This window comes from Elephas maximus, chromosome 20 (assembly GCF_024166365.1).
Source record: "Elephas maximus indicus isolate mEleMax1 chromosome 20, mEleMax1 primary haplotype, whole genome shotgun sequence".
Taxonomy (NCBI): domain Eukaryota; kingdom Metazoa; phylum Chordata; class Mammalia; order Proboscidea; family Elephantidae; genus Elephas; species Elephas maximus.
In genome coordinates, this window is record NC_064838.1 from 73,187,458 (window position 1) to 73,331,636 (window position 144,179).

A 144,179-nucleotide genomic window follows, 5' to 3' on the forward strand; every position below is an offset into this window, starting at 1 on the left:
CTCACACTTTGAGTTCATTAATTTGCCACCTTAGACGATTTAACACAGAAACAAGATACCCATTGCCATCAAGTCAATTCCGACTCATAGCGACCCTACAGGACAGAGTAGAACTGCCCCATAGGGCTTCCAAGGAGTGGCTGTGGATTCGAACTGCCAACCTTTTGGTTAGCAGCCAGAGGTCTTAACCACTTCTCTGCCAGGGAAACAAGAAAAGGAAATAATTATTAATAAAGTTATAGTGTCAAAACTTAATATTAATTTTCAGCTTTTGGTATTATAAGGTCAATTTATTATCCTAGAAAATACATGGACTTTGCAGATAGAGAGACGTGCATTAAAAATTCAAACAGGCCACATCATGGATTTGTGACTTTGAGTGAGTTACTGAATTTCTTTTAAAAATGAAGTGGAATTGTCAAGGGTGCTTTTGAGAATTAATTGAAATAACATAAATGAAACTGCTTCATAAATTATATCATACTAAATTGGTGCTTAAAATTAATGGTTTAATTAAATTTGTCTTTATTTTAATTGGAATAAATGCTCGACTTTGGAAAAGATATTCATATTTGTGAATTTTCAAAGGCACTATTTCAGTGAAAGACTAAAGATTTTATGATTTATCTCATTTATTCTTTGTAACAATTGCTATGAAATTTTTATCTTTATTCTTAAATGGAAAAACTAAGGCTGGGAGAAGTTATGCAACTTAAATAAATTCCTATAGCTAGCAAGTGTTAAATGTAATGTCAGACTGCCTGAAATGCAATTCTGTTCCCTTAAACTGCACAGCCTATGTACAATTAGAGACACAGACACAGAGACAGCAGTTGTCTGCCTTTAATTAATTGGGAATAAATAAATTGATACAATAAAATAATACTCAACTTTTAAAAAATACTTTTTAATATATTTGGTTTTAAATTATAACCCGTATAGATCCTATTTATTTTCATAAAAAGTTGAGTTGATACAAAACAAATTAATGCTAAGAATGGGGAATTTTCATTGCCTTTTATATGCCCCACTTACCTCTGCTATTCGTATAGTTTCACACACACTCAGAATGCCTAGGATGGTAAAAATGCCATCGATGTAATCCAGGGAAGCCAGCATTCCTGAAACCATCCCCTCCCCTTCCCACCGAACATAGGATCTTATGATGCCCTATTACAGATATGTCTCATTTTACCCTTGAGGAATATATAATTGCAGAGAGTGAGAAAGGAGCAAAAATATAAAAGAGGAAAAATGTCAGAAGGTGTTTTGAAACTCTATGACATGGTTTCTACATAGATTTTACTTGCACAGATACTTAACGTTTTATCTATTTGAACTGCCGCTGGCTCAAGGGGATTAATTCAGGGAATCAAAATTTCCAGAAGAGGAATGTATATAAAACACTAAGGAATATAAAACGTAACACACATTAGTATTGAAATTGGAAAAGAGAGCCTGTGAGACAGGGAATAAAAACTAACAACAGTTAAGTCTGAAGTTTTTCCCCTTGATTCCCCTGCCCGCCAGACAAAGACAAGAAACCAAATATCTTATCTCCAAATTCAGATTTCTTCTCAATACCGTATACCATTTTTTAAAGTTGACAGTCTACTACACTGTAATAAATACATATATAAATATTATTATTTTTAACCTGCCTTCTAATACAAATTTTTGCTGCCATGTACTGCTAATACTTTATGCTTTTTTTGTGATCACTCTGCTACTGCTCACCAGCAATAGCAAAATGAAGAGTGTACCTTATTTTGATTGAATAACGTTGTACCTTATATTCCAAAATAATAATTGGAGTTAGTATCTTCCCTGCCTATGCTCAATAATATACTTACACTCAAATTAGATAATTTGAATAATAAAAAAATTGTTCAGATTCTTCGGAATCTATACAAAATCTGTGGGTCATTTCAGAGTTCCAACTATGTATAAAAATAGAACAAACTCAAGCTTTTTTTTCTGTTGTTTCTTTTGTTTTTTACTTCAGAAAAAAAAAATTTTTTTTATCACACTAGATACGATAGCTCAGTAGCCTCAAGTAAGTTACTCAAATTGAGAGTGAATTTACACGTTTTTAAAAGGAAGATAATCATGTTTAGTATGCCACATACCTAGTAAATAAAATATAGTATAGAACTTACCTAGTTGAGTAAATGCACAGGGTAGGCATTCTCTACAGGAGAGCTATTATTATTTATTACACATCAATCAGACTTCCAGGTTATATAATGGTAATAGTGGCTCCCTAAATATTCATCTTTGTTATACATTTTCAAAAACAAATACAGATAACGAGGAGATTATAAAAAGCCAGAGATAATACGTCTTCAACATAACTAGGAAACAGAGTATTTATGAATTTTTAATTACTTGTAAGTAGGAAAATAACACCCAAGTCCATCAGATAAGTGGAAATAATTGTACAGACACTGCAGATAGTGTAAAAAAACATGGTGTCAAATTTCATATTTTATATAATTTCTAAGAAGGAACTATTGTGCTAGTAACAGAGAAAATTTAAGAGTTAGTTAATTAAAACTGCTCTTTTAAGCGATTACAATGTAAACGATTTTTAATGTTCAGGATAATTAGCCAAATGGATTATATATTATAGTCACTGGCTTTCTATTCAGAATGATAAATCGACGATTAAGTGGAATTTACTGAAAGTTTTCAAGGAAGGCACAACATAGACACTTCCGCGTTGAAAAGAAAGTTTAAGCATTTGAGCTCGCCATTAGGGGCAGTGGAGAGATGGATTTAGGATAGTGAAGATTAGAAGAAGGCTAGAATTTCATTTATTCTTTATTGAACCTTCATAATAACATTCATTCATGCCAATAAATACTTTCATTTATTTTCTGAAAATCCTATCTTATGGATCAAGTCTTTGAAGGCATGTTTTACTTGCTGGTTCCTCAGGGTGTTAATGAAGGGGCTCAGCACGGGGGCAATGGAAGTGTTGAGAATAGCTACTCCTTTGGTCAATGATGCTCTTTCTTTGCTGAAATCTTGACATACATGAATATGCAGCTGCCATAAGAGATGGAAATGACAATCATATGAGAAGAACAAGTGGAGAAAGCCTTTTTCCTCTGACTGGCAGAAGGGATTCTCAGAGTGGTGATAGCGATGCACAAGTAGGATACAATCACTAATGCCGATGTGAATAGCAAAGTAACAAAAGCAAAGTAAAAGCCAATCATCTCTAAAGGCCAGGTGTCTGTGCATGAGAGTTGTAAGATGGGGAAGTGGTTACAAGAGAAGTGGTCAATGGCATTGGAAGAACGGAAATCTAACTGGAGGATAAGCATGAGTGGTGGGAAAATGGTCAGGAATCCTCCCAGCCATGAACAAAGAACAAGCAGGGTGCAGATTTTCTTGTTCATGACGGTGTTGTAATGAAGGGGCTTGCAGATGGCAACATAACGATCATAAGACATGGCCGTTAGAAGAAAAATTCAGACACACCCATAAAGATGAAGAAAAATAATTGAGCTAAACAATTGTTGTAAGAAATGGTCTTGACTTTAGTAATGATTGCCCCAGAAATCTGGGGATAGACACAGTGGTGAATGTAATTTCTAAGAAGAAGTTCCAGAGGAAGTAGTACATACGAGTCTTTAGACGATAGTCTATCACGGTGAGGACGATGATGGTCAGGTTGCCTGTGACGGTTAATACATAAGCTATAAATAAAAAGATAAAGACCAGAGCCTGAAGCTTTGGGTCCTCTGATGAGCCCAAGAGTACAAACTCTGTAATCATTGTGTGATTTCTCACACTGATGTATTTTCCTCTTTAAGCAAAATCTATTGGTGAAAAACAAAACATAAAGAATGAGCAAACACTAAAGATTTAAATATTAGTATTAATAACCCCAATGACACTAAACAATGGACCCTTTTTTCTCTTTCAGCTCTTTTCCAATATCTTGTCACCCTTATTAAAATGGAACATTTTCTTAGAGCCTCTCTGAAAAGAAAATGTATTCACAGACCTATGTTAAAACCCAAATCAGTGTCAGTGTGTATAACCTCTACATAGAGTCAAAGTTTCTACATTTTCAGTATATCCTTGAATCATAAATTTCCACACCAATATTAATGAATTATATATATAGTTTATATACTGAAACATTGTTTTCCAGCTTTGAAGACTGTATGGTTTTAGGAATGAATCTAATTTTGAGTATTTATCCTGGTGCCAAAATTTAAAAAATTTTCTTGTCTAATGTTGTAGGGTTCTTAACCAATGTCATAGACCAATGTGTGTACTGACTATTTAATGAGAAATTAGGTTTGTCCTGTAAACCTCCATCCAAAGTACAATAAATTAAAAAAAAAAATAAGAAGAAGACAAAAACAAAACACGCAAGTTTTTATTGTTTAGTAGGGCTTTGGTGGTAATTGGAACCCAATCGCAATCCCTGAACTTAATAGTATCTGAAATTATTTTTATTCTTAATACCTTTTATTTTAAATACAATCGACAAAAATAAAGGTGTTTTCCAATCACATAAACATATCAGTAGAATGACCTTGATTGTAAACAAGAGTAAAGTTTGGTTTTCATTAATGGGAAAGAAAACAGAAACCAGAGAGATGAATCAATACTCACATAGATAGAGCCTATCGTTAATACATTTCTATAACATGATTGGTGGTATCATTGTTTGTGTTTTTTATTAAAATTAACAATTATTAAATGGACTTTTTTTTTTTTTACTACTATTCTCTTTGGCCTTAAACCTGATTGAGGACAAGAATGAACTCATAAAGAAAGTTTTAATGCCAAATATCTCACTGTCTCCTTTTTAGAAGACTGATTACAGGAAATATATATGTATGTATATGTATATACATATATTTTAGGATTTACTATAGGGAAAACAGAAATTGCTAAAATATAAGCTCAGCGATTTTTATCTGTTTTTTTTTTTCCACCGCTCTATCCTTTACAACCAGAATTGTATCTGTGTATAAGTTCTCAGTAATGTTTCTAGTATTAATCTCTTTCTTTTTTTATAGCATGAACTGGTAAGACAGCACTGATGAAGGTAACATGTAGAAAGATGTTCCCTTCTGCCTAACTCAACAATTAGTATTACTGATGGGTGAGTAGTGTCTAAGATGATATTATGCCTTCTTTTCTTCTTTATCCTTTTTTCTTTTTCAGGCAATCAGCACTTTCTTTAGGAATATGCACATGTGGTCATTAACATATCAGCAAAATATGGCATATCAAAGGGCAGAGACTGTATTTCTGTGTTTTCAACAATGGCTGAAACATATTACATATATAATTAATAACACTAAATATGTTAAAGGGATAATTTGGGACTCACTGCAATTTATTCCAACAAAATCAAATTATGGATGGGACAAACATTTCATTGATAATAAGAAACATACTCACTTTTGTGATATGTCTGATGGTTCCAGTCAGAAATATTACCCTGAGTTTTTCTTAATTTATTTAAAAAATGAAAAATAATACATGCATAATGTACTTCAGGAGAACTTTTTGTCACTTGGTCCACCCTTGCTTCTATCACATAAGAGCCTCTAGCATAAAGAAAACACAGACTGGAGTCCACGTCAGTTTGTTAGCAGCCTTTGTGATAAGTAACATAAATTTCTCTTATCTTTCCACAAAAACACATTGCTCTGGACCTGAACTCCAATAAGAGCTACTTATTTTAACACTAAGAGTTCTTTAGGTAAATGTCCAGGGAAGAATGCTTAAGAGCCTGGAAGTTTAAGCATTTCAAAGCTCTCTGGATAAGATGAAGATTTAACACTGCCCAAAAATAAAACAATTTCACCCTTTCTGGTCATGGAATAAATTCCCCAGAGATTAGCATGAAGAAAGGAAAGGTGCAAGAAGAGATAAATTCCAAAACTGTAAATGATGTCATAACATAGAGTTTTCTGGAAAGCTAAGCAATATAACGAGGTAAAAGTAAAAACATACCAATCAGCTTGTACCATCAACGTAGTCTCCCTTTGACTGTGTATAATTTTCCTAATATGCATATGGCACTTGTTCTACACTCAAGAGATAATTTCTTCTCAGTCCCTTTGGGTCTGGTGAAATCCAGGACCGAACTACACCACAGCAGACCCTAATTTGGGAATGCTATGTTTTATTCATTCATATATATCCACCAGCATAAGGCAAAATGAATGAATACATAAATAAAATAAGGGATTTCAATATCTTTGAATATCAGAAGAGTACTTGAAAATTTAGTTTTGATTTTCCTTTTTTTAATTTTAAATCTAATACATGCTTAATGTTATAAGAATCAAGGTGACAGTAGTATAGAGTGGCATTTTCAATGGCCCTAATATTTCCAACGAATCCTCCATTTTTACTCCAATCTTCAAATTAGCCAGTATTAAGAGTTTTTTTTTAAGAGTTTATAGTGTGTTCTTGAGATATGTTTTCTCTCTATTGGAGTAATATGGGAGCACTCCCATTCAAACACTTGAAGATTTGTTCCTGTTGCTATTATACATTAATGCCGTTATATGATGCCAAATACTCTATAATTATCTTTTTCCTAGTATGTAATATGTAAGGATATCATTCCTTATCAACTTTTTTGTAACAGTTGCATAGAATACCAGAGGTGACATGCATGTAATTTAATAATTACTTTGCTGATTTAAGATTTAGGGGATCAGATTGTGACAAATTTCACATTATTATGATGTTACACTGCATCCGTATTTATACATTTACGTAAGTGTAAAACTGACAGCTGTTGAGTTTTAAATTTTAATAGATACTTTAAAAAATTCTCCTACAGATAAGAATGAGCCCTTTTCTTCACATTTGAGTCAAAACTGGATATTATTGGTCATTTAAAAATTTTATAAGCAGAGAGACAAAATAATGTCACAATTTATTTAATGGCAAAGACACTGTAGCTTAGAGATAACAGTGCCTGGGTTTTTAGATTAAACAGATCCATTTTCTTTGCAAACTCACAAATTTTAATGCAGCTTTCTGAACATTGGTCTCTTCACCCATAAAATGAGAAGACTAATAGTCTTAAGTCATAGGCTATTATAAAAATTACAATGAGATAATGCATAAGAGAGTTTAGCATGCTAATTGGGATATGCTGCTATCGTTAGTTGCCTTCAAGTTGATTCCAACTCATAGAGAGCAACCCTATTCGATGGAGTAGAACTGCCCCATAGGGTGTTCAAGGCTGTAATCTCTACTGGAGCAGATTGTTACGTCTTTCTCCCCTGGACCTGCTGGGTGGGTTCTAACCACCAATGTTTTGGGATAGCAGCTGAGTGTTTAACCATTGTATCACAAGGGCTTCTTACTTGAGATCTAGTAAGTGCTTAATGCATAAATCATCTATTTTTATATTTTCGTATTCTTTGATTCACATAGAGATTGAATATACTTTCAGTATTTTTATTTCTTGTCCCTGAATTGCCTATTTATAACCTTTGTTCACTTTCCATTGGGTTTATTGTCTTCCTATTTATTGATTAAAAAAAAAAAAAAAACAAACCCATTGCCATCAAGTCAATTTCGACTCCTAGCGACCCTATAGGACAGAGTAGAACTGCTCCATAGGGTTTCCAAGGAGCACCTGGTGGATTTGAACTGCCAACCTTTTAGTTAGCAGGAGAGCTCTTAACCACTACACCACCAGAGTTTCCATGGTAGAATACATTATATATAGTGGATATAAATACATGGTGTGTCTTCTCTGTTTTGTATCCTTATTTTGTAAATTTTCTCTGTAGTTCTACTCGAAAAGATTGTACAACTATCATAAATTCTTAGTGACATATTCTCTTTAGCAAGGACTTACCCACATACTTCAAAATTATATAAATGTTGTTGTTGTTAGGTGCTGTTGAGTCAGTTCTAACTCATAGAGACCCTATGTATAACAGAACGAAACACTGCCCAATCCTGTGCCATCCTCAAAATCTATGTTATGCTTGAGCCCATTGTTGCAGCCACTGAGTCAATCCATCTCCTTCCTCTTTTTCTCTGACTCTCTACTTTACCGATGAGCATGACGTCCTTCTCCAGGGACTTATCCCTCCTGAGAAAGTGTCCAAAGTGTGTAAGATGTAGTCTCTCCATCCTTGCTTTCAAGGAGCATTCTGGTTGTACTTGTTCCAAGACAGATTTGTTCACTCTTTTGGCAGTCCATGGTATATTCCATATTCTTTGCCAACACCACAATTCAAAGTTGTCAGTTCTTCTTCAGTCTTCCTTAATCATCATCCAGCTTTCCTATGCACACGGAGCGATTGAAAACACCATGGCTTGGGTCAGGCTCACTTTAGTCTTCAACATTTTGCTTTTCATCACTTTAAAGAGGTCTTTTGCAGCAGATTTGCCCATTGCAATGTGTCCTTTGATTTCTTGACAGCTGCTTCCATGGGTGTTGATTGTGGATCCAAGTAAAATGAAATCCTTGACAACTTCAATCTTTTCTCCCTTTATCATGATGTTGCTTCTCGGTCCAGTTGTGAAGATTTTTTGTTTTCTTCATGTTAAGGTGTAACCCATACTGAAAACTGTGGTCTCTGATCTTTATCAGTAAGTGGCTCAAGTTCTTCACTTTCAGCAACCAAGGTTGTGTCATCTGCATAATGAAGGTTGTTAATGAGCCTTCCTCCAATCCTGATGCCCCGTTCTTCCTATAGTTCAACTTCTCGGATTATTTGTTCAGCATACAGATTGAATAGGTATGGTGAAAGGATAGAACCCTGACATACACCTTTCCTGACTTTAAACCATGCAATATCTCCTTGTTCTGTTCGAACAACTGCCTCTGGATCCATGTACAGGTTTCTCAGGGTCACAATTCAGTGTTCTGGAATTCCCATTCTTCACGATGTTATCTATAATTTGATGTGATCCGCACAGCCAAATGCCTTTGCATAGTCAATAAAACACAGATAAACATCTTTCAGGTATTTCTGGTTTCAGCCATGATCCATCTGACATCAGCAATGATAACCCTTGTTCTGCGTCCTTATCTGAATCCAGCTTGAATTTTGGCAGTCCTCTGTCAATATACTGCTGCAGCCACTTTTGAATGATCTTCAGCAAAATTTTATTTGTGTGTGATATTAACGATATTGTTGGATAATTTCCACATTCAGTTGGATCACCTTTCTTGGGAATAGGCATAAATATGTATTTCTTCCAGTGGATTGGCCAGGTAGCTGTCTTGCAAATTTCTTGCCATACACATGTGAGCACTTTCAGCACTGCATTCATTGTGTGAAACATCTCAATTGATATTCTGTCAATTCCTGTAGCTTTATTTTTGCCAATGCCTTCATTGCAGCTTAGACTTCTTCCTTCAGTGTCATCGGTAACTGATTATGCGCTACCTCCTAAAATGGTTGAAAGTCAAATAATTCTTTTTAGTATGATGACTCTGTATATTCCTTCCATCTTCTTTTGATGCTTCCTGCATCATTTAATATTTTCCCTGTGGAATTCTTCATTCTTGCAACTTGATGCTTTATTTTTTCTTCAGTTCTTTCAGCTTGAGAAATGCCAAGTGTGTTCTTCCCTTTGGGTTTTCTATCTCCACGTCTTTCCACATGTCATTATAATACTTTACTTTGTCTTTTCAAGTAACCTTTTGAAATCTTCTGTTCAACTCTTTTACTTCATCTTTTCTTCCTTTTACTTGAGCTACTTGACATTCAAGAGCAAGTTTCAGAGTCTCTTCTGACATCCATTTTGGTCTTTTCTTTCTTTCCTGCTGTATTAAAAACCAAAAAGATCTTGAAATATTCTTTTTGGCAATGAATGCAACACCATTCCTCTTCGAGTTGTCATTCCCGGTATAGTAGACCGTATGATTGTTCAATTCAAAATGGCCAATACCAGTCCTAGGATATATATGTTTATGCCTAGGATATTGATGTTTATACATTCTGCTTCATTTTTGACAATTTCCAGATTTCCTAAATTCATACTTCAGACATTCCACATTTCTATAACAAATGGGTATTTGCTGCTGTTTCTTCTCATTTTGAATTGTGCCACATCCACAAATGAAGGTCCTGAAAGCTTGTCTCCAACCACATCATTCAGGTTGACTCTACTTTAAGTAGGCAACTCTTCTGCAGTGGTAGTTTGCATGCCTTCCAATGTATATAAATATTCCTTTCTATTTAATACTTCCATGGTTATGCTTTTTAAACTGACATCTTTAATCCATCCAGAATCCATATATAATTCATTCTTGTTTTTGTGAGATATGGATTTAATTTTACTATTTTCTCAAAACCACCTACCCTAACACTGCTAGGCTAGAGACAATATAAGCACCAATGTCATGTTATCCTCTCTTAGTAATATTTCTAGCCCAGAGTTCTCACCTACAAGGTCTACACATAATCCTTCAGCTGGAGATAGAGATGCGTCTATTGAAATAGAACCTTGGTCTAAAAAACTATCTAATATCCGTGGAACTATCTTCGCCTCCATGTGGAGACAGAAGTATATCATAATTAAAAAACTCCTCTCTTGATCTTTTAACTTGTAGTGCAACCAGAATGATGCATGTAATATATAAATATCATCTCACTTTTCAGGTAAAGAACAAATTGGGCTCCTACTGCCCTCATTATAAAGTATGTAAATAACTAAATTTAATGCCTTCAAGGCCCTGTAATTATTAACCCACTCCTCCCCTTTCAGACTCATTTTGTACTATCTCACCTGACTTTTTCTATTCCAGTAAACCTGCTTTTGTTGTTGTTCTTTGTTTGTTCTTGTTTTTGTTGTTTGTTTTAATAATTCAACACTTTCTCTCCTCCTTCATGACATTCATACATGCTCTTCTGCCTGCTGGATGTGGCTTGTCTGGCACCTCAGTTCGTTTGTACTTTAATTGTACTCTCTTAGAGAAGACTTCTCTGATTCTCTCAAACTCTTATGTGTTTTTATAATACCCTGTGCTTCATCTTTATAGCAGTAATTGTATTTTAATTACTAACCAGGTATCATCCTTGCTCAGCAGAAAGTTATGTATGTGGTTAAATGAAATCAAATAGAAGTTTAACTCCTCAGTCACACTAGCCACATTTTAAATGCTCACATGTGGCTAATGGCTGTTGTATGGGACAGCACAGATTAAAGACCATTTATATATCTCAGAAAATTATATCGGACAAGTGCCAAGGAATCAGTTATTTCTCCTTTTCATTGTTCTTTGGGAAGCAGCCAAGTGTATGACATCTTTTCCAGAACCAAGACGATGCATAACCTTTGCTCTAATATCATCAAATCTTTTCTAATTTTTCAAATCGTGAGGTATTTTCAGACACACACACACAAATTTATACTTTCCTTTAATGTTTAATCTAAATATCATAAAATCTGAAATCTTCCCTATCTGTAAAACCAGGATTAGATGCTTTCTCTTTTTTTCCCTCCCCACAATTTGTACTCTTATCTTACTCCATTGCATTTATTTGTAGAGAAATCTATTTCTATTAAAAAGCAACTTAAGGAGGAGGCATTAGGCCTTGGTTATTTTATGTACCTGCTCTTCGTTTACTATCGCATTAACCTACTTTTCCCATTTACTCATTAGTGAAAAATCTACTGACTTAATTTGCGCATTGACGATGTATGTCTGGCAGTAAGGAATGCAGAGGTGCGAGACAAGAGTAACACTGGGTGCAGTGGCGTCACTAGGGTTGATGTTACTCAGCGTGGTAACTCATGGACCTCCTCCCATACAAGCCCCAGTGCGAGCTCGAGCTCCGGAAGCGCCCTGAACTCCCAGAACTCCTGTCCAAGCGTCGGGAGCAGGTGCCCAGCTACTGGTGACTCGCCAAGCCGCTCCAGGCTTCAGGCAACAAAGCACTGCAGGGACAAGCCAGGAGGGCTGCAGAACAGTCTGGGAACATAAAAAAAGGCTTCCGATCCCCAGCCTGGCGCCATTGGTGCAGTCCCACTCAGGGCTTGAGCGCTAGGGTCCCACCAGCGCGACCATCCTGCCCACGCAGTCTCCAACTAGCTCCCAGCCATGCACAAAGGACAAAGGAGAGTGGAGGGATGAGGAGACCGAGGAATTGGAAGGAAGGAGGGAGAGGCGGAAGGTTAGGAGTTGGGAGCAAGGGAAGAAAAGGAAGGGAATGGGAGTGAACGGAAGAAGGGGTTGGAGCAAACATGCCACAGAGGACACACCAGCCGCCAGCCGCGAGGCACGCCAAAGAGTGTGAGGGGAACCCTGTATCCTGAGCCCTGGGTCATCTTTCATTTTTCATAATGCCTACTTTTGCATAACAACCTGGTCTTTAGAACTTAACCACGTCGATAAGTGAGTAGTGGGTGTATTTGTATCTTCAGTGCCTGGTAGAAGTAATATAATTTACACTCAGTAAATATTTCTGTAATTATTCAAAGACATGAAACCTCTGTATTGTCCTCCCACTAGTGAGCATTTTGGTTTAACCAAAAAATCTTACTGGCATTAAGTAAAAAAAGAAAAGAAAATCTGTCTATATATGTAGGTAGATAGCTAAATAGATATAGATGTGATATCTTAGTTAATTTTTCAGAGATATTAATATAAAAAGAAGCCTATAAGCTACTGCTTTTTATGGAGTACAATATTAAAGACACAGGAGGGAAGAAAATTGGGACTGAGCAAAACAGAGAAAGCCAGTCTAAACTTCATTACTGAAATGTTGTGCCAGTTATTTATCAAGCATAACTGATAGTTCGATCTTACTACCTTCTTCCAAAAAGGAGCCCAGGTAGTGCAGTAGTGAAAGCTTTTGGCTAACTGAAAGGTGAGTGATTCAAATCCACTAGATGCACCAGGATTTACAGCCTCGGAAACCCTATGGGGCAGTTCTACTCTGTCCTATAGGATCACTATCAGTCGAAATCTACTCTATGACAGTGAGTTTGGTTTAGTTTAGTTACCTTCTCTCAAAGGTCCTATGAATGGATATGTCTCAGAAGAATCCAACCAGGAAGAAGAGGAAGAATTTACTCACTGACCTGCTTTTCCATTGATCAAAGATTTGCCCTATATTGCGTTGATTGCTCAGTACTTCACTTTTCGAACTGAGCAGGTACGGCAATATCTTTGGCCTCAGAAATAACAACAGAGTCTAGTACAGGATGCACGAGGCATATGATACAATAAAAGACAATAGATTTTCAAGTTGTACCCAAATGAATTTAGCTAGAGCCTATTTTGGATTCTATCATTAAAGTAGTACACAAGATGTAAACACCAGAGTCTTCTGACACAGTATACTCATTGTGACACTCAGATCAGCTGAAGTCCTACCATTTTAACCAGCACCCATGGTACAATAATGGGGCTTTATTTTCGAGAAAGCAATATACTCAACATCGTCTTGTGGTAAAAATATGCAAATTCAAACAGCCATAGAGGCGCTTCAGGGAGAGGCCAGTTTTAATCACTGAACAAAACATAATGCAAGAAAGCATGGATGTCCCAATTTTGCTACTCCGAGTTCATTAGTGTGTTGCTTTCACTAATTCCAACAGAATGGTTGATATTCCCTGTCACCCTGCTTCACCAAGCAGTCTAGGTTTCCTCAGTCTGAGCCAGCAATTTTGTTGGTCAGGGTTGCCAGACCTTTCATTTTCAAGGTGTTTGTTCTTTAGCTATTTTAACTTTCTTAGGCCATTGTAATTTTTAGTGCCTTTTTTGTGTACCATTATTTATCATTAATTTTCTAATGCAAGAATTTTACATTCAGGGCTTACCATCAAATTCTGCTTCTGGCAGGTTGAGAATTCAATAGTGGTAGTAAGTGCATCAGCTTTGGTGAGAGTTAGTCCATGCTATTGGGCTTATGCATAGTCTCCAACACTATTTACCATGGCTAGTCTGATCATTGGCACAGGGCACCAGTACTGACATGGCTAACAAGAAGGACTCACTGACATCCACATGACACTGGTTGTTGGTAGTCTTCTCTGTAGTGGAAACTCCAGAGTTGACATGATATGAGAAAATAAGTTTTGAGTGTTTTTTGTTCATTTCCATAGATTGAACCACACACCACTTCTACAGCCCTTGCCCCAAACTTGCAGTCTTGATACTTTCAGAACTTTCATCAACTAACTAAGCCATTTACCACTGCCCAGGAGTCCATGTATATTGACATCTCAGACCAGTTCTTCTACATATGAAGTCTTTTAAGATCTTCCCTAAATTGAAATATTATGTGGTAACAATCCATTTATGAGCAGAATTACTTATCACGTCAATCCATCTATATAAAACATGCGTGAACATTTTCTTCCGTTGTCAGTTGCCATAGGAAGAATCAATGAGCTTGTACTCTCTGAGGAGAGAAGTAGATATAAGGCTTCAGAAAGTCTTAAAAAGACTATATCAGTTTTATAACAAAGTAAAATTAGGTGTTATGAAAGTGCTATAAAGTCTTTTCATTTTAAGACTTCTTAAGGCCTGTCCAGAATGCATTGTATAATACATTGCTCCTTGGCTTGCCCAAACACACAATTCTATATCTCATAATACCCACATCGTGATAGGCAGCACCACTCTCCAGACACCTGCAGACCTGTTGTTGTTAGGAGTCATCGAGTCAGTTCTGACTCACAGCAACCCTATGTACAACAGGATGAAACACTACCCGGTCCTGCACCATCCTCACAATTGTTGTTATGCTTAAGTCCATTGTTGCAGCCACTGTGTCAATCCATCTCATTGAGGGTCTTCCTCTTTTTGTTGACCCTCTGCTTTACCAAACATGATATCCTTCTCCAGGGACTGATCCCTCCTGACAACAAGTCCAAAGTATGTGAGAAGTAGTCTCACCATCCTTACTCCTAAGGAACAACACTCTGGCTGTACTTCTTCCAAGACAGGCTTGGTTTGTTGTTTTGGCAGTTCATAGTGTATCCAACGTTCTGCAGCATCACAATCCAAAGGTGTCAATTCTTCTTCGGTCTTCCTTATTCATCATCCAGCTTTCACATGCATAGGAGGCGATTGAAAACACCATGGCTTGGGTCAGGCGCACCTTAGTCTTCAAGGTGACATCTTTGCTTTTCAACACTTTAAAGAGATCTTTTGCAGCAGCTTTGCCCAGTGCAATGCATCTTTTGATTTCTTGACTGATGCTTCCATGGGTGTTGATTGTGGATCCAAGTGAAATGAAATCCTTGACAACTTCAATCTCTTCTCCATTTGTCATGATGTTGCTTATTGGTGCAATTGTGAGGATTTTCATTTTCTTTATGTTGAGGTGTAATCCTTACTGAAGGTTGTGGTTTTTGATCTTCATCAGTAAGTGCTTCAAGTCCTCTTCATTTTCAGCAAGCAAGGTTGTGTCATCTGCATAAGACAGGTTGTTAATGAGTCTTCCTCCAATTCTGATGCTCGTTCTTCTTCATATAGTCCAGTTTCTCAGATTATTTGCTCAGTATGCAGATAGAATAGGTATGGTGAAAGGATACAACCCTGATGCACACTGTCATGGATTGAATTATGTCCCCCCAAAAATCTGTGTATCAACTTGGTAAGGCCGTGATTCCCAGTGTTGTGTGGTTGCCCTCCATTTCATGATTGCAATTTTATGTTGCGAGGATTAGGGTGGCACTGTAACATCACCCGTACTCCAGTCCCTTCCCTGATCCAAGGTAAAGGGAGTTTCCCTGGGTGTGGCCCACACCACCTTTTATCTCTCAAGAGATGAAAGGGAAACAAGCAGAGAGTTGGGGTCCTCATACCATCAAGAATGTAGCACCGGGAGCAGAGTGCATCCTTTAGACCCAGGGTCCCTGTGCCTGAGAAGCTCCTCGAGCATGGGAAGATTGAGGACAAGGATCTTCCTCCAGAGCCAACAGAGAGAGGAAGCCTTCCCCTGGAGCTGACACCCTGAGCTTAGACTTTTAGCCTACTTTACTGTGAGAAAATAAACTTCTCTTTGTTAAAGCCATCCACTTGTGGTATTTCTGTTATGGCAACACTAGATAAGCAAGACACGCACCCTTTCTGACTTTAAACCACGCAGTATCCCCTTGTTCTACTCGAATGACAGCCTCTTGATCTATGTACAGGCTCCTCATGAGCACAATTAAGTGTTCTGGAATTCCCATTCTTCACAATGTTATCCATAATTTGTTAGGATCTACACAATCAAATGCCTTTGCATAGTCAATAAAACATAGGTAGACATCTTTCTGGTATTTTCTGCTTTCAGCCAGGATCCAACTGACATCAGCAATGATATCCCTGGTTCCTCAGCATCTTCAGAGTCCGGCTTGAATTTCTGGCAGTTCTCGGTCAATAGACTGCTGCAGATGCTTTTGAATGATCTTCAGCAAAAAATAATCTTCAGACATGTAGCCTGGCATATATTATCTAGTAGAAAATAATAACACATTGGTTGTTTTTTCTAAAACAGATTTATTGAGGTATAATTGGAATATAATAAACTGCACGTGATTAAAATGTGTACAATTTGTTACGTGTTGATGTATGTATTCACTCATGTAATCATCAATACAATCACCATAATTAACATAGTCATCATCGCCAACAGTTTTCCTCTTCCATTTTGTACACCCTCATTCGGCCCTTCCCCAGCTTCTTTGATACATACCCCCTGCCACACCCAGGTGGCAGTCGATCTAATTTTTGTTGTTACATATTAGTTTCCATTCACTAGAATTTTATATAAAGGAAATCATATAGTATATGCTCTTTTTGTCCTCTTTGTGATTATTTTATTCTTCTTTTTCTTGTTTTCAAAAGTATAACACTTGTTTATTATTAATTTGGAATCTGTCTTCTTTTTTAATGTAATCATTTACAGCTATTAATTTCTCTATAAACAGTTCTGAAGTTGCATTCTATTTCTTTTATCTAAATATTTTATTTTAAAATTTCTCTTGTGATTTATCCTTTTTTAATTTTTTTTGAGTATTTTTTGTGTGTTTTTGGTGAAAGTTTACACAGCAAATTAATTTTCCATTCAATAATTCGTAGACAAAAACAGTTGTGTATGACAAAAAAAAAAATTCATAGATAAATTGTTTTGTGACATTGGTTGCTATCCCCGCAATGTGTCAGCACTCTTCCCAATTCCACCCTGCCTTCCTCGTATCCATCCCTCCAGTTTCCATGCTCCTCTCGCCTTCTCACCTTTGCTTTAGGGCAAATGTTGCCCATTTGTTTCCATATAGTTGCTTGTTCTAAGAAGCACATTCCTCAAATTGTTACTGTTTTTTTTTTAATTTATTTTCTGACATTTTATTGTGCTTTAGGTGAACGTTTACATACTAAATTAGTTTGCCATTCAATAATTCATATGCAGATTGTTCCGTGACATTGGTTGCAATCCACATAATGTGCCAGCATTCTCCCCATTTCCATTCTGGAGTCCTCGTTTCCATTCGCCTGGTTTCCCCACCCCTTCCTGCCTTCTTATCTTTGCTTTTGGGCAAATATTACCCTTTTGGTCTCATATCGTTGATACTCCTCAAGGGTGTTATCGTTTATTTTGTAGGCCGATCTATTATTTGGCTGAAAGGTGACCTACGAGAGTGATTTCCATTCCAGTTTAAAAAGCTGTCTTATGGAAAACGTTCTTCATTCCACTTTGGTTAGTAGCATCTGGGATCTTAAAAGCTTGTGAATGGCCATCTAAGATACTCCACTTGTCACCCCATCAGGAGCAAGGGAGAAAGAAGAAAACTAAAGACAAAAGGAAAAGACTAGTCTGAAGGACTAACAGACCACAAGTACCACAGCCTCCAGCAGACGGAGTCCAGTACAATTAGATGGTGCCTGGTTACCACCACCAACTGCTCTGAGAGGAATCACAGTAGAGGGCCTTGGACAGAGCAGGAGAAAAATGTAGAACAAAATTCTAACTCACAAAAAAAGACCAGACTTACGGGTCTGACAGAGCCTGGAGAAACCCCCAGAGTATGGCCCCCAGACATCCTTGTAGTTCACTAATGAAGTCACTCCTGAGGTTCACCCTTCAGCCAAAGATTAGACAGGCCCATAAAATGAAACAAGACCTAATGGGCACACCAGACCAGGGACAAGGATGACAAGGTAGGAGGGGACAGGAAAGTTGGTATTGTGGAACCCAAGGCCAAGAAGGGGAGAATATTGACATGTCATGGGAATGGTAACCAATGTCACAAAACGATATATGCATTGTTTAACAAGAAACTTGTTTGCTCTTTAAACCTTCACGTAAAGCACGGTTTAAAAAAAAAAAAAAAACACGTTGTTTTAGGACTATAATGTCAGAGATTCCTTTAGTCTCTTCCACTCCAGCAAGTCTGGCCTTTTTTATATATATGAGTTTTGTTCTATATTTTTCTCTCATTCAAACTAAGACCTTTTATTGTGTCCCTGGTCAGACGGTCAGTAGTGGTAGCTAGACACGGTCTAGTTCTTCTGGTCTCAGGCTAGAGGAGGCTGTGGTTCGTGTGGCCCATTAGCCCTGTGGATTAATTGCATCCTTGAGTTTGTGGTTCAGTTCTTTTGTATCTTTATTGAGTTTCTTTCTAGTTGTTCTGTCTATCAACTAAAGTACTGTGTTAAAGCCTCATGCTATTATTGTAAAACTATTTCTCTTTTCAATTCTGTTGGTTCACTTATGTATTTTAGAGATCTTTCATTAAATGAATAAATGGACTGGGTATTGTTATGTCTTAGCGGTTTGACCCTTTAATCATTATATAATCCCCTTCTTTGGTCTCTTATAATGAATTTTGGCTTAAAGTCTTTTTTATCTGGAATTGTATACTGTGACTCCTGCTCTCTTGGATACTGTTTGCTTGGTATATTTTTTTTCCCATCATTGGTTTTTAACTTGTTTATGTCTTTGTGTCTAAGATGTGTCTCTTGTAGGCAACATACTGATGTATTTTTTTTTTAATCCTTTCTGCCACTCTTTCTCTCTCTGTCTCTTGACTGGTTCATTTAATCCATTTTCATTGAGGGTGATTAACATAGGTATGTATTCATTGCTGTCATTTTGTTGTACCCTTGTTTGTTTTGAGAGGTTAATGGTTTCTTTGTTTCTTTTAATTTTCTGTGCTGGGTTCTTTTTGTATCTGGATTTTCTTTTCCTTCCAACTAGTGATGTTGTTTTTGCATTTTTGAGTCTTTTTGGGTCTCTTCTTTATTTAAGTAGATTTATTACTTTTCATAGGTGTTACCCTGAATATTACCTTAGTCTCCTTAAAATTAAGACAGTTCGCTACATCTAGAAATCTCATTGACTCTCTCCCCATATGGAATTTATATAACTACATCTTTAATTCTCCCTTTTTCTTTCAAAGTTGTCGTCATTTACAGCTTATCTTCCCTGGTTCCCTGTGATCAGTTTTTTAGCTTTATTTTATTATTGCGAAGTCTTTATTTGAGCTGCTACCTGGGAGATGTTGTTGTGGATCTTTATCTCAAGTTGTCTGATGTCATTGGTTCTTTATTTGAAGGACTCCCTTTAATATGTCTTGTCAGCCTGGTCTGCATTTTACAAATCCTCTTAGTTTCTACTTCTCTGGAAATGTCTTAGCTTCACCATCTTCTTTTTTTTTCTTAGTTCGTAAAGACAATGTTTTGCATCCTACTTTGGTGATTAGCATCCGGGGTCTTAAAAGCTTATGAGCAGCCATCTGTGGTACAACAATTGATCTCTTCCCTTCTAGAGCAAAGGAGAGTGAAGAAAACCAAAGATTCAAGGGAGCAATTAGTCCAAAGGACTAATGAACCACAGCCTACACAACCCCAATACCAGAAGAACTAGATGGCGCCCAGCTGCCACTACCGACCACTCTGGCTGGGATCACAACAGAGTCCTGAACATAGCCAGGAGAAAAATGTAGAATAACAATAACAAAAAAAATCAAATTCACACAAAAGACCAGACTTGCTGGTCTGACAGAGACTGAATGAACCCTTGAGACCATGGCCCTAAGCCACACATCTCAGCTGGAACAGAAGCCATTCCCGGAGACCACCTTAGGCTGGGTTCTCTAGAGAAGCAAAACCAGTAAGGCATATAAAGATATATAGAGAGATTTATGTCAAGGAAAAAGCTCACATGATTGTAAAGACTGAAAAGTCCCAAGACTGTGGATCAGGATAGTGGCTTCTCTCAATTCATGTAGATGCAGGGGCTGATGTACCCAAGACCTTGCCATCATTTTTTAAAGAAAATTTTGCTGGGTATATTATTCTTGGTTGGCAATTCTTTTCCTTCAGGATTTTATACATGTCATCCAATTGTCTTCTTGCTTACATGATTTCTGATGAGAAATCAGCACTTAATCTTAGTGGTGCCCCTTGTAAGTGATATTTCATTGTTCACGATCTGCTTTCAGAATTCTTTCTTTGTCTTTGGTTTTGGGAAGTTTGATTATGAAATTTCTTGGTAATTTTGGGGGGAATCTGTCCTGTCTGGAGTTTGTTGAGCCTCGTGCATTGTAAGCTTCTTGTCTTTCATGATATTTGGGAAGTTTTCAGCCAATATGTCTTCAAAGTTTTTCTCTATACTTATCTTTTTTTCCCCTCTTCTGGAATTCTTATGAAGTATAAATTATTCCTCTTGGTGGTGTCCCACATAACTCTTAGGTTTTCTTCCTTTTTCTTCATTCTTTTTTCTGATTGATCCTCAAGTCACTTAGTATCAAGGAATTTCTCCTCTACTTTGCTGATTCTTTCTTGTATTGATTCAATTCTTCTGTATTCTTCCTTTGAGTTATCTATATCTGATATTTTATTGTTAATTTTCTGAATTTCTAGTTGTTGTTTTGTGTAGTTTCTAATTGTCTATTGAGTCTGTCATTTTGTTCTTGTATTGTTTCCCTGAATTCTTCTAGGATTTTTTTCTGTATTTTCCTTGATCTCTTTGAGAATTCTTAATATATGTCTTTTGAATTCCTTCTTTAATAGTTCTATCATTGTCTTTTCCTCTGAAAGGTTTTCTTTCCCTTTATTTTGCTCACATGCCTGAACAAGCTTATCTTTTTTTTCATATGATTTTTTTTTTATCTTCTGCTCTCTCCAAGACATTAAGGTATTATTTGATTTATGTATGTATTTATTTATTGATTGTTCATTTCGTCCTGATTTTTTTTCTTTAATTAGGGCAAGTGGGGCGGGTGTGCTGCATTGATTGCTTGTCTTGCAGCATGGGAGGGCTCACCATCCATCTGTTTCCAGGTGGATGGAGCAGTGGCAGGCAGGGCAAGTATATGTCACTATTCACTGGATGTGGGAAGTAGCTGAAGAAGGGCTGGAGAGGCCACTCTCTGTTGGTTCAGAGGCACGGGATTGCCTGATGATGCTCATTGAGTGCACTGGGCGGTAGGTGGGGTTGATATGGTGGGTGACCAGTGGCGTAGGTGTGCTCACTGCTGTTCACCCAGCACGAGGGGATATGACAGGTGATTGAGTGTGCAGAGTGCTCTCTACTGCTTTTGAGTGGGTGAGGTGGCAGGCAGGGGGATGTGTCAGGCTGGCAGGGCACCTCTGCTGTGTATCTCTCCTTGTTCTCTGTTTTTGTTCAGTTTCCTCTTCCAGTCAGTGTTCAATCTAATTCTTTATCCTTCGGTTTGATACTCAGAGTTCCAAGATTGTCATCTGTATCTGTTTCACTTGGGTTCTCGGGTCTTTACTGTAGTGGGATGGCATGGTGTGTCTGACTAAGCCACTATCTTCTGTGTTACTCTTTGGCTTACTGTTTATTTAGGAGTGTGCTGTTTAATTTCCACATATTTGTGAATTTCTTGTGTTTTCTTCTGTTGTTGATTTCTAATTTACTTTCATCAGGGTCAAAGAACATATTTTTATTACTTCAAATATTTTTTATTTATTTAGTCAAGTTTTATAGTTGGCATATGGTTAATCTAGAGAATGTCCCATGTGTACTGCTCATTTTTTATATCCGTGATTGAAAGTGAGGTATTGAAGTCTCCAACTATTACTGTTGAATTGTTGTTAGGTGTGTCTATGTTTCTAACAGTTTGTTCTGCCCAACAGATTAACACCTTTGTAATTTTAAAATGTTCTTGGTGTCTGGTAACATGTTTTTACTTGAAGTCTAATAGTCAGTGTCTTAGCCTGTGTTCTCTAGAGAAGCAAAAACAGTAAAGCATATAAATATACAGAGAGATTTATATCAAGGAAACGGCTCATGGGATTGTAGAGGCTGGAACATCCCAAGTCCATGGATCAGAATAGAGGTTTCTCCTGATTCCTGTAGCCACAGGGGCTGGTGAACCCAAAATTGGCAGGTCGGAGAGCAGGGCTCTTTCTCACAGGTTGTAAAGATTGACAAATCCCAAGATCAGCTGATAAGCTGCTAGCTCAAGTCCCAAGAATCAGAGATCAGGTGAATAGGCGGTGGCTGTAGGATCCCAGACAGGGCAAAAGCCAGAACACCCACCTATATTCAAATGCAGGCCATATGCCCAAGGACTCCCTTTCAACTGATTGGCTACTCACAGCAGATTCCATCATGGGGGAGATCACATGTAAACACTGAGAATCATGGCCCAGCCAAGATGACACACGATCTCAACTGTCACAGTCAGATATTAGTATAGCTGATTCCAGTCTCTTTTGGCACTGCTTGCATGGTGTCTTATTTTCCTAGGGATGCCATAACAAATTTATTTATTATCTCACAGTTCTGTTCCAAATTTAGGGTTATACACTTTCTCTTTTGGTTCTAGGGGAAGAGCCTCCTGTCTTCCAGCTTCTAGTAGCCCCTGGCATTTCTTGGCATTCCTTGGCTGCTTATAGATGCATTGGCCTGCATCTTCACATGGCCTCTCTCTTGCCCGTGTGTCTGTCTCTCCAACTGTTCTCTCCTTTTATAATATACCTCTCAGAAGATATTAGGATTAGGACCTTCTCTACTCTGATATGACTTAATCGATAACATCTTCAAAGAATAACCTTATTTCCCAAAACAAGGCCACGATGACAGGGGTAGGGGTTAGGACTTCAACATATTACTTCCAGGTACACTTTCATTTCATAACACAGGTCATACATTTTACCATCCTTTATTTTCAAACAACTACTTGTGTCTTTAAATTTTAAGTGTGTCTATGCACAGTGGTTTTTATTTGGGACATATTTTCTATTTAATGTATTTTTCCAGCATCTGTCTTTCAATTGGGCTGTTTCACTATTTAAATTTAATTTAATTACAGATAATATTTCCTTTTACTTCTTGCAATTTGTTTTTTATGTGTCTTAGTTCTTTTTCAGTTAGTCTATTTATTGATCCCTGGCTACTTTTTTGTTAAATCAATATTCCTAGTGAATTTTTAAATTTTCTTTTTTATCTTTTACAATATATATTTTAAATTATTTTCTTAGAAATTTTTGTGAAGATTATAGTTAGCATCTTAACTAATTCAGATAGTGTCTTAATTTCAATAATATGCAATATATCTCTGTCCACTTATTTTTTGAAAAAATATTGTCATACAAACTACTTCTTTACATGTTAAAAGGAAGGATTTTCTTTTCTTCAGCTATTGGAAAGGTTTTTGTGCATCCAAGGACACTATCAAGAAAATAAAAATTCCACCAGCAAATCATATATCTGATAAGATTCTAGTTCTTTTTTTTTTTTTTTAAGAGCTTATTGAGGAAACAAAATCTATGTGGATGGAGGCTCTCAAGGCCTTGAAATAATCATGTGCCCTTACACCATGTCTCCCAAGGAAAAGTAGATTACTCAAAATTCTCCCTTTCAAAGTTTGTAAAACTAATTTCAGCACAAATCTGAAGTTAAATGATTTATATTCAGGGTCACATATATAATAGTTACACCATCATTCACCTAATGAGTTATTCACTTATATGGCAAATTATATCCCATATAGAATCCCATAAGTTTTGTAGGTGATTTTTTAAAAATTTGAAACTATATTAATAAAACTTCCCTGTCTATTTTTTTTATTTTATTATTATTGTACTTCAGATGAAGGTTTACAGAACAAACTAGTTTCTCATTAAACAATTAGCACACATATGGCTTTGTGACATTGGTTACCGACCCCTGAGATGTGAACAATCTCCCCTTCTCGACCTTGGGTTCCCTATAACCAACCAGCTTTCTCTCCCGTCCTACCTTCCAATCCTTACCCCTGGACTGGTGTGCCCTTTTAGTCCTGTTTTGTTTTATGGGCCCCTCTAATCTTTGGCTGAAGGGTGAGCCTCAGGACTGACTTCATTGCTGAGCTACCAAGTGTCTAGGGGCTGAATTCTCAGGGTTTCTCCAATCTCTGTCATGCCAGTAAGTCTGGTCTTTTTTTGTGAGTTAGCGTATTTTTCTACATTTTTCTCCAGCTCTGTCCAGGACCCTCTACTGTGATCCTTGTCAGAGCAGTCAGTGGTAGTAGCCGGGCACCAAACACAGGCTGGAGGAAGCTGTGGTAGTTGTAGCCCATTAGTCTTTTGGACTAATTTTTCCCCTGTGTCTTTGGTTTTCTTCATTCTCCCTTGCTCCCCATAGGGTTAAAACTTCCTTTTCTAAATGGCATTAAATATATGGGTGCTTGTGTGCAGAAGTGGAAAGCAGGGAGAGCCCAAGAAGAATCATTTTTTATAACCTTCTTGCAACCTTCTTTCGCTTATCCCAGATATGAAACGTTCAATAATTTCCCTCAGTTCATTTTCCTAAGTGTATCTGGGGGTCACATCTGGAGCTTCTGATCCACTCCCACTATTGTGTTCTTAACTCTTAAAATATCTCATTTAGCTTAAAGTATTGGCACTCTAACTTGTCTTCCTAACTCTAAACATCTAAAAATCCATTCTCAGCGCATTTGACAGAGCAATCTGTATAAGATAAATATCTCATCACATAGATGCTAAGATTAAAAAAGGAAACCCTTATATGACTATCTGCCTCAGAATCACCCACGGTTCATTTTTCTAGAATATTCCATGTGATTTTAAAGTTGCTTTAGGTATGAGACACAAAGAATTTGCATCTCTCTACTCTGTTCACACTAAATTTTGGGGCCTGTACACCTACCAGATTAAGTTCCAGTACATTTCAGTGCATTTATGTTTTTAAAATTTGTCATCTGTCTCTTTTTCTTGTTACAATTTATCCCACCTAAGGTAAACTTTCCCCCCAAAGGGCAGCTAACACTTATTGAGAGCTCACTGAGGGCCAGGTGCTGACCTAGAATTGCTTTTTTTGTACTGCCTCAATTCATTCCCAAACTTATCAAGTGAGAAGAGTTATTATGTTTATTTCATAAATGGAGAAATTCAGCAACAAAGAGTTTGAGAAACTTGACACCATGCTTATGCATAATTCTGCAGTTATACCCTGGCTGGATGGCTCAGACTATGCTCCTGAATATCAGTGTAGTGATAGTAGCTAGTGATGTTGGAACTACTTCCTGTGCTCCTGAACAGTGTGTATGTTATTATATACATGTCTTTAACATCCTATTACTCTTTTTTCTATATATTGCAACTGTCACGAGAATTGACTCTTTTTGAACTGCATTCTTGATTCACTAAAATAATGAAACTTGATTCACTAAAATAATAAAATATTGCTGTGATCACACAATTCTGTATATAGCTCTGTCATAAAAGAAATTGCACTCTTTAATAATTTTGGTTTCTTTATTTCTCTGCCCCACAGTAAACTGTATCATCCTGATGAGAACAGAAATTATGACTAATGTAGAAACAGATGAGCTTATCTATAATAAATGGATGTTAGCTACACTTATCCAGGCAAATTGATTACGGGATATATAAATACATAATTTAATTTTTTTTTCTTTTTAGTGAAGGGGAGTTCCATGTCTTGGGAAGTAAAAGGTATTTAAATTTATCTTGAAAACTTGCAGGGATAATTCTATGACACTGCAAGAAGTAATAATCATAAAGAGAAGTAGGAAAGTGTGAATCATCCTGAGATATTTGTCTAAAATGTTGTAAGAATGTTAAGTAAGTGAAAGAATAGATTAAGTAAACATGAACATAGGAGCAATAACCTTTACTCAATGTTTACATCAAGATTTTTAAAGTATTTCTTCATTTAAAAAAAAATGAAAATCTTTCTCAGTGTATCCTTGAAAGCTTGTTTCACTTACTGTGGGTATAAACAAAGGGGTTTAATAAAGGGGCAACCGACATATAGAAACAGCTACACCTTTAGATAAAGTCACACTTTCTTTTGCTGATTACTTCAAGTAAGTAAAGATGCAGCTACCTGTAAGGGAGACTACAATCATGTGGGAAGAACAAGTAGAAAAAGCTTTTGTTCTTTTCTGAGCAGAGGGGATTTTTAGAAGGGTCTTGATTATATGTGTACTGGAAAAAAATCACTAACAGCAATGTGACCACAAGTGTTACACCTGCTGAAACAAACGAAGCCAATTCTAGGAAGACAGTGCCTGTGCAAGAAACCTGCAAGAGTGGAGAAGTGTTACATATGAAACAATCCTTTACATTGGAAACACAGAATTACAATTTCTGTCCCAAGACCAGTGGTGGAAAGATAGATATTCAGAAAGCCAGATGACCATGAAATGAGTACAAGTTGGTAGCACACTTTGCTGCTCATAACGACTGAATAATGCAGGAGTTTGCAGATAGCTACATGGCAGCCAGAAGGAAAAACTGTACATCTCCTAATAAAAGAAAAAAGTATATTGAGATACACAACCATTGTAGGAAATGATTTTGTTTTTAGTCACAATGGTTGTCAGGAATCTAGGAATGCAGATTGTTGTCAACAAGAATTCCAAGGAGAAATTTCAGAGGAAGAAATACATCGGAGTCTTGAGGCGAGGATCCAGCAAGCTGAGGAGGATGATGGATAAGTTCCCCATCACACTCAAAATGTAGTTGAGAAAGAAAAATATAAAAACTACAATTTGCGACTGTGGGTCATCTGTCAGTCTCAAGAGAATTAGCTCTGTCTCCCTGGTTCTTAATTCAGATTGAGACCTATTAAATTGACATTGAAAGAAACTCCAAAAGCAGACATAACAGTAGTTTTTCCGATATCCAGAAATATAAACAAGTGTAAATATTTGTTGCAGTTTAACAAGGCAGATGATACCTAAAATTATAGTACAGAACAAACTAAGCATAATCTTACAATTGACTTTATACATTAAAGTTTTACATATTACAATAGCAAGTTATTCTTTTCCCCTTTTAGGCTTGAAAGGTAATTTAAATCTAAATGATCTGAATTCTGCTTAAACGTTCTAAATAAAGAGAGCCCAAGTATTATTTCAGATGTATTTTCTGTGTATGTTTATTAGTGATTGCAATAAATTCTTATAAAATCTAGACAGTTTTGCCAGTGTCAATTTATTAAGCATGTTCAGTATTTTTTACCTTGTGAAAAGACTTTTTGAAATCTATGAAACATATAGTAATATCAGCTATTCCATGGTTTCCCTAAGTGTGATTAGAATTCTTCAGCGTATGCCTTTAATTATTTGGCTCCAATGCAGAACCACTTCATTATTCTTTGACTTATTTCCTTTATTATTTTTTTCTTCTTCCAAATCATCAGGCTTCTTGAAAATGTAGCATTTAAACTCATCATTTTGAAATATGTTCAAGATGCATTTACTAATTTCAAAAAAGTCTAAAGACATTGGGGAAAGAAATACAGCTTTTAGGAGAAACATACAAATCAGGCATTTTGTGACTTGATTGTTGTGTTAGATTCAGAAAATTAATAAATTCTTAAATAGTACATTTTTCCTGTTTATGCAGACCATAATAAATAATTTTGTCTTCTTAGTAGGAGAGTGATTTTAATAAGGAGTAAAGAATTGAATTAAATTATTTTGTTAGTCAAAGACAAGTACAGAAGTGATAGTAAATATTCAACTTACAATCCTAACTATATCATTTTTGTCACTCAACATAATTGTTCTTAAATCCATAAGTAAGTCTTTTCTCTACAGATGAACAGGGCCATTGTTTGCTAAATTGCTTATTGGTTACATTATGTTCAGTAGATGATTGTCTTGTGTATATACATCTCTGGTGGAAAAGAGCTTTTAACTGAATGAAGATGTTGAAGTGTTATCTTAACATTCACATTTTTTTTTTTTTTTTGCTGTTCTCTCTTCCAGTTCTGTAGCTAATGTTTTGATTTTGTCCCATTCTTCTTTTTTGATGTGTGTATCTCTTGCTATAAATTGACCTCTGAGGACTGCCTCTGCTGTCTCCCAAAGGCTTCGGTATGATGTCTCTTCATCCTCGTTTGATTCTAGGAATTTTTTACTTCATCTCTGATTTATTCCATTACCCAGTGGTTTTTAAGCAGGTTCAAACCTAGGAATGTAATTGATTTTTTTCCTTCCTCTTCCTCTTGTTAATTTCTACTTTGATGACATTGTGGTCAGAGAAGATACTTTGTATTATCCCAATGTTTTGGATTTTGTTGAGGGTTGCTCTGTGGCCTAAGATATGGTCTATTCTGGAGAACGTTTCCTGTACATTGGAAAAGAATGTGTACTTTGCAGCTGTTGGGTGGAGTGTTCTATATATGTCTAGGAAGTCAAGTTGGCTGATTGTGTATTTTTCTTGAGTTTCTTTCTACATGTTCTGTCCTTTACCGAGAGTGGTGTGTTGAAGTCTCCTACTATTATTGTGGAACTGTCAATTTCTCTTTTCAGTGCTGTTAGAGTTTGTTTTGTGTATTTTGGAGCCCTGTCATTGGGTGCGTAGATGTTTATTATGGTTAAGTCTTCCTGATGGATTGTCCCTTTACTCATTATACAGTGCCCTACTTTGTCTTTTATGGTAGATTTTGCCTTAAAGTCTATCTAATCTCTTATCTGGGATTAGTATTGCCACTCCTGCTGTTTTTTGGTAGTTATTTGCTTAATATATTTTTTCCATCCTTTTATTTTTAATAAATTAAAATCTTTGTTTCTAAGGTGTGTCCTTGTAGACAGTATATTGATGGATCCTGTTTTTTTTTTTTTTTTTTTTTAATCAATTCTGTTACACAGTGTCTCTTTACGGGTGCATTTAGGCCATTTACATGCAGTGTAATTATTGATAGGTGTGAAATTTTTGCTGTCATTTTGTAGTTTTTTTTTTGTGGTGCTAACATTTTCTTTGTTCCTCTTACTCTCCTGTGCTGAGTTCCTTTTGTTTGTGGTTTTTATTTTCATTTGTTTTTGTAGATTTTGTTTTTATTTAGACTTTATTTTTCTTCTTTATTTTGATGAGTAAGTTTATTAATTTTCTTTGTGGTTACCTTGAAATTTACCCTTATCTTCCTAGGTTTGAACAAGCCTATTATTTCTTGGTATCACCTTGCTTTCCTCTCCATTAAAAAGCTCCATACCTACACCATTTTCCCCCTCTATTATTGTTCTGATGTTGTTGTCATTTACAGATTAGCTTCTCTGGTTCCCTGTGGTAATTCTTTTGGTTTTGGATAGTCCTTGAGAGTTCACTTCCTACATTGGTGTCTGGCTGGTACAATCTTGTGTCCTAGATTCAGGCTGTGGTCTGCTGTTGTTTGTTCTCAGGCCGAAGGACTCCCTTTAATAATTCTTGTAAGTTTGGTTTGGTTTTTACATATTCCCTTAATTTCTGTTTATGTGGAAATGTCTTAATTTCACCATCATATTTGAATGAAAGTTTTCAAGATATATTACTCACAGTTGGCAATGTTTTTCTTTCAAGGTTTTATATATATCATCCCACTGCTTTCTTGCCTGCATGGTTTCTGCTGAGTAATCAGAGCTTAGTCTTATTGTTTCTCCTCTGTATGTGACCTTTAGTTTTTCTCGAGCTGCTCACAGGATTTTTTCTTTGTCTTTGGTTTTAGCGAGTGTGTTATGACATGCCTTGGTGATTTTCTTTTGGGGTCTATTCTATATAGTGTTCATTGAGCTTCTTGGATGGTCACCTTTTCATCTTTCATGATATTAGGGAAGTTTTCTGTCAGTAATTCTTCAACGATCCTCTCAGTGGTTTCTATTTTCCCTCCGTGTTCTGGAAGTTCAATCACTTGCAAATTTTTGCTTTTAATTATATCCCACATAATTCTCAGGGTTTCCTCATTTTTCTTCATTCTTTTTTCTGATTTTTCCTCAGAGCTGTATCCAAGTGTTTGTCTTCAATTTCACTAATCCTGTTTTCCATCATTTCAAACCTGCTCCTCAGTTCTTCTATGACACTGTTCATTTCTGAAATCTTGTTGTTTATCTTTTGGATTTCTAATTGTTGTGTTTGCAAGACTTCTAGTTGTGAATCTATTTTGATATTTTGTTCCTGTGTTATTTTCCTGAATTCTTCCATTTTTTTGTGTATGTATTTTCCATGAATTCATCTGCTTTTTCCATAAATTTGTGTATTTTTCCTCATTTTTGATGCTTTTTTTGCTTCAACTCTTGGATAGCTGTGAATATTAGAGATTTGAATTCCCTGTCAGGTAGTTCTAGTGCCTTCTCTTCTACTGGAAAGTCATCTGGTGTTTTATTTTGGGCACCTACTGGAACCATCTTTTTTTTTTTTTTTAATACGTTTTGATATTGTCTGCTGTCTTCAGGACATTCAGTAGTTATTTTCTTTGTTTCTTGATTTGTTTGTTTTGTCTTACAGTTTTATTTGGTTATGTTTGAGCAGGCGGGCTGTGCCTTCTTTGTTTTCTCATCTGTAGTCACCATACTTTTCACCTACTTGTCCAATTGGTGGGGCCAGTCACTCAGGTACAGTGCAACAGGGCAAGTCCAGCTGAAGGGGAGGGCCTGGGATGGGTTTGTGGCACACATAGGGCCAACAGGGAGGGCCAGGAATCAGTGCCAGGCAGGTTCCAGTAGGCCGTGCCTGTGCTACTCGGAGGTGTGATGTTTAGCGCACAGTGCAGGTAGGTAGGAAACGGAGAAGGTTGTGGTGTGCAGAGCTAGCATGGGTATGGAAAAGACGAGAGAGAAACAGGAGCCAAAAAAAGGAAAAAACACAACAACAGAAGAGTGCAAAGGGAGCTTGCTGTTGGTGTGGAGAGATGAGAATCCAAGAAATGGAGAGAAGCAAAAGGAAAAGAAAAAGGGAAAAAAGAAGAAAAAAAACTAGACAAAAATTTGGAAAAGAAAAGCCCTCAGGTGTCCCTCCTGTGTCTCCGTGAAGATGGGGGAAGTCTCCCAGGTTGCGCAGTATAGCCTGGCTAGAGGGGGTATAGATGTCACATAGCACCAAGTATTCAGGAGACAGGAAAAGAAGGTAAGTATACACAGATGAGAACTGAGAAATGAAGAGAGATAGAAAGGGAAAAAGGTAGAAGGAAAAAGAAAGAAAAACAAAAAAGAAATTCCCTCAGGGATCCCGCCTACTCAGCTATGCAGATTGGAGGAGTGTTTCCTAGGCTGTGCAGTCCAGCCCAGCTAGAAAGGGCTCCCAAGTGTGAAAAGAGAAAAAAAACAAACAAGCAAATTTTTTAAAAAAGAAAGAAAAGAAAAACCCCAGGGATCCTGCCAGTGTGGTGTCTCAGGCCAGGGGAGTGGATCCCCAGTTGAGCAGGGCTTCAAAGCCCTTCAAGAAGAAGCAAAGATGGCACACGGAACCAAGTGTTCCAGAAAAATGAGGGGGAGGTGGTAGGAGGCACGGAAGAAACCAAAAGAGACGGAAAGTAGCAATCCAGCTCAGGGAACTGGCCAGTGTGGATGGGGCGATGCCAAGCATCTTGAGGCTGAAGCAGTTGCCTCCTGGCCAAAAGACTGCAGCTGGCAGGAAGCAGAGGAGGCTGAAGGGGGAGGGGAAGAAGGGTGGGGCTTAGGAAAGATATATAACTCCTTATCAGGTCCTCTGCCTCTTGCTGGCAACTTTGTGCAGCTGCTTTCCTGTACTCGCTGCACATGCTGCACTTCCCAGCTGTCCAAGGCACCACAGCCAGTCAGGAAGCTTGGAGGCAGAGTAGTGGGGAGATGATGGGGGGCAGGAAAGCATGTATCACTAGTTACCAGGTGCTCTATCTCCTGCTAGGAGCTCCATGAAGCTGCTTTCCCATGCTCCCTGTTAGCCAATCTCCGACAGGAGTCCAAGAGGGCCAATCCATGCTGCATTAGCTGATAAGGATTCTGGGCAAATATCTCTCCTCATTCTCAGTCCTCTGTCAGTTTCTTATTCCATTTGGTGTTGGGCTGAGTTCTTTATCTCTTCATTTGACACTTTGGCGTCCAGGAATGATGTTTGTCTCTGTTTTATTTAGTTTGTTGGGTCTGTTGTGGAGGGATGGTGAGGTGTTTCCGGCTACGGTGCCATGTTGGCCGGAAGTCCTCATCGTTGACTTATTTAAAGTCAAAGGTATTTTATAGGTCTCATATGGTATTTAGTAGCCCTGGTGTCACAGTGGTTAAGAACTCAGGCTGCTAACCAAAAAGTCATCAGTTCGAAACCACCAGTCACTCCTTGGAAACCCGATGGGGCAGTTCTACTTCTCTTCTACAGGTTAGCTATGAGTCCATATTGACTCAAAGGCAACAGGTTTGGTTTGGTTTGGTAACATGGTATTTCGATTGGGGTATTTGTAAAAATAATTACTTTATTCATTTTTCATGTCATTACACTAGGTTTTTAATCTGTTATCCCAGTTAAATAAAATATTTCTTTTTATTCCTGCATCCAAAAATCAAACCTGTTGTCGTCAAGTTGATTCCAACTCATGGTTACCTTGTTGGACAGAGTATATTCCCCATATGGTTTCCAGCGTGCGATTGGTAGATTCAAACTACTTACTTTTGGTTAGCAGCTGAGCTCTTAACCACTGTGCCATCAGCATGGGAGGATTTTATTAGTTTTTCCTGAATTTCAATTTTACTCACTCTGCTTAATGTGACAAAATATCTATTTTCCTATGACAGTTGTGAGTTTTGAATGATAGCTATTAACAATCTAAGGTGCTATAACAATCTATAGCTACAACAGTCTAAGGTGCTCCAATTTTCAAGTGTTTTTTCCCCCCACAATATTTTATATTTATTTTTGGATTTTTAAATTCTTTGGGAAATAGATCAGATAGATAGGCAGACAGTTTTAAACTTTTGATTTTTGTAAATCTCAAATTCTGAAGTCAAATAGAGTAGACGTTTTTGTTTTATTCCTTGCCTGCTGAAAAGACCATATGCTGAGCAATTACAAGTGTTTATTTACCAAGAACATGTATCAGCACTGTCATCACTTCACCTCCTAGTGTAACTCCACCTTCAGTCAGTAGGAGGGCTTTCTAAGAGTCAGTCAAACAGTTTTTGCTAACATCATGTTGCTAGAGGACAAGTCTACGCAATGGTTTCTTAAGAATCTGCAAAATAGGTGCTATTTTTACTCTTCAAAATTTTCTCAAGGACCACAATTGCATAGAGTAAGAATCAGATCTGTCATGCCAAATTTATATCCACCCTTGTATAGTCAGGCAGGTTTGAGTACTGCTTCTACATGAAGATAGAAAATATATGATGCTTGTGATGTCAATGCTAATTACCATTGTATTCGTGGAGTTGCCTTTGTTTATTACCTAGATATTTATTCCAAATTACAAGTGACTTATTGTATGCAGAGTATATTGATGTTCTTTCTCCCCAAGGGCATATGGTATAAACAAAAGTCAAATAGAAAAGCATTCAATTATTTAAATAAGAAGTTTAATTACAATGCTTTTCTTAAGCACAATTTGAATCAGAGGGGCAATTTGGAAAGTATATGCAATTTCACTACAAAAAACACCTGAAACCAAAATGAAACCCCTTGACATTGGGTCAGCTCCAACTCACAGTGATCCCACAGGACAGAGTAGAACTAACTGCCCCATATGGTTTCTGAGGAGCACCTGATGGATTTGAACTGCTGACTTTTTTTTTGCTTAGCAGCCCACAGCTCTTAACTACTATGCCACCAGGGTTTCCACAAAAATCACAGGACATAGTTATTACAGATAATATAATTAGAATACTCTTTCTACTAGAACTTTTCTGCAGTTTTTTCCTTAAATATTTAAACCTAAATGAAAATATTATTCTCGAAGGGAAGGATATTTTAGGAAAGCTCTCAGGTTACAGGAACCCACTTTTCATAACAAAGAATGACTATTTTTGCAATTGTGCACAAATTGCACAATTGCTACAGTTTTATCAGTTTGCTCATAAAAGACTCGAGGGGATTAATTGAAACAAAAGGAAAAAAGAAAAAGAAATCTCCTGTGGAGACTGGTGTTCAGGTCTACCAATTACGTACAAAACAAAAAGAGAGAGAGAGAGAGAATTGTCAATTGCTTTAAATACAAAACTGAGGGGACATTCTCCCAAAAGATAACCAGAAATGATTTAAACTATATAAGATGCCAACGATATTCTGCTATTCCACTCCCATGGAGTCATATTATTTAGAAATTTATCTATGTCTGTATCTGAATTGTAATAAGAGAATTGTCCTTCACAGTTGCTCAGTAACTGGCTGCTCATCACTCGGACCCTATGTTAAATACGTTTTGAGATGGTAATAATTTAAGTTATGTAGTGGTATGCAATCTACTCTCAACTCCAATGGGGCTGTTGAGTAATTTTACTGGTCAGATGTTTAACTCGAAAAGGAACTTTTCTCTTGTCTCTATTAGGCAAAAAAAAAAAAAAAAAAAAAATTTTTTTTTTTTTCTATCGGGCAATATATCAAGATTCTGTTTCCTTGGTTGTTTCCCATCCCAATACTTGGGAAAAAAATATGTTGTTGTTAGTTGCCATCATCGCTATGAGTCAGAAATGACTCAATGACAATGGTTTTTTTTTTTTTTAATAGTGACACCATGTACAACAGGGCGAGAAGCTGCCCAGTCCTGTGCCATCCTCACAATCATTGCCATGTTTGAGCTCATTGTTGTAGTCACTGTGTCAATCCATTCCTTTGAGGGTCTTCCTCTTTTTCACTAACCCTTTACTTTACCAAGCATAATGTCCTTCACCAAGGACTGATCCCTACTGATAACATATCCAAAGCACGTGAAAGAAAGTCTCGGCACCCTTGCTTCAAAAAAGTATTCTGGCTGTATTTCTTCCAAGATAGATTTGTTCATTCTTCTGGCAGTCACTGGCATATTCAATATTCTTCACCAACACCTAATTCATTGTCCAGTTTTCACGTTCGTATGAGGTAATTGAAAATACCATAGCTTCGGTCAGGCACACCTTGGTCTTCAAAGTGACATCCTGGCTTCTTAACACTTTAAGGAGGTCTTTTGTAGCAAATTTGCCCAGAGCGATACTGTTAAACATATAATATGAGATATTTCATTCTGAGGTCATATAATTTAGAAATTTATCTATGTCTATATTTGAATCCTAATAAGAGAATTGTCCTTAACAGTTGCTCAGTAACTGGCTGCTCATCACTCAGACTCTATGTTAACTAAATTTTGAGGTGGTGATATTTAAGGTACATGGTGGTATGCAGTATACTTCCAAATATAACTAAGTGTGGGAATGAGGATAGAAATTTTAAGAAAAGCAATTTTATTTCCCTTCCACAGACATCCATGGTTAAGGGAAGTCATGGTCCTCATTTATCTCTGATGTAGCTTTTTCTTACTCAGTTTTTTAAGAAAATAATTTTCCTGGTCCCAGCTTGATATTTCTGCATGTGCAATAACTAACCAGTGTGCATGGAACTTAATTTTGCTTCCTTTCCCCATTGTATGAGTCCTAGTAAAGTCCAATACCTATATCAACACCTTTTCATGTCTGTTACCTGTATGGACCTTTTTCAGGACTCATTCACAATACCTTTCTAGATAGTGCAGATTTCTCTTACTTTTCCAGTAGCTCGATCATTCATCTTACAGCATATATATATGCATATATACATACATATAAAAACAAATTAAACCAGTTGCCCCTGAGTCAATTCCAACTCATAGTCACCCTATAGAACAGAGTTGAATTGCCCCTTAGGGCTTCTAAAGCTCTAAATCTTTATGGAAGCAGACTGCCACACCTGTCTCCTGTGGAATAGGCTGGTGAGTTCAAATTGTTTACCTTTTGATTAGCATCAGAGCACTTAACCACTGTGCCACCAGAACTCATATATAGGTGTGTATATATATATAAACCCACCAGAGCTCATATATACATATATACACACACATATATGTATACCCACACAAATATACAAAAATACAAGTATATTTTTAATTTCTTTCAGCAATTTGAGGCTTTTTGTGCCAGAAATGTATTTTTCAATATACCTGCTGTCTCAGCTATCCGGTGCTGCTATAACAGAAGTACCACAAGTGGATGGATGGCTTTAACAGAGAGAAATTTTTTCTCTCACAGCATAGCAGGCTAGAAGTCCTAATTCAGGGTGCTAGTCCAGGAGAAGGCCTTCTCCCTCTGTTGGCTCTGGGGGAAAGTACTTGTCATCAATATTCCCCAGTCAAGAGATCCTAAGCACAGGTCCAAAGGATACTCTATTCTCCTGGCTCTTGTTTCTTGGTGGTATGATGTCCCCCTGTCTCTCTGCTTGTTTCTCTCTTTTATATCTCAAAAGAGATTGACTTAAAATACAACCCAGTCTTGTAGATTGAGTCCTTCCTCATTAACATAACTGCCACTAATCCCACCTCATTAACATCATAGAGGTGGGGTTTACAGTGTGTAGGAAAATCACGTCACTCGACAAAATGGTGGACCATCACACAATACTGGGAATCATGGTCTAGCCAAGTTGACACACATTTTTGGTGGACACAATTCAACCCATAACACCTGCCTTCTCCTTCCTTAAGTTTTTAAGTCTAGATATTTTATTAAAAATATTATTAACTAAATGGTGCCCGGCCTCAACCGATGACTGCCCTGACGGGGGCACAACAGAGAACCCCTGAGGGAGCAGGAGAACAGTGGGATGCAGACCCCAAATTCTCATAAAAAGACCAGGCTTAATGGTCTGACTGAGACTAGAATAATCCCAGCGGTCGTGGTCCCCAAACCTTCTGTTGGCCCAGGACAGGAACCAACTCCTCAGACACGGATTGGACTGGGCAGTGGGTTGGAGAGAGATGCTGATGAGGAGTGAGCTACTTGTATCAAGGTGGACACGTGAGACTGTGTTGGCATCTCCTGTCTAGAGGGGAGATGGGAGGGTAGAGAGGGTTAGAAACTGGCAAAAACGGTCACGAAAGGAGAGACTGGAAGGAGGGAGCAGGCTGACTCATTAGTTGGAGAGTAAATGGGAGTATGTAGTAAGGTGTATATAAGTTTATATGTGAGAGACTGACTTGATTTGTAAGCTTTCACTTAAAGCACAATAAAAATTATTTTAAAAAATATATATTATTGATACCATAAACAACAGGGTTAAACGTTTCCCCTCCTCCCATCACACCTGGGTCACATCACACACTTTTGATAAGAAATTTTGTGTAGCAGCTCAAGGCCATCTTACTGCTTCTCTGCTCAAGTTTGCTTCGCTACCCACCAACCTTCCCCCCACTCCATTTGGACATGAGCAATAAGCCACAAAGCTGTCCTTAGATAAATTTCATGTTTCATACCCCCCTAAAAACCACAGACCCCCAGCCACCATATTGCACCCCTTACTGCACCCCTGCATGTGTTAATTTCCTGAAATTGTCTGCCAGTTCCCAGAAACTTCATGAATTATGCATAAGTTCCCTATCACAAACCCTGCAACTGTACTAGAATCCCCAACCTCAGGGAGCTTGATTTGAGACTTAATCTCTGAGCTCCTTGCTAGACTGGCTTGCAATAAAGTCTGTTTTCTCTTTTTCAAAGGCCTGGTGTCTCTCAACTGACTCAAGGGGTCGTGCCGGGCAGGACCCACCCTCATCAGGTTACAATCCTATAATGATGCATAGATTACCACATCTTTCATTGGTCAGTTAATTCATTTTCTGTGTCTGTTATAACAAATCGCTACAAACTGAGTGACTTAAAACAACAGAAATTTATTCTTCCACATCTCAGGAGGCCAGAAATCCAAAGTCAGAGCCAAAATACCTGAGCCTTAATCAAGGTGTCACGGCAGAACCACACCACACACTCTTCAGAGGCTCCAGGGGAGAATCTGCTCTTTGCCTCTTCCAGCTTCTGGTGGCTGTCTCTATCCCATGGCTGTGGCTGCATCATCCAATCTCTGCCTCTGTGGTCACATTGTCATCTCCGCTTGTGTCTTTATGAAATCTCTCTGCTTCTCCCTTCCTTCTCCCTATATTCTTCTATATTTTATATCCTTCTATATTCTATATCCTTTGGTATTCTGTATTCTTTTGTATTCTATATTCCATATTCTTCAATATTCTATATTCTATCTTTTATTTTCTACATTTTGTACTCTATATTCTTCTATATTCCGTATTCCATATTCTACATTATACATACTATATTCTATTTTCTATGTTCTTCTGTATTCTATATTCTTCTATATGCTATACTGTTCTATATTCTATATCCTATATTCTGTGTTCTATATTCCTCTATATTCTATATACTTCTATATTCTTTATTCTTCTGTATTCTATATTCTACATTCTATGTTCAATACTCTATGTTCTGTATATTATATTCTCCTACTTCCTATCTTCCATATTCTATATTCCATATTATATATTCTACATTCAATATTCTATATTCATCTTTATTCTATACTCTATTTCATATTCTACATTCTATATTCTTCTATATTCTGTAATGGATATTCTATATTCTTTATTATATATTTTATATTCTACAGTCTACATTACATATTCTATATTCTTCTATTTTCTATAGTCTTCTATATTCTGTATTCTGTTTTCCATATTCTACGTTCCATATGCTATATTCTATGTTCCACATTCTACATTCTATATTTTATATTCTTCCATATGCTATAATCTGTATTCTTCTATATTCTACATTTATGTTCTATATCTGAATATCAAAGACCACAGCCTTCAGTATGGACTGCACGTCAACATAAAGAAAACAAAAATCCTCACAACTGGACCAATGAGCAACATCATGAAGTTGTCAAGGATTTCATTTTACCTAGATCCACAATCAACAGCCATGGAAGCAGCAGTCAAGAAATCAAAGATGCATTACCTTGGGCAAATCTGCTACAAAGGACCTCTTCAAAGTGTTAAAGAGCAAAGACGTCACCCTGAAGACTAAGGTGCACCTGACCCAAGCCATGGTATCTTCAGTCACATCATATGCATGTGAAAGCTGGACAATGAATAAGGAAGACCGAAGAAGAGTTGACGCCTTTGAATTCTGGTGTTGGCGAAGAATATTGAATATACCATGGACTGCCAAAAGAACGAACACATCTGTCTTGGAAGAAGTGCGGCCAGAATGCTCCTTAGAGGCAAGGATGGTGAGACTGCGTCTTACGTACTTTGGACATGTTGTCAGGAGGGATGAGTCCCTGGAGAAGGACATCATGCTTGGCAGAGTACAGGGTCAGCGGAAAAGAGGAAGACCCTCAACGAGGTGGATTGACACAGTGGCTGCAACAATGAGCTCAAGCATAACACCGGTTATAAGGATGGCGCAGGACTGGGCTGTGTTTCCTTCTGTTGTGCATAGGGTCTCTGTGAGTCGGAACTGACTCGACAGCACCAAACAACAATATTCTATATTATTCTTATTCTGTATTATTCTATATTCTTCTATATTGTATATTCTAAATTCTATTTTCTATATTCTACATTATATATTTCATACTCTTCCATATTCTATCTTCTATATTCTACATTCTACACTCTATATTCTATATTCTTCTGCATTCTATTTTCTTCTGTATTCTATATCCTATGTTCTATATTCTGTATTCTATCGTCTACATTCTGTACTCTATAGTCTACATTCTACTCTATATTCTATATTCTTCTGTATTCTATATCCTATATTCTATATTCTGTATTCTATCTTCTATATTCTGTAGTTTTTTTTTCTGTATTCTACATTCTCTTATATTCTACATTCTCAATTCTATATTCTGTATTCTATACTCCATATTCTTCTATATTCTATGTTTGATATTCTATGTTCTGTGTTCTATGTCTGTGTTCAATCTTCTGTCTTCTATCATCTGCTTCTATCTACTATTTTCAATCTATCTTCTGTCAATTTTCTTCTATATTGTATATTCCATATTCTATATTATATTTTCTTCTATTTTCTGTATTCTTTTGTGTCCTATAGTCTATTATCTTCTGTATTCCATATTCTATATTCTATTTTCCATATTCTTCTATATCCTATGCTTTTCTATATTTTTCTACATTCTATACTCTATATCCTATAATCTATATATTTTTTCTTCTATATTTTATAATCTACATTCTATTTTCTATATTCAATATTCTATCTTCTATGTTCTATATTCTTCTACATGCTGTATTCTATATTCCATAATCTATATTCTACAGTCTATATTTTCTACATTCTATATTCGTCTATATTCTATGATCTATATTCTTCAATATTCTATGTTCTGTATTCTGTGTTTTATATTGTATATTCTACGTTCTACAGTATATATTCCATATTCTTCGATATTCTATAATTGATATACTTCTACATTCTGTTTTCTATATTCTTCTACATTGTATTTCTTATGTCTAATTTTTTTATAGTCTATATTCATCAATATTCTATTTTCTATATTCTTTTATATACTATATTCTTCTATATTCTATATTCAGCATTCCATATCCTACTATATTCTATATACTTCTGTATTCTACTTTCTATATTCTATAATCTATATTCTTCTGTTTTCTATATTCTAGGTTCTATATTCTATGATCTATATACTTTTACATTCTATATTCTCTATTCTATGTTCTGTATTGTACTATCTATATTCTACATTCTATATTCTTTATTCTATATTCTTCTATATTGTATATTTTGTCTTATAGTCTATATTCCATTTTCCTGAATATCCTCTATTCTATATTCTATCCTATATATTCTATATTCTACATTCTATATTCTCTTCTCTATATTCTATAATCTTTTTTTGTATTCTAGTCTACATTATGTATTCTAAGTATTTCTATATTCTTTAACTTCTCCCTTTTATATCTATATTCTACATTCTATATTCTATTTTCTTGTATGTTCTGTATTCTATATCCTATGTTCTCCACTCTACATTCTATATTCTAAATTTTCCTATATTCCAAATTCTTCTATATTCTATATTCTGCTTTCTATATTCTATAATCTATATTCTCTATTCTATGTTCCATATTCTATATTCTGCATTCTAAATTCTATATTCTATATTCTTCTACATTCTATATTCTGTTTTGTATATTCTATATTCTTCTATATTGTACATTTTATACATCATAGTCTACATTCCATATTCATCAATATTCTATATTCTGTATTCCATATTCTCTATCCTATATTCTATATTCTATCTTCTATGTTCTATATTCTGTTCTGTATATTCTATATTCTTCTATATTACATATTTATCAATATTCTATATTTCATGTTCTATATTCTACATTCTATATTCTTCTGTATTCCATATTCTTCTATATATTATATTCTATAATCTATATACTTCTACAGTCTATATTCTTCTATATTGTATATTTTATCTTATATTCTATATTCCATTTTTGTCAATATCCTGTATTCTGTATTCTATATCCTTGTATACTCTATCTTCTATGTTCTATATGCTATATTTTCTATTCTATATTCTGTTCTCTATATTCTATATTCTTCTGTATTCTATAATCTATATTCTCCTATATTCTACATTCTATACTCTATATTTCATATTCTGTATTCTATATTCTACTGTCTACATTCTGTATTCTAAATACTTCTCTATTCTTTATTCTTCTTTATTCTCTATTCTGTATTCTCTATATTCTACATTCCATATTGTATATGGCTCTATAGTCTATATTCTACATTCTATAATCTAAATTTTTCTTTATTCTGTATTCTATATACTTTGTTCTATCTTCTACACTCTAAACTCTATATTCCTTGATAATCTATACTCTATATTCTTCTATATTGTATATTCTTTATTCTATATTGTATATACCATAATTGTCAATATTCTTTATTCTTTTGTATTCTATCTTCTATATTCTCTAGTCTGTATTCTATATTCTTCTATATTCTATACTCTATATTCTTCTATATTCTATATTCCAAATCCTATATTCTATATTTCATATTCAATATTCCTTATTCTATATTCTGTCTTCTATATTCTATATTCTCTACTCTCTATTCTTCTATATTCTGTATCCTATATTCTATGTTCTTCTATATGCCATATTCTATATTCTTCTATATTTTATCTTCTACATTCTATATTTTTTTTATATTCTATGTCCTATATTCTGTATTCTATATTCTTCCAAAACCGTATGCTTCTATGTGCTATCTTCTGTATTCCATATTCTGTACTCTACATTCTATGTTCTATATTCAATATTCTTCTTTTTTCTGTCTTTTTCCATATTCTATATTCTTCTATTTCTATATTGTATATACTAAATTTTATATTCTACTCTCTGTATTCTACATTCTATATTCTACATTCAACTTTCTGTTTTCTTCTTTATTCTGTATTCTTCTATATTCTACATTCTATATTCAATATTCTATGTTTGCTGTTCTATATTCTATATTCTTCTGTATACCATATTCTTTATTCTATATTCTTCTGTATTCTATGGTCTACTATATTCTATATTTTATATTCTACATTTACTTTCTATATTCTATAATCTATATTCTGCTATATTCTCTATTCTGTGTACTGTATTCTATATTCTACATTCTATATTCTATAATCTATATACTTGTATGTTCTGTATTCTGTATTCTTCTATACTGTATATTTTATAGTCTTTTTGCCATATTCATCAATATTCTATATTCTTCTAAATACTGTTCTTCTATGTTCCATATTCTATATTCCATATTCCATTTTCTACATTCTATATTTTATATTCTTCTATATTCTATAATCTACATTCTATATTTATCTATATTCTATAATCTATATTTTTATTCTATATTCTTCTATATTGTATATTTTATGTCTTATATTCTATATTCGCCAATATTCTATATTCTATACTCTTCTATATTCTATCTTCTATCCTCTATGTTCTTTATTCTATATTCTGTACTCTACATTCCATATTTTATAAACTATACTGTTCTATTTTATATATTCTATATTCAATATTGTACATTCTATATTATATACACTTCTATTTTTTATATTTTATTTTCTTCCGCTTTGTATATACTATATTCCATGCTCTACATGCCATATTCTATATTCCTCTATATGCTATAATCTATATTCTTCTATATTCTACATTCTATATTCTTCATTTCATTTCACATTCCATATTCTATGTTCTGTATTCTATATTCTTCTTTTTTCTATATTCTTTATTCTACAGTCTATATTCAATATTCTGCATTCTTCTATATGCTCTATTCTACATTCTGCATTCTTCTATATTCTATGTTCTGCTTTATTCTATATCCTATATTATTCTATAGTCCATATTCTTGTATATTCTATATCCTCCTATATACTATACTCTTCTATATTCTATATTCTTCTATATTCTATATACCTCTATATTCTTTGTTTTTCTATATTCTATAACCCACATTCCATATTTTATATTCAATATTCTATGTTGTATTCTATATTCTTATATATATTATATTCTATTCTTCTATATTCTATACTCTACATTCTTTATTCTTCTATATCCTAAAAATCTATATTCTATATTCTACATTCTATGTTATATATTCTTCTATTTTCTCTATTCTATATTCTGTATGTGTATTCTGTATTCTGCATTCTACATTCTACATTCCTCTATATGCTATAATCTATATTCTTCTATATTCTAGATTTTATGTTGTTTATTCTCCTTTATTCTATATTATTCTATATTCTTTATTCATATTCTACATTCTATACTTTACATTCTTCTGTATTCTATGTTCTATATTCTACACTCTATATTCTATATTATTATATATTCTATATTCTTCTATATTCTGTATCCTACATTCTATATTCTTTATTCCATATCCTTCAATATTCTATCTTCTATATTCTGTACTCTATATTCTTCTACATTCTACATTCTAAATTCTGTATTTAATATTCTTCTATATTAAATATTCTGTACTGTATAGTCTATATTCAATATTCGATATTCTTTGTGCTGTGTTCTATGTTCTGTGTTCAATCTTCTATCTCCTATCATCTTCTGCCTTCTATGTACTATCTTCTATTGTCTTCTATATTTGATATTATATTTTCTTCTGTGTTCTATATTCGTCTCTATTCTATGTTCTTCTATATTCTATATTCTGCCATATTCTATGTACTTCTATATTCTGTATTCCATATTCTACATCTATTTTCTATATTCTATTTTCTTCTATATTCTATATCCTATATTCTTCTGTATTTTTATTCTTCTATATTCTACATTCTATACTTTATAATCAATATTCTATGTTTTATGTCCTGTGTTCTATATTCTTTTATATTCTGTATTCCATAATCTATATTCCATATTCTTCTATATTCTATATTCTTTGTTCTATATTCCTTATTCTACATTCTATGTTGTAAACTCTATATTCTTCTATATTCTATAATCTATATACTTCAACAGTCTGTATTCTGTATTCTATTTGTTATTCTAAATTGTATATTTTAAATCTCTAATTCTATATTTGTCAATATTCCATATTCTTCTATATACTATATTGTATATTCCATATTCTATATTCTTCTACATTCTGTATTGTATATTCTTCTGTATTCTAAATTCTATAATGTATATTCTATATTCTTTTATATTCTATAATTTTCTATATTGTATATTCAGTATTCTATACTCTATACACATCTACATTCTATGCTCTATATTCCATATAATTCTATATTCTTCTATATTCTATGTTCTATATTCTATATTCTTCTACATAATATATTCTTCTGTATTCTATATTCTATTTTCTATATTCTATATTCTTCTATATCCATATTTTTCTAAAATCTATGTTCTATATTTTATATTCTTCCATATTCTATAATCTATATTTCTCTAATTTGTATATTCTACATTGTATATTCTAATTTCTTCTATATTTTGTATTCTATATTCCACATTCTACTTTGTAAATTCTATATTCTATACTCTTCTATATTCTATATTCTACTACATGCTATATTCTAGTTTCTAGATTCTTGATTCTACATTCTCTATTCTTCTATTTCTGTATTCTATATTCCACATTCTACTTTCTATAGTCTTCTAAATTCTATACGCTCTATTCTTCTAAATTGTATATTCTATATCCTATATACCGTATTCATCAATATCTATATTCTATCTTCTATATACTGTCACCTATATTCTATATTCTTCCATATTCTATATTCCATATTCTATATTCTTCTATATTCTATACACTATATTCTTCTGTATTCTATATTTCTCTATATTCTATATTTTATTTTCTACATTATTCTATATTCTATTTTCTTTTATATTCTGTATTCTATCTTCTGTGTTCTGTTCTATATTCTACATTCTTCTATATACTATATTCTTCCGTATTCCATATTCAATATTCTGTATTCTATACTCTACATTCTATATTCTTCTATATTCTACATTCTATATTTATTGATATTATTTAATCTATATTCTTGTATATTCTATATGCTATATTCTGTATTCTTTGATATTCTATATTCTACATTCTAAATTGTATATTCTTCTATTTTCTATACTCTATATTATTCTGTATTATATATTCCACATTATGCATTCTATATTCTGTATTCTTCTATATTCTGTATTCTATACTCTATATTCTACACTCAACCTTATATATTCAAAATTTTTGTATATTCTATATTCTGTGTTCTACATTCTACACTCTATGTTCTGTATTCTCTTATATTCTATAATCTATATTCTTCTGTTTTCCATATTTTCTATTCTATCTTCTATATTCTATATTCTAAATTCTTCTAGATTCTATAATCTATATACTTCTGCATTCTGTATTCTGTGTTCTATATTCTATATTGTACATTTTATATATTTTATTCTGTATTCCATATTTGTCATAATTCTGTATTCTATATACTTCTATATACTATATTCTTCTACATTCTATATTTCATATTCCATAAGCTATATTCTATACTCTACATTCTATATTTTTCTATATTCTGTAATCTATATTCTTCTATATTCTACTTTCTAAATTCTATATTCCTAAATATATATTCTTCTATATTCTATGTTCTATATTCTACACTCTATATTATATATTTTATAATCTACTTCTACATTATATACTTTATATTCTTCTATATTGTTTATTTTATATCTTATATTGTAGATTCCATTTTCGTGAATATCCAATATTCTACCTTCTTCTATATTCTTTTATCTTTGTGTTCTATATTCTATAATCTATATTCTATGTTCTGTTCTCTATATTCCATGATTCTATATTGTATAATCTGTATTCTATATTAAATATTCTATATACTATATTTTATATTCAACAGTCTACATTCTATATTCTTCTATATTCTTTATTCTTCTCTATTCTATATACTATATTCTCCATTCTATATTCTTCTATACTATCGTCTATATTCTATATTCTTCTGTAATCTATAATCTATACTCTTCTATATTCTATATCCTATATTCTATGTTCTATATTCTACATTCTTCTATATTCTATCTTCTATGTTCTAATTGTATATTCCATATTCTTCTATATTCTGTATTCTATATTGTATACTCTACATTATTCTTCTATATTCTAGAATCTATATTCTTCTATATTCTATAATCAATATACTTCTACATTCTATATTCTGTATTCTATTTTGGATATTTTATATTTTATATTCCATATTCAATATTCTTCTATATAGTATATTCTTCTATATTCTATATTCTATGTTGTATGTTCCATACTCTGTATTCTATATCCTATATTCTACATTCTTCAATCTGTATTCTATATTCTATATTGTATATTCTACATTCTATATCCTTCTGTAGTCTATAATCTATATATTTCTATATTCTATATTCTACATTGTGCATTCTATATTCTATATTCCTTGATATTCTATAATCTATATACTTCTAAACTCTATATTCTGTATTCTTGTATATTGTATCTTTTATTCTATATTCCATTTTCATCAATGTTCTATAGTCTATATTTTCTGTTTTCTTTCTCCTATGATCTATATTCTGTGTTCTGTACTCTATATTCTATATTCTTCTATATTCTATAATCCATGTTCTGTTCTGTATTCTTTATTCTATATTGTATATTCTATATACTACATTTTACATTCTAAATTCTTCTGTTTTCTATATTCTACATTCTGTATTTTATATTCTTCTATATTCTCTCCTCTACATTCTAAATTTTTCTGTATTCTATATTCTTCTATAATCTATATTCTGTATCCTATATTTTACATTCTACCTTCTTTATTCTTCTATATTCTAAAATCTATATTCTTCTGTATTCTATATTCTACATTCTAAATTCTATTTTCTATATACTTCTATATGCTATAATCTATGTATGTCTACAGTCCATGTTCTGTGTTCTATATTCTACATTCTTCTATGTTGTACATTTTATATATTATATATTCCATTTTTGTCAATATTCTATAGTTTTGTATATAAGACATTCTGTATTCCATATTCTATATTCCATTTTTTTCAATATCCTATATTCTATATTCTTCTATATTCCATCTTCTGTGTTCTAAATTCTACATTCTATATTCTGTTCTCTATACTGTATATTCTTCTGTGTTCTAAAATCTATATTCTTCTATATTCAATATTTGTCAATATTCTGTATTCTATATTCTATGTACCCTATTCTATAGTCTATATTCCTTAGTCCATATTCTGTATTCTTCTATATACCATATTGTATATTCTTCTATATTCTACTTTCTACATTCTATATTCTTCTATGTTCTATAATCTATATCCTTCTATAGTCAATATTCTATATTCTAAATACTGTATTCTATTTTCTATGGTCTATATATTATATTCTGTATTCTTCTATATTGTATATTCATATTCTACATTCTTTATTCTAAATTTTTCTGTATTCTATATTCCTCTATATTCTATATTCTGAATTCTATGTTCTTTATTTTATATTCCACATTCTAAACTCTATATTCTATATTCTACATTCTCCATACTACATTCTATTTTCTATATTCTTCTGTATTCTATAATCTGTATTCTACATTCTATATTCCATATCCTATATTCTATATACCATATTCATCACTATTCTATATTCTTCTATAATCTTTTCTATGTTCTGTCATCTTTATTCTATATTCTACCTTCTTTTATCTTCTATATTCTGTATTTTTCTGTATTCTATATTCTTTTATAATGTACATTCTCTATTCTATATTGTTCTCTATTTTATATTCTTCCATATTCTATATCCTTCTCTATACTATATTCTTCTATAATCTGTATTTTATCTTTCAAATTCTATATTCTACATTCTATATTCTATTTTCTATACTGCATATTCTTCTATATTTTATATTCTACATTCTATAATCTACATTCTTCTATATTCTGTATTCTACGTTCTGCATTCTATATTCTAAATTCTTGTATATTTTATATTCTTCTATGTTCTATGTTCTTTGTTCCACATTCTATATTCTTCTGTTTTCTATATTCTGCTTTGTGCGTTCTATATTCTATAATCTTTATTCTTCTATATCCTATATTCTACATTCTTCATTCTATATTCTAATGTTTTCTATATTCTCCCTCTACATTCTATATTCTATATACTTCTATATTCTTTTATATTCTATAATCTATATTCTTCTGAATTCTATATTCTCCCTTGTATGTTCTGTATTCTATATTCTATACACTTATGTATTGTGTAATCTATAGACCCCTACATTCCATATTCTGTATTCTATGTTCTGTTTCACATTTTACATATTATATTCTATATTCCAAATTTGTCAATATTCTATATTTTCTATATACTATATTCTTCTTTATTTTATTCTTTATTCCATATACTACATTCTGTATTCTGTATTGTATAGACTATAGTCTGCATTCTATATTCTAAATTCTTCTATATTCTTTATTCTTCTCTCATCTATATTCTGTGTTCTGTATTCTATATTCTACATTCTGTATTATTCTATATTCTACTTTCTGTATTCTAAATTTTTCTATACTCTATATTTTTCTCTATTCTATATTCTGTACTATACATCCTAAAATCTATATTCTGTATTCTTGTATATTCTATATTCCATATTCTATACTCTACATTCTATATTCTTCTATATTCTTTAATCTATATTCTTCTACATTCTATATCCTATATTCTTCTATATTGTATGTCCTATATCCTGTATTCTATATTCAATATACTGTATTCATCAATATTCTATATTCTTCTATGTTCTATCTTCTGTCTTCTGGCATATATTCTATGTTCTACATTCTATATTCTTCGATATTCTATATTCTTCTGTATTCTGTGTTTTACATTCTCCTATAATCTATATTCTTTTACATTCTGTATTCTATCTTCTATGTTGTATATTCTTCTATGTATTCTATTCTTCTATATTTTATATTATTTATTCCATAGTCTATATTCTACATTCAACATTCTATATTCTTCTATATTCTACATTCTAAATTCTATGTTCATCTATATTCTATATTCCATACTCCGTATTCTATATATGATATTCTATGTTCCATATTTTATATTCTATATTCTACTATATACTATATTCTGTATTCCATATTCTATAGTCTACATTCTATATTCCATATTCTTCTATTTTCTATATTTTTTTATATTCTATATACCATATTCTTCAATATTCTATAATCTATGTTCTATTTTCCATATTCTGTATTCTTCTATATTCTACATTCTATGTTCTTCTATATTTGATTTTTTATATTCTATATTCCTCTATATTCTCTACTTTATATTTTTCTATATTCTATATTTGTCTATACTCTACCTCCTATATTTTGTAGTCTATATTCTACATTCAACATTCTATATTCTATCTTCTATATTCTATTTTCTATATTGTGTACTCTATATTCTATATTCTTTTATATTCTGTATTCTACATTCTATATTCTCTTTGTTCTGTGTTCTATATCCTATATTCTTCTGTATACTATGTTCTTCTGTATTCTGTATTCCTTATTCTTTTATATTCTATATCCTATGTTCTACATTCTATATTCTTCTGTATTCAATAATTTATATTCTTGTATATTCTATAATCAATATACTTCTACATTCTATATTCTTTATTCTTTTATTTTGCATATTTTATATCTTGTTTTATATTCATCAATATTCTATATTGTATATTCTTCTATATTCTATATTAAATATTCCATATTCTATATTTATATATTCTATATTCTTCTATGTTCCATAATCTGTATTCTTCTATATTCTGTATTCTACGTTCTTTGTTCTATATAGTACATTCTACATTAAGTATTCTTCTATATTCTATAATCTATGTACTTTTATATTCTATATTCTATATCTTATATTCTATATTCCATTTTCATCTTTGTTCTATGTTCTATATTCTTCTATATACTATATTCTATATTCTACATTCCATATTCAATATTCTATCTTCTATATTTTACATTCTATATTCTGTACTCTATATTCTTCTATATTGTGCATTTTATAGATTATATTCTATATGCCATATTCATCAACGTTCTATATTCTTCTATATAGTATATTCTTCTATATAGTATATTCTTCTATATTCTATATTCCATTTTCATCAATATCCTATATTCTATCTTCTATGTTCTGTTTTCTATATTCTATATACTACATTCAGTTCTGTGTATTCTATATTCTTCTATATTCTATATTCTGTATTCTACAATCTACATTCTATATTTTAAATTCTTGTGTATTCTTTATTCTTCTCTATTCTGTATTCCATGTTCTACTTTCTAAACTGTATATTCTATATTCTTCTATAATCTGTATTCTATATCCTTCTATATACTATATTCTTCTACATTCTAAATTTTATATTCCATATTCTTCTACATTCTAAATTCTGTATTCTCCTACATGCTATATTCTGTATACTTCTATATTGTGTATTCTATATGCTATATTCTATATACCATATTCATCAATATTCAGTTTTCTTCTATATTACCCTATATTCTCTATTATTTATTCTATATCCTCCTACATTCTGTATCTATGTTCTATATTCTTCAATAATGTATCTTCTATTTTCTGTATTCTCCTATATTCTTTATTCTACATTCTGTGTTCAATATTCTGTATTCTTCAATATTCTATAATCTGTATTCTTCTACATTCTATATTGTATATTCTTTATCCTTTATTCTTTATACCATATTCATCAATATTCTATATTCTATGTTTTATCTTCTATATTTCATATTCTATATTCTTCAACAGTGTATTATCTATATTCTACTTTCTTCTACATTGTATATTCTATATCATATGTTCTATATTCTATATACCATGTTCATCAATATTCTACATTCTATATTCTCCTGTATTCTATATTTGAAACTCTCCTATACTCTATATTCTATATTTTACATTCTATATTCCTCTACATTCTTTACTCTATGTTCTGTATTGTATATTTTTCAAGAATGTATATTCTATATTCTTCTACATTCTATAATCTTCTGTATTCTATATCCTTCTATATTCTATATCCTTCTTTCTTCTATGTTCTTCTATATTCAATATATATATTCTTTTATATTCTATATTCTATGTTGTATATTTTTCTATATTATGTATTATTCTATACTCTGTTTTATATTCCATATTCTATATTCTGTACTTTACATTCTTCTATATTCTATATTCCATGTTATTCTATATTCTACATTCTTCTTTTTACTATATACTATATTCTTCTATATTCCATATTCTATATTCTACATTCTGTATTCTTCTACACTCTATATTCTGTATTCTATTTTCTACATTCTAAATTCTATATTATTCTATGTTCTATATTCTTCTCTATTCTGTATTTTCTATATTCTATATTCCATATTCTGTATCCTATATTCCATATTTGGTGTTCTATGTTCTATATTCTGTATTCTGTATTTTTCTATATACTATATACTTCTGTATTCTGTATTCTATATTCCATAGTCCATATTCTACATTCTCTATTCTACATTCCAAATTCTCTATTCTACAGTCTGCATTCTATATTCTAAATTCTTCTATATCCTTTACTGTTCTCTCTTCTTTATTCTTCTCTATTCCATATTCCATATTCTATGTTCTACATTCTGCATTCTATATTCCATTTTCTTCTATATTCTAAATTTTTCTAAATTCTATGTCAGGCGCTCCTTGGAAACTCTATGGGGCAGTTCTACTCAGTCCTATAGGGTAGCTATGAGTCGGAATCAACTCGACGGCACTGGGTTTATATACTTCTTTATTCTAGATTCTGAAATCTATATTTCTTATTCTATATTCTACCTTCTAAACTCTATATTCTATATTTTTCTGTAATCTATATTCTATGTTCTTGTATATTCTATATTCCATATTCTACAGTCTATATTCTTCTATATTCTGTATTGTATATTCTTCAATATTCTATATTTTTCTATAATGTATGTTCTATATTCTCGTATATTGCATATTCTTCTATAATCTATATTCTTCTATATTTTGTATTCTATCTTCTATGTCCTATATTCTATACTCCCCTATATACTATATTCTTCTATATTCTGCATTCCATATTCCATACTCTATATTCTACATTCTGTATTCTAAATTCTTCTATATTCTGTATTCTGCATTCTAAATTGTATATTCTATGTTCTTCTATATTCTATGTTCCATCCTCTGAATTCTATATTCGATGCTCCATGTTCTATGTTGAATATCCTATATTCTCTATGTACTATGTTTTTCTGTATTCTTTATTCCATATTCTATATTCTACACTCTTCATTCTGTATTCTTCTATATTCCATATTCTATATTCTTCTATATTCCATAATCTTCTATATTCTATAATCTATATTCTTCTATATTCTATGTTCTTTTTTCTGTATTTTATATTTTTTATTCTTACACATTCTATATTCTATAGTCTAAATTTTATATTCTATACTCTAGTCTATATTTTTCTATTTTCTCTATTCCATATTCTATATTTAGTATTCTATATTCTTTTATATTCTACTTCTATATTTTTCTATATTCTAGGTACTATATTCCATGCCCTGTATTCCATATTGTATATTCAATGTTCTATCTTCTAAATTTTTCTATATACTATATTTTTCTGTATGCTATATTCTATGTTCCATATTCCATATTCCATATTCTGTATTCTATATGCTATATTCGACATTCCATATTCCTCTATATTCCTTATTCTATATTTTATATTCTAGATTCTATATTCCATCATCTTCTATATTCTATAATCTGTATTCTTCTGTATTCTATATTCTATGTTCTAAATTCTATATTCTATGTTCTTCTATATTCTGTATTGTATAGTCTTCTATCGTCTATTTTCTTCTACAACGTATATTCTATATTCTCCTGTATTCGATATTCTAATTCTTCTATATTCTTCCATATTCTGTATTCTTCAGTTTCCTGTATTTTATATCCTTCTATATTCTATATTCTTTTTTATTCTGTGTTCTATCTTCTATGTTCTATATTCTTCTGTGTACTATATTCTTGTGTATTCTATATTCTACAATGTATATTCCATATTCTTCTATATTCTATAACCTTTATTCTATATTTTGTATAATAAATTCTACATTCTATATTCTAAATTACTCAATATTCTTTATTCTTCTCTCTTCTATATTCTGTGTTCTATATTCTATATTCTACACTCTATATTGTCCTGTATTCCATATTCTATATTCTACATTCTATATTCTTCTATATTATATAATCTATATTCTTCTGTATTCTGTATTCTCTGTTCTAGTTTCTATATTCTACATTCTAAATTCTATATTTTCTGTATTCTATATTGTATACACTTCCACACTCTATATTCTGTACACTATATTCTGTATTCTACTATATTGTACATTTTACATATTTTATTACATATTATATTCTATATTCTATGTTCCATATTTGTCAATACTGTATATTCTATATTCCATATTCTATATTTTACATTCTTTATTCTGTATTCTTCTATATTCTGTATTCTTCTATATTTTACGTTCTATATTCCATAATCTTCTAAATTCTATAATCTATATTTTATATTCTGTTTTCTGCATTTTACACTCTATATTCTGAATTCTATATACTTCTATATTCTTATACCTTTTTATTCTATATTCCAAAATCGATGTTCTATGCTCTATATTTTTCTATATACTTTATTGTTTTTTATCTCATTTTCCATATTCCATATTCTATATTCTACATTGTCCATCCTATATTCTATTTTCTTCTACATTCCTTATTCTATATTCTATATTTTACATTCTGTATTCTATAATCTTATATAATCTATATTTGTCTATATTCTACATTCTTTAGTCTATATTTTATATTCTGTATTCTACATTCTTTATTCTATATTCTACAGTCTACATTCTATATTCAAAATTCTATATTTTTATTCATCTCTATTCTATATTCTGTATTCTATATTATTCTGTAATGTATCTTCTATAATCTGTATTCTTCTATATTCTATATTCTACCATTTTCTGTATTCTTTTATGTTCTGTATTCTATCTTCTGTATTCTGCATTCTATATTCTATAATATAAATTAATTTTATAATTTATCCTATAAATATTATATTTGATATTCTATATTCTAAATTCTTCTGTATTCTACATTCTAAATTCTATATTTGATGTTCTTCTATATTTTATACTTTTCTATATTCTATATTTTTTTATACTCCATACTCTGTATTCTATATTTGATGTTCTATGTTCTATATTCTATCTTTTTCTATATACTGTATTTTTCTGTATTCTATATTCTGTATTCCATTTTTCATATTCCCTATTCTATGTTCTACATTCTATGTTCTATGTTCTTCTATATTCTATATTTCCCTCTATTCTATATTCCATACTCTGTATTCTATATTTGATGTTCTATGTTCTATATTCTATGTTTTTCTATATACTATATTCTTCTGTATTATATATTCTATATTCCATATTGCATATTCTACATTCAATATTCAACATTCTGTATTCTATGTTCTTCTATATTCTATATTTTTCTATATTCGATGTTGTATATTCTGTATTTTTATATATACTGTATTCTATATTCTTTATTCCATTTTCCATATTCCCTATTCTATATTCCATATTCTTCAATGTTTTATATTCTATATTTTACATTCTATGTTCCATAATCGTATATATTCTATAATCTATATTCTTCTATATTCTATAATGTGTATCCTGCATTTTACATTCTCATAGCGACCCTACAGGACAGAGTAGAACTGCTCCACAGAATTTCCAAGGAGCGCCTGGCAGATTCGAACTGCTGATTTCTTGGTTAGCAGCCATAGCACTTAACCACTATGCCACCTGGGTCGTTATGAGTCGGAATCGACTCGACGGCAGTAGGTTTGGTGTGGTTTTGTCTTATTCTACATTCTACATTATACTGTATGTTCTTCTATATTCTATATTCTTCTATGTCCTATATTCCGTATTTTTCTATATTCTGTATTCCATACTCCAAATTCTATATTTGATGTTCTATGTTCTATATTCTATATTTTCCTACATACTATATTTTTCTTTAGTCTATATTTTATATTCCATATTGCATATTATATATGCTATATTCTTCTATATTCCATATTGATATTCTTCTGTAGTCTATATTTTACATTCTACATTCTATAATCTTCTATATTGTATAACCTATAATCTTCTATATTCTATATTCTTTAATCCATATTTTATTGTGTAGTCTAGATTCTACATTCTACGTTCTATAGTCTATATTCTAAATACTATATTCTATGTTCTTCTATATTCTGTTTTTCTATGTTCTATATTATATATTCTATATTCCATACTCTGTATTCTATGTTCCATATTCAATGTTCTATGTTCTATGTTCTGTAATTTTCTATATACTATATTCTTCTGTATCTATATTCTATGTTCTATATTCTATACTCTTCTGTTCTGTATTCCACACTCTTCTATATTTTATATTCTACATTCTATATTCTTCTATCTTCTATAATCTATATTCTTCCATATTCTATATTCTACAGTCTACATTCTATATTCTAAATTCGTCTATATTCTTTATTCTTCTCGATTCTCTATTCCTTTTTGTGTATTCTGTATTCTATGTTCTACATTTTATGTTCCATTTTCTTCTATGTTCTATATCGTACATTCCATATTCTAATTTTTTCTAAATTCTATATTATTCCATATTCTGAATTCTATATTCTTTATTCTATAGTCTACCATCTAATCTCTATATTCTATATACTTCTATATTCTATATTCCTCTATATTCTATAATCTATATTCTTTTACTTTCTATATTCTACATCTTCTTTATTGTATATCCTATATTCTATATACCATATTGGTCAATATTCTATATTCTTCTATATTCTGTAGTCTGTCTTCTATATTTTTCTCTATTCTTTATTCTAAATTTATGTTTTATATTCTGTATTCTCTATTCTTCAATATTCTCTATTTCTATAATGTATATTCTATAGTCTTCTATACTCCATATTCCATATTCTTCTATAATCTATATTCTTCTATATTATATATTCCTTTATATTCTGTATTCTATCTTCTATGTTCTTCTATATACTGTGTTCTATATTCAATATTCTACATTCTATTTTCTAAATTCTTCTATATTCTATATTCTGTGTTCTACATTCTAAATTCTATGTTCTTCTATATTTTATATTTTTCTATATTCTATATTTTTCTTTATTCTATGTTCTATATTGCACACTCATATTCAATATTCTATATTTGATGTTGTATGTTGTATAGTCTATATTTTTCTATATACTATATTTTCTGTATTCTATATTCCATATTCCACATTTTATATTCTATATTCTTCTCTATTCCATATATTTTTCTAGAGTCTATATTTTATGTTCTATATTCTATAATCTTGTATATTCTATAATCTACTTTCTTCTATAGTCTATATTTTATATTCTATATTCTGTTTCTACATTCTATATTCTCTATTCAACATTTGATATTCTATGTTCTCCTGTATTCTATATTCTTTTATATTCTATATTGTATTTTTTCTAAAATCTATGTTCTGTATTCCATACTCTGTGTTCTGTATTCTATATTCAATGTTCTATGTTCTGTATTTTTCTATATACTATTTTTTTCTGTATTCTATAATCCATATTCCATATTCTATACTCCATATTCCATATTCTATATTCCAAATTCTTCAATATTCTGTATTCTATATTCTATGTTTTACATTCTATGTTCCATAATCTTCTATATTCTATAATCTATATTTTGTATTCTACATTTTGTATTCTATATTTTTCTATTTTCTGTTTTTCTATAGTCTATGTTCCATACCCTGTATTCTATATTCCATATTCATTGTTCTATATTCTAAATTCTTCTATGTTCTTTATTCTTCTCTATCCTATATGCTACATTCTTTATTCTTCTATATATTTCTTCCACATTCTATATTCTAAATTTGTCTATATTCTATATTATTTTCTGAATTCTATATTCTTTATTCCATTTTCTACATACTAAAATCTCTATAGTCTTCTATATTCTATATTCTTCTATATTCCATGTTCTACTTTCTATAATCCTCTATATTCTACATACTAAATTCTATATTGTATATTCTTCCAAATTCTATATCCTTCTACATTATATATTCTATATTCTTCTATATTCCATACTCTGTATTCTTTATTCTATGTTCAATGTTCTATATACCACTATATGCTATATCCTTCTATATTCTATATTCTCCATTCTATATTCTTCTATTATCTCTATTCTATATTCTGTTTTCTATTTTGTTTTTATATCCTACATTGTACATTCTATAATCATTTTCTTCTATATTCTACATTCTTCATTCTGTATTCTTCCATTTTCTATATTCTCTAAGTTCTGTGTTCCAAATTTTTCTATATTCTATATTCTTCTATATTCTGATTCTATATTCTACATTCTTTTATATTTTATAATCTATATTCTCTATTCTATGCTCTATATTCTACATTTTAAATTCTATGTTATATATTCTTCTGTATTCTATAATCTGTATACTTCTACATTCTATATTCTGTATTCCGTATTCTTTTATATTGCATATTTTATATATTTTATTCTGTATTCTATATCTTCTACATTCCATATTCTATACTCTACATTCTATATTCTGCATTCTGTACTTGATATTCTACATTCTATGTTCTATATTCTTCTAAGTTCTGTGTTTTATTCTCTTCTATATTCTATAATGTGCATTCTACATTCTATATTCTTCTATAATCTATATTCTGTCTTCTATATTCTACAGTCTACATTCTATGTTCTAAATTCTATATTCTTTACCCTTCTCTATTCTATGTTCTACGTTCTACATTCTATATTCCATTTTCTTCTATATTCTAAATTCTAAATTTTTCTAAATTCTATATTCTACCTTCTAAACTCTGCATTCTATATTCTTCTGTAATCTATATTCTATGTTCTACATTCTATATTCTGTACTCTTCTATATTCTATAATCTATATTCTTCTACTTTGTATATTCTACATTCTTCTATATTGTATATCCTATATCTCATATTCTATATACCATATTTGCCAATATTCTATATTCTTCTATATTATGTAGTCTCTCATCTATATTCTATATTTAAAAATTTATATTCTCTATTCTTCAATATTCTATATTCTTCTATAATGTATATTCTATATTCTTCTATATTCCATATTCTTCTATAAGATCTATATTCTGTATTCTATATTCTATGTCCCATGTCCTAAATTCTTCTATATACTATATTCTTCTGTGTTCTATATTCCATATTCTACATTCTACATTTTATGTGCTAAATTCTTCTATATAGTATATTCTTCTATTTTCTATATTCTTCTATATTTGATATTCTATATTTTTCTATATTCTATATTCCATACTCTGTAGTCTATGTTCCATATTTGATGTTCTATGTTCTATATTCTATATTTTTCTGTATACTATACTTTTCTGTACTCTATATTCCATAGTCAATATTCTGTATTCTATATTCTATATACTTCTGTGTTCTGTTTTCTATACTCTTCTATATTCTATATTGTACATTCAATATTCTCCTATGTTGTATAATCTGTATTCTTCCATATTCTATGGTCTATATTCTATATTCTACATTCTATATTCTAAATTCTTCTATATTCTTTATTCTCCTCTATTCTCATTTGTGTATTATTCTTTTATTCCCATTTGTTTATTCTGTACTCTGTTCTACATTCTACATTCTTTGTTCCGTTTTTTCTATATTCTAAATTATACATTCTGTATTCTACCCTTAATCTCTATGTTTCCCTGTCAGTGTCCTCTGCTTTCACTGAGAGCTACAAAAGAGCGGGCTTGATGCTGAGGCATAGAGATTCACTTTATTTTTTACTTTGTATTTATGATTAAAAAAAAAATTTTTTTATTAACTAGTATTAATTCTAATGTTTTCTATGGCTTTTAAATTTTTCTGTGAAGGCATTCGTATAATCTATGAATAATAACAGTTATACTTTTTCTTGTCATTTTGTTCTAGCTTCGACCTCCACTGTTAAATATTTAATAGAAATAATAAGAGAAAGCATCCTTGTTTTATTGCTAATTAATCTTAAAGAGAATGTCCCACATTTCGTCATGAACTATCGTGCTAGTTGTAGTTTTCCAAGTTTGGGAACTCCTTTTTTGTTCCTAGTTTGCTCAGAGTTCTTATGTCTCAGTGTGATTGGATTTTATCACTGCTTTTCACCATCTCTTTACGTGAGCCTTGTCTTTTCTGCCTTAACTTACACATGTCGTGAATTAAGTTATTAAATGTTTAATGTTCACTCAAGATTGCATGCTGACGATAAGCCCCCTTGATCATGGCGTATTACATGGTTTACACTTGGCTGGATCTCTTTGCCAGCATTTTATGTAGGTTTTTGCATCTCAATTACTTATACCTTCCTTTTCTAATTCGGTATCAATATTAAAGTAGCCTTAAGGATCAAGTTGGAGAGCATCTCATATTTTTCTCTTCTTTGGTGACTATGTACAAGATTAAGATGATCTGTTTTTTGCATGTTTGCTGGAACTTGCCTGAAAGTGGTCTCCCAAACCCGAAACCGTGTGGCCATCGAGCTGATTCCTTCTTCGTAGGGAGATCTTGAAGTACTGACCCATTTTGTATGGTGATTAAAGGCCATTTCTGGTGCTAATTTACTTAGAAAAATTTCCACTGCATGTTGTAGGCTGCTAGGATTTCATCATTAAATATTATGCGGTTATCACTGTTTTCAGCCTCGTCCAGGCCAATTAATGAACCCCAGATTTTCCATTTTCCCGAGGTCAGACGGCGTATCTACTCCTGGTACCAGTTCCCTTACCTGAGACTTATTTGCAAAGAAACATACAACCAAGCCTCCTTTGAGTCTATGATGTGAGAATACAGTCAGTCCCACATAATGTAACTTCTTTGTAATTATTCTTTTTTTTAAGTGTTTCACATTTACTTTTTTTTTTTCATTTCCCACCTATCTAGCAGTTTTAAAGTTGTGCATTTCAGGTTGAGGTCATTAGCTGGATTGACTCTACGGGGAGGGGCTGTGCCCAGTTGCATCTGGGCATCAAGAGAAGGCGCCTCTAGAACTAGGAGGCCTGAGGCAGAGGTTGGGTGGTTGGGGGGGTGGGGGCGGGGCAGGGCTGCACAGAGAGGGGCGCCCTGGGGGATGCTCGATGCCCAGGGCTGCCCCACCTCAAGCTCGCGGGCAGCAGGATGGAGCTGGCTTCAGGAGCCTTTTGTGACAGTCCCAGCTCACCCATCCCTGCCCTGAACTCAGACCTCCCAGGCTCACAGGTGGCACCAGAACTAGGGGAAGCCTGAGGCCACAGAGAGCGAAACCCAGTGTACATACCTGAGCCTGATCACAGCGCTTATGCTGGGATAGGAGGGCAGAGGAGGCATATGGGACTTCAGTCTAGAGGATGCCCCAGGAAGGGTGGGAGAGTTGTGGTCACCCTCGGAGTCTGGGTCCGCACGTGGAGGCCCTGAGGTTGCACTTCTGGAAGGAGAAGGCAAAGCCACACAGGCCACACTGTACATACACACACTCACCCCCTTTCTCCCTCAGAAGGGCTCCCCAGGGAGGTCACCCCTAGTTTGGGGAGCAGCAGAGCCGACCCAGGTCAGGACTAGGGACTTTATTTCCTGCACTGTGGCCACTGGCTGATAACAGACTCCTGTCTTCACAGATTAAAGAAGGAATTATCGAAATGAGCTCAAAACTCCAGATTTGATTTAAGGATCATAAATTAACACAGGGAAATACAACTTTAGCAATAAATGCCTGTTTGGAGCCCAAGTTGCATTACAAAAAAATAAATAAATAAAACCTGAACAAGACCCCAGAGGGAGTGATAGGAGCCTCCTTCTTTTGCCACCCTCCCTCTGTGGCCCCAAGCTTTCTCATCTCCCACCTCCCAAGAGTGTATCAACTGCTTTGAGAGTTTTAGAATAAAGATCGCCAGGAATATGACTGTTCTCATCCAGTGAGGATTTCCCCAGTGCTGGATTAGACTAAATTCTGAGAATCCTCCAGAGGTTCCTGGGGCTGGTGTCGTCAACACACTGAGCTTCAGAGCCACTTCATTTTTCCTGCAATTAGGCAGGACCCCAGGGACATGACCTTGAGGGTGCTGACACTTCCTCAACCAATGACCCTCCCCCTGGGTTCCCTCTGCCTGGGTCTCAGGATCAGTCAGGCCAACTTGTCCCCTCCGGAGAGTTTCTGTTGAAGTACACCTAAGCGGCACTATGGGTTTGTGCCCCCCACCCTGCAAACCTGCCTCCTCTGAGTGGGGTGAGGTGCTACTGAAACACTGATATCACTGAAACTAGCAGAAGCCACAGCCCATGGCGCTGGGAGAAAACTGGGAGGGAGAGAGAGGTGGAGAGGCCATAAAGGCCCAGTTGTGAAGGTGGCCAGCGGCCAGGATGCCCTGAAGCCAAGAAGCTGAATGGTCTCACACCTGCAGCTCCTGAGCCCCTCTCTTCTTTCAGTGGAGAAAGTCTTTCCCTGCACTTATGCGACTGGGCTGGGAGGGCCGTTGACTTATAAAATGAAGCAGCCTCCAGAGCCTCTTGGGGCAAGTGATGGTCAGGGAGGCTCTGCCCAACACGCCCCCTCCCCTGCTGCTCCCACTTGGCAGAGGACCAGGAATTTCAGTCTTCCAGCTCCTGGGCTGATCTAGTGACTTGTAACAGGATTTCACCGGAGCTCCACACTTTGGAAGCTGGGAAATACTCCTGGGTTCTCTTCACACAGCTGAATGCCTGGTTTCTGGTCTTACTACACAAGTTTCATACAGGTTGAGAAGAGGAGTTTGGGTTTGACACCTGACATCTTAGCAGCGGTTCCTGTTTGTTTAGGAGAGAAGAGGTAAAAAGAAGGCTGAGTCTACCACGTCCTTTTCCAGGAGTCTCAGGAAACCCTCACGAAGACCCTCTCGGGTAAGGACTGATGGGAAATGCCTTGGTTTATTCTTAAACTTTGCCCTTGAGACATGTTTTGTTGATGACCACATATAAAGTATTGTTCTCTCAAGGAAGCACTCTAATTCTTATCTAGATTTTATGCAGAATGAGTATATATGAAAACTAAACTTGGTCCTTAAGCAAGGGGTTACCTCTCAGAGAAGGTCCATGGGGAGGTTCATACCAAATTCTGTGGTGCTGCCATTGCTCCAAGGAACCCTGGTGGTGCAAAGGTTAAGTGCTCAGCTGCTAACCAAAATGTGAATTGTTTGAACCCACCCAGAGTCTCTAAGGAATAAAGATCTGGTGGCAACCTGCTCCCCTTAAGATTACACACCAGGAAACCCCGTGGGGACAGTTCTCCTTTCACACTGGGCCACAATGACTCAGAAATCCACTCGATGGCACCTAGCAATAACAACAGGAAGGCATTGCTCCCGATGTGCCTGAAATGCCTCTCTGGGGAAGGCCAACCTTCAGAACCGGCTCATGGCCACATGGGAATTGAGACTCATTTTTTGTTACCACAACTTATTTTGGATCCAAAAATTTATTTTCCAGTTTATTCACCAGACTTGAATACAGCCAGCTCTCAGATACTGTCAAAATTAATTCCCTTCTCTAATAATGATTTGCCACCAAGAGTGTTTTCCCAGGCATTTCCAAGAGACTGGAAAACCTTTCCAAAGAGGCACGTCCAGCGCCATGTTGTGCAGTGACTACAGTGTTGACATAGTATATTTACCCACATAGTTCCCACGTTTTCTGCTTTCCTTAAATACAACTGAAATTCCAAGTCTACCACCTGAACCAATTTTCTCAGTGTTTCATTTAGCAGAAGTCTGGTGGTGATGAATTCTCTCAGTTTTCCGTCCCCTAAGAATGGCATTACTTTTGCTTTACTCCTGAAGGTATGACTGGATATAGAATTGTATATCTATATAGATTAATATTTCCCTCTTTGTGTTGAAAAAATGTTTCACAATCTTTTGGCTTCCATGGCTTCTGATAATGACTATAGAGTTATTTGAATTATTTTTCCCATGTGAAGTGTGTTGTTTTCTGTCTAGCTTCTTCCTGAGTATTTTCTTGGTCTTTGTTATTCTGCCATTGATTATGATATATCATATTTTTATGCAAATAATGCACATTTTATATATATTTTTCTCTTTTTGTCAACTGCATTTTCCCCCTCCCAGGTATTGTCTTAAGCACAGTACGCCGTTTTCTTTTTGGGCAAGGCATATGTATGGGGGGGGGGTGAACCAGGAGTTCATAGCAAGTTTGAAGAATCTCTTTCTTGTACCGCTTCCTCTCTGTATTTCTCTGATGCTCTCTGAGCTCTGAAGGAGTGCTTTACTGGCCCACTGGTAGGAATCCTGTGGCTTTAATCTCCTCATTCTGTCATGCACATAAGTGACTGGTTCTGCCTATGGGGCCAAAGTACTCCACAACCGGCCCAAAGGTTGGCAGCATGAGCCTGTCAAGAAGCGCCTGAGAAGACAAGCCTGGTGATCTGCTTTCGAAAAGTCACACCCTTTGAGGCAGAATTGACTAAATGCCAACTAACAGCAGACAGGGAGAGAGAAAAGGTAATGGAGCTTCCTCCACACTCTTGGGCCCTTACATACTCTGGTCAGAGAGAAGGAATCTCTTCCTCCAGAGTTTTAAGTTTCTTCCCACCTGCCTACCTGCCCACCTCTCTCCTTTACGGACCCTCTATCCCATTTGAAATGAGAGAGGGCTTCTCTTGGACCTGTTTCTGTCCACAGCTGGTATGCAGTTACATGATTTGGACTCATTTAATTTCAGGCTCTGGAATGTTTATACTTTATGTTCTGGTTTCCTACCACTGCCAGCCACTTCCTTTGCAGAGTCCCGAGATAGCAGCCCATGCATTTGTCCAGATACTTAGTTGTCAGATACCAGTATAGCCACCGGGGGAAGTGTTGGTTGTGGTAAGGGGGGGAGGGACTGTACACTGAAGGAGCTGCAAGATCTGGCTGCCTTGTGTGAGCCGGACAAGGGTGTGCTGAGGATGGGTGCTGAAGGTGCTGAGTCAAGGGGAGTTTAATATAAAGTTGGGTCAAGGACAGTTTGTTGATATGGGGGAACTCTATCCTAACAAGGATTTATCGCCATAGCAAGGGCTCTAGAAATGGGTCTCGTAAGCTGTGGCATTGTTCTTCGATGCATGGAAAAGGCAATGGCGCACTATCTACGAAATAGAAATGCCAGACCTGCTGTGTCAGGTGTGGGAAGATGAGGCAAAAGTCTCCAATATGTGGCCGTGGCAGAGTTAGTTTCTATAAGACCATTCCTTGGCGGTCCTGAAGGACACCCATTTCATCAAAATAATAAGGAATGCAGAGATGAGGGGAGCAGCAACAACACTGAACTGACTGATATCTGTCTTCTCTAGGGGGTCCCTAGGTGCCACAAACAGTTCAGTGCTCAACTACCAGCTGAAAGGTTGGCTGTTTGAACCCACCGAGGGGTGCCTCAGAAGACAGGCCTGGTGATCTCCTTCTAAAGGGTCACAGCCTTGGAAAACCCTATTGAGCAGTTCTACGCTGCACACATGGGGTTCTCATGAGTTGGAAATGACTTGACAGCAACAAATGACAACAATTCTCTGTTGCTGAGATTGTTCGTGGGAGCCGGGCTACCTCATACCAATATAAGTAATGGGATCCCAGCCCAACAGAGGCCAGGTAGAAGTACTTAACTGTCAGAAACAAGTTGTTCGTGATTACAATAATGGTCAGCAGGCCAGAGTATTAGTTACCTATTGGGGCATAATAGATTATCCCCAAACTTAGCAGATGAGAGATAAATGGAAAAATATTCAATTCATGCTGATAAATTTGGAACTAGACAAAGATTTTGATAAGACTCAACATACTTTTAAGGTGAAGGGTTAAACTAGAAAATTTAAATAACTGCTATAAGTATAAAAACAGATTTTCAAAATAATGATGATATAATTGCATACCCGAATAAAAGACAAATACATCAAAATCAATGGTTTCTCTCCCATGTGGACATAAGGGACTAAAATTAGCAAGGATGGGAAAGGCTGGTCGTTCTCTTTCCCCTATTACTTGACTGGAGCAAAAAAATTAGCAAACTGTGTCCAAAACTATAAAATATTTAGGGAAACATAGTTTTGACTGGAGCAGCAAAGGACATATATAAAGAAAACTAATGTATTAAAGTACATAAAACGAAACCTGAATATGTGCAAAAAATAGGCCATATTTCCAAATGGGAAGCCTTGTTAATTAAATGGAGGTTCCCAAAACTAATACATAAATGGAATGCATTTCCAATTAGAATATTCAGGTAGTTGTTTTTAATTGTATACATTAATCATAGGCTACAAGTAGTACAATAGGTAACAAAGAATGTTGTTGTTGGAGCCTTGGACAAGATTTTTGACTCACAGCCCTCCCGTCTGACTGCCCAGTAGGCCTTTATAGGCTGTAATCTTCATGGGAGCAGACCACCAGCTCTGTCTCCCTCAGAGCCACTGGGTGGGTTTGACCTGCCAAACTTTCTTTCAATTAGCAGTCAAGCACTTAACCATTGCAACACCAGGGCTGCATTACCAAGAATAGACAAGAAAAACCTGAAATAACAGAATCGTAACAGGTGTCTACCTCATCAAGTAACAGAGCAAATCAATACTACACAGCGTACAAACTGACAGGTAGACAACTGAAATAGAAAACCTACTAGGAAATCACAATAACTATTCATACAAAGGTGGTGTGAAAATTATATTTATTTAATAAATGGTGCTGACTCAACTGATTGTTCTGGGGGACAAAGCTTGCAAAAATGTGAAACACAAATCATAGATTTGGAAAACTATGTGAAACGGAGATGACAAGGATTAATAACAATTTATATTTTACACAAGAAGGATAAAAGTTAAGCACTTGAAAAATGAGCAGTGAATTCAAACAGATCATTCAGAGCAAACGCACATGCCCAGTAAACATAGTCCAAGTTGCTCAAAAACACTAGTAGTTAAGAAAATATCAAAGTCCCAGTGAAACTGGCACAATTAAAAAATCAGCACCATCTATAGCTGGGTGGGCTGTGGGGAGAAGGAAACCCTGAGACATGGCTGGAAAGGTGCTTTATGACAGCCTTTAGGGGAAAGACATGGCCATGGCTCTGTACTTTTAACATTCTTTGAACTGGAAATCTCACTCTGTGGAGTCTACTCCACAGAAGCGAATCCTGTACTATACAAACGATGTTTATTATTGATGCCGACAAAACATTGACTGTCCATTGGTGGTGGAATGATAGAGAATGTATGGTAAAGCTACATCATCAATAACATAGGGAGTCATTAGCATGAAAAAGAGTTGTAGTAGTTAAGTAGGGGAAATCTCTGTGAAGTATTATTGAAGTTTACTGAAAAAATCAAGGTGCAGAGAAGTACATAAAAAAATGAGCACATTTGTGTAGAACTATAGCAATTGTTTGAATATGCTTGAATACCTGTTCACATATATGTGTGTGTATAAATGAACAGAAAAGGATGCATGTATGTCTGTGTGTGCTTATTTAAGTAAGGATAAGATAGACTACTTACCACATGGTCGAAATGAATTACCTTGACTTCACTCGTGGGAAAGAACAGGAGGAGGAGAGCTAGAAAATGCAGGAAGAGTGGACTTAAAAAGCTTGGGTGATGAAATGTTTCCATTTTAGTAGTGTTATGTATGAGATGAACAAATCTGTCTTGAAAGAAGCCAGAATATTCCTTAGAAGCAAGGATGGCTTTAGACATGTTATCAGAAGGGACCAGTCCCTGGAGAAGGACACCACGCTTGGTAAAGCAGAGGTCCAGCGAATAAGAGGAAGACCCTCAATGAGATTGACTGACAGTGGCTACAACAGTGGGCTCAAATATAGCAACCAGGACCAGGCAGTGTTTTGTTGTGTTGTGCATACAGTCGCTGTGAGTCAGAGCCAACTCGATAGCACCTAACAACATGTCTAAGTCTAGATAAAGTGTACTAAAATTGTTATTATCTATTTAAATTATGTGTGTAACTTAGAAGACATAAAAATATAGAGTTAGTGCTATATCTAATGACTTACAGAGAATCAAGATAGAATGTCAAGTGAAAGAAGGGGCAAGAGCAATGTGGGTAGAGTGTGACCAAGTTTCCATAAAAGCAAACACCCCATCAGATCTACTTGTGTACCTGTGACTGTGTATATGTGTCCCAGCAGAGACACTTAGGGAAGGATACACATTTATCTATTAACTTTGGATACCTTGGGGGAGCAGGAGCAAAATATGAGGGTGGGACTCTGCATGTTAACTTTTTCATTATACAAATTTGTATTCTTAGACTTGTAATAAAAAAGAATTTCATAGCTTTGGAAATTAGTAAATGACATAGATATATATTTTTAAATAGGTGAAAATTCTCTGTGACAGACAAAGATTTTAATCACTGAAAGGAGAGCATACCACAGACGGTAATAATCACAATCAGTGGATTTCTTGCATGTTCTTGGAGTCAATGTGCTCTTCTGGTGTTTGTAACTAGAAATGACCAAAAATAATTTGAGGAAGTCAATCACCTCTTGCAAACACACGTCCACAGCTAAATGAAGGAGAATGGACACCATGTGCAATTCACTAGGTAACTCATGTGCCTCTAGAAGATTTTCTTTCCCGGATATGCTGCCACTACCTCCTCCCCATCTTGCCACACTGAATAACCCACCTTGTGCATTCTAGGCCCTTTTCAGGACTGAGCATAGATGACATCAACTGAGAGATAGTTGAAGAAGAGAAGAGAGTTTGATGAAAAGATTTCAGAAAGCAGTACCTCCCCAACCAGCCTCTCCCCAACCTGGGAATGCCAGCCTCTCCCACTCTGATACCTCTGAGAGTCTCTGATTTTCCTTTTGGATCCTTAGGAGACTGCCGAATTCACCTGTCCTGAAAGCCTTCACTGCCCTCTACCTCTGACACTGTTCCATGCAGGAGCTGTCTCTGTCACTCTGAGAAATCCACACAGGACAGCCTGTGGTTGGAGGTGCTCATTCTGGAGGTCCTGCCCTCCCTTCCTGTGTCCCCGAAGGCTTCCCTGTGACAGTAGAGGTCTCATCTTCCAGGGAGATGGCTATGCCCTTGTCATGTCCAGACCTGGGACCTGATGCTATGGCTGAGATTTGGGCTTTTCTGTCCACTACTTAGTCTGGGCCTGAATCTGCCCCTTCCCACCCTCACCTCTGATCACCTGTGTTCTTGCTGTTCTCTCTGGGTTTAGAAGCCTGCCCTCTGCTTCTTTCATCTGAGTCGACCTTTTTCTTCAGTTCTTTGACCTCAGGACATGTCAGGTTAGACCACAGAAAGAAGAAAAAATATTAGCAAGTTTCATTAACATGTCAAAAACCTGAAAGAATAGCTTGATTTAGAGGAGAGGAAAAAGTTCCAAAGCTCTACTCCTTACCTTAGGACATGCTATACAGAAAATATCCTGCACGCACTGGATCAACTCTTATCCAGAAATGGAAAACACCCAGGAGGATTTTGCTACACCAGCTCCCCCTTCCACTCCCCTAATCCTAACCATAAACCCAAATTCACCCTGTGAGGACAGAAGACATGACCGGGGTGAGCTCCTTTTCCTCCACCCCACCCTCCTGCCCTTCTCCCAAGCCCTGCTTCTTTCTCTGCCTGCAGGCTGCTGGGAAGGGACCCAGAGTCCTTGGTTTAGGGCTTTATGTTCACTGCTCACCTGCAGGCAGGTTCCGCACAGTCTGCGGCTTCTCTGATTCCTTCTCCTACAAAGAACTCAGTGACACTCCATGACCATCACACCTCCCTTAGAGCTGTCCTTGCAGGGACCCCTTACCCTCCCAAGTCCCACTGAAATGCCATTTCCCTTTCCTTACTTATGCTATGCTCATCCTCAGAGTTCTGAGACCTCATCATCCAGGTGAGGCCTGTTCTCTCCTCTTCTGGGCCAGGGGAGCCTCTGAGGGGATCTGGTGTCTGCGGTCAGCTATCTGGGGCTTCCTCCATCCAGATCCTCCTAGGGCTGGAGCTCTCTGTGCACTCGGGGTGGGAGGGTGGGGATCTTCCAGGGGAGCTGGGTTAAACGAAACTGAATGGAGGTCTCTCCTGAAGGGCCCACACTTCCAGCCCAAAGGCCCTGCTCCTCCTAGTCCGGGGGTGCTAGAGGGTCTTCTGGCGCTCCCCCCTCTGGCCTTGGTGCTGCATCTGCACCCTCTGCAGCCTGAACTCCTTTCTCTGTAGCCTTTCCAGCTGGTCCCTCAGCCTCTTTAGCTCCTCTCTCTGCTTCTCCAGCTGCTCCTCCAGGTGCCTGCAGACCTCTTTCTTCTCCCTTACCTCCCTCTTCTTGGTGGCCATCAGGCAGCGTCTGTCCACCTGGTGGCAGTGTCCAGGCCTAAGCTGGACTTTGGGTGGAATCTGGAAGGTATTATGCTGAGTGAAATTAGTCTGTCACAAAAGGACAAATACTGTATGAGACCACTATTATAAGAACTCATGAAAAAGTTTAAACGCAGAAGAAAACATTCTTTGATGGTTAAGAGTGTGGGGAGTGAGGGAGAGGAAAATTCACTAACATTGTGAAAATGTCAATTCTACCCAAAACCATCTACAGATACAATGCAATCCAAATTCCAATTCCAAAGACAGTTTTTTAACAGTAACTGTAGACAAATATCATCTTAGGTGAAAGGAAGGACAACACAATACAGGGGAAGTCAGCACAACTGGACTAAACTAAAAGCTAAGAACTTTCTTGATCACAACCAAATACTTTGAGGGATGGGATAGCAGGGGCGGTCGTCTGGGGACCATGGATTTGGGGGACTTGTAGGTAATTGGCATAAGAAAGTTTATTAAGAAAAGTGTTCTGCATCCAATTTTGGTGAATGGCACCTGGGGTCTTCAAAGCTAGTAAGCAGCCATCTAAAATTCAGAGTTAAGAGGTTTGGGAGAAACCACAGCCCATCACACTCCGTTATCATTCCCTGAACTCACATTTCTCTTCCCAATAGAATGGTAACCTCTTTGAAGGCAGGGAAAACTTTCAATTCATTTTTATTACATACTTATTAAGTTTCCCCCAATCCTCCCAACACCTCCAAAAGCTGCCATGTTTGTCTTGTTTAGGTTCTAACTGAGCCCTCGAAACTGAACAATGTCAGCAATGATGTCACACAAGTGTTATGGAAGACTTGGTGCTCACTCAGATCCAACTGCTCTTTGGAGAGGTTGTCGATCTGAGGTCTCCTGTGGGAGAGCAACTTAAGCTACCAGTTCACAGAGAGCGATTCCTCAGTCGGAGTTCCCAACTCATGAGAGCTTGGAACAGAGGGCTGAACATCCTTGGGGGACCTTTTTTTTTTTTTTTTTGGTTTACCTTCATCCAGGCAGGATGAAATGGCAATATGGGAAGGAGAAACCTCTAAGACTCGAGGTAGGGGTGAGAGAAAAATTTTTTCCTGATTGATGGGAGGTGTGTGGCAAAGAGTCTGATTTCACCAGACAAGATTTGGAGACAAGTTATGGATTTTGAGTGAGGAGATGAAGTGGCTCTCCCAGAGAAAGTACTTGCTGTCATTTAGTAGACAACAAAACTGTGATGTGAATAAAGGAATGAGTGAGTGAACCAAAGAACACTACTGTAACTCTAAGGGCCTTTCTGAGTAGGCACAGACTAGCTACTCAATTGTTCGGGGTTGGGAACCTCCTACTTTATGTTGAGGAACCCACTGGGCCACTGGAACGGGGGCAAAGGGTGTTTAGGGAGATCAGTTATTCATTTGTATCATAGTTTCAAATAAGATTGAATTAATATATCATGTCAGGAATAACGAAAGAAGTAAAATTTCTCAGGAGCTTATGAAAGTGGGTGGCGTGAGGAAGCACTGTATCTGTACCACTGTGAGCTATGCTGTCCCCAGCCTGGGCTTGGGCAGAAGAAGGTCAGGACAGATCCCATCCCCCTAGATCCAGGGACTTCCCTTCTCCTCTTCCAAGGCTTAACACCCAGTCACAGCAAAGCCTCACTTCAGGATAGCATTTTAAATTTCTACTCTACTTAGCTTGAAGTATAGGTTAAGGAGGTGAAGGTGCCTAGGTGATGTAGTTTATGCTCGACAGCTCACCTAAAAGTAGGAGTACTGGGAGGAAAAGTCCTGCCAATCTGCTTCTATTAAGATTACAGTCAAGAAAACCCAATGGAGCAGTTCTACTCTGAAACACATGGGGTCGCCACAAGTCAGAATCGACTTCATGGCAACTGACAACAACAAACTGAACCTGAGCTTCTGTGGTTCCTAATTGTGCACCCTTTCATCAGCCAGTGTCTGCCCTCCTCCATCTTTTCAGCTGCTTGCCCATGCTGCCCTGGACCTCCCCAGCCCGTTTCCTGTTTCCTCCTTGGTCCTCTGCCTGGCCACTAACTTGCTTCTGAGAGCTTTCGCTACTTTCCACCCCACACCACACTCACACACCCAACCTGGCTCCGTCTGTTTTCTCTCTTCATCCTGAGGTCTCTAATCCTTCCCTCATGTTCAGAAATGTACATAGATAGACCTTGTGTTGGCACACACAACCCTCCTAGACACACACAGGTGAGGTGGTTGTGTCTTAGCCTCTCAGGTTTGTGGCATCAAGGCTTTCGGCCAAACATATGTTTTCTGCATCACTCTGAAGTCACTCATCTAATAAGGACATGGTAAGGGGATTCTGTTCAACTGTTCTCAAGAGAAAACAATTTTAATGTATTACTGTGGCTTGGTTAAGAAGGGTACAAGGAAGAGGTATACCTGTCAGGGTCTTAACTAAATATACAAATTATTCTCTAACTTTTAAGTATAATTCCTTCTATGAAAGGCTTCCCTTAAAAAGAGGTGAAAATTTCTCCCATTTGCGTGTTTAAATTTACTAAGAAAATCACTTTCGTAGGAAACTCCTTTTGGAGAAGTCACAAAATATTATAAAAGTTCAACAAAATGAGGGCATTCCCGTGTTCCAAAGGAGCAAATTCTCTGAGCATTCAGCAAATAAAGGGGGGAGGGAGCACACTGGATGATCTTCTATTTACAAATATAAAATCCCAAGACATAGTGTTTTCAGAGTAAACATTTTTGTTATAAGGTACTACTATCATTAGTGTCACTGTGCCCAGGGGATTCTGTCTCCCACAGCAGCGCCCCCAAGAGGAGCGAGGGGTCCCAGGACAGAGGGAGAATTGATGGGAGGATGCTGGTGATGGACAGGCCCCAGGGATCCCTAAGACCAGATCCTTGGGCTCATAGATGAGTCTTCCCAAGACCCAGAGATCAGGTAAATTAACTCTGTTCTCAGAGGTCTCAAACCAAGAGGAAAGTGCCATGCAGCCAACAACATCCACAGCAAAAAGCCCAAGCTCTGGGCCCAGGAAGATTCCACAACCTTCAGAGAGCTCTTTTCCCTCAGCTTCTGCTGAGCAGACCTCTCACTTATTCAGCTACAGGTCTGCTCCAGAGAAGTAATGGGTCAGGAGCCCTACTTCACCCAGGTGTGCACAGTCAAGGGTGTGGCTATGGCCTGGCAGACCAAAACCTCCTTTGCCCCCGTGGGCAAGATGCTCCAGGTCTTTGAGGCTGAGCTCTCAGAGGAGAGCACAATCAGCTCTGCCCCCAGTCTGGCCAACACAGAGTCCCTTGTGAACACCCTGGAGCTGGTAATCACCACCATGGCAACAGGTTTTTGGTCTATCAAGACCTCCATTCAGGGTCCTTTAATTCACCTCCCTGTAAGAACTTTCCCTCCTGTCCCTATGTCCCCACTGTCCCATGCCAAGTGCATGGAGATCTCCAACCCTAGAGGGATCTGGATGGAAGAAGTCCCAGGACTGTTGACGGCAGACACCAGGTCCACTCAAAGGTTCGCCTGGCCTAGGAGAGGAGAGGACATGCCTCATCTGGATGGTGAGGTCTTGGAACCCTTAGGATGAGCACAGTGTAAGTAGGGAAAGAGAAATGGGGTTTCAGTGGGACTTGGGAGGCTGAGAGGGGGCCCTGCAAAGACAGCTGTAAGGGAGGTGTGATGGTGGAGGGGGTGTCACTGAGTTCTTCGCAGTAAGAGGAGCCAGAGAGCTGGCAGGCTGTGGGGAAACCTGCCTGCATGTGAGCAGTAGGCATAAAGCCCTCAACCATGGACTGCAGTTTCCCTTCCCAGCAGCCTCCAGGCAAAGGAGAAGGAGGGCCTTTCAGGAGGAGAGAAGGACTGGTAAAGCGAGCTCACCCCATCCACTACTGGCCTCACAGGGGAGTTTGGGTTGATGATTAGGATGCATTGTTGTTGCCTCTTTGGGCGAGTATAGTAGAAGATGGTATAGAAAATTCCACTGGGTGGCCTCCTTTTCTGGAAAACTGTAGATCCAGTAATTACTGGGTAATTCCTGCACAGCATCTCCCAGGAGGTTAGGGGCGAAGTTTGGAACTCTTTCTTTTCTTTAAAACAGGTTTTACCCTCTGACTGTGAACATGTCAATGACATTTTTTGGTTTTTCTTCTTTCTGTGGTATAACCTGACCTGTCCTGAGATCAGAGGACTAGAAGAAAAAGCCTGACTGAGATGAAAATAGCAAAAGACAGGGCAAGAGGACAGATGATCAGAGGTGAAGGTGAGAAGGGGCAGATTCAGGCCCAGACTCGACAATGAGCAGAAAAGGCCAAGTTTCAGCCACAACAACAAGTACTAGGAACTGGGAAACCCTGGAGGTGCCAGGGGTATGTCCTTCCCTCGGTGATGAGACCGCAAGTGGCACAGGGAAGCCCTCAGGGGCAAGGAAGGGAGGGCAGGGCCTCCAGGACGGACATTTCCAACCACAGGCTGCCCTGTTTGTACTTCTCAGAGTGACAGACTCTCCTGCAAGGGACAGGGTCAGAGGCAGAGGAAGCGAGGGCTTTCAGGCGAGGTGAATTCTGCAGTCTCTGATGATCAAACAGAAAGTCCTGGATGCTCAGAGGTACAAGGGAGTGAGGGGGCCGGCATTCCCACAGTGGCCATAGGCTGGCTGAGGGGGTCCTACTGTCCCTGGAGCTATTGGTCAAAATATTTTTCCTTAAAAGCGGCATCTTTCCAGTTAACTTCCTCTATATTCAGTCCAGGAAAAGGTGTAGCATGCAAAGGGTACGTTTTCCAGCAGAGCAACAAGTGGAAGGAAGTGGTAGTGGCATATCAGGGAAAGAGAATCTTCTAGAGGCACATGAGTTACCTAGTGAACTGCATGTGGTGTCCAGCCTTCTTCCTTTATCTGTAGACATGTACTTGCAGGAGATGTTTGAGGAATAACTTCACGGACCCTTACAAAATTCTCGCTGGTCATTTCCAGGTGTTGAGACCAGAAGAGCTCATTGTCTCCAAGAACAAGCAAGAAAACTGCTGGGTCTGACTGTTGAGCAGTCTGTGGTGTGCTCTTCTTCCAGTGATTAAAATCTTTGTATCTGTTGTTAAAGATATTTTCCCCCTGTTCAAAAAAAAAATCCAACAAAATGTTTTTAAAATAATGTATCTATGATGATGTTTATCAACTTTCAAGGCTCTGAAAGTCTTTTGTATAACACCTCTAAGGGTACAGATTTGTATAAGGAAAAAGTTACAGTCATGGCCCCACCCTCATATGTAATTTGGTCCTGCACCCCCAAGGCGTCCAATGTTAATAGACACATGTGTATCTTTCCCTATGTTTCTCAGCTGGGACACATACACACAGTCACAGGTTCGCAAGTAGATCCCCTGGTTTGTTTGCTTTAATGGAAATTGGGTCATATTCTACCCACAGTGCTCTGTAAATTGCTGATTCCCTGAAGGTCATTAGGTATGGCACTAACACTGCCTTTTTGGGTCTTCTAAGATTGAACTCATATTTACACATAAAGCATTTAAATAGATGAGAACAATTACTGTATACACTATCTAGACTCATACATAGCACTACTACAGTGGAAACACATATCACCCGTGCTCTCTAAGTCCGCTCTTCCTGCATGTTCTAACTCCCCCCGCCCCCACCGCCAGTCCTTTTCCAGAAGTGAATCCAAGGTAATTCAGGTTAACAATGTGGTAAGTAGTCTCTCTTACCCTTGCTTATACGAGCACACACAGACATACACGTATCTTCGTCTCCTCATTTACACACTCACATAAACGCAAACAGGTATTCAAGCATACTCAAACAATTGCTATTGCTTTACCCTAATGTGCTCGTTTTATACAGACTTCTCTGCACCTTGATTTTCTCCTTCAATAATACTTCACAGAGATTTCTCCTATTTAACTACCAAAGTTCTTTTTCATTCTAATGACTCCTAAATTTTATTGATTTAGCTCTACCATAAATTATCTATCTTTCCACCATTCATGGCAGTCGATTTTGCCATTATTAACAATAACCGTCCTTTGTATACTAGAGGATTTGCTTCCATGGGATAGATTCCAAACGGTGAGATTTCTAGGTCAAAGAATGTTTCAGAATTACAGAGCCATGTCCATGTCTTTCCCCTAAAGGCTGTCATAATGCCCCTTTCCAGCCATGTCTGAGGCATCCTTCTCCCCACAGCACCCCCCGGCCCCAGCCATAGGTGGTGTAGATTTTTAAATTGTGCCAGTTTCACTGGGACTTTGATATTTTCTTCACTACCAGTGTTTTTGAACAACTTTGATTATGCTTATTGGCCATTCGTATTTGCTCTGAACGGTCTTTTGAATTCATTGCTCATTTTGCAAGTCCTCAATTTTTGTCTTCCTTGTATAAAATGAAAATAGTTGTTAATCCTTATCATCGACATTTCCCATAATTTCCCAAATCCATTGCTGATGTATCACATTCTTAGAAGTTTTTTTTTTTTTTTTTTTTTGCCCAGAATGATCAGTTGAGTCAGCAGCATTTATAAGATAAACCATAATTTTCCTGAGTTGAAATACCACCTCTGTATTAACGGTTATTATGATAATCTTTGTGGATTTGCTACTTCGTTTCCTTGGCCTAGCTTTCAGTTCCTATGCTATGTAATATTTGTTCCGTTAGTTGATGAAGCAGCCTCCTTCTTTTTCATGTTTTTGTTGTCTGTTCTTTCGTATCTGTTATACTATTTGCATCTTAAGATTACTGTATACAATTCAACAAATAACTAGGTAAATATTCTAATGGGAATTGCAATACTTTTCTATGTTGATTTGGGGGGACTGTCATTGATTAAACAAGACTTCCCATTTGATAAAACATATTTTTTGCATTATTAAGGTTTAATTTTATTTCCTCCTCTACTTCAAATAGGTTCTTTTCTGTTCCAGTCAAAACAACGTTTTCCTAAGTAGTTTATGGTTTTGGACACAATTTGATGCAATCATGTAGTAAAGAAAATTGTCTTTATTCCTCCCACCCTGAAACTTCCAATTTTGGGCACTGTGTCTAGATTGGAGAGAAGTCATTGATTTTGGTATATTTGGCTTGTCAGTTTACCAAAATTTTTATTCTCATTTTCTAGGTATGCAATTATATTATCATCATAAAAAGAAGAAAATCTGTTTTAATATTTAATTCATTCCTTAACTTTTCTACCTCATTAATTCACCTAGAAAAGTACGTTGGGTCATAAAAGTAATAGTATATTTGTCTACTTCGAAATTTTATTAGCATGAATGGAGTATTTTTCCATTTATCTAATATCTACTATGTTTTATGATAATTTTTTATGCCCCAGTAGATAATATATTGACCTGCTGACCGTTACAGTAATGACATACACCTTGTTTCTGATAGTTAAGTGCTTCCACCTGGCTTCTGCTGCTCTGGAACCCCATTATTCCCATTGCTACTAGGCAGCTGTCTCCTACCCATAACCGAAGCCTCCAGAGGACAGACATCGCTAAGTTTCACTTTGCTGCCTCTCCCCTCCACCATGCCTTCCTTATTGTTCTGATGAGAGGAGTGTCCTTCAGGACTTCTCAAAAATGGTCTTAAGAAAACTCACTCTGGATGTCCATGTATTGGAGACTTTCCCCCATTTTTCAACATCTGACACAGCAGTAACGGCATTTTGATTTCATAGAATGTGGACCATTGCCTTTTCCAAGCTTCCAAGCGCAATCCCTGTAGCATATTAAACCCATTTCCAGAACCCCCACAATGGCAGTAAATCCTTTTTAGGAGAGAGTTCCCCCATATCAACAAACTCTTCTTGACCCAACTTTACATTAAACTCCCCTTGACTCAGCACCTTCAGCACTCGTCCCTCAGCACACCCCAGTCCTGCTCACACAAGGCAGCCAGGTCTTGCAGCTCCTTCAGTGTACAGTCCCTCCCCCCAACCACAACCAACACTTCCCCGGTGGCTATGCTGGTATCTGACAACTAAGTATCTGGACAAATGCATGGGATGCTATCTCAGGACTCTGCAAAGGAAGTGGTTGAAGGTGGCTGGGGGAGGAAACCAGAACATAAAGTGTGAATATTCCAGAGGCTGAAATTAAATGAGCCCAAATCTCATAACTACACTCAGGTTGTGGATAGAAACAGGTCCAAGACAATCCTTCTTTCTCTCATGTTGGGGGAAGACGGTCTGTAAAGGAGAGACATGGGCAGGCAGGCAGGGGGGCAAACACCTAATATGCTAAGTCCAAAGAGTGTAGAGGAATGTCTGTTACGTTTTCTGTCTCTATCATACCATTATTTGGCCCCATAGACAGACCCAGTCACTTAACCGCGTGGCAGAATGAAGAGATTAAAGCCCCAACATTCTTGCCAGTGGACCGGGAAGGTAGCCCCTCAGAAGGCAGAGAGCCTCAGAGAGAGAGAGAGGAAGCAGCTCAAGACAGGGATTTCATAAAGTTGCACATAAAGTCACCTCTAAGTTGACTCGACAGCAATGGGTAAGTTGCACATGCATAGATCTGATCCTAAGAAGCATTGTAAAGCTTTGAGCACTGTATTATGGGTTAGAACACCATCTAGGTCCCAGACTGAGTGGCACTCACATAGATAAGTCCTCAAAATATTTTCGTCCTCTTAAGCTTTGAAAATTCAAAAGACATTTGAGCCACAGCATACAGGAGATGAGACAGAACTTGCAGCCTGAACATAACTGGGTCTATTTCTTGCTAAAACAAGCAAACAAAAAAATGACAATTTCCATAAGGTTAAAGCAGGACTCACAGCACTGGCATAACAGAAAAACTGTAAAAAGGTATTGTAACCGTGCTCTAAGAAGTAACAGGAAGGGTTTTTTTTTTTTTTTAAACAAATGGCAATGTAAATATTATCACTAAAGAAAAAGAAGGTATTTACAAATGACAATTTTTGATGTGAGAAAAATTTAGGTATGAATACACTAATAAAATCTTTTTTTAGAAATTAAAAATTCACTTGATGGGCTCAATAGCAGAATGTAGATGGTATTCTGTGTAGGTGTTAAAGTATTTGAAAAAATCTGGGCTGAACAGTTCCCAATTTTGGTGAAAGACAAACTTACGAATTTAAGAAGCTCAGGACATGCCAACAAGTTAAATTCAAAGAACTTTATGCCCAAATAAGTTATAATCAACTGTAGAATAGCAAAGACAATTAAATGCCTTGGAAGAAGTTAGAGAGAAAACAACACATTTCATAAAGGGGAAAAATTTTTTCAATTACTCTACAGTTCTCATCCAAAACCATGGAGGTCAAAAGACTGCAACAACATTTTTTCAGTGCTGAAAGAAAAGAATCGTTAACTCAGAATTCTATATCCAGTGAAAATATCCATCAGGAATAAAGGAAAATAATGACATTCTCAGCTGAAGGAACTCTAAAGAGAATTCATAACCACCAGACTTAGTTTAAGCACTAAAGGAAGTTCTTCAGGTGGCAGACTCGGAATTTCAGGAATTATAGAAAGCAGCACAGTGCTAAGTATCTGGGTGAACATTCTATGCCAACCTCGCTGTCACTACACAACATGGCGCAGGACTGCCCTCTTTGGAAAGTCTTTACAGCTTGGTGCAAACACTTTGGAATACACTCCTGGTGGCGTGTCAGTACTAGAGAATGAAATTTACTTTGAAAATATGAGAGATGTCTGTAGCCACATCTGGTGAAAAACTGGATAATAACATTTTGGACACCAAATGAAAGATGGTAGCAAACAAACAAAATGAGTCTGAATTCCCATGTGCCCATGAGCCGGCTCTGAAGGCCTTCCCCAGGGAGGCATTTCACATACATCTGGAGCAATGGCAGCATCAGGGAATGAAGGCTATATACCTCTCCTCTGGCCTTCTCTGAAGGGTAACCACTTGCTTAAGTACCAAGCTTAGTGGTTAACATATAGTCATTCTGTAGACAGTCTAGCTAAGAATTACAATGCCTCCTTGAGAGGAAAGCATTTTATACAAATGACATAAACAAGTGCCTCAAAGACAAAGTTATAGTAAACCAAGGCATTTCCCATCAGTCTTTACCTGAGAGGGTCTTTGTAAGGATTTCCAGCAGCTCAGAAAAAAGAACAGAGTAAACTCTGTCTTCTTTCACCTCTTCCCTCCTCAAGAAACAGGAACTGGTGCTAAGATGTCAGGGGTCAAGCTCCAAACTCCTCTCCTGGTCCCGTATCTAAGTTGTGTAATAGCACCAGACAATGAGCTATAAGAAGATGAACCCAAGGAGTATTTCCAGTCTGTGACAGGTTTGCCTTCCAGTGAAATCCTGTTTCAAATCGCTAGACCAGTGGAGGAGCTCTGGTCCTCTGACCTGAGAGAAGGACAGGGTGGGGTTGTCAGAACCTCCTTGACCATCATTCTCCCCAAGAGGTTTTGGAGACTCGTTCATGTCATAACTCAAGGACTATTACTGCCCAGTTGCATAACTGCGGAAAAAGACTTTCTCCTTTGAAGGAGCAAAGGGCCCAGGAGGGGCAGATGTGAGGCTTTTCTCTTTAAGTCAGCTTTGTGGCTTCAGGTCACTGGCCCCTGGCCACCTTCACAACCTGCCTTTTGAACTCATCCTCATCTCTCCCTCCCAAATTCCCCCAGCACCCTGGGCTGTGGCTTCTGCGCGTTTCAATGGTGTCCTTTCAGTAGCTCCTTGCTCTCCGCTGAGGGAGCAAACCCACAGTGCCCTTAAGTGTCCTTCAGTAGGAACATTGCTGAGGGTACACGATGGCCTGACTGATCCTTAGACCCAGATGGGCAGAACTTTGGGCGGGGGGTCATTGTCCAGAAGTCTCAGCTTCCTTTAAGTGGCTCCAAACTTCAGTGTGTTGACTGCCCAATACACAGGTGGGGGAAGCCTGTGGAAGATTCTCAGTCCTAGTTTCACCCAGCACTGGGCAAACCCTAAGGGGGGAGAGCAGTGATATTCCTGAGGATCTTTATTCTAAAATTCTCAAAGCAGCTGATATAGTCTTAAGAGGTGGGAGATGAGAAAGCTTGGGACCATGGGAGGGTGGCAAAAGGAGGAGACTCCTATCACTCCCTCTGCGGTCTTGAGTAGTCCTTTCTTCCTTCCTCCCTTCCTTCCTCACACCCTCCCCCTTCCTTCCTTTCTCCTGCTTTTCCTCCCTTCCCTTCCTCCCTCCCTCCCTCTGTCGCTTCTTTCCTTCCTTCCCTCCATCCCTCCCTTTCTCCCCGCTTCTTCCCTCTTCTTTTTTTTTTTAATGCATCTCAGACTCCAAGCAGGCATTTGTTGCTAAACTCATATTTCTCTGTGTTAACTTATGATCCTTAACTTAAATCTGGAGTATGTAGCTCATTTTGATAATTCCTCTTCTGTCTGCACAGAGAAGAGTCTGCTCACAGCCAGTGATGAGAGGGGAGGAAACAAATTCCTTAGCCAGAGCAGGCTCTGCTGTTTCCTGTACTAGGGCAGCAGAGCAGGCAGTGAGTCCAGCCTGGGGCTGCGGCCAGGCTGTGTGGCCTCTGTGGCTTTGATTTCTCCTCCTGGAAGGGCACCCTGTGGGCTTCCCATGGGAGGACCCTGACTCCATGGGTGACCACAACTCACTGCCCTGCCTCCTGTCCTCCTCTGGACCCATGTCCTGATAGGCCTCCTTCCCTCCTTCCCAGTATGAGCATTGTGATCAAGCGGGGCAGAAAAAGTCCTCAGGGCCAGACCCTGGGCCTTGCCCTCCGTGGCCTTAGGCTTCCCCGAGTTTTGGTGGGACCTGTAGCCTGGCAGGGGTCTGGGGCCTTGAGGTGCTGGACTGGCTGGGCCTGTCCCAGAAGGCACAGCAGGCCGAGCTCTGTCCAGCAGCCCCACGGGTTTGCGATGGGGCTGCCCCGGGCCTCGCGCCACCCTCGCGCCCTTCTCCGCGCAGCCCCGCCCCCCCAACTGCCCAACCGGCGCCCTCCCCGCCTTCTGGTTCTAGAAGTGTGTCCTCCTGCTGCATAGATGCACCTGGGCACCGCACTGCACACAGAGTCAATCCCACCTGGGTTGAAGACCTGAACATAAAACCCACAACTTTAATACTACCAGATGGAGGAGGAGGGAAGGGATGAAAAAAGAAAGTAGAGAAAGAAAGTTTTAGCAAAAGAACAATTAGAAAAAAAGTATTAGAAGATTATATGCTCACATTATGGATTCACGGAGCCTGTGCACACAAAACTGCTTGGATAGCATACTGTGATATCTTTCTTTGGAAATAAGACTTAGATATGGGGATTGGTGCCAGGAATAGTTGCAGAGGCTGACTTTGGGAAAAGGGGGAAAATTTGGCATTGATTAGTTGGTCTGAATGAGGCTGAAAACCATGAAAATCAAGATAATATTTAAAGATAGAATTCTAGAAGCCTAGAACAGGCAGCAGAAATTTTTCTAATTACTACCAGAAGAGGCCTTTAATCACTAAACAACATGGATCAATAGTTCAAGATCTCTGTACAAAGAAAATAATGGGCCTAGATAATTTTCAGTCAGGTTACCATCAAATATGCAAGGAACAGGTAATTTTAAACTTGTACATAGGCAACAAAGAATAGAAAACCATGAGACACTCCTCCAACTGGATCTTAAGGCTAGTTTAATAAGGATAACCAATTACAGAAGAATGGTAGAAGAAGAGTTACAGGACAAGCACACTAAATAACTGAGATGCAAAAACCTACGTGAAGTGCTGGCAAAGGAAATCCGGCACAGAATAAAACATATAATATGCCATGATCAAGATGGTTTATTGTAGGCACGCAGGTTTGAGAGAACATTAAAGATTTAATAATTTAATTCACCACATGTATAGGTGAAAGAAGAAAAGACATAGGGTCACCCGAAGAGATGGGAAAAAGCAGTTGATAAAATCCAGTCACTGTGAGAGATAAGAACTCTGAGCAAACATGAAACAGGAAAGGAGTTGCCTGACCTGGAAAACTATAATTAATATGGTATTAATGGGAAATGTTGGACATTTCCTTTAAAATTAGCAATAAAATAAGAATGCTTTGTATTATTTTTATTAAACATTTAAAATGGAGATCAAACTCATACAATAAGACAAAACAAAAAAGAAAGAAAAGGCATAACTTATCATATGTAGATTACAGAGCAGTCTCCATAGAAAAAAATTCAAAACTATATAAAGTATTGTAATTAATAAAAACTAATCATACATATGAGGAACCCTCGTGGCACAGTAGTTCTGTGTTCGGCTGCTCAGTGAAGGATGGGCAGTTCCAACCCACCAGCTACTCTTCAGGAGGAAGATGTGGCAGTCGGCTTCCGTAAAAATGTAAAGCCTTGGAAACCATATGGAGCACTTCTACTCTGTCCTACAGGGTGACTACGAGTTGGAATTGACTGGAAAGCAGCAGGTAATCATAAATATAAAATAAGAATATGTATTTTCACCACAATTAAAAATCAATCAATCAAATTTCTATCCATCAGCACGAAGCTGACCCTGCCAAGGCTCTCAGGTGAGAGCAGAGGACACTGAGAGGGAAAGAGCAGGATTCTGGTGGGCCGCACCGAGGAGGAAGGGGGCAGGGTGGTTCAGTGGTTGAATCCTTGCCTTCCATGCAGGGGACCCCAATCAATTCCCAGCCCGTGCACCGCACGCACGGTTACCACCATCTGCCAGAGGAAGCTTGCTTGTTGCTGTGAGGCTGAACAGGTTTCAGCAGAGCTTCCAGACTAAGATGAATGAAGAAGAAAGAGGTGGCAATCTATTTTTGAAAATCAGCCAGTGAACACACTACGAATCACAACAGTCCCATCTCGTTATGCATAGCATCACCATTAGTCAGGGGCTGAGTAAAGAGCAGCTAACACCAACAACGCATACCAAGGAGGAAAGAACATTACCTTACTTTGGGCTAAATTTATCATCTTGGTACCTGGAGGAGTTACAATAACAACAACAAAAACAAAGTGACTATTGGGTGGCTTTAAAAGAGAAATATATTTTCTCACAGTTCAGGATGCCAGAAGTCTGAATTCAGAGCGTAGCTCCAGGGGAGGGTCCTTCCTCCTCTATTTCAGCTTCTAGAAACTGCCAGCAATCCTTAGAGTTCCTGCACTGTAGAGGCATTTGTCTCCACCCTCCACCGTCTGCCTTCCTCTGCCCCGTGTGTATTTCTGTGTCTATTCCACACATTTTCATAGCTCAGAAGTGAATAGGTTTAGGACCCACCGTACACTGTTATGGCCTCATTAACATAACAAAGGGAGCCCCCTATTTTCAAGCTGGGTCATATTTACAATTGCGGGAGTTAGAATTTCAACACACATTTTTGTGGGACACAATTCAGTCCATAACAATAGTCTTACCAGATATTCTGGATTGAGAGTCCTAGCAGGAGCAGCTGAGGATGATTCTAATTGTTTGCTACATTAGTTGGCTAAAGCTCGTAGCAAAGTTTGCCCATTCAAATGTCTGAGCAATTCATTAGGTAAGACCCGGCCAAACTTTCCTAAACATATCCATTGTGTGGAAGAAAACACATACTACCATTATGGAAGTCTGGAGAAATGCATTAATAAAAGTAGAATAGGGCTTGGGACCAAGAATTACTTCATGGCCTTGATAACGTGATAACTGTTAGACGTCCACCTGGAGATGTCAGGTAATGATACTAACAGCTAACACTTATTGAGTACATGCACTGGTGGTGCCAGGACCCTTGTGAAGGCTTCTCCTTTCTTACGATATTTGTTCTGCATGATAGCTGTATGAGGAATGTATCATTATAATGCACATTTTATACATGAAGAGGTTGATACAGAGATTTATGCTGACATTTGAGTATAAGTCTGGACCCAGGAGGAGTTGAAATGGCTGGAGGTGGAACCTTGACTTAATAAATAAGTGAATAGAAATGGAAGCACTACATCTGTGGAGAGGCTGCCCATAAGCCCAAGATTACGGTGCACTGGTATGGAAAACAGAATTGCGAAGTCATGAACCCTGTAGCCATATGCAGCCCTCAAGGTCTTAGTAGAGCAATAAGGAAAAGAGAGAGAGCCAGAGGAGAGAAGAACACATTCCCTGAGTGACATAGGAGGCTTGGCCCTCTGCTATGTTCACATGTCATTCCTCATTTAACCCTTAGATTGATACAGTGTGTGAGATAGGTATTATTATTCACTTTTAACATTGCAAAAGTTTTATTTTCTCTGACTTAACAGTAATGAGTGTTTATTGAAACAAACGAGAAACTAGAGAAAAGTATACTTAAAGGGGAAATCTCATCAATTGACTACTATTATTTAGTCAGAAACTGAGGAAGTTGTTGTTGTTAGGTGCCATCCAGTCATTTTTGACTCATAGTGACCTGATATGACTGAACAGAACTGCTCCATAGGTTTTTCTAGGCTGTAATCTTCATGGAAGCAGATTGCCAGGTCTTTCTTCCATGGAGGTGCCTTGTAGGTTTGAACTGCCAACCTTTCAATTAGCAGGGAGCTCTTAACCTTTGCACCACCAGGGCTCAGGAGATATGTATGGAAAAAGAAAATAGAACATCATTAAAAGAGTCAAGCAGAATGGTGGTGGGAGTATTTCTAATACAGGGCTTAGCTGCTACCAGTTAGGAAAGCAGACAGAAGTATATGATCTACAAGGAAAAATGGCAGATTATTTCTGACTCCTTTTTTTACCCCAGCCCTCACTCTAACCTCCCACTTTGGCCTGCTTAGTGAGCAATAAACACAAGAAAAGGGGCTAGACATCTTTGGTCATCATGCAAATGCAAATATAAAGCAACAATATTATACTACCCCATACCAACCAGGATGGGTAAAATGAAAAAGATACTAAATACCAAATTTTGAGTAGAATGGAGGAACTGGAACTCTAATCTACTGCAGGGGAGAGTGTAAACTGGTACAACCATTTTAAACAATTATTTGAAGCTATCTATAATTTATAATTCAGCAAATTTACTTCTAGACAAATACCCATCAAAAATGAAAATATATGTTCACCAAAATACATATACTTGTAAATATCCTCCAAGGCATGAATATATTCCTTAGAAATGCCTGTGGCTTAGGGTGTTATTCCCTGTGGATAGTAAAGTTGATATACAGATTCATCTTCATATGGAAAAAATCTAGAGCCCTTTGTAGAACAAAATAGCAAATCCCAGAGAATCATGTTCTCATGGCTTAAGACATCCTTGTGGTTTCTATTTACACCTCTCCTGCTTTGAGGCTGAAACACATAGACCCAGTTATGAAATCACCCTTGCTTGTTAGTTTTGCAAAAATCCCGCACACCTCAAAATTTTTGTGAGTTTAATAGAGAAAAGATCACAGATGGATAAATAAAAAAAAAAAAAGAGAAAGGGTATATTTTGCACCAAAGCAATATATTTAAAATGAAATGGTGAGAATGGTGGGCTTCCTTTTTCTGAAAATGCTTTTCAATTTGTTTGATGGTGGGGAGCAGAGGAACGAGACGGTTTATTCAAGAAGTAGTTTTCTGGGCAATTTGGTAACTACCTAAACAATAACCTCTAAAAATAAATATTTTGATCCATTGACTTGCTGCTTACACCTACTTATTTCCAGTTAGATCAAATATTTAAATTTAAAATACAAAAAATAAAATTTTTTAAGAAACTATGGCATTTTTGCTTAATTTTTTAACTGATAAGGAGGAAGTGCATTCTAAAATACTCAAAGTCATAAAATAGAAAGGTGATAAGTTATGTGTAAGAAAATATAACCAAATAGAGAAGTAGTAACTTTGGCAAAGGATAAAAGAGTACACAACACTGGGGAAACCAGCAGAACTGTATAACTCAGGGTCATGGTAGCTCCATAAACACATCCAAACTCCCTGAGGGACCAAATTACTGGGCTGAGGGACCTGGGGACCATGGTCTCAGGGAACATCCAGCTCAACTGGCATAACATGGTTTATAAAGAAAATATTCTACATTTTACTTTGGCGAGTATCGTCTGGGGTCTTAAAAGCCTGTGAACAGCCATCTAAGATACTCCACTGGTCTCACCCCTCAGGAGCAAGGGGGAATGAAGAAAACCAAAAACACGAGGGGAAGATTAGTCCAAGGGACTAATGGATCACAACTACCATGGCCTCCACCAGACTGAGTCCAGCACAACTAGATGATGCCAGGCTACCACCACTGATTGCTCTGACAGGGATCACAATAGAGGGCTCCAGACAGAGCTGGAGAAAAATGTAGGAAAAAATTCTAACTCACAAAAAAAGACCAGACTTACTGGCCTGACAGAGACTGGAGAAACCGCAAGAGTATGGTCCCCAGGCATCCTTTTAGCTCAGTAATGAAGTCACTCCTGAGGTGCGCCCTTCAGCCAGAGATTAGAGATTATGGCCCACAGACACCTGCTAACCCAGAACTGAAGACACTCCCAAAGTCTACCTTTCAGCCAAAGATTAGACAGGCTTATAAAACAAACAATAACACACGTGAAGAACATGCTTCTTAATTCAATCAAGTGTATGACACCAAATGGGCATCACCTGTTCAGGACAACTGGAGGAATGGACACGGGAAACCTGAGGTGTAAAAGGAAAGTGGGAGCATACTAATAGATAGTGGGGATTGCAACCAACGGCAACAAAACAATTTGTGTATAAATTTTTGGATGAGAAAATAATTTGTGCTGTAAACTTTCACCTAAAGCAAAATAAAAATGTATCACTCATAAAGGCAAACTTAAAGTTAAATAAACAGAAGCAATACATCAGTAGGGGTTACTATAAAATCCCCAATTAATAAATGGGCAAGGTCAATGATTCCACTTTAAGACAGAAGATTGAATACACATACTTACCTCCTTTAATTCCTTAAAGTCCACTAAAATAAAAAATAGCCATAGAAAAATCATTTTTAAAGGAATTAATATGCAAGTATCAGACTGGGAGAGGCAACCAAGAACATTGATTCCTGAGCTGTCAGTAGGGCATGAGACCTGATTTGTAGTGTAAATACCCAAAAAGGCTCAGCAAATAATGAAACCTCATCCTACTTTTGAAGTGACAGTGAATGTGATGCGAAAAACAAAAACTTAATGTAATGGAAAATGGCAGAGTAGAAAGCACCAAGTATTGGTCTCTCCAGCAAAACAGCGCTAAGCTTGAAAAAAAAAAGTCAGAATCATCTATTGCAGTGCTCTGCAACCTAATCAGATACTTAGGGCAACCAGAGAACTACTTGATGAAGAGAGTGGCTGCTGAGCTTTAGTAAGAGAGCAACATGGGGGAACGAGCTACCAGCACCCATTCCTCAGCATGACCACAGACATACGGGCAGTAGCTTTTATTCTTACAGTGGCTAACTGATGCCAGCATGGACTATAAGAACCTTGTCCTCCAAACATTTGGAGTTGTACATTTTGGTGGGTCAGGTGGTTACTTGAGGGAACACTGAGGATGTTTTTGCCCTGTTTTAGCCCCTTCAGGATCCAGTGGCTGAAAGAGATACAAACAAAAAACACATGTTGCCATAGAGTCATTTCCAACCAACAGCAACCCTATAGGACAGAGTAAAACTGCCTCATAGGATTCCCAAGGAGCAGCTGTTGGATTTGAACTGCCAACCTTTTGATTAGCAGCCGAGCTCTTAACCACAGTGCTAACAGGGTTTCTAAAGAGATATACACACCTTAAAAAAAATCTCCATGTTTAAGGAAATATCTGTAAGGTCACAAACTGACCACAGAGATAATGGAACAGATGCTTGACTGACCACTCACAGGTGAAATAAAGACATTACATACATAATTTAAAAATCCACTTTGCAAATGGATGGCTGAAGCCCTCAACAAGCAACAGCAGTAACCATGATGAGGGAGAGAATATAATTTCCAGAACTGCCACATTTTAATAGTCAAAATTTCCATTTCTCAACAAAAAATTCCAGAGCATACAAAAAACCAGAAAAATATGGCTCATATAAAGTAAAGAAAAATATCTGACAGAAACAATCTCTGAGGGAGCCTAGACATTGGAAGTAGTAGTCAAAGACATTAAATCAAATATCTTAAATATGCTCAATGAAATAAAGAAAGCCATGAATAAAGAGGTAAATCACAAGAACAATGTATGAACAAACAGAAAATGTCCACAATGGTATAAATCAAACCGGTTGCTATTCAGTTGAACCTGACTCATTGTGACCCTATAGGACAGAGGAGAACTGCCCCATATGGTGTCCAAGGAGAAGCTGGTGGATTCTAGCTGCCAAACTCTTAACCACTGCACCAGCAGGGCTCTAATAAAGATACAGAAACTTTTTTTTTTCAGCTGTTGTGCTTTTCATCTTCATGATTTCTATTTGGTTCATTTTTATAGTTTCTATGATATAGTCTCACTCATGATGACATAGTTTCTATAATAAAGGAATAGAAACTATAAAAATGAACCAAATGGAAATTATGAAGCTGAAAACACAACAGCTGAAATAAAAATTCACTAGAGTGGCTCAATGACAGATTTGAACAGGCAGATCACAGCGTCAGCAAATTTGAAGACAAGGTATTTGGAATTATCCAGTCTGAAGGGGGAAAAAAGAATAAGAAAAACGAACAGAACCTGAGTTTCCCGTGGGACATCAAACACGCCAGTAAACTTATCACACCAAAACCAAACCCATTGCCGTTGAGTCGATCCCAACTAATAGCAACCTTGTAGGACAAAGTAGAACCACCCTCATAGGGTTTCCAAGGCTGTAAATCTTTGTGTGAGCAGACTGCCATATTTTTCTCCCGGCAACACATCACGGTCATCCCAAAAATAGAGGATAGAGAGAAAGGTGCAGAAGCAAAAATAACAGCCGGACACTATCCAAATTTGATGAAAGACATAAATCATGCAGCACACTGGCCTTGGCTCAAACCCATGAGTTTCCAGGGTTTGAAGAGCAGCTATAGGGCAAGCCCCAAAGCCCAAGTCCTTTCAGTTCTCTACTTCTATCAGGTTTGGTATTGGCCAATGGCCAAAGCTGTCATAAGTTCAGTCGCAATTCAAGAGGTTAACAGACTTCTGCTTTTGATGAAAGCAGCTTCCAGGTCATTTTCCAAAGGCATGGAAAACAAACAGGAAAAATATATGGCCATACTGTATTCAGGTACAATAAATAAAAGCACTTGAGTGTTTTCTGAACTATGGTAAGGAATTTCTTGAGTACAAGAATCTCCCAGAGTGGGACATAGTTCTGTTGTACATAGGGTCACTATGAGTCGGAATTGACTCAATGGCACCTAAAGACAACAGCAACAGGGAGTAGGATATGCTACCAGGAATAGTGTCAAGAAAGGCTTCAACAAAGAAATGATGCTTGAAACATTAAAAGGGCACAGGTACAGAGATAGCAAGAATGAGTGGCCACTTTTACCATCAATCACAAGAAGCAAATACAATCAAGTGTGTTCTGAGCTATGACAAATTGTTTCTAAAACACAATGGAGTACACAGCAGGGAGTGACGAGTTATACCAGCAGTAGGGTCAGAGAAGGGTTTACCAGGAAGTGATGCTGAGCCAAATGTGGAAATATCAGTAGCTGGTTAAAAAGTAGGAAATGGCCCAATATATTCAGGAAACCCCAAGTATTCTCCTGAGGCCACAGTGCAAGTGCATGGGTATCATGAACGTAAAAATTCTGAGGAGACAGGGTGAAGCTATTGGGGCATTTTTGCTGCATTTCTGAGCAAGAAAGATCTTCTTTTGTCCTTTTGTGTTTAGAGATGCTTGTCCTGGTTCTACCCTTTGCAGTCACACAAAACAATCCTCCTCTCCTCCTCATCTGAGACCTTCCGTTTTCCTCCAAGTTATCAGATTCCCTTCTGTTCACCAACAAAACTTTCTAAAACCCCTTCTCAAATGGTTTCAACAATTTTACTGGTTGCTTTTCTAAACAGCGCTCTAGAACAAAATCAAATGTGCAGCAAAGCAGAGAACAGTGGGCTTTTTCCTGTGGGCTCTGCTAGGCCTCCCATGTGGGTTGACCATGGAGGTCCTTATACTCATTGCTTTTCTGTGAGGCCATAATGCTAACCCTTTTCCAGAAGGCCCAAGAGAAAGCATGGGAAGGGGGTAAGTGTACCATATTCTGGGGCTCAGAGCCAGGAAGGTCAATGAATTTGGGTCAACAGCCTACCCATGAGTGATGGTGCTTTTAGGCACCACATCAAAGAGTTCTATTCTGCCCTGATTTTCTATAAAGGATGGGTCTTTTGGGGGACTCATTATTCATCATTCATTGATCCAACTAATATATGTCAAGTATCTACTATGTGTCAAGTACTATCCTACTTTCTAGGACTACACGTATAAGGCAGACCTTGTGTTTGCCCCCAAGTTGCTTATAATCCTTCTAAAGGAGATAGATTTTTAAATGAGGATCTCACGTGAACAGTTGAGTGGGGTGGGGAGGGGGAGTGTTATCATGTAGGGATTACAGAGTGATCTGATATACTTAAAGCAGGAATATCAAGTAGTTTAGGCAGACTCAGCAAGCTGTGACATGAAGTATAACAATGTTGTTGTTGTTGCTATGTTCTATCAACTCGATTCCAACTCCTACTGACCCCATGTGACAGAGTAGAACAGCCCCATAGGGTTTCCAAGGCTGTAATCTTTACGAGAGCAGATAGCCAGCTCTTTCTCCCCAAAAGCCACTAAGTGGGTTTGAACTGACATCCTTTTCCTTAGTAGCCAACACTTAACAATTGCACCACCAACTCACACAACCTACCTCCATCTCTTTCTTCTCTCTGAGCTCTCAAGTCCTTCCCTCAGATACAGAAAAACCTACAGACCTTTAGGCTGACATGGACAACCCACCCAGACACACCCAGGTGAGGTAGTTGTATTTGACCACTGACGTCTGTGGAATCAAGACTCTCAGATACATACAGACATCTGTTTTCTGCCTGAGGACCTTGAAAGAGTTCATCTAAGATGGACCTGTAGAGGGGACTTCTGTTTACAGAAAGATAAGTTTAACCCTCTGTTGCTTGTTTAGGAAGGGTACAAGGAAGAGGTATACATGTAAGATTTTTCACAAAGTATACAAATTTTTCTTTCTCTTTAGGTACGGCGCCTCTATAAAAGTCCTCCCTTCAAAGAGAGTTAAAAGAGATGAGCATTTCTCCTGTTTGAATGTTTACTTGTTAAATATGGTAAGAAAATCACCGGCGTAGAAGAAATCTTTAGGAGAAGTTTCAGACTGTTAAAAAGGTTCAGGGAAATGAGGACATTTACATGTTCCAAAGGAGGGAATTCACTTGGCATTCAACATATCAATGTCACGAAAAAATTAACTTGAAGATTCTTTGTTTACAAATATGAAACCCCACAATACTATGTTCAAAGGGCGTGAACTTTTGTTACAAGGCACTACTATCACTAGAAGGGGACCTTTGGTGGCACAAACCGTTTGTGCTCTACAGATAAACGAAGGGTTAGTGGTTCCAACTCACACAGGTGCGTCCTGAAAGAGAGGCCTTGCTTCTGCTTTCATAATGATTACAGCCAAGAATACTCTATGGAGTGCAGCTTTACTCTGTAACACATGGTATAGCCATGAGTCAGAATCCACTGCTTGGAAATGGCTATTATCATTGGTACCATTTTGCAGAGATTTTATTGCTCACAGCAATGCCCCCAAAAATATGGTAGCTTCTGTGGAAAGAGAGAAGGGACGAGGTCTGCAGAGGTGGAGGATGCTGGTGATGGAGAGGCCTCCAGGGATTCCTGAGACCAGAGCCTTGGGCTCCTATATGAAGATCAGGGCCATGAGAGCTCATATAAATTAACTGTTCTCAGAGGTCTCTATCCAAAAGGAAAATGCCCAAGAATCCACAATATCTCAAGCAAAAAACCCAAGCTCTAGGGCCGGGAAGACTCCACTACCATCAGAGAGGCCTTTTCCCTCAGCTTCCGCTGAGCAGACATCTCATTCATCCAGCTAAGGGGCTACCCCAGAGAAGCGATGGGTAAAGTGTGCATATTTCACCCAGGTGCGCACGGTCAAGTGGGTGGCTGTGGCCTGGCAGACCAAAACCTCCTTTGCCCCCGTGGGACAGATGCCCCAAGTCTTTGAGGCCGAGCTCTCTGAGTAGAGCACTGTCGCTGTGCCCCCAGTCTGGCCAACACTGAGTCCCTGGTAAGCACCCTGGGGCCTTGGAAGGAGGGGCCCCAGGCCCGCACCACCGAGCCCAGCGTCTGAGGAGAGGAGCATGGGGAAAGCCCCCACGCAGCCACCCCGGAGTGGCTAGTGACCCATGAGCACAGCTTCCGCTGCTTGGCCTGCTGCCTTGTGTTCAAGTCCCAGGAGGCCCTGGTGGCTCACGTGGAGCATGGAGTGTGCCAGGGCTTCAGCTGCCAGGTCCTCTGTGAAGAGCTGCTGGAAAAGGAACTGCCACCCTCACCCCCACGCAAGCCCAGAGGCGGCCACCAGCTGGCCAAGGCCACTTGATGGCCTCCAAGAAGAGGGAGGTGTGGGAGAGGAGTGCCATCTGCAGGAGTTGGAGGGGCAGCTGGAGAAGCAGAGAGAGCAGCTGAGGAGGTTGAGGCACCAGCTGGTGAGGTTGCAGAGGGAGGAGGCCAGGCTACAGAGGGTGGGGGCACAGCAGAGGAGGAAGAGCCTGAAGACCTGCTAGCATCTTGGGACTGGGAGGAGCAGGGCATTTGTGCTGGGAAATGTGGGTTGTCTCATCAGCTGCTACCCAAAAGATATGTGGCCCACGGAAGAAAGGCCTGGCAATCTACTTCTGTACTATCACAGTCGTTGAAAACTCTGTGCAGTGCAGTTCCACTCTGAAACACCTGGGTTCACCATGCATTGAAATCAACAAGACAGTAGGTTTTTGTTCTGTTAAGGCCTCTGTTCAGGCTCCTTTAACCCACCTGCCCTGTAAGAACCTCTCCTCCCAGCCTGTGCCCCAACCCAACTACTCCAAGTGCATGGAGAGCTGCAGTCCTAGGGGGACCTGGATGGAAGGAGCCCCAGGACACCTGACTGCAGACACCAGGTCTGCTCAGAGGTTCCCCTAGCCTAGGAGAGGAGAGGACAGGTCTGATCTGGATGGTGAGGTCTCAGAACCCTGAGAATGAGCACAGCATAAGGAGGGGGGGAGAAATGGGATTTCAGTGGGACTTGGGAGGCTGAGGGGGACCCTGGAAGGACAGCTCCAAGGGAAGTGTGCTGGTGAATGGGGTGTCACTGAGTTTTTTGCATAGAAGGAACCAGAGAGATAGTAGGCTGTGGGGAGACCTGCCTGTAGGTGAGCAGTGGGCATAAGGCCCTAACCAAGGACACTGGGTCACTTCTTATCATCCTCCAAGCATAGAAAGGAAGAGGTCCTGGTTGGGCAAAGAGGAGGAGGTGGTGAAATAAAGAGCTCACCGCATTCAAGTCTACTGCCCTCGCTGGGGGAATTTGGGTTTATTGCTGTGATTTAGTGTTGCCTCTTTGGAGGAAACCCTCATGGTGTATTGGTTAAGTGCCAGGGCTGCTAACCAAAGCGTCGGCAGTTCGAATCCACCAGGTACTCATTGGAAACTCTATGGGGCAGTTCTACTCTGTCCTATAGGGTCACTATGAGTCGGAATTGACTTGGCGGCACTGGGTACTGGGCCTCTTTGGACTGGAGTGGGAGATGGTTTAGAAAAACTCTCCTGGGTGTCCCTTTTCTGCATAACAGTAGATCTAGTAGTGTCTGCATAACTCATGCAAAGGATGAGTTCCTAGGATGTAAGGGAACTTTTTTTTTCCTTTTAAAAAAGCTTTTTCTGTTTGATTTTGCACATATCAATGACACTAGCTTGTTCTTTCTTTTTTTCTGTGGTATAATTTGGCCAATCCTGAGGTCAGAGAACGGGAAGAAAAAGACTGGGCTGGAAGTATAGGAACAAAGGCAGACGAGGCCTCTTAACCCTGGGAGAACGCAGATGGTTAGAGGTGAGGCCAGCAAGGGGCAGATTCAGGCCCAGACTGTATAATGAACAGAAAAGCCCAAGTCTTAGACACATCATCATGTCCCACGCCCTGGGAAGCCCTGCAGGTGCCAGGGGCATGTTGACCCTCCTGGGAGATAAGACCCCGAATGGCACAGGGAAGCCTTCAGGAGCAAGGAAGGGAGGGAAGGGCCTCCAGGACGGGCATCTCCATCCACAGGCTGCCCTGTGTATATTTCTCAGTGACAGTAATGGCTCCTGCGAGGGACGGGGTCAGAGGCAGACAGAAGCGAGAGCTTTGAGACAGGATTAATTCTGCCAGTACCAGAGGATGAAAAAGGAAAGCCTATGGTTCTCAGAGGTACAGAACTGCCAGGGGCCTGATGTTTACAAGGCGGACAGAGGTGTCTGAAGAGGTCCACCTGTCTAAAGACTTATGGCCATAGTCTTCATTATCCTAAAAGCAGCAATTTCCCAGTTAACTTCCTCTAAGTTTAAACCAAAGCCAAACCCATTGCCACTGAGTCCTGATAAAAGGCCTGGAGTGCTCAAGGGTGGGTTTTCCAGTAGAGCAATGAGGGGAGGAAGATGGTAATAGCATACCTGACAAGGAGACTCTTCTTTGTGCCTTGCGTTACCTACTCAGTTGCACATGGTGTTCAGCCCTCATCTTTGCGTATACACGTGTACATGCATTAAGAGTTACTATATTGAGCCTCGCAGAATTCTTTTTGGTCCTTTCTAGGGATAGAGATCAGAAGAGGTCACTGGCTCCATATACCAAACATGAAATCTGCAGAGTCTGACTTTTGTACAGTCTGTGTTTGTGTTCTCTATCCAGGGATTAAAATCTCTGATCTGACATTAAAGACTGTTTTTTTTCCTACAAGAAAAAGAGGAAGACCCTCAACAAGATGGATTAACACAGTGGCTGCAACAATGGGATCAAACAGCAACAGGTGTGAGGATGGTGCAGGATGGGGTGGTATTTCCTACTGTTGTACATAAGGTCATTATGAGTCGGAACCAACTTGATGGCACCTAACAACAACAACAACATAAAAAAATAGTTTTAAAAACATATATGTCATATTTTACGACTTGCAAATATCTTATAATCTTATTATGACATACGTAACAGTACAAATTTGTAAAGAAGTTATAATACAAGCCATCCCTACATATGTATGATGCTCCTGCTCTCCCAAGGTGTCCAGTGTTCAAAGACACATGTGTGTCCTTCCTTACATTTCTCTTTTCTGGGACACATGTTACAGTTGTACGTATCCATGTAGATCTATTTGCATGTTTGCTGTTACAGAACCTTCAACACAGTCTACCCACATTGCTCCTTGCCCCTTTTTTCACTTGACATTTGATCATGGCTCCCCTGTAAGTCAGTAGATATGGAACTAATGCTGTTTGGTTCTTCTAATTTTTTAACTCGTATTTATACACAAAGAATGTAAATAAATGGGAACAATGACAATGTGCAACCTATACACTTTCATATAACTCTACAGAAATGAAAACACATAGCAGCTATGATCTTTAAAAAAATCTACTGCCATTGAGTCGATTAAGCATAGTCTTTTCAGTATGTTCTAGCTCCCCACCCGTTGTCCCTTCCCATAACTGAATCTAAGATAGTTCATATCAACAATCAGGTAAGTGTTCTATCTTATTATTCTTGCTTAACTATCATACTCATACATGCAAATAACCACATCTACTTATTTATGGACATATATATATATATATACATATAAAAAAATTTTTTATATGCTTATATTCAAATACATTTGGTTATTTGTTATTGTTTTACCCATGCGGGCTCACTTTATATATATACTTCTCTCTGTCTTGCTTTTTTTTCTTCAATGATACTTCACAGTGATTTCACTTACTAATCATCTATAGCTCTGTTTCATTCTAATGGCTACCATATATTATTATATGATATGGTTATTATATTATTATTCTAATATTACTGGAATATTTGAATATTATGTATTAAAATTTTATTATAATATCACATCATCAATGGGCAATAATTTTATTTTTCCTTTTTTGTCTTTAACAATAACCATCCTTTGCATATACTACATGGAGCCTTGGTGGTACAGTGGTTAAGAGCCCAGCTGCTAACCAAAAGGTTGGCAGTTCGAATCCACCAGCTGCTCCCTGGAAACTGTATGAGGCAGTTCTACTGTGTCATGTAGGGTTACTATATACTCTAGGATTTGTATCTGTGGGGTAGATTCTAATGAGTGAGATTTCCAGTTCAAAGAATGTTTTAAAAAGTATAGAGCCATGTCTATGTCTTTCCCCTAAAAGCCTGTAGTAATGCACCTGTCTTTGTCATCTAGTGCTGCTATAACAAAAATACCACAAGTGGATAGCTTTAACAAAGAGAAATTTATTCTCTCACTGTCTAGTAGGCTGCAAATCCAAATGCAGGGTGGCTTTCTATCTCTGCTAGCTCTGGAGAAAGGTCCTTGTCATCACTCTTTCCTTGGTCTGGGAGCTTCTCAGTGTGGGAATCTCAGGTCAATTGCTTCCCTTTCCTTTTATCTCTTGTAAGGTAAAAGGTGGAGCAGGCCACACCCCAGGGAAACTCCATTTACACTGGATCATAGTAAGGGTGTTAAAATCCCACCCTAATCCTCTTTAACGTAAAATTACAATCAAAAGTGGAGGACAATTACACAATACTGGGAATCATGGCCCAGACAAATTGATATATACCTTTTGGAGGGGACATAATTCCATCCATGACAACACCTTTCCAGCCATGTCTGAGGGCATCCTTCTTCCCACAGCCCACCTAGCCTTAAGTGGTGTTGATTTTTAAATTGTGCCAGTTTCACTGGGATTTTGATTGACATTTTCTTAACTATCAGTGTTTTTGAAACTTTGATTATTTTTATTGGGGATTTGGATATTTTCTGAATGGTCGGTAATTGCTCATTACCGACAGTTCTGATGAGGGCCACAATACATAGATGCTGAAAAAGTGGGAGAAAAATGAAGAACAGAACTCAGATTATTAAAAAGTCCAGACTTACTGGACCAGTTGAGACTAGAGGACTCCCTGAGATTATCACCCTGAGATACTCTTTAAACCTTGTACTGAAACTATTCCCTGAGTTCATCTTTTAGCGAAATAGCAGACTGGCACACAAAATAAAGGGTATTATCCATCAGTACGGCACTCCATTAAAAAGCCATTATATGCAGCCAAAATGTCAGCCATTACTCTAAAGCAAAGACGAGATGATAAGGGGGCAGGAAACTAGAGTACTGGAAATGGAACAACCAGAACACAATTAAAGACACTGTTGACACGCTGTGAAAGATCTGAATGATTTTTGTAGAAATTGTCAGACAGGAACCTAATTTGCTGCGTAAAGTTTCACCAAAAACATAATAAAATATCATTAAAAAAAAATCAGTGCTCATTTTCCAAATGCCAAATTTTTGTGTCTCCTTCATCTAAAGTAGGAATAGTTATTAGTCCTTTGTCATCTACGTTTCAAATTTTTAAATCTTTTGCTTGTTTATCTTTTCTTTTTTTTGCGAGTGATATTTTCCTCTCTTCAATAATTGAAATGTTTTATGCTCAATTACATCTACCTTTTCTCTTATAATTTCTGGATTTCCTATATAGGTTAAGAAAATCTTACATGTAACTTCCTAATTTTCTGTTAAGATTGTTGTTGATTTATACATTAAATTTGTAAATCCATGTGGTATTTTGGCACACTTTTCTATAAGGACAATCAGTTGAGTCAGCACCATTTATTATGTAAATCATAATTTTGCCTAGTTGAAATATCAACTCTCTCTTCGTGGTTATTAGGATCTCCTTATGAATTTTCTATTTTGTTCCATTGGTGTATTTCTCAGTTCCTAGTATAAACCCTGGTGGCGCAGTGGTTAAGAGCTATGGCTGCTAACCAAAAGGTTGGCAGTTCAAGTCCACCAGGCGCTCCTTGGAAACTATGGGGCAGTTCTACCCTGTCGTATAGGGTTGCTATGAGTCAGAATCGACTCGACAGCATGGGTTTTGTTTTTTGGTTTAGTATAATGTATTAATATGTTCTATTATTCAACGAAACAAGGCTGCACTTACTATCCTTTTTCATATTTCAATTGTCTATTCTTTGGTATAAGGAGCCCTGGTGGTGCAATGGTTAAGCACTTGGCTGCTAACCGAGAGGTTGGCGGGTCAAACGCACCCAGCAGCTCTACAGGAGAAAGACCTGGGAATCTGCTTCTGTAAAAATTACAGCCCCCTTCCTTCCCCCTCAGAAAAAACCCTAAGTGGCAGTTCTACTCTGTGTTCAGTTCAACAGACAACTATTTTGATATTCTAATGGGAATCATATTATATATATATCTTAGTTTTGAAACACTTGACTTGTTTTACAAGTCTTCACGTTTGGGAGAACAGGCATTTTTTTTGCGTTCATTTGGGTTTTGTTTTATTTACTTCAGTAGATTATTTTCTTCATATAGGTTCCTTACTGTTTCTATCAAAACATTTCCCTAAGTATCTTATTGTTTTTGACACTATTTGGTACAATCAAATAGCAGAGAAAAAAGAATGATCTATCCTTCCCATTTCCATTTTTTTGGGTGCTTATTTCTGGTCGGAAATATAGCACTGATTTTGGTATATTTGTCCTATATCCTGCCACTTTTTCAGCAATTTTATATTCGTCCTCTAGGTTTGCAATTATATCAGCATTAAAAAAGTTTAAAAATCTTTTAATAGTTACCCTTGTTATTTAAAATTTCTGGCTTATTCATTCACCGTCAAAACTATATTCTGGGATAGAAGTAATTATAGCTATCTTTGTTTAGTTGCAAATTTTATCAAAATGAATGGACTGTTTTGTAGTCTATCCCACATCTGTTAAGTTTTGGGATAATTCGTTGTGCACCAGTAGATAACAAACACATTGACCTTGCCGACCATGATTGCATTTAGCTTCGTGGGCAAGTTGGGGAGAGTTTCATCTTCATCTATTCTTTGATGGATCCTGTCCAAGACCAAAATTAACTGTTCTTTGCATGCTTCATGAAATCTGAGAGCCAACCAGGCCTGTAATTTTCTTTGCAGGAAGATTTTTAACTCTAATCCATTTTCGACTCAACGGCAAGTAGCGACAACAACAATCCATTTTGCTTCATGGAATCTTCTGGCAATAATTTATTAGAGAAGTTTCCAATGTGTGCTCTAGGCTGCTAGAAACCCATCTTTAAAGATTATGTGGATATTCACTCTTTTCCTTATCCAAACCCATTAATCAATCCCAGATTCTCCCCATTTCCACAAAGGTCCTTTCCTGCATCCACTCCTGGTACCAGTTCCCTCCTCTCAGACTTTGTATTTTCTGAAAAGAAATGAACAGTGTGCTACCCAAGCAGTGTCGTGCCCACAGGCTCCTGAGTCCAAAATAGGGAGGATACTGTCTTCAAATATTCTTTTATTTTCTATTTTTGTCTTTACTTAATTTCTTTTTCATACCGTATCGTAATTGTTTTAAAGTTGTGCTTTTCATGTCTGGGTCTGAAACCCAGCTGAGATTCCCTTTGTGTGTGGTATGTTGTGGTGTCCAGCTGCATGTGGGCATCAAAAGGACACATTTTTCAGGAGGGTGGGGATGGGGAGGGTGCTGACACATTGCCGGGATTGCAACCAATGTCAGGGAACAATTTGTGTATGAATTGCTGAATGGCAAACTAATTTACCATGTAAATTTTCACCTAAAGCACAAAAATGTTATACACACACACACACACACGCACGCACGCACGCACATTGTGAAACTAAAAGGCAGGGAGAGGCAGTTGGGGCGGTTGGGCCAACCACAGTGGGTGCTGCGCGCGGGGAGAGGAGCACTCCAGGGCGTCACGGAGTCTTGCGCCCAGCAGGGCTGGCAGAGGACCTGAGCCTGGGTCCGTGCCTCTGGCGAAGGGCCAGCTCCCCTCATACCTGCCTGCCAGCCAGGCTTCAGCCCCTGCCCTCATCCCTCTGGGTCTCCCCCACCAGTCTCCTCATTGCTACCACTAAAATTTAGGGGGAGGCCAATGCCACGGAGGGGGTGGCCCAGAACCTGGACTTCAGGAGCTCCACGTGCACCGCCGGGCCCGCAGCACTTCCGCTGCGAATCGGTCATCTGTCGGGTATCCCTAGGACGCTGGGCATGGGTGAGTGAGTTGCGATCACACATGGGTTTCTAAATCCATCCATAGGAAACCCCGGGGGGTGCACTTCCAGGAGGAAAAGGCCAGGCCAAAGAGGCCACACTGTCAGGTGGACCCTCTCTCCAGTCAGGACTCACCACCTGCACCGCACTGGGAAGAGTCCTCCCAAGGGCTCACCCCTAGATTGAAGGCCACGATCAGACTGTGGGGATCCCCAGGCTCCCGGAGCTGCAGCACCGCACGGGGAGGGTGAAGTGGTGCTTACAGGCCAAGCCCTGGCAGCAGTTCCTCTTGCATGTGACCCCTTTGCCAGCCTGAATTTCTTGCACTGTTTTTCCACCAGCCTGGCATTCCGCAACAGAAGCTGCAGGGAGAGTTGCTTCATGAAGCTGCTTTGCACTGAGGTCCTGAGCCTGTGCACTCCCAGGACGAGGTCCCATGATTTTAGTTGGGTGGTTTCTTTCCAATGACATGTTTTCCTAGATTTTCTTCTCAGCCCTATCTAGTTCTTTCTTCTTTTCCTCCCACCTCCATTTTGTTGGCTCCTATGACATCTATCAGTTCTTTTGCCCCCACCCTCCCATGACTCTGCCACTGTAGACCCCACCCTGGAAGACCCCCATGGAAGGTGCTAGAGAATGGTTCATGGGCCCCCAGCTGCTCAGCAATTTGGGGAGGGAGTATCTAGGGATCTACACTTCTAAGAAGCTCTTCAGGCAATTCTGGTCCTGATACAATGGAAGGCTTTATTTTAGAGGTCAGCTGTGAGCAGGTCCCTACTGAGAATGGCTGTGGTAGGTTTCGCACACACCCCTCTGCTTTGCTCAGTCTAGGGGAGACAGAAGAAGATAGCAGAGCTAAGCTGCAACGATTTCCTGCAGCAAAGCCTGCCCTGGTGTGGGCTAGGGAATTTGTTTCCCCCATTCTCATCACTAGCTGTGAGCAGACTGTTCTCTGCTCAGACTAAAGAAGAGTTAACAAAATGAGCTTGAAACAATAAATGCCTGCTTGAAGCCCTAGTTGCTAAAAAAAAAAGGGGGGGGGTGAAAAAAGAATCCAAAGGACGTGAAATGAGCCTCCTCTTTTGACACTCTGCCTGGTCCCTAACTTTCTCATCTTCCACCTCCCAAGACTGTACAAACTGAGTTCAGATCCTGGAATAAAGATCCCCAGGAATATTGCTGCTTTCGTTGCCCCGTGAGGGTTTCCCGAGTGCTGGCTGGAATAAGGTCTGAGAATCCTCCAGGGACTGCCCAGGCCTGTGTACTAGACATTCAACACACTGAGGTTCAGAACCACTTCAGTTTTCCAACACTCGGGCTTGACCCCAGGGACCTGACCCTGAGGAAGCTGAGATTTTCTGAAGTCAATACTCCCACCCACTCCTCAGGTTCTCCCCATCTGAGCCTCAGGATCAGTCAGGCCTCATGTCCTCTCAGCAGTGTTTCTGCTAAAGGACAACAAAGGGTACTGTAAGGAGCCCTGGTGGCACAGTGGTTAAAGTGCTCAGCGGCTAGCCAAAAGTTTGGTGGTTCAAACCTGCCAGCCACTCCACAGGAGAAGAGGTGGCAGTCTGCTTCTGTGAAGATTTACAGCCTTGGAAACCCTGTGGGGCAGTTATACTGTGTCGTATAGGGTCTCTATGAGTTGGAATCGACTTGATGGCAGTAGGTTTGGGTTTTGAAGGGCACTGTGGGTTTGTGCTCTATACCCTGAGCACCTGCCCCCTCTGAAAGGTGCAAGGAGCTACTGAAAGGACACGATCATAACTGGCAGAAGCCACAGCCCATGGTGCTGAGGGAAAGCTGGGAGGGAGAGTGAGGTGGATGAGTTAGAAAGGCCCGGTTCTGTAGGCAGCCAGGGGCCAGGGTGACCTGAAGCCAGAAAGCTGACTGAAGACGAAAAGCTTCAAACCTGCCCCTCCTGAGTCCGTTTCTTCTTTCAAAGTCTTTTCAAAGTCTTTTGCTGCTCTTATTGGCTAGGCCTGAAAGGCCTTTGCTTTAACATGAAGGAGCCTCCAAAGCCTCTTGGGGCAAAGAATAGCCCAGGAGGCCCTGCCAACCACACTCCGTCCTTCCCGCAAGTCCGAGGGCCAGTAGTTTCAGCCTTCCAGCTCCTCCACCGATCTAATGACTTGAAACAGGATTTCACTGAAGCTCAAACATGACATAGACTGGACATACTCCTGGGTTCTCTTCTCACAGCAGCTGATCGCCTGGTTCCTAGTTTTGTTAGAAAACTTAGATACGGGACGAGAAGAGGAGATTGTGGAATGCCTGACATCTTAGCGCCAGTTTTTTTTTTTTCTTGAGGAGAAAAGAAGGCGGCATTTACTGTGTCCTTTTCCGTGAGTCTCACGAAATTCTCACAAAGACCCTCTCAGTTAAGGACTGGTGGGAAGTGCCTTGCTTTTCTTTTAAACTTTGTCCTGAGGCGCTTTGATTATGGAGCACATATGAAGAATTTTCCTCTCAGGGAAGCTTTCTAATTCTTACCTAGACTGTAAGCAGAAGGACGACATTTTAAGCACTAAGCTTGGTACATAAGTGAGTGGGGACCCCTCAAAGCAGGCCTGTGGAGAGGTTCATTCACGATGCCCTGAGAGGCACACCCGTTGCTCCAGACATCTTTGAAATGCCTCCCTGGGGAAGGCCTTCAGGGCTGGTTCCTGGCCACGTGGGAATTCAGTCCCGTTTTTCTGTTAACACTGCTCATTTGGGGTCCAAAATGATATTGCCCAATGTCTCATTTCCAAGGCCTCTGCTGTGAGTGTGACTAAGAGACAATATGGGAATTCTTAGAAAATCCTGCAAGAAAGGCGCTTTTTAAATTCAGTATTTTTCAAACCAATGAAGTTTTCATTCTTACTGAAAAAGGGGAAAAAATGCCACAAACTCGGGGCGGGGGGCGGGGATATTTGCAATGAACATAACTACCTAAGGATAGGCGTTCAGGATATGTTAAGATCTCTCTCAGTGAATAGAGAAAAAGCAAAAACCCAGTGGAGAAGAGTCACTAGAAGGCAGATTATAGAAGAGGCACCTAAAACGGCCTATAAACCCGAGCTCCTCAGAAGTAATCAGGGATCAGCAGAGAGACCACACAGAACGGTCCTTCCCACACAGGGAGCCGTCCAGGGCCAGGCCCCTGAAGGAACGTGTTATGAAGCTATCACTGAGAAAAGAGGATCAGTCTATACCACCACTGGGGCCCACTCAGCATCCTGCATGCCCTTGACCAGAATACCTAGGTTCTGCTTCTGGTTAAGTAAAAAAAACAGGTGACCTTATAGAGGGGTTTGGAGAGCATTTCCCTTAGCCCAGCTTCTCAAAACGGGTGTCTGCTGCCCAAGAGGAGAAAATCAGAGGGAAAACCCATGCAGTGCGCAGATGGGCAGATGACGTATTTCCCTGGGGCCAGCCCTGAAATCCTATAGCCTATTTCAAGGTGGCACAGCATAGCCATATTGAGAGGGAAATCTCCATGGTTCCCTGAGATGAGCTCACAGCTCTGCCCATGTCCTGGCCCATTCCAGCACCACCTCTGGCCCCCCGAATCTAGGATTTAGATGTGACTAATTAGCTCACCATTTAAAATTCATTGCTCAAAATCCATTTCCTCATTAAGGGTTACCCTGACCACCCATTTAAAATTGCAACCAGGGAAACTCTTCCCTCCCATTCACACTCACATGCTCCCTAGCCCTGCCCTATTTTATTACTAGCACTTATCACCTTTAACTGTCTTAGTCATCTAGTGCTGCTGTAACAGAAATACCACAAGCTGATGGCTTTAACAAAGAGAAATTTATTTTCTCATACCCTAGTAGGCTAAAAGTCCAAAATCAGAGCACCAGCTCCAGTGGAAGTCTTTCTCTCTCTGTCATCTCTGGAGGAAGGTCCTTGTTACCAATCTACCCCTGGACTAGGAGCTTCTCTGTGCAGGAACCCCAGCACTGCTTTCTTGGTGTTATGAGATCTCCAACTCTCTGCTTACTTCTCTTTCATTTTATCTCTTGAAAATAAAAGGTGGTGTAGGCCATACCCCGGAGAAACTCCCTTTACATTGGATCAGGGATGTGACCTTAGTAAGGGGGTTACAATCCCACCCTAATCCTCTTTAACATAAAATTACAATCACAAAATGAAGGGCAAGCACACAATACTAGGAATTATGGCCTAACCAAGTTGACTCATATTTTGGGAAGACACAGTTTGATCCATGACATTCCACCCTTTGCCCCCCAACCAAATTCATGTCCTTGCTACTTGTAAGATGTATTTACCCCATCATATCACAGCAAAAGTCTTAAATCAACTCCTAGTCTAAAATCCAAAAATTCCTTTTCATCTGTGAAATCTAGAATATAAGTTTTCTGTTTTCAAATGCAGTGGCAGGACAAGTGCAAGCTGTACATTTCCATTACAAATGGAGAAACTAGAAGAATAGAAGGGATAACAAGCACCAAGCAAGTTAACAGAACACATTACATTATCCCTAAAGGCTTTGCAAATAATCCTCTGTTCTCTGAGACCATTTACACAATGGCCCAGCCCTCTAGACTCTAGGTATTGGCCACACTCTCCAGATTCTGAGCGGAGGCCCCAGAGCCCTGGTGTTCAGCTCTGCCTTCCTGACCCACTGGGATGGCAACTCTGCTCCCTCGACTTTAGTCATACCATTCTCCTGGTCCATCTGAGTGGCGACTCCACCCTTAGAAACACCAGAAGCCATGGCTCCACTTTGAAATCCCAGAGGTCAAGGCTATACCTTTTGAGACTAAGGCAGCTCAACTTACAGTGTTCCTTGTCTCTTTAACCTCTGCTTTTTGGCTTCTTGGCCCTCTGGCCTTATGCCCACATCTGTCCTATTCGGGCAAGTGTTCCAAAGCTCAGTAGCTCCCCCGATAAGTGCCTGGAGGCACCCCACTCTGTCAGGAATCCTCCAGCACACAGGCACTCAGCTCTCTCGCTCCTTGGGTTGACTTCAGCACTGCCTGGCCCTGGTTTCCTGGGTGTGCTGCTCCTGGCTCCCTGCTGCTGCTAGTCCTCTGCTGCTGTTTCTCACCATCGGTACCTTCTCCGGTGTTACCAGTTCTCCTCACTTCCTTCTGAGTCTGTCCATTTACAGTTTCAAAATCACTTCCACATTTTAAGTATCTGTTAGAGCAGCACCCCATTCTCTTGGTACCAAATTCTGTCTTAGTCATCTAGTGCTGCTACAACAGAAATACCACAAGAAGATGGCTTTAACAAAGACAAATTTATTTTCTCACAGTCTAATAGGCTGGTGATCCAAATTCACGGTGTCAGCTCCAGGGGAAGGCTTTCTCTATCAGTTTTGGAGGAAGTCTTTGTCACCTTCACTAATTGTGCCCTATTTTATTACTAGCACTTATCACCTTTAACATAATAAATATTTCCTAATTTATTACATTTATTATCTATTGTCTCTCCACTGGACTATAAGCTTAGTGAGGACAGGAATTTTTGTGTGCTTTATGCACTGATATATCCCCCGAACATAGATAGAACACTTCCTAGTGTAGTATGTTTTAGGTAGTTCAATATTTGTGGAATGGATGCATGAAACCAAAGAAAGACAGCTCGAACAGGGAAACTCTCTCCTATCTCTTCTCCCAATAATGGAGGCACAACTGTCACATCTCTGGTGTCTCCAGGGCTTTCCATGCCTCTCATTCCAGCCAAAGCTGTAGACTGGGATTTCCTAACTACTCTTTATGCTGGAGACATGCACGTGAAATGCTCCATGTCCCCCTCCCACCACTGAGATTCAAGTTGACACCCCTCACCCAGGCCCAACCAACATCCCCTCTTTTTTGCTCTTTTGGGCACTCGCTACATCTGATCTTCCGATGTCAGCAAGGGTCAGAGAGCCCCATGGAAAGAAAGAAAGGCCCCCCCATGTCAAATCTGTGCCCCAAAACAGACACCAAGCCCATCAGAAAATCCCAAGGCCACAGATCTTCTCATCAAATTTGTCTCAGAGGTGTCTCCTATGGAAGAATTCTGAGCTGACCATAGGTCATGGAGCCTCACCAGGTCTAGAAGGAAGGAGTCACAAGTTGGGCCTGCATGTATTGAGGTCAACACTCACACCCGTGCTTATGATAGAAGTAGACTTGGCCACTTATGACTTCACCAATCCCTATTACTCTCCTTTGTACCTTGGTGGGCTGAGCACAGTAAGGAGCTTCTGGGAACCCAGCCATGGCTCTGGCTACTGCTCTGATATCCCGGTTGGGTTTGGGAATGAAGGATGGTTGCTCTAGGCACTTTTGATCCCCACCCGTCTCAGAGGTATGGCCAGTTGAATTGATGTAGATGTTTCTTCTTTATTCCCTGAATCTTCTTGAATCTGAATTCTTCATTTGGATATTCTAGGACCTCTCTCCTCAGGCTGGGATCCAGGGACCAGCAGCACTGGTAGCACCTGGAACCTTGATGGAAATGTAGACTCTTGGGCCTCAACCCAGACCTCCTGACTCAGACTCATCATTTTAACATGATCCTTAGGTGATCTGGGTGCACAATGAAGTTTGGGAAGCACCATGACTGACCTGGATCTCAGAGAAATCAAATATAATGCATGTGAGTTCTTGGGCCCATTACAAAAGGGATTGTCATCCCTGAGATCTGGTTTGGCCCCATCTTTCTGTCAGTAAGTGAGATCTCTTTGGTTCCTTCTCAGGAGATAAGCCTTCCCAGCTTCTAGTTGAGGTCTTAGAGAGAAGTACTTAGTACCAAAGGACATGAAAAATAAACTTGAAAGAAAAATGTGTTCATTTCGAGGAGAAAACCCAGTGCAAAGTGTTGCATTTATACTTGGTATGTTTTCAATCTCAGAGGAATTCACAGTGTAAATAATTCTGTTAAAACATTTTTTGTTAATTGACTGCTGAATTAATGTCTACCACTGGGACATGGAAACAACACTGATTTGCTCAACCTTGATAATGTGAATTTATCATATTATTTCAGGAAGAAAATGCACGTTTCTTCATGAAAGTGTAATTTAAATAGGGAATCTGCAGAGTTTTATAACTGTTTAACAGTTTAAGCAAGGATAATGAGATAAACTTAACAGATTCTTAGTGTGAATTCCCTTGGATTCACTTGTCGGAAAAGACAGGCAGAGGAGAGTTAAAACATATAGAAACAGTATGCTTCAAAAGCATTGATGATATGTCTTTTCACTTCTGTAGAGTTGTATGTGACTGTTTATAGTGTGTACTGCCCTGGTGGCACAGTGGCTAAAAGCTCGCTTGCTAACCAAAAGATTGGTGGTTCAAATCTACCAGCTGCTCCTTAGAAATCCCATGGGCAGCTCTACTCTGTTCTATAGGGTTGCTATGAGTCGGAATCAACTTGCTGGCAGTGAGTTCGGGTTTTTCGTTTTTTTGGTATGTTCCCGTTTATATATGAGTTAAAAATTAGAAGAACCAAAAAGATAGCGTTACTGCCATGGCTACTGACTTATGGGAACCAAGATAAATTGTCAAGTGAAGAATGGTGCAGAGAAACATGTGGGTAGCGTGTGACCTAATCTCCAGAAAAGCAAACAAACCATAAAGCTACGTGTGTACCTGTGACTATGCATATGTGTTCCAGCAAACAGGAATGTGTGAAGAGGTACACATGTGTCTTTGAACATGGACACCTTGGAGAAGCAGGTAAAATTTACACATGTGGGGATGGCTCTTATTATAATTCTTATAAAGGTCTGTGTTGTTAAATGTGTTATAATAAGAATACAAGAGTTTTCAAAGTAAAAAAAATCATAGAAATATATATGTATATATTTAAAACAGTTTTATTGGCTGTTATTTTATATAGGCAAAACACTGTCATCAATACTGGATTCAGAGACTTTCACCACTGGATGAAGAGCAAACTCAGAGATGGAACAAAAGTCTCAGCAAATTTCTTGCTTGTTCTTGGAGCTAATGACCTCTTCTGGTCTCTATACCTGGAAATGGCCAAAAAGAGTTCTGTCAGGATTAATGCAGTCATTGTTCATACATCTACTGCAGGTACATGTCTACGGGGTAAGGAAGAATGCTGGACACCATGTGCAATTCATTAAGTAACAAGTGGACCATTAGACAGTTCTTTCTCTGATGTCCCACTACCACGTTCCTCCCCTTGTTGCTCTACTGGAAAACCCACAGTATACATTGTAGGCCTTTTTTCAGGACTCAACATAGAGGAAGTTAACTGGAAAGATACATCATTTAAAGATAAAGAAGATTTTGTCCACAAGGTCTTTAGACAGGTGGACCTCCCAGGCAGCCTCTGCATAGGATGGGAATGCAAGACCCCTCTCACTCAGTATCTCTGAGCATTTCGGTCTTTCTGTTTCTTTATCAGGAGACTGCAGAATTTACCCACTTCAAAACCCTTGCTGCCATCAACCCCAACCAGTCCCTTATAGGACCCCTCACTTCCACTCTGAGAAATAAAAGTAGGACAGCCTGCAGGTGGAGGTGCCTGACCTGGATGCCGTGTTTATCCTTCCTTACCCCTGAGGGCTTCCCTGTGCCAACTGGGGTTTCATTTCCCAGGGTGGACATACCTCTGGCACCTCCAGGGCTTCCCAGGCCCTGGAGCTTGATATTGAGGATGGGACTTGGGCTTTTCTGGGCCTGCAGAGCCTGGGCCTCAAGCTGCCCCTTCCTACCCTCAACCTTTGGTTATCTGTACTCTGGCTGTCTTTACCAGGTTTAGGAGGCCTTGCCTTCTCTTTTGCTCCTTTCATCTCAGTCAGGCTTTTCTCTTCCAGTTCTTTGATCTCAGGGCAGTTCAGGCTAGACCACAGAAAAGAGAAAGAGGAAACAAGTGTCATTGATTATGTGTGGAGGCTGCTGGGAAAGGAATTGACTGTCATTGGTTTAGGGCTTTATGCCCGCTGCTCACCTGCAGGCAGGTTTCCCCATAGCCTACTGTCTCGTTGACTCCTTCTGTCACAAAGAACGTGGTGATGCCCCTTCACCATCACACTTCCCTTAGAGCTGTCATTACAGAGGCTCCCTCTCAGTCTCCCAAGTCCCACTGAAATCCCATTTCACTTTCCCTACTAATGCTGTGCTCATCCTCAAGGCCTCAAGAGCTCGCCATCCAGATGAGGCCTGTCCTTTCCTCTCCAAGAGAGCCTCTGAGCAGACCTGGTGTCTATGGTCAGCTGTCCTGAGGCTTCTTCCATCCAGTTCCCCCTCCGGCTGGAGCTCTCCATGCAGTTAAGGGGATGGAGTGGGGTGGGGAGGAAGGCACATGTGAGGATTTTACAGGTGCAGTGGGTGAAAGGAGCCTGAAAGGACGTCTTTCCAGAAGGGCCCACATTTTGAGGCCATGCCTGTACCCTCTGTAGCCAGGTCTCCCACATCTGCAGCAGCACCAGTAGGTGCTGTAGTCTCTCCAGCCCCTGTCTCTGCTCCCCTAGATGCTCCTGAAGGTGCCCGGCTCTTCTTGCCAGGACTCCAGGATGCTGACCGAGGCTTAGGTATTGTGTAGACTGGAAGCAGAGCCGATGGGCTGTCTTTGAGAACTTGGCCTCAAGACTGGGGGAATCTTGCCCACGGAGGCATGGGATGTTTTGGTCTGCCGGACCACGGCTACCCCCTTAACTGTACACACTTGGGTGAAATACACATACTTGACTCATTGCTTCTCTGGAGTAGCTTGATGAGTGAGATATCTGTTCAGAGGAAGCTGAGAAAGAAGACCTCTCTGATTCTTAAGGAGTCTTCCTGGACCTGAAGCTTACGTTTTTTGCTTCCGATATTCTAGCTTGAGTGGCACTTTCCTCTTGGGTTGAGACTTCTGATAATAAAGAGTTAACTTACATGAACCCTCTGGGCACTGGGTTCTCAACTCTGACCCAAGACCCTGGTTTCAGGTGTCCCTGGGAGCCTCTCCATCATCACTGTCCTCCACCTCTGCAGGACCTGTGGGTTCTTCCTTTTTCCCTGGGGACCTTCCATCTTTGGGGAACATCACTGTGGGAGACCAAGTCTCCTCTGGGAAATCTTTTGTGATATTAGCACTTCATAACAGAAGTCTATAGTCTTTCAAAGGACTATAATACACTGATAATTTCTATTGCAAAGAGAGGGTCTCCACATTAATTTTTTTGCCATTTGTTGAATGCCAAATGAAATTGTTCCTTTGGAACATGAAAATGACCTCATTTGCCTGAACTTTCATAATCACACATGACTTCTCTGAGAGACATTTTCTATGAAAGTGATTTTCGTAACAGATTTAGAGTGTAAACAGTGAAACAGGAGAAATTGTGATCACTTTTTAAACTCTTTTCAGCCTTCTTTTAAGGGAAGGGTATTTATAGGAGGAAGCATACTTAGAATAATTTGTATTTTATATATATATAAAGCTTCTCCTTATATCCTTAACCAACCCAGGGTAGAAGGTTAAAATTGCCCTTTTCTGAACAGAAGGCCCTTACCATGTTGCTATGAGAAGCACTCCTTCAGGGTGAGGCAGAAACAGATGTCCATTTCTGAGAGTTTTGATGCCACAAACTTCAGATGGGCAACATACAAGAACCTCACCTGAGTGTGTCTGGGTGTGTTGTAATGTCAGCCTAACGGTCTGTGCACATTTCTGAATATGAAGGAAGGATTGGTGAGTTAACAAAGAAATGAATGGAAGCAGTTTGGGAGGGGAGTGAAAGCTCCAGGGACAGACAGAAGATGGGACGGGGAACTTGTCAAGAGGGTGTCAGAAAACCAGGAAGGAGCAGGAATCACGGCCTGGGGAGGGCAGCATAGGCTAGGGGGCATCAGAGATAATGGTAGTGGGGAGAGCAACAAAACTGGCCTGTGATACAGTGGGAAATTAGTAATCCTAGATGAAGCTCAGGTTAAGTCAAGTAGGAATGTAAAAAATTCTATCCTGTAGCTATCTTTGCTGTGAGGGATTTAGGTCCCTGGGGAGAGGTGGGGAGGAGACATAGGAGGAAAAGGCGAGTTCCTGGGTCTAGGGAAGGAGTCTGAAAGACCTTCTTCTGCCCTAACAGGCTGGGGCTGCATGGTTCACAATGATGTGGGCCCTGTGCTTCTTCACACCACCCACTCCTAGAACCTCCTGAAAATTTTCTTAGTTCTTCACATAGTATGTTCATCCCATCTCATTAGAAAATATAATAATGCAATACACTTTTCCCTCACCACCCTTTGCTCAGTCCTACATTCTCTGTCCCAGTTGTACACTGGCTTCCTTCCTTTCCATCAGGTTTGAAGGCCAGAACAATTGAGTATTATTTCTGCACTTATTCCAGAAATTTCTCAGAATCCTAAGTTTGATCATTGATTTATTTCTGCATTTCCTATTGACATTACAAACTTTGGTTAATTATCTACTAAATGACAGGAAATGCTTTCTTAGGTCAATCCTCCTTATGACCCTATCTGTTCACCTCAAATCCTTCATCTTGTCCTGTCATAGCTCTGATTTCTGTGGAAATCAGATCCCCTAGTTCCCTAGCTCTCATCCCTCTGGGAGATTTTTCCTCCCACCCTTATTTAGAGTCTTAGAGAAAGGCCTCTTCTTCGTTTATCACTGATTCATCCTGTCTGGGTGAAGACATCCAAAAATAATGGTATTCTGAAGGATCTCTATCCCTCCTCCCAGTTACTGATAATATCTGAATCTTTCATGACTTGGAGACTCTGATGTAGTCCTGAATTTCCTGGATTTGCTATCTAAAGACACTCTCCTGCAGGAGACCTCAGATCGGCACCCTCTCCAAAGAGCAGTTGACATCTGAGTGAGCACCAAGACTTCCATAGCCCTTGTGTGACATCATTGTTGACACTGCTCGGTTCTATGGGCCCAGTTTGAAGCGAAGCTGGGCAGCAAGAAAAATATGGCAACTGTTGAAGTAGGGGCTTGGGGGCTGGGAGGAGGGAGATTATATATTAAAAATAAATTAAAACTTCTCTCTGCACTCAAAGAGGTTACCATCCCTTGGGAGGGAGAGAGAGCATACAGGGAATGAAAATAGTGTGATAGGCAGTTGCTTCCACCAAATCCTCTCATTTAACTCAGTTTGAATCGTCTCTCCAGCCCTGGTCATACAACATCCACTCTGCACCCTTTTCAGGTCTCCTTAGCCTCCAAGGCTTCACACAGGCTCTTCACTCTGACTAGAAGATGTTGTCCCCCTTCCCATCTCCTGGCCTACTCTCCCTGGTGAAGTATGTGGTGAAGAGAACTGACCCTGTTGGAACAGGTTAGGCTTATGGCCTCACCAAAAAGCCCTAAGACTCAGGACTTTTATGCAGCCAGAATAGGAGGTTTAGGAGTTGACTTGGGAAAGCCCATGACCTCTGCTTCTTCCAGACTCTATTTTTGTTTTGGATGCCATTTAGAAAAAGATCCTGGAAATGGGGAGATCTATTATGGAAGAAATTAGGAAAGTTGGGGAGATGATGAGAGAGGTGCTGACTTCTCGGTAGAAAATAGAAATTTCAACACGAAGATGCTGGGGGCTCGTTTTGTGTGACTCTCAACTGTATAGGAGGGAGGACTGGTTGGAAAACAGAACAAAAGACGATCTGTGCCTGTTGACAAATGCACCAGTGGCTTCACTCTCTCTCCTCAGAATGTTCTCATCAAGCCATCCCTCACCTTGTACTGAAGCCTCTAGAGAATTCTTGGGGTTTCCTGGATTCTGGGCCTTTGTCATCCCTTAACTATCCAACCATATTCCCAACTTGGCTCAGGCATCACTTCCTAGTTGAGATCTTCCCTGACCCTTTTCCTGGTAAATTTGTCCACTTCTTGCTCTGTACACCTTTGTATTCAAGATACCCTTTACCACCACATAAAACACAATTACATTTACTTGCCACAGATGATTTTAGAAAGGTCTACACATTCTCCCTCTCTCTGTGTCCATGCCTTCTGTGAGACTCTGGAGCGCCTTTCCTCAGCCGCAGGAGTCTTTCTGCACCCTCAGTTGAGGCTGACCTTACGGTTGCTTTGGCCATTAAGATAGTAGTGAACCAGATACAAGGTGAGAGTTGAAAGGACTTTGCATTCAGACTTGCCCTTTTGTTGCTCTTAAAGCCTGAGAACCCATGGGAACGGACCCAGGCCAGCCTGCTGGATGATGGGAGACCATTGGAGAGAGGATCCAGCAGTTTCACTGAGTTGATTTTAGATGAAATGGCTCCTAGCTGACCTGGAAGCAAATTGTAGACACATGAGGAAGGCCTGCTGCGAGTCACTGTGCTTGGCCCAGATAGGAAGATCCCCAAATTGACAACCAGAATAACTCTGAGCTTAGTAAGTGGTTGTGCTTTTAAGTACTACATTTTGGGGTCATTTGTTACACAGCAATACACAACTGATACAACAGTTAACTTGGCTCTTTCTCTGATCAGGCAATGAGGGACCTTCTCTGAGTTATCTTATCATCAAGAGTACATGGCATAGGGTCTGACATGTAGTCAGTATACAGTAAATCTTTGTTGACTTAATGGATAAATGAATAATATGAATCATAAGTGTGAATCTGCATAAAATCCTGTGTGAAAAAAAGCATGATATTTCTTTAAATAAACTGAATTCCAGCTCAGAGCAGCCTGCTTACCAAATTGGGGGGCGGGGGGGAGGGACGGGGTGGTGGATTTTCACCTTACTTATTTTTAGGTTTCCTCCTCATCCAGATATGCAATAATTCCTGGGGTCTAATGAAGGACCAAGGTTTGGAGACAGGCTTCAAAACACCCATTGCCCCAGCCTACGTGGGTGATTTCTCTAGAAGTATTGGCTCTGCTCCTTCCATTCCTAGCTGGAGCAGGAGAACCTTGGCAGGGCTGCGAACACCATGATGGGGTTTGTGTACCTATGTTCCTGCATTATCCTTTGAGGTGCTGCCATCTACCCCAGGGCACTGTCAAGAAGCAGGGTCAACCCCTTTCCTATTTCTAGGACTCTGCTATCCGACTCTCACTCCTCCCCTGGGTTTCAGTTCACGCAGTGTGATTACTCCAGTGAGCTGAGGCTTTTACAACAGGCTCTTCAGGGTCTCAAAGTTTCAGAGGTTCAACCCTGTGAGTCCAACTACCTCCTTGAAATAAGATAGGGAAGGAAGAAAAATATAGGAAAATTTTATTTTGAATTTAATGTTTCAATAAATTTTCTTGCCATGTGTTTTGAAAGCATCCTGCCTAAAAATTCCCCCTATTCTCTTACAATTTGCAAGATAGTGAAAAGGGAATGTTTGATTGTGTCATAATCTGCAGAGGATGTAAAGCACACATGGGGTCCATTCCTCCCGATGCTCACACTAGAGCACCCCACCCACTTGGAAATTTCTGCAAGTGTTTCGGAGTCCCTCACACGTCCACAATGAACAGCTTTCAAATTCTCCTAAGCAGGAATTATTACTGTCACAGCCTTTGACCCAATAAGCAAGGTTATGCATGGGTCCAGTTGTGCCTTCCCACTAATCTACAGTGCACCATTTCACCTGTCAACCACCACATCAAAGACGTAGTGAAACCCATGTGAAATTGCTCGCCGTACATTGTTGCTGTTGTGTTGTTGTTGTTAGGTGGGTCTAATCAGTTCCAGCTCTTACTGACCTTATGGACCACAGATGGAAACACTGCCCAGTCCTGCACCATCCTCACAGTTGTCACCATGTTTGAGCCCACTGTTGCAGTCACTGTGTTAATCCATCTCATTGAGGAACTTCCTCTTTTTTGCTGAGCTTCTACTTTAACAAGCACGATGTCTTTCTCCAGGGACTGGTTCCTCCTGATAACATGTCCAAAGTACGTGAGACAGAGCCTCACCATCCTCGCTTCTAAGGAGCACTGTGGTCATACTTCTTCCAAAACAGATTTGTTTCTACTTCTGGTAGCCCATGGTATATTCAATATTTTTTGAAGGTGTCAGTACTTCTTCGGCCTTCCTTATTTATTGTCCCAGCTTTTGCATGCATGTAAAAAAAAAAATGCATATAAGGTGATGGAAAATACCATGGCTTGGGTCAGGCCCACCTTAGACCTCAGAGTGTCATCTTTGCTTTTGAACACTTTAAAGAACTCTTTTGCAGCCAATCTGCCCAATACAATAAAACATTTGATTTTTTTGACAGCTGCTTTCCTGGGTGTTGATTGTGGATCCAAGCAAAATGAAGCCCTCTACAACTTCAGTCTTTTCTCTGTTTATCATGATGCTGCTATTGGTTCAGTTTTGATGATTTTTGTTTTCTCTATTTTCACCATACTTACTCAATCTGTACGCTGACCAAGTAACCTGAGAAGCCAGACTGTATAGAAGAATTTGGCATCAGGATTAGAGGAAGACTCATTAACAATCTGTGATATGCAGATGACAAGACCATGCTTACTGAAAGTGAAGAGGACTTGAAGCACTTAGTGATAAAGATCAAAAACCACAGCCTTCATTATAGATTACACCTCAACATAGAGAAAACAGAAATCCTCACAACCAGACCAGTAAGAAACATCATGATAAAAGGAGAAAATATTGAACTTGTCAAAGATTTCATTTTACTTGGAGAGACAATCAAAGCAGCATTCAAGAAATCAAATGACGTGTTACTTTAGGCAAATCTGCTGCAAAAGACTTCCTTAAAGTGTTAAAAAGCAAAGATGTCACTTTAAGGACTACGGAGTGCCTGATCCAAGCCATGGTGTTTTCAACTGCCTTATATGCGTGTGAAAGCTGGACAAGGAGTAAGGAAGACCAGAGAAGAGTTGGTGCCTTTGAATAATGGTTTTAGTGAAGAATATTTAATGTACCGTGGACTGCCAAAAGGAGAAAAAAATCTGTCTTGGAAGAAGTACAGCAAGAATATCCTACTGAGCAGTTACATCTCTCTTATAGGGTTGCTGTAAGTTGGAATCAACTCAATAACAATGGGTTTCATTTGGTTTAAGTGGCGTTCAAGGCAAAAATGTTTTATATAAATATCACAAAATACATTTCCTAAATATAAATTGATAATTTATATTTAGGAAATGTATAAATTTTGTTGCATTTTTGATTTTATAAGAAAATAAAATTTATAACTCTTCAGGGTTATACTTTATCTATATTAACGGGGTGCCAATTATACTTTCTGAGCATTCTTTTTAGTTTATATGATTTTTCAGTTGAGTCTAATAGTGTTTCAGGTTGATTATATCATACGTAAATACCATTCGTTTTTGCTAGCTTTTCAAAGGTAAGATATTTTTGGTTCCAGTGTTGATATCCAGATCTATGATTTCCAAGAAAAATGTTGAGTATTGGATCCTTAATGTTTGATTCTAACATTGATGGAAAACATTAACAGTGTTTTATTTTCCATTTAAAATATGTATGCATTTTATCATATTACAGATTTTTTTCTGCCTCTTCTAGACTATTAAAAAAAATTAGTATGTTTGTATTTAGTGTTCTATGGGAATTTGTATTATTTTTTACCAAAAATGTTTCTCCTCCACTGATGTGATGTCAGGGTTTTTCTCTAATTTGGAGTACTCATTGACTTCTCTCTTTCTCTAACATCTTATATACAACACTTTCTGTTGGTTGTATCTTCAGAATAGATTCCATATCTGCCCACTTCTAAATTACTCCCTTGCCAACACCCGGGGCCTGGCTGCCATTACAGCTTGCTCAGACACTGTAAAGGCCTCCTAACTGCTCTCCCGACCTTCAATTTTTCCGTCTAGAGTCTAATCAGACAACAACCAGGGGGAAGTTCTTAAAACATTACTCAGGGGACATGTCTCTCTGATCAAATCTTTTCAAAGATTTTAAATAAATCCAAGTCCTTTAGGCTGCCATGATAATCTTTTGGACATATCTCTCACCTCACTACAGAGCACCCTTCTCTCCCTTGATTTCTGCTGTGCATCCTGCTTGTTTTGTTTCATTTTCTCTAGGCCTTTGGACTGGGGTTGGTTCTCTCTCCTAGTATTTTTTTTTTTTTTTTTTTTGCATATTTTCCTGTTGGTTGTCTCTCCCCTTTCATTCAGATCTCTGCTCAGATATCACTCTTAAGAAAGGACTTTGCTGACCAACTAATTTAACCTATAAAGTAACATTCTACTTCAATGCCTTGCTCATTTTGTAAGCATTAGCATTACTTTGAATTTTACTGTATCTCTATTTGTATATGCATTTTTTGTGTATTTCTACATTGGAATGTAAGTTTCTGATGGGCAGAGAATTTGTCTGATGGTTTACTTCCATTTCTATGGGACCTGAAACAGCAGTTGACAAACAATATGCACTTACTTAATATTTTTTAATGAATGGATGATTGTACTGGTCCTATTGTAGGACCATCTTAGGAATTTTGTAATTACAAATATATGTTTAAAATACAGTATCTTTTTATCTACTGATAGCACACATTTTCTGGGATTTTATTTATGGTATTAAATAATATGCATAAGTGAGACTTGTCCAACTTTATATTTTTGTTCTCTATGTTATCAAATGTTTCAGTGATAATGCCATAAATATTCATGATATATTGATAACAATTAAGTAGCAACTACAATATACCAAGCAGTGTTCTACACATTTTGTTTATAATAAGTCACTTAACTTTCACAGGGAGTCCCTAGTTGCACGAATTATTAAGCTCTTTGCTGTTAACCAAAATATTTGTGGTTTCAATCTGCCCAGAGGCACCTCAGAAGAAAGACCTAGTGATCTACCTCCAAAAGGTCACAGCAATTCAGAGCCCTACAGAGTACAGTTCTGCTCTGACACACATGGGTTTGCCATGAGATGAAATCAGTTGGATGGCAACTAGTTAATCCTCACAATGTCAAGACCTATTACTTCTATTGAATCTGTTACTGTTATTACTGCCATTGCACAGATGACAAAGTTGAGGCTCAGAGAGGTTAAGTAACTTGTTCTTGGTCATGCAACTAGAATTTGTATGATTATTATTAATCACATGGTTTTGTTCTATTTTATATTCTCCATTGTCTAAACAGAAGCATAGCAAAAGGGGGGCAGAGGAGGGCACATGCACCAGGGTCCAAGTCCAAGGGTGCAGCAGACAAGGTACAGAATGCTTTTAGGCGCCACAAATACGAAAGCCAGACAAGAGGGGGAGACATTACTGCTGACTCATCAACATCTATTCGTCTTGAAATTTGGGATAGGGAAAGGCTGAACTTAGAGATTGCCCCTGGAAACTCCTTACCCTCACTATGCCCTGTGTCTGAAATATATTACAAAGTATAAGAATTGCAAGTCTCTTGATATTTTGATAAAAGTAACATAAAAATTACATGACAGTGATTTGCTTTGGATTTTACTGGTTCAGTAGCTTTCTAGTTTAGGTATTTTCTATTCAGTATTTTTTTGGTATTTTATTGATTATATTTTGTTAATGTATATCTGTGAACAGACTTACACGCGTGTATATGAACGCACACATGCATGCACACACTCCTACACTTGTGAACACACATATCCACTCAAGGATTTCATGGATAAAATTAAAATATTGACATGAAGGTAAAAAAAAAAACACACATATCCACTCAAGGATTTCATGGATAAAATTAAAATATTGACATGAAGGTAGATCTCGATAATTCTTGAGATATAGAAAGTTAATGGTTAAGAAGACTAAATTCCACCAATACTGTTTATATATTCTGTGCAAATCTAATAAAAATCACAACAAAATTTGTAAAGAAAATGACAAACTAATTCTAAAACTAATGTAGGTATGTAAAGGCCCAATAGTAGCTAGAGTAGTACTAAAAAATAAGTAACAGCCCCTACCAGATACCTGACATTTTGTAATAAATGAACAGTTCTGTGTCCTTACTTAAATAAACAGACTTCTCATTTGACTAAATCTAGTTTATGTCATTGTTTAATTTCTATCTCTATGCTTACAACTACCAAATTTATATCTCCAAATAGAATCTCTTCCCTGAAATCCATGGTTGAATATCAACTTCCAAGTTAATATCTCCTTGAGGATATGTATTAAGTATTCAGAATTGACTTATTTGAAGTTTAAAGGTTGATTAGGCTCTCCAAGATATTTTCCTGCTCAATCTTCACCCTATCAATAAATGATGCCTTTATTCAACCAAAGCTTTAGTAGCATCCCTGACTCCACTGTTCTCTCAAAGAATGCATTATTCAGCATTTGCTCATTGTCTTCAGGACTTTGCTACTTTTGCTATTTTCCATACTTGATGGTTCAAGTCATCATACTTACTCACCTGTACTTTTGTAATATCTACCTAAATGGTCTTACTGTGCCCATCTTTGTACCATAAAGCACATGGAATAATCCATTTAAAGTATGTTAGATTTTATTAAGGTTCTATTCAATTTTACAAAAACCTGAGTTGAATGGAAAGCTTTTAAAATTAAACTCAAGGCCCAACTCCACATGGCCTCCATTATTGTATGCTCCTCAATTCCTATTACATCACTGGGCTCTTTCATTGTATTACAGCTATATTTTGCTGAGGCTTCTTCTATTTTAGGGCTTTAGCCAGTTCATTTGCTTTGAGCAGTCTGCTTCTAGAAATGATAGAGAGACTTCATCCCTGAACCAGTTACTATCTTGTCCTTTTACCCTACTTTTTAAATTTTTCTTCAGATAACAAGACACCATCTAACTATATATATGTAATTATGTGTATCTATTTCTGTCTATCTACTACTAGAAAAAGAATTGATGCATGCAAACTCCAGCGTTGATGAAGAATGTTGAATATACCATAGACTCCCAATAGAATGAATGTTTAGTCATTCAGTCTTAGAAGAAATACAACCAAAATGTACCTTAGAAATTAGGATGGTGTCTTAGTCATCTAATGCTGCTATATCAGAAATACCACAGGAGGTTGGCTTTAACAAAGAAAAATTTATTCTCTCACTGTCTAGTAGGCTACAAGTCCAAATTCAGTCGTCCGCTCCAGTGGAAGGCTTTCTCTCTCTGTCTGCTCTGGAGGAATGCCCTTGTCATCAATCTTCCCTTGGTCTGGGAGCATCTCAGTGCAGGAATCTCAGACCCAAAGGACATGCTCTGCTCCAGCACTCCTTTCTTGGTGGTATGAGGCTCCCATGTCTCTCTTCTCACTTTGCTCTTTTGTGCCTCAAAAGAGATTCACTTAAGACACTACCTGATCTTATAGATTTCATCAACATAACTTCTGCTAATCCATCTTATTACATCATAGTGATAGGGTGTACAACACTTAGGGAAACCACATCAGATCGTAAAATGATAGGCAATCATAGAATCACACAAGGTAATCATGACCTAGGCAAGTTGACAGATATTTTGGGGGGGGACACAATTCAATCCATGACAGATGGTGAGACTTCAAATTGCTTACTTTGAACATGTCATCAGGAAAAACCAATTGCTAGAAAAAGGTACCATGTTTGGTAAAGTAGAGAGCCAACCAAAATGGGGGAAACCCTCAGTGAGACGGATTAACCCAATAGCTGCAACAATGGACTCAAAATACTAAAGATCATGAAGATGTTACAGGACATGGCAATCTTTCATTTTATTATGCATAAAGTCACCATAACTCGGAACCAACTTGATGGCAGCTAACAACAACTAGAATGCATATACTTTGACATCCTGCTTTGGTATCTGAAAAAAATATTTGTGTCCAGAAAGTATTTCTTGGATGAGTGAATGCAACTTGTGTAGATTAGATTATTAGTCACCAAATATTGACATTATTCCCCTGCTTGCCCCCACACACATAGACCTACAGTGTCTCCATGGGAGGAGTATATTTCCTGACCCACTGACACTAGTCTTGGCCATGTTACTTGGTTAATGGAATGTGGATATGAGTGTGAGTGTGGTGTTTCCCAGCCTAGTCTGTAAGAGACTTCTCCTCTGAAAGCTTGAAGTTCTACCATGAGATGAACATGCCTCAAGTGTCTGCTGCCCCTTCAACTTGTCCAAGGAAATTAAGAGATGCGTGGAAACAACCTGAACTCAAAACCTAGCTGATCTGTAGAGTTGCATGAAATACTTTTTATTACGTGTCACTAAGATTTGTGGTTGTCTTTTATGCATCATTATTGTAGTAAAATTCTGACTAATATCCCAACCCAGTGCCTTTGAGTCGATTTCATGACTAATATAGGAACATAATATGGAAGCCAAATACAGACCTAATGGTATATGAAATATGTGATTAATTCACTATACCTAGAAACAAAGGAAAGAGTTATCCTTGGTGCATCCTGAGTGGCGGGGTATTTCTCATCTCTTTCACGTCAGGATTTGCCATATGACTTGCTGGGCAAATGGAATATGAGTGAAGTGAAAGATTCCACATTCAAACAGAAGAATTAAGTGCCATTTACCTGGTTGCATCCATATTCCTATGCATTTGCCATGATAGTGGCTAACATAAGAGCTGCTAACCAGAAATGAAATTAGAAAAGATGATAATACAGAGCAGATTTGCACTTGACTCACACCCAAGAGGTATTATAAACGAGAAATATCCCCACATTTTAAGTCAATGAAACTTGTGGATTGTCAGTCAACTAGGATAGAGTTCAAGCCCAGTTCTAAGGATATAACCTAACCATTTCACCAATAACAGTAATCCCATTTGTCGTGATTATTTCTGGAGCATGAATTAAACCAGATGTTGTCTAATTAGGTCAATTGTTTATTTATTCTAGAAGGGGTTCATGCACCTGTAATTATTATACAAGTTTGAACTCAGGTTTTTTTTTTTTTAACCCAGTTAACACAAATTTTAACTGATTTAGTGATAATGCAAAAAAAGTGCTTTCGCTGATGATAATGGTGATGATATACACCCGTCCCAACCCATATGTATTTTATATAATTAATACTGACAGAAGCTTGGGTGAAACTTTGACTTGCTCTACAAGCATGGCTAGAAACCAGTGAGATATCACAGGTGTCTCCTATGAACAATAGGCATATTGGTTTTGACAGACCCTAAACCAAAGATGTCCCTATAATAGCTGACTTGAATATCATATTTTTAATACCATTAGGTGACCATTTATATATATATATTTATTAAATTTATTGAGCTTCAAGTGAACGTTTACAAATCAAGTCAGTCTGTCACATATAAGTTTACATACATCTCACTCCGTACTCCCACTTGCTCTCCCCCTAATGAGTCAGTCCTTCCAGTCTCTTCTTTCGTGACAATTTTGCCAGCTTCCCACTCTCTCTATCCTCCCATCTCCCCTCCAGACATGAGATGCCAACACAATCTCAAGTGTCCACCGGATATAATTAGCTCACTCTTCATCAGCATCTCTCTCCCCCCCACTGTCCAGTTCCTTTCATGTCTGATGAGTTGTCTTTGGGGATGGTTCCTGTCCTGTGCCAACAGAAGGTCTGGGGACCATGGCCGCCAGGATTCCTCTAGTCTCAGTCAGACCATTAAGTATGGTCTTTTTATGAGAATTTGGGGTCTGCATCCCACTGATCTCCTGCTCCCTCAGGGGTTCTCTGTTGTGCTCCCTGTCAGGGCAGTCATCGATTGTCGCCGGGCACCAACTAGTTCTTCTGGTCTCAGGATGATGTAGGTCTCTAGTTCGTGTGGCCCTTTCTGTCTCTTGGGCTCTTAGTTGTCGTGTGACCTTGGTGTTCTTCATTCTCCTTTGCTCCAGGTGGGTTGAGACCAATTGATGCATCTTAGATGGCCGCTTGTTAGCATTTAAGACCCCAGACGCCACATTTCAAAGTGGGATGCAGAATGTTTTCATAATAGAATTATTTTGCCAATTGACTTAGAAGTCCCCTTAAACCATGGTCCCCAAACCCCCACCCTTGCTCCGCTGACCTTTGAAGCATTCATTTTATCCCGGAAATTTCTTTGCTTTTGGTCCAGTCCAATTGAGCTGACCTTCCATGTATTGAGTGTTGTCATTGCCTTCACCTAAAGCAGTTCTTACCTACTAATTAATCAGTAAGAAACCCTCTCCCTCCCTCCCTCCCCCCCCCACCGTGAAATATTTCATAGTTTGGAGGAATCTGGAGGGCATTATGTTGAGTGAAATTAGTCAGTTGCAAAAGGACAAATATTGTATGAGACCACTATTATAAGAACTCAAGAAATAGTTTAAACAGAGAAGAAAATATTCTTTGATGGTTATGAGGGTGGGGAGAAAGGGAGGGAGAAGGATATTCGCAACTTTAGATAGTAGACAAGAACTATTTTAGGTGAAGGGAAAGACATCATACAATAAAGGAGAGGTCAGCATAACTGGACTAAATCAAAAGCAGTTTCCTGAATAAACCAAATGCTCCAAAGGCCAGAGTAGCTGGGGCAGCAGTTGGGAGACCATGTTTTCAGGGGACATCTAGGTCAATTGACATAATAAAATCTATTAAGAAAACATTCTGCATCCCACTTTGGTGAGTGGCGTCTGCAGTCTTAAAAACACTATCAAGCGGCCATCTAAGATGCATCAATTGGTCTCAACCCACCTGGAGCAAAGGAGAATGAAGAACACCAAAGATACAAGGTAATTATGAGTCCAAAAGACAGAAATGGCCACGTGAATCCAAGACTACATCAGCCTGAGACCAGAAGAACTAGGTGGTGCCCATCTACAACCGAAGACTGCCCCGACAGGGAACGAAACAGAGTATCCCTGATGGAGCACGAGAGCAGTGAGATGCAGACCTCAAAGTCCCATAAAAAAATCAGACTTAATGATCTGACTGAGACTAGAGGAACCCTGGAGGTCATGGTCCCCAGACCTTCTGTTGGCCCAAGACTGGAACCATTCCCAAAGCCAACTCTTCAGACAGGGATTGGACTGGATTATGGGATAGAAAAAATAGTGGTGAGGAGTGACCTTCTTGTCTCAAGTGGACACATGAGACTATGTGGGCAGCTCCCGTTTGGAGGGGAGATGAGAAGGCAGAGGGGGACAGAAAGTGGCTGACTGGACACGGGTAATACAGGGTTGAGAGAAGGAGTGTGCTGTCTCATTGGTGGGAGAGGAACTAGGAGTACATAGCAAGCTGTATACTAATTTTTGTATGAGAGACTGACTTGATTTGTAAAGTTTCACTTAAAGCACACACAGAAAAGATGGAAAGAATACACAGAGTCACAGTACCAAAAGAAATGGTCAACTTTCAGTCATTTCGTGAGGTGGCATATGATCAAGAACTGGTAGTAGTGAAGCAAGAAGTCCAAGCTACACTGAAGGCACTGGCGAAAAACAAGGCTCCAGGAGCTGACAGAATACCTACTGAGTTGGTTCAACAAACAGATGCAGCACTGTAGATGCTCACTCCACCATGCAAAGAAATTTGGAAGCTAGCTACCTGGCCAACAGACTGCAGGAGATGCACGTTTGTGTCCATTCCAAAGCAAAGCGATCCAACAGATTGTGGAAGTTATCAAATGTAAATCATAGTATTAGTAAATATGGTAAACAAACAAATAAAGAAACTCTATCTATTCCACAGTGAATATGACATTCTATCCCCAGGAGATCCAGTGAGTTTATGATGTTGTTGTTAGGTGCTGTTGGGTCAGTTCCAACTCATAGCGACCCTGTGTACAACAGAAGGGAACAGTGCCCAGCCCTGGGCCTTTCTCATTGCTATGTCTGAGCCCACTGTTGCAGCCACCATCTCAATCTGTCTCATTGAGGATCTTTGTCTTTTTCACTGCCCCTCTACTTTACCAAGCACGATGTCTTTTTCCAGGGAGTGATTCCTCCTGATAATATGTCCAGAGTACGTGAGACCAAGTCTTGCCACCCACCTTTCTAAGGAGCATTCTGGCTGTACTTCTTCCAAGACAGGTGTGTTCATTCTTCTAGCAGTCCATGGTATATTCATTATTCTTCACCAACAACATAATTCAAATTTCAATTCTTTTGTCTTCCTTATTCATTGTCCAGCTTTAGCTGCATATGTGGCGATTGAAAATATCATGGCTTGGTTCAGGCACACCTTAGTCCTCAAAGTGACATCTTTGATTTTTAACACCTTAAAGAGGTCTTTTGTAGCAGATTTGCCGAATAAAATATGTCGTTTGATTTCTTGACGGCTGCTTCCATGGGTGTTGATTGTGGATCCAAGTAAAATGAAATCCTTGACAACTTCAGTATTTTCTCTGTTTATTGTTCCAGTTGTGAGGATTTTTGTTTTCTTTATGTTGAAGTGTAATCCATACTGAAGGCTGAAGTCTTTGATCCTCATCAGTAAGTGCTTCAAGTCTTCTTCATTTTCAGTAAGCAAGGTTGTGTCATCTGCATGTCTAGGCTGTTAATGAGTCTTCCTCTAATCCTGATGCCCCTTCTTCTTCATATAATCCAGCTTCTTGGACTGTATGGATTATACGTTTTTTTAAAGACACTCAGTTTTTGGTAATTTACTGTGGCAGCCCTAGAAAATGAATACAGAGCCCTTCACCAAGAACAAGTCAAGTTAGCACCAAAAATGCTCCTGTAAGGGTAGCCACGTAACATGAGACATGGCAGTTTTAAAAAGTATGAAGTAAAACTCTCAGCTTTGACAAAGAGCTCCTCTAAGACTAAGTTCATTGCTGTTGAGTCGATTCTATCTCATAGCGGCCCTAAAGGACAGAGTAGAATTGACCCATAGGGCTTCCAAGGAGTGGCTGGTAGATTCGAACTGCTTGAATAAGTATTGTGAAAAAATACAACCCTGACACACAACTTTTCTGAGCTTAGTATTAAAACAAAACAAAACAAAGTCGCTATCGAGTGGATTCTGACTCATAGGGACCCTACAGGACAGAGTAGAGCTTCCCCACAGGGTTTGCAAGGAGCGACTGGTAGATTCAAACTGCAGACCTTTTGGTAGCACCCAAATGCATAATCATCGCACCACCAGTGGCTTTCAAATCAGCTATAGGCTGATGATCTCCAAATTCTTAGAACCCAGAAAACTACTCTACCTCTGAGTGGTATCCACAGCTGGGAACTGTTCTCCACACTTGGATGACCTCAGACATCCAAATCTAACATGTCCAGAAAAAATCTTTTGGTCATTTTCTCAAGTTTGTTCCTCCATGGTTTTCCACATGGTAGAGAATGGCTCTGGTGACCATGCTCTCATGGTAGCCTGAATTCTAGAAGTCACCTTTGATTCTCCATTCCCCTCATCCCATACATCTGATCCACCAGCAATTCTTGGCAGCTCAAGCTCCAAAGTACACCTCAAGCCTGCCCACTGTTCCCACCTGCACTACCACCATCACTCCTCACCCTGACCACTGCAGAAGCATCCTCACCAGTCCTCTGTATTTGCTGTCTTCAAGTTCTCCTGGGCTACAGTTAATTCCTGGGACACATTCTTTCTCAAGACCATTGAACAATAGAAGGAGAAGGGCATTTAGTTGTATGCTACCTCCTCCGCTTGAGCTGCATGTCCCTCAGAAATCACTTTTCACTGTCCACTCTATAATGTCTCTATTCCAATTTCCTGTCTTTGGCCGCACTGCTTTGATAGCGTGCATGCATGTGTGCTTCAGGGGTCATGTAGACAGCTGCTTGGAGGAATTTTTCTTAGTACAATCATGGTTGTGTGCCATCAAGAGATTCTGACTCATATCAACCCTGTACGACAACTTAGAACTGCCTCACAAGGTTTCCTAGGTTGCAGTCTTTATGGGGCAGCCCTGGTGGCACCGTGGTTAAGAGCTCGGCTGCTAACCAAAGGGTGGACAGTTCGAATCCAACAGTTGGTTCTTTGCAGAAAGACATGGCAGTCTGCTTCTGTAAAGACTTATAGTCTTAGAAACCCTATGGGGCAGTTCTGCTCTGCCCTATAGGGTCACTATGAGTCGGAATTGATTCAACAGCAACTGGTTTGGATTTTGTTTGGTTAGAATCTTTATGGGAGCCCATCTCCAGATCTTTTCAACCCCTGAGCTGGTGGGTTCCAATGGCCCACCTTTCAGTTAGCCAAGCACTTAACCGTTGCACCTCCAATACTTAACTCTGCGCCGGAGAGGGCCCTCTGCTGACGTCTCCCCTCTCCTCACCCCGCACACCTTGGCGTTGTCTTGCTTCTAGACCCCACCCTCCCCTCTGGAGCCCCAACCCCCCCACGCCCGCCCCACACCTGGGCCGCTGGGCGGGGCGGCAGCCATGTTCCACGCCAGTTACTCCCGGAAGCGCTGGGACAGGTGGTGAGGGGCACTGGCTGGATGGCGCCCCTTAGAGAGGATGGTGTTCGTGCTGCTTTCCGTGCCGTGTTTTCTGAAAGGTATGAAACTCCGGCAGGTGGGTGGAGGGACCCGCTCTCAGACTGAACAAGCCCGGCCCCTCGAAGGTGTGGAGGGAAGGCGCCCGGAGGGCAGGTCTCAGTCCCAGCACCCCGTGGGCTCCAGAGGTTGGGGAGTCCGGACGTTGGGTTAGCAGCTTGCGTCGCCCCCTCCAGCGTACCCCGTCCGGAGTGATCCCCAGGGGCGGACGCGGCGCGGGGGCGGGCGGACGCAGCCACTCTAGGGGCTGCGAGAGGGAGCCTCTGGCCCGGGAGACGCAGCTGGTCTGCGAAATTTGCATCCCCGTGGATTTGCGGGGGGGGGGGTGGTGTCCAGCCGCGGGATCCAGCTGCGGAGTGCCCTCGGGCCTGGGGGCTTGAAGGGCGTGGGGAGAAAGGCTGTGTGCAGGGCTGCGCCCAGGTCCCTACTCTGCCTGGGGCGGGTTTGCGGGCCAAGCTGGGGGATGGGCGCCTGCCCACCCCGCCCCCCACCTGCTGCCTGTGCCGGAGGGGAAACCAAGGCCCAGAGTTCGCCCGGGGTGGTGAGACTCCAGACTGAGGGCGGGGCACTCGCCCCCATTCGTCATCCCACCCCCACCAGACTCCGTATGGTGCCAGGGACAGGGGAGAGAGGGATCCCCCGCCCAAGGCCATGCTGCCCCTTACTGTTTTGGGCGCTGTGTCTGGGAGGCTGAGGCACCCCGCGCCCTCGCCCGCGCCCGGCTGGTCTACTCTCGGGCTGGGGTGTCAGCGCGGCCCGGCCCCACCGGGAAAGGAAGGGGTCCTGGGAATCTGTGGAGCAGCGCGGGGATCCTACTCCTTGTGGATGCAGCGATTCAGTGTCTGTTAACAGTGTGGATGCCGGGTCCCGCTCCCCCTCTGGGTGGCGGGGGTGGGGGTAGCAGGAAGGGGTCCTGAGCAACCAGGTCGTTTGTTAACTTAAACATTTGTGCCTCGCTGTGTACCAGTCGCTGTGGACGCGGTCTCTGGCGCTGAGGGGATTTGCGGGTTCCTCACACTGGCGGGATTCAGAGCCTCTACCCTGGTGGCAGTGGGTTCAGTGGGTTACCCTGGTGGCGTAGTGGTTAAGTGCTAAGGCTGCTAGCCAAAAGGTTGGCAGTTTGAATCCACCAGGCGCTCCTTGGAAACTCTGTGGGGCAGTTCTACTCTGTCCTATAGCGTCGCTATGAGTCAGAAGACTCGACGGCAACGGGTGTGTTTTTTTTTTTTAGGTTGGAGGAGATTAGGTGTCTCTCGGGCTGACATTTGAAGGTCTGGAGCTGGCCGTTTATGAGGGTTTATAAGGGTTTTAAGCGCTCTGGCCATGGGCGCCAACCCGATCTTCCAGCCCCTGTGGACGGACCGCCCCCCACCCGGCCCCGGGGGGATTGGCTGCTCTGGGACCCCGAGCCCAGAGGGCGGTGAGAAGCTGACAAACGTGAGTGATGCCCTGCAGGCTCCAGTCGGCGTGGCAGCCCTGCTCACATGGTCTCAATACGGGCAGTGGGCTTCGTGCCTGGGGGGTGGTTTCCGGATGTTCACTCATGTCCCCCCACCCCGTGCAGGGTGACAACTCTCCCCTGAGCGGGGACCTAGTAGAGGCCTTCAGGGCATCAGGGTATGGAGGGGCAGAGCTTGGGCGGGGAGGGCACGGCCCTGCAGGTTCCTGTACTTGACCACGGCAGGGGGGTGCGGGTTGTGAAGGCTGGGCCTGGTCGAGGACCCACTAGGTCTCGCAGAAGGAGTGGGTTAGGATAATAACAGCATTAATGGGAGTATTAAGAGAGCGCCCTGGGGCGTTGGGTCCCTCGGGAAGAAAAGCTTCTGCTATCGCCACTGGAGCGGTACCCAGATCGGTTCCGGCTTAGGTCCAGGAGGTTCCCATACTCGGAGGGCCTGGTGGGCAGAACAGAACCGGCAGTGCGCGCGCCCTCTCGCGGCCTTGCGCCGAATCGCTGAAGTTCAGTGTCAAGCGATTCTAAGCCATGGTTTTGGAACTCAATAGTGAAGCAGAGCAAATGATGCAGTGCCTTGATGGGACCGGTGGAGACAACAAGAAGCAAAGCACAGCTCAAACTTCAAAATTCCACTGAGTGTTAGTAGGATTTGGAGGGAGAAAATAGACGGAGAGTCGAGAGGCCCAGAGATGCAGAAGGGTTAGAAGATTAGGGTTAGGGGTTAGGTTTTGGTGTTAGGGGTTCAGGTTGGGGGGTTAGAGGTTTGGGAGTTAGGTTTAGGGGTATAGGTTTTAGGTGGTTGGGGGTTGGGGTTACTAGGCTAGGGCACAAGAGGTTTAGGGTTATGGTTAGGGTTAGAGTGAGGCTGAGGTGGATTCCCCAGTCTTGTGTACTGTCTCTTCCTTCACCAGAGTTACCACATATCTGTCGTTTGGTTGGAAACCCTGATGGCGTAGTGGTTAAGAGCCACCGGTGCTAACCAAAGGTCTGCAGTTCGAATCCACCAGGCACTCCTTGGAAACTCTATGGGGCAGTTCTAATCTGTCCTATAGGGTCGCTATGAGCTGGAATCGACTCGACGGCAGTGGGTTTGGTTTTTTTGGTTATTGTTTAGTTAGCTTTTCTCTACCCACTCTTCGTCTCCCTGGTAAACATCAAGGATTGTTTCTGTGCGTAAATGTTTTCATGATAGTGGTCTCTTACTGTATATGTCGTTTTGTGATTGACTTAGTATGATGCGCTCCAGATTCATCCATGGCGTGAGGTGTTTCTGAGATTCATCATTGGTCTTTATTGTCGTGTAGTGTTCCACTGTGTGTATGTACCGTAGTTTGTTTATCCATTCCTCTGTGGATGAGCACTTAGGTTGTTTCCATCTTTTTGCTACTGTGAATAATGTTGCAGTGAACACGGGTGTGCATATGTCTATTCCTATGACTGCTTATGGAAACCCTGGTGGCTAGTGGTTAAGTGCTATGGCTGCTAACAAAAAGGGTTAGGGTTTGGGCTTAGGGATGTTAGGGTTAGGGTTGTTAGAGTTAGGGTCGTTAGGGTTTGGGGTTAGGGGTTGGGGTTTGGGGGTTAGAGTTTAGGGTTGGGTTTTTTGGTTAGGGTTTTTGGGTTGGGGTTAGGTGTTAGGTTTAGGGTTTGAGGTTAGAGTTTGGAGTTACAGGTCAGGTGTTAGGGGTTGCAGTTTGGGGTTTAGGGTTTTGGGGGGTTAGGGTTTTGGGGTTTAGTCATTAGGGTTTGGGTTAGGTTTTAGGGGTTTAGGTTTAGGCTTGGGGTTGGGTTTGTTTGGGATTTGTGGTTTGGGGTTAGAGGGTTGGGGTTAGAGGGTTGGTGTTAGAGGGTTGGGGTTTAGAGTTTGGGGGTTAGAGATTGAGGGAGTCAGGGTGAGGGGTTAGAGGGTGAGGGGATTAGAGGTTGAGAATATTATAGAGTGAGGGAGTGAGAAGGTGAGGGTGTGTGGGGGTGAAGGTTAGGGTTTAGGGTTAGAGGGTTTAGGCTTAGGGTTCAGAGGTTTAGGGTTGGGGGTTAGGGTTTCGGGGTTCAGAGGTTGGGGTTGGTGTTCTGGTTAGGGTTAGAGGGTTAGGGGTATAGATTAGAGGTTTAGGGTTATGGGTTAGGGCTAGGGTTTAGGGGTTCAGGTCTAGGGGTTTGGGATGGGTTTGGGGTAAGGTTTTAGGGTTTAGGGTTAGAGGGTTAGGTTTAGGGCTTAGAGTTTAGGGTTTTAGGACTTAGGGTTTAGGGCTTAGGGTTTAGGGTTTAAGGCTTAGAGTGAGGGTTAGGGCTGGGGGCTGGGGTTAGGATTTAGGTTTTAGGGTTTAGAGTTAAGGTAGCAGGGTTAGAGGGTTAGATGACTTGGGCTTTAAGTTAGGGTTTAGGGGTTAGTGGTTGGGGTTAAGGGTGTTAGTGTTTAGGGTTTTGGCATTTAGGATGTTAGGGTTAAATGTGTTAGGGCTAAGGGTGTTAGGGTTTCGCTTGTTAGGGTTTTAAGTGTTATGGTTTAGGGTTTAGGGTTGTGTTAGGGTTAGGCTTAGGCTCATTCTTAGGTTTAGGGCTAGGGATTTGAGGTTTAGTGTTTGGGGTTGGGTTTGGGGGTTGGGGTTAGGTTTAGGGCTGAGGTTAGAGGGTTAGGGTTAGAGGGTTAGAGTTAGAGGGTTAGGGTTTTGGGTTAGGGTTTCAGGTTAGCGTTAGAGGGTTAGGGTTCGAGGGTTAGGGCTAGAGTAGTTAGGGTTAGGGTCGTTAGGGTTAGGGTGGTTAGGGTTTAGGGTTAGGTGTTAGGGTTTAGGGCTTACGGTTAGGTTTTGGGTTTGGGCTTTGGGGCTTGAGGTTTGAGTTTAGGATTTTGGGCTTAGAGTATAGGGTTTAGTGTGTATGGTTTTTGTGTGTAGTGTTTTGGGGTGTAGGTGTTTAGATTGTAGGGTTTAGGGTATATGGTTACGGTTTGGGTTAGGGTTAGAGTTTAGGGCCTTGGTGATTAGGACCTAAGGGCTTAGGGTCTTAGGGGCTTTGGGGCTCAGGGCTTAGGGGCTAGAGTTAGAGGGCTAAGACCAGAGGGCCAGAGGGCCAGGGTTATGGTTTGATTCCTGGCTGGCAATTTTTTTCCTTCAATATTTTGTATAAGTCATCCCTTTGCCTTCTTGCCTCCATGATTTCTGCTGAGTATAAGTCATCCCATTGCCTTCTTGCCTCCATGATTTCTGCTGAGTAGTCCAAGTTTATTATTATTTACTTTCCTTTGTTGGTGACTTCTTTTATCCCTAGCCTCTCTTAAAATTCTCTTTATATTTGATTTTGGCAAGTTTGATTATTATATGTCTTGGTCACTTTCTTTTGAGATCTACCGTATGTGGAATTCGATGAGCATCTTTCATGATATCAGGGAAGTTTTCTGCCAACAAATCTTCAACAGTTCCCTCTGTATTTTCTGTTAGCCCTCCCTGTTCTGGTACTCCAATCACTCATAGTTATTTCTCTTGATAAAGTCCCACATGATTCTTTGGATTTCTTCATTTTTTAAATTCTTTTATCTGGTTTCTCTTCAAATATATTGGTCCCAAGTGTTTTATCTTCAATCTCAGTAATTCTGCCTTCCAGGTCTTCAATTGTGCTCTACTCACTTTCTGTTGAGTTTTCTAACTCTGTAATTTTATTGTTTATCTTCTGAATTTCTGATTGCAGTCTCTCTATGGTTTCTTGCAGCCTATTAAATTTTTAATTATGTTCTTGAGTAACCTTTTTAATTTCTTCAGCTGCTTTATCTGTGTGTTCCATGGCTTGTTCTGCATTGTGCCTCATTTCCTTCCGGATGTCTTTAAGAATTCTGTATATTAATCTTTTGTATTCTGCATCTGGTAATTCCAGGATTGCACCTTCATCCAGAAGATTCCTTGAGTCTTTGTTCTGAGAGCTTGTTGAAGCAATCATGGGTCAGCTTCTTTTTTTTTATTTTAATAATTTTTGTTGTGTTTTACGTGAAAGTTTACAAATCAAGCCAGTCTCTCACATGAAAACTTATACACAACTTCTTACATATTCCCAATTACTTTCCCCAATGGGAGAGCCCACTCCCTCCTTCCACTCTTTCTTTTCGTGACCGTTTTGCCAGTTTCTAAGCCCCTCTACCCACCCATCTCCCTTCCAGGCAGGAGATGCCAACATTGTCTCAAGTGTCCACCCAAACCAAGTAGCTCACGCCTCACCAGCATCCCTCTCCAACCCATTGTCTAGTCCAACCATGTCTGATGAACTGGCTTTGGGGATGGTTCCCGTAGTGGGTAAACGGAAGGTGTGGGGGCCATGATCACTAGAGTCCTTCCAGTCTCAGTCAGACCATTAAGTCTGGTTTTTTTATGAGAATTTGGGGTCTGCATCCCACTGTTCTCCTGCTCCCTCAAGGGATCTCTGTTATGTTCCCTGTCAGGGCAGTCATTGGTTGTAGCCCAGCACTATCTAGTTCTTCTGGTCTCAGGATGATATAGTCTCTAGTTCATGTAGTCCTTTCTGTCTCTTGGGCTCGTTATTATCTTATGTTCTTGGTGTTCTGCATTCTCCCTTGATCCGGGTGGGTTGAGAATCATTGAGGCATCTGAGATGGCCGCTTGTTAGCATTTAAACCCCAGACGCCACATTTCAAAGTGGGATGCAGAATGTTTTCTTAATAGATTTTATTATGCCAGTTGACTTAGATGTCCCCTGAAAACATCGTTCCCAAACCTCTGCCCCTGCTTTGCTGACCTTTGAAGCATTCAGTTTATTCAGGAAACTGCTTTGGTTTAGTCCAGTTGTGCTGACCTCCACTGTGTTGAGTGTTGTCCTTCCATTCACCCATAGTAGTTCTTGTCTATCTCTTTAGTAAATACCCCTCTCCTACCCTCCCTCCCTCCCCCCTCTCAGAACAACAAAGGAATATGTTCTTCTCAGTTTAAACTATTTCTCAAGATATTATAATAGTGGTCTTATACACTATTTGACCTTTTGCAACTAATTTCACTCAGCATAATGCCTTCCAGGTTTCTCCATGTTATGAAGTATTTCACAGATTCGTCACTGTTCTTTATCGATGTGTAGTATTCCATTGTGTGAATATACTATAATTTATCCATTCATCCATTGATGGGCACCTTGGTTGCTTCCATCTTTTTGCTGTTGTAAACAGTGCTGCAATAAACATAGATGTGCATATATCTATTTGTGTAAAGGCTCTTATTTCTCTAGGATATATTCCGAGGAGTGGGATTGCTGGGTTGTATGGTAGTTCTATTTCTAGCTTTTTAAGGAAGCGCCAAATTGGTTTCCAAAGTGGTTGTATACCATTTTACATTCCCACCAGCAGTGTATAAGTGTTCCAATCTCTCTGCAGCCTCTCCAACATTTATTATTTTGTGTGTTTTGGATTAATGCCAGCCTCGTTGGAGTGAGATGGAATCTCATTGTAGTTTTGATTTGCGTTTCTCTAATGGCTAATGATCGAGAGCATTTCCTCATGTATCTGTTAGCTGCCTGAATGTCTTCTTTAGGGAAGTGCCTGTTCATATCCTTAGCCCATTTTTTAATTGGTTTGTTTGTCTTTTTGTGGTTGAGTTTTAGCAGAGTAATGTAGATTTTAGAGATCAGGCGCCAGGTGGAGATGTCTTACCTGAAAACTTTTTCCCAGTCTGTAGGTGGTCTTTTTACTCTTTTGGCGAAGTCTTTAGATGAGCATAGGTGTTTGATTTTTAGGAGCTCCCAGTTATCTGGTTTCTCTTCGTCATTTTTAGTAATGTTTTGTATTCTGTTTATGCCATGTATTAGGTCTCCTAATGTCCCTATTTTTTCTTCCATGATCTTTATCGTTTTAGATTTTATGTTTAGGTCTTTGATCCATTTGGAGTTAGTTTTTGTGCATTGTGTGTGGTATGGATCCTGTTTCATTTTTTGCAGATGGATATACAGTTACTCCAGCACCTTTTGTTAAAAAGACTATCTTTTCCCCAATTAACTGACACTGGGCCTTTGTCAAATATCAGCTGCTCATATGTGGATGGATTTATATCTGGATTCTGAGTTCTGTTCCATTGGTCTACGTGTCTGTTGTTGTACTAGTATCAGGCTGTTTTGACTACTGTGGCGGCATAATTGGTTCTAATATCAGGCAGAGTGAGTCCTCCCACTTTGTTCTTTTTAAGTAATGCTTTACTTATCCACGACTTCTTTCCCTTCCATATGAAGTTGGTGATTTGTTTCTCCATCTTTTTAAAAAATGTCATTGGAATTTGGATCGGAAGTGCATTGTATCTATAGATGGCTTTTAGTAGAATGGACAATTTTACAATGTTGTCTTCCTATCCATGAGCAAGGTATGTTTTTCCAATTACGTAGGTCCCTTTTGTTTTTTTGCAGTAGCACCTTGTAGTTTTCTTGGTATAGCACTTTTAGTTTTTGGTGAGGTTTATTCCTAAGTATTTTATCTTCTTGGGGGCTGCTCTGAATGGTATTCATTTGATGATTTCCTCTTCAATGTTCTTTTTGTTGATATAGAGGAATCAACTGATTTTGTACGTTTATACTGTAACCTGAAACTCTGCTGAACCCTTCTATTAGTTTTAATAGTTTTCTTGAGGATTCCTTAGTGTTTTCTGTGTATAAGATAATGTCGTTGGAAAATAGAGATAATTTTACTTTTTCCTTACCAATCTGGATGCCCTTTATTTCTTTGTCTAGCCCAGTTGCTGTGGCTAGGACCTCTAGCACAATGTTGAATAAGAGCGGTGATAAAGGGGATCCTTGTCTGTTTCCCCTTCTCAAGGGAAATGTTTTCAGGCTCTCTCCATTTAGGATGATGTTGGGTATTGGCTTTGTATTAATACCCTTTATTATGTTGAGGAATTTTCCTTGTATTCCTATTTTGCTGAGAGTTTTTATCATGAGTGGGTGTTGGACTTTGTCAAATGCCTTTTCTGTATCAATTGATAAAATTATCTGATTCTTGTCTTTTTTTTATGTGGTGGATTACATTAATTGTTTTTCTAATATTGAACCAACCTTGCATACCTGGTATAAATCCCACTTGGTGATGGTGGATTATTTTTTTGATATGTTGTTGAATTCTATTGGCTAGAATTTTGTTGAGGATTTTTGCATCTATGTTCATGAGGGATATAAGTCTGTAATTTTCTTTTTTTGTGTTGTCTTTAGCTGGTTTTGGTATCAGGGTTATGCTGGCTTCATAGAAGGAGTTAGGTAGTATTCCGTCCTTTTCCATGCTTTGAAATACCTTCGGTAGTAGTGGTAAGTCTTCCCTGAAAGTTTGGTAGAACTTTGCAGTGAAGCCGTCAGGTCCAGAGCTTTTTTTTGTTGGGAGTGTTTTGATTACCTTTTCAATCTCTTTTTTTGTTATCGGTCTATTTAGTTGTTCTACTTCAGTGTGTGTTAGTTTAGGTAGGCAGTGTGTTTCTAGGAATTCATCCATTTTTTCTAGGTTTTCAAATTTGCTAGAGTACAATTTTTTGTAGTAATTTGATATGACTGTTTTAATTTCAGTTGCATCTGTTGTGATATGGCCCATCCCATTTCTTATTCGGGTTATTGGTTTCTTTTCCTGTATTTCTTTAGTCAGTCTGGCCAGTGTTTTATCAATTTTGTTAATTTTTTCAAAGAAGCAGTTTTTGGCCTTGTTAACTCTTTCAATTGTTTTTCTGTTCTCTAATTCATTTAATTTTGCTGTAGTTTTTATTTTTTGCTTTCTTCTGGTGCCTGACAGTTTCTTTTGTTGCTCTCTTTCTGTTTGTTCAAGTTGTAGGGACGGTTCTTTCATTTTGGCTCTTCTTTAATATGTGTGCCTTTACTGATATGAATTGACCTCTGAGCACTGCTTTCACCATGTCCCAAAGGTTTTCATAGGAAGCGTTTTCAGTCTCGTTGAATTCTGTGAATTTCTTTATTCCCTCCTTTAGGTCTTCCATAACGCATTCTTTTTTGAGCAGGGTATTGTGCAGTTTCCAAGCATTTGATTTCTTTTCCCTGGTTTTTCTGTTATTGATTTTTACTTTTACGGTCTTTTGTTCAGAGAAGATGTTTTATAATATTTCAGTGTTTTGCATTCTGCAAAGGCTTGTTTTATGACCTAATATGTGATCTATTCTAGAGAATGTTTCATGTGCACTAGAAAAAAAAATATACTTTGCAGCTGTTGGGTGGAGTGTTCTGTATAAGTCTATGAAGTGAAGTTGTTTAATTGTAACAATTAGATCTTCTGTGTCTCTGTTGAGCTTCTGACTGCATTTCCTACCCTTCACCGAGAGTGTTGTGTTGAAGTCTCCTACCATAATTGTGGAGGTGTCTATCTCCCTTTTTAATTCTGTTAACGTTTGTTTTATGAATGTTGCGGCTCTATCGTTGGGTGCATAAATATTTAATATGGTTTTATCTTCCTGGTAAATTGTCCCTTTAATCATTATGTAGTGTCCTTCTTTATCCTTTGTGGTGGATTTAACTTTAAAGTCTGTTTTTTTGGAAATTAATATTGCCTCTCCTGCTCTTTTTTGATTGTTGTTTGCTTGATATATTTTTACCCGTCCTTTCAGTTTTAGTTTATTTGTGTCTCTAAGTCTAAGTTGTGTCTCTTTTAGGCAGCATACAGACTGATCGTGTTTTTTTATCCAGTCTGCAACTTTCTGTCTCTTTATTGGTGAATTTAGTCCATTTACATTAAGTGTAATTATAGATAAGTATGAGTTTAGTGCTGTCATTTTGATGCCTGTTTTTGACAATTTCATTTTTCCATTTACTTTTTTGTGTTGAGTTTTCTTTGTAGAATGTGTGTTCCTCCCTTTTATAGTAGTTGAATTTATTTTGCTGAGTCGTTATGTTTATCTTGGTTTTTATTTTGAAGTATGGAATTGTTAGACCTCATTGTGGTTACCTTAATATTTACCCCAGTTTGACTAAGTAAAAACCTAACTTGTTGCACCCTATATCACCTTGGTTTCCTCTGCATATGTAAGATCTATGCCTCCTGTATTTAGTCCCTCTTTTTTGACTGTTGTAATCTTTTACATAATGACATCAATGATTCCCTGTTTTGAGTAATTTTTTTTAATTTAATCTTATTCTGTTTTTGTGATTTCCCTATCTGAGTTGATATTAGGATGTTTTGTTCTGTGACCTTGTGTTGGTATCTGATATTATTGATTTTCTGACCAAACAATTTCCTTTAGTAATTCTTGCAGTTTTGGTTCGTTTTTTGCAAATTCTCTAAGCTTGTGTTTATCTGTAAATATCTTAATTTCACCTTCATGTTTTAGAGTTTTGCTGGATGTATGATTCTTGGCTGACAGTTTTTCCTCTTTGAGTGCTCTATATATGTCATCCCATTGCCTTCTTGGCTGCATGGTTTCTGCCGAGTAGTGCAAACTTATTGACTCTCCTTTGTAGGTAACTTTTCATTTATCCTTGGGTGCTTTTAAAATTTTCTCTTTATCTTTGGTTTTGGCAGGTTTGATGATATGTCTTGGTGATTTTCTTTTGGGACCTATCTTGTATGAGGTTCGATGAGCATCTTGGGTAGACACCTTTTCATCTTTCACGATGCTTGGGAATTTTTCTGCCATCAGATCTTCCACTATTGTCTCTGTATTTTCTGTTATCCCTTCGTCTTCCGGAACTCCAATCACACGCATATTATTCTTGATAGAGTCCCCCATGATTCTTAGGGTTTCTTCATAGTTTTAAATTCTATTTGATTTTTCTTCAACTATATTTGTGTCAGTTGCCTTATCCTCCAGCTCCCCCACTCTGCATTCCAGTTCCTCAAGTCTGCTCCTCTGACTTCCTATTGAGTTGTCTGATTCTGTGACTTTATTGTTAATCTTTTGGATTTCTGAATGCTATCTCTCTATGGATTCTTACAGCTTATTAATTTTTTCACTATGTTCTTGAATAATCTTTTGGATTTCTTCAACTGCTTTATCCGTGTATTCCTTGGCTTTTTCTGTAGATTGCCTTATTTCATTTGTGAGGTCATTCCTGATGTCTTGAAGCATTCTGTATACAATTTTTTTATATTCTACATTTGGCAATTCTAGGAATGTATCTACATCCGGGAATGATTTTGATTCTTTGATTTGGGGGTTTGTAGAAGCAATCATGATCTGCTTCTTCATGTGATTTGATGTTGACTGCTGTCTCTGAGCCATCTATAAGCTATTGTAATATTTTCTTTTATATTTGCTCACTGAGTCTTATCTTCTTGGTTTGTTTTGTTACAGTACACCCAGATGGGTTACTAGATTGTGGTATCGTGATTGCTGTAGCTTTTGAATCACTTACGTCCTTTTACCAGCTTGTCTGAGCTGTTACCAGGTATATAAGTGTATGAGCCCATTCACTATTCTTGAATAGAATCAGCTCAGGTGTCCTGATAGCTGGTCACCTAGAGTGTGGTGTAGGCTCTCACCTATTATCTTAGAGGAGTAGTGGTGATGGTTGTATGTGCCAGTTTCTATTAGTGGCAGGGGGTCACATTTCGAGGAGGGCAGGATGCTGACAGCCTTCCTTCAAGTGTCAGTGAGGTAGGTGTGGTTCTATTCTCTAGAGTGCTCTGGTGGGTGAGCTCTGCAGCTGTATCTTAGGCACCCAATGCTTGGGTAGACGTCACTATTCTCAGACCCCTCTAGCAGGTGGCTAGGTGGTGTGGGTGGAGTCTCAGCCCTCTTTTCGCTGGTGTGGACCAGTGAGGGCTCTGTTTAATAGGTAGACAGGTATCTGACCTCCAAAACTTGCCTTTCCACTGCTGAGCTAAAACAATTATGGTCAGATCTCTATCAGAATTGCCTTTGCATTATAATAGCCACCTAGTTACCTGTAAGGTGAAAGCCAAAGACTATGGGTCTGTTAATGCCTGGATGGAGCTGATTCTGTATTGTTAATTGCAGTTTAGGGAAGTCAGGGAAGGATTTTTTCTTTGATTGTTAAATGGTGCTTTTCTCAGGCCAGGAGAATGGGTTAGAAAAGAAAGAAGAAAAAAAAAATCGAGCAGTGCACTTCACTCTCTGGCACAGGGAATTCCAGTGTTAATGAAGCTGGCTGGGGCAATGAGAGGTGGAATCAGATATATAGAAGAGAGTAGCCTGGCAAAATATACAAAGTTACTTATGTTGTTTGGTGAGGACTGTTTTTTCTGAGATTCCAGAGCATTGTGTAGCTTGCGTATGCTGGCTGTATCCCTGCTGAGACTGTCCCAGAGGGTTAGGGTTGCGTCCATGCTCACACCATCTCAGGAAGACGCAATCAGCTCCCCCACACTTAGTCCAATGCCCAGCACCAAGGTTTCCTTTCTGGGACGCTGCACTCCAGGCTCCAAAACCAGTCGCTGCTTCCCCATGGTTTTTCATTTCTCTGCCAGCCGCGTCTGTGTGGAGCCTGCGTGTGCTGCCTGGGTCCCCTCCGAGGTTGGTCCTGAGGGTTAGGCCTACATCCGTGCTTCCCTGTCTCAGTAAGCCACAATCAGCCCCACCACTCTGGCACCAGGAAACCGCGAGGGCTCAAGGCTGTGGCGTGGGACACTGGCTCCGGAAGCGGTCGCTGCTGCAGTGTGGCTTTTCACTCTCCTGTCACTCAGGTCAACTCCTTAGTTCTGTGTTTGATGGTCAGGGTTTGTAGATTGTCCTTTATGTAATTGATTCACTTGTTTTTTCGAGTCTTTGTTTCAAGAGGGATAAGCGGAAGCTTCTATCTAGTCAGCCATCTTGGTCCTGCCCCCGTGTCTGCCTCTTTATGTGATTTGATATTGACTGTTGTCTCTGAGCCATCTATAAGTTATTGTATTAGTTTATTTTATGCTTGCTTTTTGTATCCTAGCTTCTTGCTTTGTTTAGTTTTGGTATACCCAAATAAGCTGTTTGAGTGCGTTAGGTTGATTATTTTCACCTTTGAAGCTCTAATGTACTATCACCAGATGGCTAGCACTGTTACCAGGTATATGATCCTAGGAGTTCATTTACTTTTCTTGTATGGATTCAACTCAGGTGCCCAGGTAGTTGGTCATAAAGTGTGTGGTACAGGCTCTGTCCTACAGTCTTAGAGGGGCAGGGGTTATTGGTGTAGGCAGAAGTATCTGGCTGCTGTAGGGGGTCAGGCTCTGATCAAGGCAGGGGTCTGACAGCTGTGCTCTGAGTGTCTGTGAGGAAAGTGCATCCCTGTTCTGTAGAGCACACGGGTGGGTTCTGCACAAGGGCGATGGGTACCCAATGCTTTTGGTTGTAAGTTCTGGGAGGTACTACTTATCCTTGGAGCCCTGTCACAGGTGGCCAGGTATTGTGGGTGGGGCCACCAGTCCTTAGGCCCCTGATGTGGGTAGGTGAAGACCCTGTTTAATAGGCAAAGCGGTGTCAAACATCAAACACCCATCTTTCCACTGTCCAGCTGAAACCATTGCAGTCTGGCAACAAGGGCCTATCCTCCTGAAATGGGCCCACACAGGTCCATGCTGGGGTGAAAGGTATTCAAAGCCCATGGACCGTTTGTGCCTGAACAAGAGCTACTTCTGTCCTGAGCTCCCCAGCTTAATTGAGCTGGCAGATTCTCTTTCCCCCAGTTGTGAACTTATACCTTCTTCAAGGATGGAAGAATGGCTCAGAGCGCTACCAGGGCCTATCTCAGGCCCAGGGAAGTTGACAGCCACTGAAGCCAGCTTGGGGGTTGGGGGCGTGGTAAAATAAACACAAGTAATTAGCTTGTGCCGAGAGTGCCATTCTTCTCTTGTTCTGGAGGTGTGAGTAGTCTGTGCAACTTGCTGTCTTCCCCTGAGTGAAGCGCCTCTGGAACGCTACTGCCAGCCCCACTGCAGTCGCTCCAAGGAATGGTGCCTGAGGGTTCCTGGCTATTCAGGTCCAGTAACTCCTCTCCACTTCCAAATAGTCTCTCCCTCCCCCTGCCGTTGAGTCCGTTTTCTAACTTTGCCTTTGATGTTCAGGGTTCCTAGCTTGTCATAAATATAATCGCTTCACTTTTTTTTTCGGGTCTTTTTTGTAAGAGGGATCACTGGCAGCGTCTCACTACTCTGCCATCTTGGCCTCGCTTCTCTAATATAATCAACAATTTTTTTAAAAAAGAAAGAAAAGAGTGAAACCTGTAGAAACAACAAATAACAGAATGAGATCCACAGAAAAACTAGGTATTGGAGTTATCAGACAAAGACACTGAAATAACTCTATTATGTTCAAAGAAATAAAGGCAAGACTTAGAAATTTGGCAAAAAACTAGAAACTATGAAAAAGATCAACTTAGAAAGTCAACTGAAATGTCCTAATTTCACCGTCATATTTGAGAGACAGTTTTGCTGGATATATAGTTCTTGGCAGGCAATTTTTTTTTTTTTTTTCCTTCAGGGCTTTGTATATGTCCTTCTTGCCTGCATGGTTTCTGCTGAGTAGTCCGAGCTTGGTCTTACTGACCCTTCTTTATAGGTGACTTTTTGTTTATCCCTAGCTACTCTTAAAATTCTCTCTTTATATTTGGTTTTGGCAAGCAAGATTATAATATGTCCTGGTGACTTTATCTTGGCATCTACCTTGCGTGGGGTTCAGTAAGCATCTTGGGTAGATATCTTCTTATCTTTCACAAGATCAGTAAAGATTTTAGCCAGGAAGTCTTCAACAATTCTCACTGTGTTTTCTGTTATCCTTCACCCCCCCGCCCCGATTCTGGTGTT

At 38.8% G+C, this 144,179-nt stretch overlaps 1 pseudogene; it reads right to left on the reverse strand.

Moving 5' to 3' along the window:
* Positions 1 to 2,868: 2,868 nt before the first annotated feature.
* Positions 2,869 to 61,657, reverse strand: LOC126063655 (olfactory receptor 6C3-like; annotated as a pseudogene).
* Positions 61,658 to 144,179: the final 82,522 nt, after the last annotated feature.